The following is a 144,179-nucleotide window of genomic DNA, read 5'->3' on the forward strand; positions in this document are numbered from 1 at the left end:
TAATGGGATACAAAGAGGTGTCGCAGGGGGAAGATCTTTGCAGTCCGGGGGGGGGGGGGGTTTCTTTACACCAGAACCCCTGCCTTAACATACTCTCTAATATCTCTGCTCGGGGCAATTGATTTGGCTAGGCTCAAGGGGTATTGCTTAAAACAATTCAATCATGACAGGGGGAATGGGCAACCGACCCACATCATTTTTCCCCTTGCCCAAACAGTGTCTGGCACCTGTCCCATTTCCTCATCCTCAGGCATTTTGGTGTAAGGTGTTAGTTTCACCGCTTTTGTCATATACACCATTGCCGCAATCTTACACAAATGTTTATCTGAGAGGGGACTTGTGACTGTAATACCCTCAGGAGAGTACTGTATGATGGCCGGGATCGCACTCAGCACATCTGCTCCCAGTAAATTCATAGGGGTATTGTCACTAACAATAAGTTTTGTAAGTACCACAATTCCAGCACCTCACTGTTTCTAGGTCCTTTGGTCCCCTATTACGTCTCCACTTTTTTCCTTGTGCTCCAGCATACATGACAGGTTGTCTTATTGTCCTTGTTTATTCAATTTCTTTAGCTACCTTAAGGAGGTCTTTCGGATCTACATGTCTCCATTCAGGTCTGGCTGTCTGTACTGCGTCTCTTAAGTCTTTGTTCATACCGTCAATGAATGCATTCACCAGTATTCTAACATCAAGTGGGTTTATGCAAATGTACCCCATGTCTGCCGATTTCAGCTGTAACCATCCAAAGTATATCTCTACCCTCTCTCCTTTTTGCTGTGTCACATTAGTCAGGAGTACAGACTGCTCTGATTGTTCCACTGTAGCCCATTGTCTTAGTGACTCACAGTATGTCTCCCCAGATCGTGCAGATTTATCATCCATGCCCCAGGCCTGATTCTTTGTCACATCTGTATGTGTCTTAATTATATGATCTAGTGCGTCACCTGCCTTTAAACTCACCAACCTCTCTAGGTCTGCCCAGGTACACTTATATGTCTGCTGTACTTCCTTTATGTGTCTGTAAAACGGGAATGGTTGGTCTTCAGGGTCAGGCAGCTGCTTCAGCAAAGCTAGCTGGTCAGAGGGGCTCCAGGGATATTACACCTGCATCTTTCTTATTCTAGTCACACTTCTAGGTCCTGATGGGGTTGGTCGTCTGATGTCTACTGTCAGCTTACTCCTCAAGGGCCAATGTCCCCACTACCCACTATCCACACTATTATGTCAGCTTCTTATGATCTTGTCTGGATAGGATTAGGATCAGTAGCACAGGTCACACAAGTAGCTATTCAGTCTGGGTTTGTCTGAGTCTGACCACAGTGTTTACAAGTCCATCTGTTTTGTCTGGGTCTGTGGTTACACTTTGTCAATCAAACATTCATAATACACCTTCCATACTGCTGCACATTCTCAAGCATCATTTATTCACTTGCTATTTTCTTCCCTTGTCTGTGCCTTTTTGTACATCCAAACATTCACACTCTGGTATTTTTGCCTTTTTCAATATTTGTCCCACTTGTTTTACTGCTTCCTTCCTTCTCTGTCTTTTATAATTTGCCTAGCTGTCTTGGATCCCATTGGGGGCACCGACTATACACAGAAAAAGTTGCCATGGCTTCAACCTTTTTCTGCCGACAGCTCACCTTTCTTCTGAAATGCCCTCCCAGTGTGCCTGGACCTCTGTCTTACAGGCCACACTTAGCAAGTCAGAGAGAGCCTGCCAAGGTGTAGCGGGAAGGCTCCTTGCCTCTCACCCGGTAGACCTACAGGATGTAACGGGAAGGCTCTCTGCCTCTCACCCGTTAGATCAGCTGGCTAGAATAGGATCAGGCCTGCATCCTTCCAGCCCAGCTCCATGGATTGTTGTGGGAAGGCTATTTCAACCTTAGACAGCTCACCTTTCTTCTGAAATGCCCTTCTGTGTGTCTGGACCTCTGTCTTACAGCCCACACTTAGCAAGTCAGAGTGAGCCTGCCAAGGTATATCCAGAGGGCTCCTCGCCCTCGCCTCTCACCCACAACAAAAAAACCCGCTGACTAAAGTAAGAAGGCCCAGGTGTGATAGGCCTCTGACCTACTTTATCAGCTGTACAGTCGGCTACCTCCTCTGTTGATACACAATTTGCTATACAAATCAATCACACAACTAGAAGCAGGTTCAAACACATTAATGACCAAGCAATCACTTACAATTTCCTTCTAAATTAGGCACCATATTTTACTTTTAACTTCCAACTTCAATTAAGTACTGTTGCTTTAAAATGCACAAATCTTTCAGCGCGTACCTTACTGATAGAATTACAGAGAATTTTGAGCACAGCTCACACTCAGCAGAGATAAGAGCGAAGGGAGAAGAAAAACTGCGCAGCGCCATCCTTCCCCCCTCCCGTCAGAATGCAGCGTCGTCCTGCACAGAATTCTGTAGTTCTTTAGACTTATCAAAATCAATTTCTACAAAGAAACTCAAAATCACGGGATTTCACTGTAAGGGCAGATAACTGTATAATGAGATTAACCATGCCTTGCCCTTTTTCTGGCCAAATGCATTCAGGAAACTTTACAATGTAATGCCACATATAACACGAACTATATCATTACTCAATTCATTCAGTCTCAGATGTAGATTTGAAATATCTATAACGCATCTGTCCGGGATTCCACCACAACTAGAAAGGTCACAAATCTCTTGACACAAAAATGATGTGTGATGGTTCATTCATATGTGCTCATTCACTGATTTTTTTTTTTTTTTTATACTCAATTACTCATCTCTCATCTTATTCAGAGGTTCTCATAGACATATATACAAGGATTCACACAGCCTGACTATCTTGCACTTTGGATTTGATTGACACTTTAACCTACAGCAGTGTCCACTGACACTCCGAGAACACCAAAGCCAACTTCTTAAACAACAAGAAACATTGAAAACCAGAGCAACCAAAAACCACAGCCTTATACAAAACTGCAGAGTCTATCCCAGACTTTGTGCTACACAGTACACCAGTACACAACCAGTTAGTATATTAGTATATTGCCAGAACAGTTTAACAGATAATACAGATGACAATTATTATCTTATTACTCTATTATTCAACTCTCATACAGACATACTCACCACTCACTGATGATGTGGGTTCTTTTTGAACCGTGTTTGTACAGTCTTACCCAGAGATATGTAGACATCCTTAGAAAGGTTGCAGATGCAGAATCAATGTAAGAATAAATGTTCTCACCTGCTGCAGCCTGGATTCTGCATTTTCAACCTCCCAGGAAGCTCCCACATACGGATTCCGAATAGACTGGTTTCCACGGCCCCACGTTGGGCGCCAAAACTGTCGTAGCTGCTTTTGTTCTGACCAAGCATCAGCTGTCCAGATCACCAGTGAGTCCGAATCGTGAGGTTTTTCGCCCTTTCTGTTCACAAGCGCTTGGAGATAAAGTGACACACACACTGGTCGTGGCTAAATCACTTTATCTGACGTAATGAAATATAAGACATGTTTTTATACCATTTACAACAATATGTGACTCTGGAGCTCATTTGGCCCCCACCATCACCTCAGGGTCGTACGTACCTTGTTTACAATATACCCAGAACACGTTGTTGAGAACAAATATGATAACAAGTATAGTTTCCTTGAAGACAGAGACTACTAGTCTACATAAGAATAATTCTAGCAATAATAAGGCAAAAGGCAATTGAAGTCTTAAAGGCATTTAAAGGGATATAAAAGCAAACCATTAACTCTTCTATATCAGTTCAATCGTCAATTAAAGGAGTTGTCTGGGATTTTACATTTGATGAACATCTATAGGAGACCGGTGAGCGCACTACAACTGGCACCCCCACCGTTCACATGAAACCTGTCCCAGCATTTTCTGGATACAAGCAATGTATAAGGTGGAGCACAGCAGCGCCATGCGTTACTTAGTATCCGCTACTGAGTACTGCACTTTACATCCTATTCAAATGAATTTCAGCTATTTATTGAGGGTATAGCAGTGTTTTGTGTCTATCTATTGATGTAAAAGAGTTGTATTTGTGTGTGTGATATGTGTTGATGTAGCAGAGTTGTGTGTGTTAATGTAGCTGAGTTGTGTGATGTAGCAGAGCTGTGTATACTCTATTTGGGTACCATGAAATGGGTACCATGCTGTGTGGGAATACTAATGACGTTCACTAGAAGCAATATTTATATGCGGGCACAAATAAAGAGCTGGACCTGGTTAGGGTTCTGACTTAGCGTAAGATAAAAATTGCCACGCTATGTGCGTGTGTGTCTCTCTTTTCTATCCTTCAAAGCTAGGGAGTATTCTGATATTGTTGATGACCTGTCCTACCAATAGATAATCAATATCAGTCTCAGGCAACCTCTAAAGCCCTGCTAATGCAAATGTGAACAAAGACTTACAGTGTTAATAACTGAATATATTAGACTCGAGTGTTGATGAGAACGATTGAAGGCCAGGAGGTAAACCCAAATTGTTACTTTGCTTGTACTCTTCAATTTTGTTTACGCCCCTGAGCAGAAGTTCCTGATTGAGCTCTATAAATCTGTAACTAGGATGTAGAATGAATTCTACCAATAGATACCCTGTGGTCACTGTTCTTTTTGTCACCGACATCTACATACACTTCTTTTCAAATAGGATCCGTTATCTATTGCCTCAAAGATTTTATATCTTGTCACACTAAACATATGTAATTTTTTTTCCCTGTAAATTCTTTTATATAGGGAAAACAATTTGACCCTTTATTTGTCTGGTTCAGGGTACTGTAATGTTCCATAAGTATAGAAGAGCCCCTAGATTGATAAACCATATGAAAGAATGTCATAATGCCGACCCGAATCTCCTTCGTTTTGCGGGAATAGAAAGAGTGGTTGTAACCACAATTTATTATTATTGAGAAAAGAAGCTAGGTGGATCATAAATATTAATTATTATAATTATTATTTATTTATATAGCACCATTAATTCCATGGTGCTGTACATGAGATGGGGGGTTACATACAAAGTTATAGATATCGTTAACAGTAAACAAATTTACAATGACAGACTGGTGCAGAGGGGAGAGAACCTGTCCTTGCGGACTTACATTCTACGGGATAGTGGGGGAAGAGAAAAGGTCGGGGTGCAGCAGCTCTGGTGGTGATGAGGCGGCGGATCGGGCAGTGGTGAGGCGGCAGAATGGTTATTGCAGGCTGCAAGCTTTCCTGAAAAGATGGGTTTTCAGGTTCCGTTTGAAGGATCCGAGGGTGGTGGATAATTGGATGTGTTGAGGCATGGGATTCCAGAGGATAGGGGATATTCGGGAGAAATTTTGGAGGCGGTTGTGTGAGGAACGAATAAGTGTGGAGGAGAGTAGGCGATCTTGGGAGGATCGAAGATTACGTGAGGGAAGATGTTGGGAGATTAGTTCAGAGATATAGGGAGGGGACAGGTTGTGGATGGCTTTGTAGGTCAGTGTTAGTAGTTTGAACTGGATTCGTTTGGGAATTGGGAGCCAGTGGAGAGATTTGCAGAGGGGAGAGACAGGGGAGTAGCGAGGAGAGAAGTGGATTAGTCGGGCAGCAGAGTTGAGGACAGACTGGAGTGGTGCAAGAAAGTTAGCAGGGAGGCAACAGAGGAGAGTGTTGCAGTAGTCAAGGCGGGAGATAATGAGGGCATGTACAAGAGTTTTAGTAGATTGAGAGCTGAGGAAGGGACGGATTCTAGAAATATTTTTTACCCAAGGTCCAGTAGGACAGAAAGTTAAATTAGATATGTCCGGTTACTTACCTTGTAAAAGGATGTAGTATTACGCCACTGCACTATTGGATCTGTAGAAGCGCAAAGTGCAGCCCGAAACGGCCGTCGTCCAGCTCTCTTCACCCCGCCAATCGCTTATCTGAGCACAAATGCTGGAATAGAGGATTGTTTTACCCCAGCTTGTGGTGAGTGCTATTTTCCATTGTCTCTCTTACACACTACTATACATTTTATAGACACTATTGTGGTCTTACACTACAGAAGGAAGCTCATACCAGATGTTAGAATAGAATTTTATTTGGAATTACAGATAGTAAAATGACGAGATAAGGGACACCCACGTTTTTACAGATGACGGATAAGTGCTTGAGTTCACATAACTTTACAGATCTGAGTTATAGCGATACATTTACAGTATTCCATAAATACACCGAAGGAGTACAATACATTTTATACATTAATGTTTTTGTACATTTTTATATCATCCTCACATACATGTATACCACCTCTCTAACACCTACAGATAACTATTCCATGAAGGATCATTATCATGAGCTTAGTGCCAGTCCGCATCTTTAAAACTGTCAATGAAAGGGGAAAAAAGTCTAAAGAAAAAGAGAACAAAAGTTACTTTTAGAGGTTTTCAGAATTTGGAAAAAAACCTATTCCCAGGAAGATTTCGTTTTTTTAAAAAAAAAATCATACTATGCTTTACTCATCCTTTCCAGGTCCCCCGCTAAGTCTATCGCACCACTCCCAGTTTTGTTATTGTCTACAGGGCTGCCCTCACGTCAACAATGCTGCAGACAATTAGTGAGGTCGGGGGCTCTGAACAGCTCCTGCTGCCAAGTTGGGCAGAGCCGCTGAGATCAGTTATTGACTGATGTGCTATCGACGTGATTCAAGTGCTGAATAAAATAACTAACTCCGGGAGCAGCAGCGGAGACTCAGTGCTGGACCTGGGTAGATGAATATGGGAAAGTGTTTTTTTTTTTTAAAAAAAGCAGGGTGGAGAGGGTTTTTTCTAAAACCAGAAGATCCTTTTTTGTCTTCTGTTCACATAGGTGAAGATTAAAGTGGATCAATTTATCCATCTATCCATCTGATATCTGAGATCAGCATAGTTAAAGAGGGGAAGCCAGTTTGTTCTGGGATATTTTATTATAAGTGAATTCTGTTTTTCTATGTAAGAAGCTGTTTTAATGGTGCCATTAGTCATCATGAAGAAAGCCAGTGAGTCATGCTTCCCCACCAACACACAGTGATTGACAGCTTTTTCTGCATAGGGTTGTATATCGAATGAACTCTCAAACACTGTGTATGGGAAAGGACAGCAGGACTCACAGACTTTCCCTAGGAGTAGGGAAGCAGGACTCAGAGGCTTTATCTATGAGTAGGGGAGCAGGACTCACAGGCTTTCTCTATGAGAAGGGAAGCAGGACTCACAGGCTTTCCCTACAAGTAGGGAAGCAGGACTCAAAGGCTTTCTCCATGAGTAAAGAGAAAAGGATTCACAGGTTTTGTATATGCGTAGGGGGCAGAACTTGCAGTCCTTTTCTATTAGTAGGGGGAGCAGAACTCACAGACAATATCTATAAGTAGGGGGGAATTCACAGGCTTTTTCTATAAGTATGGAGCAGGACTCAGGCTGTTTTTGAGTATGGGGACAGGACACACAGGGCTTTATCTATGAGTAAGGAGTTAGGCTACTTTCACACATCAGTTTTTTGCCGTCAGGCAGGATCCGGCTATTTTTAGAAAAAACGGATCCGACATAAATTTTGGAGAACTGTAGAAACGGATCCGTTTTTTTGCTGGATCCGTCTAGCAGGTTATATCTGTTCCTGTGGGCTGGCCAATTGGATCTGAGCATGCACAGACTTAAAAAAAACGGATCCGGTGGCTGGATCCGTCTTTTTCTGGATCCGGCGCATTCCGGCGCCCATAGACTTTCATTGTAGCAAAAAGCTGGAAGCGCCGGATCAGGCGCTTCCGGCTTTTTCGCCGGAGACAAAAAACGTTACAGTAGCCGTTTTTTCCATACGCCGGAATGAGACAAGTTGCCGGATCCGGCAAAAAACGGATGAAACGCAATGCCATCCGGCACGATCCGGCGCTAATGCAAGTCAATGGGGAAAAACTGGATCCGGCATTGCATTTTGCCGGATCCGGTTTTACAAAAAAAAGCCGGATCGCGCCTGAAGGCAAAAAACTGATGTGTGAAAGAGGCCTAAACGACTCCCAGGTTTTCTCTTTGAGATGTGGGGGCAGTATTCTCAGGATTTTTCTATGAGTAGGGGACAGGACTCACAGGCTTTCTATATGAATATGGCAGGAAGGACTCAAAGGCTTTTTTTTTAAATAACATATAAAGAAGTATTTACATGACAAAAAATACTGAATCAGATGCTAGAAAAATATAACTGAATTCAACTTTTTCCACTCTATACTGTGCTGTCCTGAGACAAGAGATCAGACAGATCTGATTCTCAGATTCTCAAATCTCACTCAACAGTAATAGAATTAATAAGAGATTGTGAAATTTTAAGTATATAGAAAAAAAAGTTAAAAATAAAATGAATATTTCGACATCATATTTAACAGTCTCCAACATACGCCTGGTGGTTTTCTTCTAATACTGAACTTACATAAACTGTCCAATCCAGGTTAAATGGGTTGCACAATATTATACCATTTCCATTCTTTAAAAAACAGCGTCACACCTGTCCAGGGGTCTTTTGGATATTTTTTTCACTGCACCCCAACTCCATTAAAGTAAATATGACTAATTTGCAATATCATACAACCGGTTATGATGCAATTTTTGGAACTTCTGAACAATCCCTTTAAGCTTTACCATAACATACAAATCCACTATGGAAATCATACTTCCATGGAAACATTCTTAAAAAGCGTGTTTTTTCATATGGGGAAAATCAGACACATAATCATGTATCCAAGCTGAATTTTTTTTTATCAGTAGTTATCCCCGGGAATTTGTATTAAACCTAATACATTTCGTTAGCAGGCAAAAGACACTTCCAGTTCTGATGCACTAATTAATAAGCATACAATTCAGCATATTATCTACACAGCATTCACACCAAACAAGGGGTCTAAGTAACCCTAAGCTATAAGGAAACTAAACAGTACATATAAAAAAATACAGCTTGATTAAAATAATAAGAAAATATAAATTAGGAAATTGGAGCTCAGCATGTGAAACTAAATAAGACAGAAATATTAATGTAAAATCAGATACACGATGGGCCTCACACGAGGAACGAAAGAATGCAGTTGCTGTAATTGCTTCCAGACACCTTTTAAAGCGTTCCTCAAGTGACGACCGGGACATTGTCTCCCATCATTGGCCCTGTTCTTTAGACAGCTCTACGATGCCCAAAGCCTTTGTCAGGGGAACTGGATTGTCCAGTCTTCTAGTGGCATTTTTGCCATCAGTAGACTTGGCCTTGATCGTCACTTGGGGAACTAGGGAATATCGATCCAAAATGTAAATATGCGCATATATCTCTTACTCTTAAGTTAGGGCTATGGCCAGTCTGGTAAGTATGCTTCATTTACTTTCAGAGATACAGACATCTTCCTGTTTGGTTGTGGTGGCCATTTTAGCAGAAATAATAACAGGAAGTGCAGCCATATTGGTTTTAGTCTTTGAATTGTCTTCTAAGAAACTGACACTTTATCATAGATTACACCTGATAACAGAATGGTAATTTAATATCTGTTTCTAAGAGGTCAATTTATGGCTAGGGCTACACGGTAACATCTGCCAGGCGACGCATTGCGATATCGGAGGTAATGATTTCCTATGGCATCTCTCTTTGACCTGCGACATCCTGTGACAGCGGCCCAGAGTTGCATAGGTTTCCCTCATGTTGTTGGATTTTCTGTCACTGGCCACATGTCGCGTGCGACTCGCTTGCCATAGACTTCAGTGCAAGCCACACACTCCTGTCAGAAGCACTGCTGACGCACAATACATGACGCCATGTAGGCCTGGCCTAGAGGTGACAACCTAACTGGCTGGATATCCTGTTTTCACAGTTACAGAAATGGTGGAAGGAAATCTAGGAGTAATAAGTGCAACAATTGGCATTTGATTGGTTCCAATTGGTTTTTAATTGCTTCATCTCTGTTGGATTTGGAGGCCCATGGTGTATTTTCACATATCAAACATTTAACAAATACTAAAATTATGATTAAAATAAAATTTCATAAATTCTATAAATGTATTTCTTTAACAAATATTCTATGTACTTAAATAGCGTGAGAACACGTTTTGGGAACTTTTGTTCTATTTTACATTAGGAATTGCTAATCCATGACTACTCTATTTACAACCCCTGGCAAAATTATGGAATCACCAGCCTTGGAGGATGTTTATTCAGTTGCTTAATTTTGTAGAAAAAAGCAGATCACAGACATGGCACAAAACTAAAGTCAATTCAAATGGCAACTTTCTGGCTTTAAGAAACACTAAAAGAAATCAAGAACAAAAAATGTGGTAGTCAGTAATGGTTATTTTTTTAAATCAAGCATAGGGAAAAAATTATGGAATCACTCAATTCTGAGGAAAAAATTATGATTATGGAATCACCTTGTAAGTTTTCATTCCCAAAACTATCACCTGCATCAAATTAGATCTGCTCATTAGTCTGCATCTAAAAAGGAGTGATCAAACCTTGGAGAGCTGTTGCACCAAGTGGAATGACAAGAATCATGGCTCCAACACGAGAGATGTCAATTGAAACAAAGGAGAGGATTATCAAACTCTTAAAAGAGGGTAAATCATCACGCAATGTTGCAAAAAATGTTGGTTGTTCACAGTCAGCTGTGTCTAAAATCTAGACCAAATACAAACAACATGGGAAGGTTGTTAAAGGCAAACATACTGGTAGACCAAAGGAGACATCAAAGCATCAAGTACGGAAACTTAAAGCAATATGTCTCCAAAACAGGAAATGCACAACAAAGCAAATGAGGAATGAATGGGAGGAAACTGGAGTCAATGTCTGTGACTGAACTGTAAGAAGCTGCCTAAAGGAAATGGGATTTACATACAGAAATGCTAAACAAAAGCCATCATTAAAACCTAAACAGAAAAAAGCAAGGTTATAATGGGCTAAGGAAAAGCAATCTTGGACTGTGAATGACTGGATGAAAGTCATATTCAGTGATGAATCGCGAATCTGCATTGGACAAGGTGATGATGCTGGAACTTTTATTTGGTGCCGTTCCAATGAGATTTATAAAGATGACTGCCTGAAGAGAACATGCAAATCTCCACAGTCATTGATGATATGGGGCTGCATGTCAGGTAAAGGCACTGGGGAGATGGCTGTCATTACATCTTCAATAAATGCACAAGTTTATGTTGATATTTTGGACACTTTTCTTATCCCATCAATTGAAAGGATGTTTGGGGATGATGAAATCATTTTGCAAGATGATAATGCATCCTGCCATAGAGCAAAAACTGTGCAAACATTCCTTGAAAAAAAACACATAAGGTCAATGTCATGGCCTGCAAATAGTCCGGATCTCAATCCAATTGAAAATCTTTGGTGGAAGTTGAAGAAAATGGTCCATGACAAGGCTCCAACCTGCAAAGCTGATCTGGCAACAGCAATCACAGAAAGTTGGAGCCAGATTGATGAAGAGTACTGTTTGTCACTCATTAAGTCCATGCCTCAGAGACTGCAAGCTGTTATAAAAGCCAGAGGTGGTGCAACAAAATACTAGTGATGTGTCGGAGTGTTTTTTGTTGGTTTGTTTTTCATGATTACATAATTTTTTCCTCAGAATTGAGTGACTCCATCATTTTTCCCCTCTGCTTGGTTTAAAAAAGTAACCATTACTGACTACCACATTTTTTCTTCTTGATTTCTTTTAGTGTTTCTTAAAGTCAGAAAGTTGCCATTTGAATTGACTTTAGTTTTGTGCCATGTCTGTGATCTGCTTTTTTTGTGCAAAATAAAACAACTGAATGAACATCCTCCAAGGCCGGTGATTCCATAATTTTTGCCAGAGGTTGTAATGCCGACATATAGTGGCCAAACAATACATAGGATCCAATAGTTTTCTGTTTTGGAGGGCTCAGTCATAGATTTCAACATACAAAATAGAACAAATTGTGCTGTTTGCAGCACTGTTTTCTCTGCGAATCCCACGGACACTTTTTCCGTACCCAATTTGCCTCTGTATCAGTCTAAGGTGGTCTCTCGGGCCCCATTAGTATCCATCATATGTTGGATCAAGAAGTTTGCAGCTTTTGTATTTAACATTGCCTGGAAAATATATATTTTTTTTATAATCATCCTATAATCTGTTGAGGAAACTGGAAACAAATGTTCAATTCCCCTGCAGCTCCCCCACAGGAGATATTAAACATTACACACTGCCTATTGATATCAATAGTCTATCTGTCTAATGGAGGTATGTGCTGGGTCCTTGAGAGATTAGACACTCTTTGGTGTCACTTTTTGGTCAATAGATGGGGCTCTCAAATTGAGCTCCGTCTCTGTTAACACCCTTATAATATACATGAAAATGAGATGATCAAAATTAGTCACCTCCTTTTAAAAAGAAATTGTACTTTGTCACCATTACCACCTATTATTTTTGAGGGTTTTTACAACATGTATGAAAAAACAGCTTAAGATATTTAAAAAAAAAAAATCACATTTTCGGGAACATACTCCTATATGAAACCCTTAGAAAAAGACCCAGCATATAATGGAAAATATTGTAATCTAGATGATATTACTTTAATAATAGAAATAGAACTGGCATGTATCTTTTTTTTTTAGGAGACCACCCCTGTACTGTCCATTGTTCCCCTGTGTTCTCATTAATAAATATCGTTCTGCACAGGTATATATTAGAGTAGTCCTACTGTACATTAATGATAAATATTGGCACGTGTAAACAGGGTAGCTGTCGCCCAATGTAAATCGCGGGGCATTCCAGGATAGGATTTTTCATGGCTATCACAGTTTCTGTGGGATCTCAGAAATTCGGGAGTTCACTACTCTTCCATTAACCATGTCTTGAACGATGGTCTTGACTTTTCGGTTTGTATCTAAAGAGATAGAAATATTAGGTTATTTTGGTAATCAGAAAAAAATAATATACCTGTAGTTGTAGAAGCATTGAGAAGCAATTCTAGAAAGGCTTTCTTATGAATTAAGGTCTTTTTTCCCTTACTACTGATGATTAATTTGTATAGAGAAGAAAAGGTAATTCCTGCCATGCCAGGATCATTATACTGCAGAAATGGCAGGGTCCAGTAGGGGATGCCCCTTTTTATGGTGTCCAAATGCATGAATAGGGCTATATACATTGCTAGACTCAATGTACAGATGTAGGAAAGGTTATTATGACTCATGATCTTGATAACCATCTGTGAGAAGCTATCTCATGTGATAGCATTAACGTAACAATGCACAAACTGTTGACCAATGTCAAAGGGGTTTTGTCATGCGTATTCTTTAGGAGCACAACGCTTGCTGGGTGTTGTTGGAAGTTCCTACCAGCCAAAAGGTTGCAGGGCTGGCCAGTACTGTGCACGCTCCAATGCTGTACGTAGAAGCAGACCGGATTGTGTGCTCCAGTGATCCAGCAAGCTTTAGATTGGTGCTTACAAGCATAAGCTTGTAAGCACTGCTCATACTTGGCCACCACTGGTAGGCGGGAACAATGTCCTATAGCCTAAACAACAAGTATTAAATAATAAAATATAAAATCATTCTGCTTTAAGAACTTTTCGCAAGCAATTTGTATGGCAAACATGATAAATGACTGACCACATGGATTTGCAATACTGCCTATAGCGTTCTGTTGTGTCTGTCAATTTGATGGGGAAAAATGTTTCTGCGTGTTTGGCAACTTTTCCTGCCAAATCTCGTAGGACTGTTTATGAAGGTCCCAATGGTGGTGTAAATATATAGAGTTTAAATGATGGAAGAAGCAACATCAGCGAAACGCGCATTGGGGTTCCTCTCTCCTTGCCACTATCACCAGGTGTACACTTTTCCCTATTGCTGGCAGCCTCCTGGTTAACCTATTAATATTGGCCCTTGTTTGCACTTTACAGCACTTTGGCATTTTGGCATTCCACAGTGGCATACTCCCTGGGCTTATAGGTTTACTACATTATGACATCTTACACTCCAGCACAGCGCACTTTATATGGCATTATGAATCATGGCATTTAATGTTTCAGCACAGTGCACATTATATGGCATTTTATGAATTCTTTATTGTCATCTGTCATATATACCAGTCTCAGCCCACTGTTTTATACCCACATGGGTTTATTGTTTAATAGTTAGTGGTTATTTGTTTCTGGTTTTCATCATTTTTTTTGCTGTCCTATCTACCTGGCTCACTTGATCTAACTTGATAGTCGATTGGAGTACACTCTGCCATGTTCAGTACATATATGTGTATTTGACATATTTTAATTGTGATTAATACATTTCTAGTTTTTTATTCTTGTCTGGCACTTCCCTTTTCTTTGGGTATATCATCTATATATATATAGTATAGAAAACGTAACCAATTTTCTATGTACATTTATTTCTAAAGTTACTACTGGCATGAGATTCTCACCAGATGTCTGTAACAACACATCCAATCCACACAGGCAAAGAAATCAAACCATAGATGTCTATAAATTATGTGTAATAATGAAAAATGACACAGGGAAAAAGTATTGAACACATGACAAAAGAGAGGTGCAAAAAGCCGTGGAAAGTCATGACTCCATCTGAAATCTATCAGTAATTAGAAAGCAATCCTGCCACTTTGTGAAAAATATTAGCTGATTAATCTATAAAAAGGTGTCGTATTATCAAGGTGCCACACAAGAAACATCTCATGATGTGTAAAACCATTGATCTGTCTCAAAACCTTTGTAACCTTATGGTTGCAAAACATACTGATGGCATTGGTTACAGAAGAATTTGCAAACTACTGAAGGCTCCAGTGAGCATTGTTAGGGCCATAATCCGGAAGTGAAAAAACATTATTTCACCATAAACCTTATTTGCTTCAAAAGCTGGTAACTGTTGTGAGTTCATTTTCCCCTTCGTCACTGGGGTCTGGTGAACTCACTATTCTGGTAAAGGAAGGTAATGAGCCTGATTATCAGGCACCTGAGTCTAATGAGGATGACTGGCTGAGTGGAGTCACGGACTGGATATAAGGCTGCCGACGCCCTTCTGCCCTGCGGGTGATTTCTCTGTGGACTTCTAGGACACCAGTCTGATTCCTGCTCCTCTTAAGCTAAGTTTTCTGTTTTGCCTGTTAGCTTTTTTGTTTTGTTTTTTGTTTTCCTTGCTTTTCAGTATTCTGCCATTCCCTGCTGGGGTGAGCTGAATCTCCTTTTGCCTGTAGCTCTGTCTTCAGTATATTCCTGAGTACTGACATAGCTTTTTTGAAGCCTAGCGTCTTCAGGGCCTTTTTCACTGTCAGTCTGTTGGCTCTTATTTTCATAGGGTTTTTCACGGATTGCAGACAGCAGCCTTCCTGTCCTTTTCTATCTAGTTAGCTTGGGCCCCTCTTTGCTCAGTCTATCTTTCTGTCTGTGTTAGTATTTTCATCTTGCTTCACCGTCATTATATGTTGGGGGCTGCCTATTGCTTTGGGGTCTACTCTGGGGCAGTTTAGATTTCCCCTTTCTTTCTTTAGGCCTATTTATTTCTCCAGCTGTGATCGAGGGGTCTAGGGCATCGTAGGAACCCCCCACGGCTACTGCTAGTTGTGTTGATAGGTTCAGGGGTCTGCGATCCGATAGCTGCCAACTTCTCTGGTTTTCTGGACTTAGCTAGCATTTCTGTTTTTGCCTCCTACGGTGACTCAATCATAACAGAATCACCCGCCATACCGCAGATCCTAGGGTACTCAATAGCAGGAAAGAATTGTGTTTAAAAAAAAAAAAAAGTGTGTGTATATTCTTTCCTCTATATCTCTGAGGCCGTAGGGGGAATTTTTTTCTCTCTCAATGGAGATAAAGCAATTGTCTGATCGTGTGGAGCAGCTCGCTGCGGAAGTGTGGGGAATTTCCGCCTACCTTGCTCGTTCGCATGCTGTTGAACCAAAGATCCCTACACCTGATGTATTTTTTGGGGATCGATCTAAATTTTTGAGTTTCAAAAATAATTGTAAATTATTTTTTGCCTTGAAGCCTAACTCGTCAGGGAGCTCCGCGCAGTAGGTTAAAATTGTCATCTCTTTGCTGCGTGGCGATCCCCAGGATTGGGCGTTTTCTTTGAAACCAGATGATCCTATTCTGACTAATGTGAATGCATTCTTTCAAGCTTTGGGGTTGTTGTATAACGAACCTAATGCTATTGATCAGGCTGAAAAGACCCTGTTGGCATTGAACCAGGGTCGAGATTCTGCAGAGTTGTACTGTCAAAAGTTCCGAAAGTGGGCGGTCCTTACTACCTGGAATGATAATGCCTTGGCTGCTCTCTTTTGGAAGGGTTTGTCAGAAGCCGTAAAAGATACTATGGTGGGATTTCCTGTTCCCTCTGGTCTGGACGATTCTATGTCATTAGCCATTCAGGTTGATAGGCGTTTACGTTAACGCAGGATTGCACGAGAGGTGTTGCCACCGGTTGAACAGACGTTTGAACCTATGCAATGTGATAGAGTTTTGGCGCAACGTCAGGAGTTCAGAAGGCGTAATAAGCTGTATTTTTTCTGTGGAGATGCCTCGCATATTATTTCTGTTTGTCCTAAACGAGAGAAATGCTTTGCACACACGTTTTCTGTTGGTGGTGTTCAACCTAAGTTTCTTCTGGCAATTACTCTGATCTGCTCCCTGTCCACATTTTCCGCCAAGGCTTTTGTGGATTCGGGAGCAGCGCTAAACCTAATGGACTTGGATTTTGCTAAACGTTGTGGATTTCCGATGACACCTCTGCAGACGCCTATCCCTTTGAGGGGGATTGATGCTACTCCTTTGGCTAAAAATAAACCTCAGTTTTGGACCCAGGTGGTCATGCGGGTCGCCCCAGACCATCAAGAAAATTGCAGATTTTTGGTATTGCATGGTCTGCATGATGCCGTTGTTCTGGGGTTTCCCTGGTTGCAAATTCATAATCCAGTTTTGGATTGGAAATCTGTGTCTGTGGTAAGTTGGGGTTGTCGGTGTGCCTTTAGTGAGGCTCCGGTTTTTTCCACCTCTCCTCAGTCGCATGATGTTCCTGACTATTTGGCGGACTTTTATGATGTATTTAGTGAGAATGAGTCTGCGTCCTTGCCTCCTCATAGGAGTTATGACTGTGCAATTGAACTAAGTCCGGGGTGTAAATTTCCCAAGGGTCGGCTCTTCAATTTATCTGTACCCGAGCACGAGGCTATGCGGTCCTATATTAAGGAGGCGTTGGAGAAGGGTCATATTAGACCATCCTCTTCACCCTTAGGTGCCGGGTTTTTTTTTGTGGCCAAAAAGGATGGTTCTTTAAGGCCTTGTATTGATTATCGTGCCCTCAATAAAATTACTATTAAATATCAGTATCCGTTACCCCTGATTTCGGATCTATTCTCTAGAGTTAGAGGTGCTTGCTGGTTTACCAAGCTTGACCTCAGGGGGGCGTATAATCTTATCCGCATTAAGCAGGGGGATGAATGGAAGATGGCGTTTAATACTCCGGAGGGACATTTTGAGTACCTGGTGATGCCTTTTGGGCTCACTAATGCCCCTTCTGTCTTCCAGTGCTTCATGAACGATATTTTCCGAGACTTTGTCGATAAATTTTTGATTATCTATCTGGATGATATTTTGATCTTCTCCAAGGATTGGGATTCTCATGTGGAACATATTCGGACTGTGTTCCGGATCTTGAGGGAGAATTCCCTGTATGTCAAAGGATCGAAATGCCTTTTTGGAGTACAGAGGATTTCATTTTTGGGATTTATTTTGTCTCCGTCAACTATTGAAATGGACCCGGGCAAGGTACAGGCCATTTATGATTGGGTTCAGCCCACTTCTTTGAAGGCCCTCCAGAAGTTTTTGGGTTTTGCTAATTTTTATCGGAAATTTATAGCAAAATTTTCTAGTATTGCCAAGCCATTGACTGATCTGACTAAGAAGGGTGCTGATGTGTTGAATTGGCCTCCGGAGGCTGTTTCTTCCTTTCAGGAGCTGAAGCGAAGATTTACCTCCGCCCCGGTTTTGCGGCAACCTGATGTCTCACTCCCGTTCCAGGTAGAGGTGGATGCTTCTGAGATTGGTGCAGGAGCTGTTTTGTCCCAAAAGGATCCTGTAACATCTAAAATGAATCCCTGTGCTTTCTTTTCCCAAAAGTTCTCTCCATCTGAACGTAACTATGATGTGGGGAATCGGGAACTGTTGGCCATGAAATGGGCATTTGAGGGGTGGAGACATTGGTTGGAGGAAGCTAAACATCAAGTTGTGGTCCTCACTGACCACAAGAATTTGATTTACCTAGAGTCGGCTAAACGCTTGAACCCTAGACAGGCTAGGTGGGCCTTGTTTTTTACACGTTTTGATTTTGTGGTCTCTTTTCTTCCTGGAACTAAGAATGTCAAGGCAGGCGCCCTCTCTAGGAGTTTCTTTGCTGATTCTCCTGTGGTGACCAAGCCTGCTACCATCTTAGGCGAAAGGGTAGTTCTTTCTGCCATCTCGCCCGATTTGAGACTTGCTCTGCCAGAGTTCCAGGAGGACAAACCTGAGCGTTGTCCCAGTGGAAAGTTGTATGTTCCTGACCAGTGGAAGAAGAGAGTGATGTCTGAAGTTCATTGCTCTGCATTGGCTGGTCATCCAGGTATTTTTGGTACTAGAGATCTGGTGAGTCGCTCTTTTTGGTGGCCCACCTTGTCTCATGATGTCAGGAATTTTGTGCAGTCTTGTGGGACTTGCTCCCGGTCTAAATCTTGTTCTCACTCTAGTGGGTTGTTGATGCCTTTGCCGGTCCCCAGGAGGCCATGGACCCATATTTCAATGGATTTCATCTCTGATATGCCGGTTATTTGTGTGATTTGTGATAGGTTCTCTAAGATGGTTCATCTTGTACCACTCCCTAAGTTGCCATCTTCCTCTGAGTTGGTGCCCCTGTTTTTGCAACAGGTGGTTCGCTTACACGGGATTTCTGAGAACATTGTATCTGACAGAGGAGTTCAGTTTGTGTCTAGATTTTGGAGGACTTTCTGTTCCAAGCTGTGAATTCAGTTGTCCTTCTCCTCTGCTTTTCACCCTCAGACCAATGGGCAGACAGAGAGAACAAACCAGACCTTGGAGTTGTATTTGAGATGTTTTATTTCCGCTGATCAGGATGATTGGGTTTCATTTTTGCCCTTGGCCAAATTTGCTTTAAATAATAGAGCTAGTTCTGCCACTTTGATGTCACCTTTTTTTTGTAACTTTGGGTTTCATCCTCGATTTTCTTCAGGGCAGGTGGAGCCTTCTGCCTGCCCAGGTGTTGACACTGTGGTGGAGAGAATGCACCAGATCTGGGACCAAGTGGTGGATAAGTTATCTCTCTCCCAGGAAAAGGCCCAGCGGTTTTCCAATTGACATAGGACCATTGGTCCCCAGTTTAAGATTGGTGATATGGTGTGGTTATCATCAAAAAATATTGCTATGAAGGTGGCTTCTCCTAAGTTTAAGCCTAGATTTATTGGACCTTACAAGATTTTTGAGATTATTAATCCGGTCTCTTTTCGTTTGGCTCTTCCTGTCACATTTAAAATCCATAATGTGTTCCATAAGTCCTTGTTGAAGAGGTTTGTTGAACCAGTAGTTCTTGTGGTGGCACCTCCAGACCCTGTATTGGTTGAAGGTAACATGGAATATGAGGTAGAGAAAATACTGGATTCCCGTCTGGCTAGACGGAGACTCCAGTATTTGGTTAAGTGGAAGGGTTATGGTCAGGAGGATAATTCCTGGGTCTCTGCCTCTGATATTCATGCCAAAAGATTGGTGCGTGCATTTCATCGGGCTCACCCTGATTGCCCTGGTGGCATGGTTGAGGGTTCGGTGACCCCTCCTCAAGGGGGAGGTACTGTTGTGAGTTCATTTTCCCCTTCGTCACTGGGGTCTGGTAAACTCCCTATTCTGGTAAAGGAAGGTAATGAGCCTGATTATCAGGCACCTGAGTCTAATGAGGATGACTGGCTGAGTGGAGTCATGGACTGGATATAAGGCTGCCGACGCCCTTCTGCCCTGCGGGTGATTTCTCTGTGGACTTCTAGGACACCAGTCTGATTCCTGCTCCTCTAAAGCTAAGTTTTCTGTTTTGCCTGTTAGCTTTTTTGTTTTGTTTTTTGTTTTCCTTGCTTTTCAGTATTCTGCCATTCCCTGCCGGGGTGAGCTGAATCTCCTTTTGCCTGTAGCTCTGTCTTCAGTATATTCCTGAGTACTGACATAGCTTTTTTGAAGCCTTGCGTCTTCAGGGCCTTTTTCACTGTCAGTCTGTTGGCTCTTATTTTCATAGGGTTTTTCACGGATTGCAGACAGCAGCCTTCCTGTCCTTTTCTATCTAGTCAGCTTGGGCCCCTCTTTGCTCAGTCTATCTTTCTGTCTGTGTTAGTATTTTCATCTTGCTTCACCGTCATTATATGTTGGGGGCTGCCTATTGCTTTGGGGTCTGCTCTGGGGCAGTTTAGATTTCCCCTTTCTTTCTTTAGGCCTATTTATTTCTCCAGCTGTGATCGAGGGGTCTAGGGCATCGTAGGAACCCCCCACGGCTACTGCTAGTTGTGTTGATAGGTTCAGGGGTCTGCAATCCGATAGCTGCCAACTTCTCTGGTTTTCTGGACTTAGCTAGCATTTCTGTTTTTTCCTCCTACGGTGACTCAATCATAACAGGTAACGTGTTCAAGTGTTCAATAGCTACTTCACTGTATAGCAAACAAAGCCATTGACCTGAGTTATGATGTATACATGTATACATATATATATATATATATATATATATATAGCTGTGGCCAAAAGTATTGACACCCCTGCAATTCTGTCAGATAATACTCAGTTTCTTCCTGAAAATGATTGCAAACACAAATTCTTTGGTATTATTATCTTCATTTAATTTGTCTTAAATGAAAAAACACAAAAGAGAATAAAGCAAAAAGCAAAACATTGATCATTTCACGCAAAACTCCAAAAATGGGCCAGACAAAAGTATTGGCACCCTCAGCCTAATACTTGGTTGCACAACCTTTAGCCAAAATAACTGCGACCAACCGCTTCCGGTAACCATCAATGAGTTTCTTACAATGCTCTGCTGGAATTTTAGACCATTTGTCTTTGGCAAACTGCTCCAGGTCCCTGATATTTGAAGGGTGCCTTCTCCAAACTGCCATTTTTAGATCTCTCCACAGGTGTTCTATGGGATTCAGGTCTGGACTCATTGCTGGCCACCTTAGAAGTCTCCAGTGCTTTCTCTCAAACCATTTTCTAGTTCTTTTTGAAGTGTGTTTTGGGTCATTGTCCTGCTGGAAGACCCATGACCTCTGAGGGAGACCCAGCTTTCTCACACTGGGCCCTACATTATGCTGCAAAATTTGTTGGTAGTCTTCAGACTTCATAATGCCATGCACACGGTCAAGCAGTCCAGTGCCAGAGGCAGCAAAGCAACCCCAAAACATCAGGGAACCTCCACCATGTTTGACTGTAGGGACAGTGTATATATATATATATATGTACTACATCATAGCTCAGGTCAATGGCTTTGTCTTGTATTGCAGCTCCTCCCAGTTCCAATCTCTGTCAAATCAGAGAAAGACACCTTTTTTTGTCCAAAGGCTATTTCTAAAAAGAAAGGACAAAAGAACCAGACCCATTTTTTAGAGTCCTATAAAGCCTAAAATGTCAGGTTTGTTAGGATGTGGTGGCTGAAAGAGGAAGTTAATGTAGAGGAAGATAGTCCATTGTTAATCTTAATGCAGTGATAGTCCTCTGCCTTTTTAACATAATTGTTTTTATGAGATCCTACAAGTGTGAGAACCACCTTATACACATACAACACATAATAGGTGATGCAAAATCACAGGGGATATCAGCCTAAATGTTTTTAAGATATATTTTTGATATATACCGTACAACTGCATTACTTTATATTCGATCATCACATATCAACTTAGATCAAATTGACTTGTGAGTGCTATGTACATTATTGAATAACCTAAATATGAATGAAAACTAAAATAAAGATAACTTAAAAATATTACCTGTAGATTGAGTATTCCCACTAAAATAAAGAAAAAAAGAGAAATATAAGTGATCAGAAAATGCAATATCAGTTGATAATAACTTTTCAAACATTATATTTTGAATATTTCACCATAATGTAAGTGACTGTGAAACAACATAAATGTAGTGGCTATGTTCTTCAAAGGAATTGTATGAGAAAAACTAAAACAGTGCCACTCTTGTCTATAGGCTGGATTTGGTATTTCAACTCAATTGCATTCAATTCAACTGAATGAGCTGCAAACCCAGAAAATGTGCATGGAAATACAGTTGGTATTTCTGGTAAAATGAAAACTCTTTTTTTTTTTGCAAATCCCACTGAATTCCTTTAATCACCATTCATTAATCAGTGTAAAGAAAATGTTTTATTCCAATTAAATACTACTGGATAGTTCATACTTAATGTAGAATGCAAATCTACCCAATAGGATTCATATAGGGTTACTAAATCACATGGTTGTGAATAGCACGCCATACTGGCTAGAAGTATATTGGTCACATCTATTATAATAGAGCTGGTAAATAATTTGGGGCATCCTTGGTGGGATAGAAAAAGTTGGCAAGAAATGAATTGAAACTTCATACTTGAGTTGGCCGACAACTGCATCTAAGTTGTAACCACCAATTTCTGATTAAAATTTTTTAGTTTTCTATTGGTCACTTGATACTTGGGAATTTTTCTTTTATTTTTTGTTTCTGTTTTTTTTTTTGGTCATTGGTGACTGATAAGTCTTCTATAGTCACTCTAAAATTAATGTTTATGATTTGTCAATGAGTGAGAAATAATGAAGACACCAGCGATGTTCCTTTTTCAAGAATCCAACCTTACCTGCTATTATTTCCATCAATGAGTCGTCGGTATGTGTTAATTTCATTCTCTAGACGACTCTTTATATCCAGAAGTATCTTATACTCATTGTTCTGTCTTTCCAGATCAAATCTGACTTTTCCCATCTCAGCCTCAAACTGACAGATTAGCATCTGGATCTTCTCAAGATGTTCTGTTGAGTGACCTTGGGTAACTTCTAACGTTTTCTCCAGTCCATGTTTCTAAAATAAAAAAAGTTCACTGTCATGAATGAAGGAGAGGTTAGAAATAGAAAAAAGCTGTTCCAAAGTAGATGGATGATGTTGCAGCTTTTTGGGAGACGTGTCTACGTAAGAGTTGGTGGTACATCTCCTTCATTTTACTTATGGTGCCCCTAACCTGATGATATACTGATCAACTGATTTATGGACCCTCCCATGGTTGGGTCCCTCTGCATCTGAATCAATATGTTAGTTAACATGATGAACTTTCTGCCATATTTGCAGCTATATTTTTTGTTTTGTCTGATCATGACCACCCTTCTTATGCAACTCTGTATTGTAGATTAACAAATCTTTAACATTTCTTTTAAACTTCAAACATGTCTAAGTTATTCTACCTTCTTCTTTTAACATGTTTTCTCATGATATTCTACGCATTTCAAATAAGAAATATTGATGTGACAAGCTAGGTCTGGCTCAAGATATCCCAGACAAACAGCTTATTTTGCTAGCGGTAGCCATAGACATTTCTTATATGATATGGTGATCATTCAGTTCAAAGGCCATCGTTTTAATCCATTAAATGCTTGATTTTACCAAAGTAGGATCCTGTCCCTCTCTATGATGTCTGAATAGCCTAAGGGCAAATGGAAAGGGGTTTTACCTATCTTATCGAATTTAGGGGTTGAGTCACCAAGCTTTTTCTGCCAGTTTCCTGGTGCAAAAGTTATAAAACACTCTACAATATGAAGCTGAACAAGAATTTTTGTCTTTCTAGTGTTTTTACACCAGTCTTACTGACTTTTTGATGTGTTCTTGGCTTAGTGGAAGGTATTTTGGCCTTGAACAGTCCGATGGACTCACATTAATTTACACCACAAAGGTGGCATCAGTTATAAAACCAATTTACTGCCAATGTTGGCACACAGCTTGTAAGTTTAATAGGATTGTTCGGTCCAAAACAACAAGTTTGCAGACTTGTCTATGAAACTGCAGACTTGTGAATCCTCACAGCGGGCAGATCTCCAATGTCAGCACTGAGAACGGTCTTCATTCTCTTGGTCACAATCCAACTAGACTGTCTCTAGTCTGGCACAATATACTTGCATTAAGCGAAGCCAAGCCCATGTAGTTGAATTGTGGTCAGGAGTATGTATATTGCATAATTGCAATCACATGGCCGCCATTCCCAGCGCTGACACTGGAAAATCCTCACTGACCTAGTGTGCATGATGTGAGGATTCACAAGTCTCCAGGCTCATAGAATGACTGACCACAGACTTGTCATTTTAGACCGGATAACCACTTTAATGAATTTGGCCAATCTTTCTCCAGCAAACTCTGGATCAAGACTGTCTTACAAAACACAAGTCTTGATGAACACAAAGAAAAAAAAAGGAAAAGATGCTTACCTTACTGATCTCTGCTTGAAGCTCAATTTCTAGATCCTGAAGAGTTCTTTTTAATTCCTTTATCTGTTTTTTGCTACTTTGTAAGGCTTCAGTGTTTGTATTCACCTCCTGTTGGACTGTTGAAGACTGGAAAAAAGAATTTATAATATTATTGAAATAATCACAAGAGCTACGTGTATTTCTGAGCATCTTCTTGTATTCTATGCAATGATGAGGTTTGGGACTATTGGAACAAGTTACTACGTTGTAGCAATTGTGACATGTAAATTAACTAGTTTGAAGCCACAGCATCTTTTTGTTGGGTGCTAGTACTACTAATACTGATAATAATCACATTAATGATGAATACTATATGGCTAGGGTCACATGAGCGTATTTTTCTCTCATCTGAGAGAATCGGGTCAATTATGCAAATCACACTGTAATTAGACTGATCAGAGTATGATCAAAGTGTGATCTGATTCTCTCAGATGAGGAGCAGATGGAGAAAAATTTCTCTATCTTCTCCATTTTTCAGTCAGTGGAAACCCGAGCACAGCCCGATAATTTCCACGGACCCATGGACTTCCATAGCTCAGTGTAATATGAATATCTGATCAAACTCTGGCATGCTGACATTTTTTTCCTCAGCTCTCTCTGAGGAAAAAATTGAACATGTGCACAGCCCCACAGACTAACTTTAGTCCGAGTGTGATCCAATGTTTTGTCCGATCGCACTCAGACCGAAAATATGGTCAAGCCATTAATTGTGGTAGTAGTAGTATTAATATAAGTAATGGTATTAGTACAGTTAGGTCCATATACAGTATATTTGGACAGATACATTTTTCTAATTTTGGTTCTAGACATTACCACAATGAATTTTAAACAAAACAATTCAGATGCAGTTGAAGTTCAGGCTTTCAGCTTTCATTTGAGTCAATTGTCCAATTACTTTTGGTCCCTTTAAAAACAGGGTGGCACATGTTAAGGAGCTGAAACTCCTAAACCCTTCATCCAATATTAATGTGGATACCCTCAAATGAAAGCTGAAAGTCTGAATTTCAACTGCATCTGAATTGTTTTGTTTAAAATTCATTGTGGTAATGTCTAGAACCAAAATTAGAAAAATGTGGTCTCTGTCCAAATATATATGGACCTAACTGTAGAAGTTGTAGTGATAGAAGTTGTGTCAACTCAACCATCTGAGGGTTAGCAAGAAGAGTGGAGAGAAGAAAGCATTCAAAAATTGATTGCAGGCTGCAAAAAGGGTTTGATTGTTGTCAAAAACCATGGACACACATAGGTGGGCATAGAAGCTGTATCTGAAAAATTATATTTAAATAAAAGGTATTTATAAAATGTATTTTTTTTAATTTTATATACACCAAAGTAATCCAAACGTTCACATTTCCTGTACAAGGACGACAAAGAATTAGACTATAGGCCCCGTCACACTAAGCGATCTCGCTAGCGAGATCACTGATTTTGTGACACATCAGTGATCTCGCCAGCGAGATCGCTGTGTGTGACGGGGATCAGCGATGGGCCCCCGATTATCGCTGATCATGCTCATCGCTGGTCTCCCGCTGCCCAGCGCGCATCGCTGCGTGTGGCAGCGAGAGACCAGCGATCAGCGACGCTGGATGCTGGTTGCTAATGTAAACATCGGGTATCCAGGAGCCGCGGCACCTGGATACCCGCTGTTTACCTTGGAAACCAGCATACACGCTGGTTTCCAAGGTAAACGTCGGGTATCCAGGAGTCGCGCGGCTCCTAGATACCTGATGTTTACCTTGGAAACCAGCATGTACGCCGGTTTCCAAGATAAACAGCGGGTATCCAGGAGTCACGCGGCTCCTGGCTACCCGACGTTTACATTAGAAACCAGCGTCCAGCGTCGCTGGTCCTGATCGCTGGGGCTGTCTATGTGACAGCTCACCAGCGATCAGCCTAACGATGTCCCAGCGATCCCATCATGTCGGATCGTTGGTGGGATCGCTGGGACATCGTTTAGTGTAACGGGGCCTTATGGGTTATTTTCCCTTGTAGTAATACTAAAATCTCTCCTCAGGGCAGGGCTGGAACTATAGCAGATGCAGCTTCTACAGAGTGATGATCATAGGGGTTCCCGGGACACTGGGCAAGCAAGAAGAAATGTGTGCACATCATCGTCAGACCCTCATGTTGTGCCGCATACTATGACACCCGCTTCCCTGATCATCACTGCCGGCCAGGCCCTCTTGTAGTGTTGCCTTCTTTGTGAATGCAGGTAATGTCATGGTGGAAGGCTGGACAGCCTGGTGATAAGAAGCAAGGAGAAGGCAGAATGGGTGGTAGCTCTACAAGTAGGACTAGCGGTGATGAGCAGTGGGCCACATCCAAAGTTTACTGTGATGCCCTGATTCTTTTAGTTAAGCCAGTCCATCAGAGACCAGTATCTGGAGTTTATCTCTGTGTTAAAGGGGTTGAAAACATGTCACAAAAAAGTGCAGATACCATTGGGGCATCTCATGCTACAACTTTGTGGCCCATTATCAGTGAGAGCCAAAGTTCCCTTTGGTATTGCGTGAGGACAACCTGTGCAGGTCTCTTGTATCTAAAGAAACTAATCCACAAGAGGGTGAAGAATTGACCCAAGAGCTATGAAAATGAGTGGAGGGGGCTCATCTTTTTATGCTAGGTAAATAAATTGATTAAAAGTCTATATTTTGTAGGACCGCTATACGTCATAGGACAACACTCTCTCTGGGTATAAACCTTTGTAGACCAACGTAGAGGAAATAAGAGCACAGTTTACTTAGCCATATAGTACAGTTTTTCCACTAACAATAGTATTATTTGTGTCTCCGCATCGCTACAGGTAAAATATAAATGAGTGAAGACGTTCCAATTTGAAGAGAAGCCAAAATAAGTATAGCCGAAATTAAATTGGATAAGCGTAAAATGTGGAACAAACAGAACATTTTTTTCCTATCAAACTAACCGAGTGGCATATGTTGGCAGTGGCACAGAACAAGTGCCAAGGTTGGGAGACTTCTATATTGGATATTTCACAGAAGCTGAGTAATGTATGCAGCGAGCAGGTAGTAGCACGCCACGAATTATGGACAAAAACATAAATACAGGACTGTCTGCACATCAGTGCCAACTGTGTTGAATGACAATCACAAGGTTGTCAACGAGAAGAGCAATAAATATACGGGAACAGCAATAAAGAAAAAACTTTCAGCCCCTCAGTCCTTATGGTTGTCTAAAACTATGAAAAAAATTGATGTGTGAGGACTCGGAGCCATTGTTGAAAAGAATTGCAATATAAATTAGGAAAGTCATAACACAGCCTAAATAACAAAACAATGAGATAAACAGTGCCTTATAGTGCACCACAAAATACTACCATATAGTAACACCAAGTTTAGAAATATATATTTGTGGTGGAGGTTGGTTGATAAAATACCCATTCAAGTTTTGCTACATTCCTTCCCTTCTGGAGTATAGCTGTGTTTTGAGGAGCAGCATTTCCTTCATCATTCTTGTAGGTGTTTTTTTTTATCACTAGAGGGTTCAGGGGAAGTTTTTGGGGGTAAGGAGTAAAATGATGTCCCATTTCTAGAATTCCCTTGAAGACATGAGACCAATTAGGCAAAAAAAGACCCTGTAGATCACTGCAACTGAGGACCACGGGTCAACAACATCTTTAGATTTGCAATATCATTTTCAGTTGACCACAATACAGAATTTCTTGGTTCCATGTGAGCAACTAACATAGAAAAATAACACAAATCGAAAAAAAATCACTTTACGGGTCATTGAAAAAAGAGTATTAAAAGGTCATTGCTTTCATAAATTTCTCGTACCTGATGCTTGTACCACTCTTCAACGCCTCGGCGATTTTGCTCAATGACTGCCTCATATTCTTTTCTCATATCTGCAATAATCTTGGATAAATCAACTCCTTTGGGGGCATCAACTTCCACATTGACTGATGAGCCTTGCTTTTGAGCTTGAGCAAGTTTCATGTCCTTGAGCATTAATAAAAAGAAAAAAAATGATTATTTCAGATCAAGTGGCCACTATGGAGCCCAACATCAAATGTTTTGACTATTGTCAGTGGTGACATCATGACAGAGATAGATTATAATCCAAACTAAGAAACTTGTATACAATGAAAACATGGAATATAGTAAAGATATGATTGTCCTGTTTATTATTCCTTGCCTTCAGTGTTGAACTCATTCATCAGAGGAGCTTCTTGTTGGCCCAGGCTGTCTCAATAATGAGTCCTAAAAGTTTTCAGCAGAAGACAACTCAATTTTGAGATGACTTCAGAGTCAATTATTTTCATCTAGGGCAGTGGTGGGGAATATTTTTTCTGCCAAGGGCCATTTGGATATTTATACCATCCTTGGGGGAGGCAGTACAAATTGTGCATTAACTCTGTCCACAAAGTACGTCATGATACTAGCACAGGTGTCAGGACGTAATCTTTCATTGTACGAGTACGAGACTCAACATTCAGTAGTGAACAGGGCGTGTGCGTCCTCACATAGCAAGAAGAAATTATTGGGTTGGTGGCAGACAAAATGCAGCTGCCTGCTCAAGCACTGCGGTCCCCAGAAATCTGCTCGGGGGCCGGATAAAAGGGTATCGAGGGCAGTGGGCCTGAGGTTCCACACCCCTGTTCAAGGGTCTATTTTTTAAAAGTGATTAAAAAATAACATTTCAGACCTTATTTATATGTGTTTGTGAAAAGATAGGAGTTAAGTGTTGACATGCTCTGTATACCTGGAAGGAAGATCCCCTTCTTCTGGTACCCAAGGATGCCCAATCCATTGCTGCTTGGCTCTTGAAAGATCTCTAAACGTTACAGCAATGGAGGAGAGAAGCAATTTCCAGCTTATGGGCCCCTCGTGAGCCACTCTGTAACAATACCTCCAACTATGATCCATTAGTTATAGGCAGTCTGTCGCTAGATTTTTTCTACCCCATTTGAGTGCAGTATGATGTAAGGATAGCGACATTGATTCCACTTCACTTATTGGGCTGCTTCCAGTAGTTTTTATAAAATCACAGTTTTTTTATCTACTGCAGATCTCTGAATGCTGAGCTCTGTATAACCCTGCCCACATCACTTTATTGACAGCTTTCTGTGTACGCTATGCATGGGCAGAAAGTTGCAAATCAGTGATGGGGTGGGGATTGCACAGAGCTCATGATTATGGAGGACTACATGGCAGCAGATTTACTAGACCTCTAGTAATAGTCTCCTAGTAATAAAACAATGATATTATTAAAACTACTGCAAGCTGAAATCATGGTCTCTGTCTCTGTATTATGATGTTCTCAGATTAGGTGACAAAAACCTGATTATAAATTCCTTTTAAAATACTTGTGTTCTTACATGGGATCTTTTATTCCCTTTCAGTCTTCAAGTCCTAGCTGCACCCGCATAGTTATGTCCCTGATGGATAGATATTCGTTTGCTACAATTCACAGTTGACAAAGCGTACACACTTCTATTGGGCGTACAATTGACCCAAAGGTCTTCAATATGCAATTGACACATTGTTGGTTTTTATCCACTACTGTGAGACTATTGGATAGAAACCAGACTCAGACACAACTGCGGTATCACAAATATGTCCTCTATTCAGCCATGTTGCCTTCTGAATTGTTCACTTTCTTTTGTCCACTTAAGTTTATATAGATCCTATTCACAGGAGCATTGCCTTATTCTTATTGTTCCTTTTATTTGAGGCCTTATACAAAATCTTTTTATTGTGTCCACACCTTGGCAATAACAACATATCTGTACAAAAAGAACAGGGACGAGAGAGAAAATACCTCCCCATGGCTTTTCCTCATGTAGATCAGCTCCTTTCTCATTCCTTCAACTTCCATCTCTAGGTCTGTTCTGACAATAGTGAGATTATCCATCACCTTGCGAAGTCCTTCCAAGTCCACCTCTAAGGCTGCACGAAATGTTTTTTCTGTATCGTACCTACAACCACAAATTGTAAAAGTATGATTAATGTAAGGTCTTAAAAACTGTAAAGAGGTTATAACAAATGATAAAAACGTTCTTCTTGTTTCCGTATTTCCATGAATAATGACAGTATTTGTCACTGGCTTTGTCTGGTATTGTAACACTGTCTCTTGAGTAGAGTTAAGCGAATTTGCTTGGGTTCTTGGTTATTCGGCAAGCTATAGCACTTACCGAATAAGCTGCAGAGGGAACCCGGATACATGGAGAGCGCTGGCTGATCAGCTGATTGGCGCTGCAGCTGCATGTGTCGCGGCTGTGTCACAGTCACAGCACATGCATGGAGAGCCCAACACACAGGCTCTCCATGCATGTGCTGTGACTGTGACACAGCCGCGACACATGTAGCTGCGGAGCCGAACAGCTGATCAGCTGGCACGCTTCATGTATTTGGGTTCCCGCTGTAGCTTATTCGGTGACAGATATAGCTTGCCAAATAAGGAGGGACCTGAGCAAATTCACTCAACTCTACTCTTGAGTGAGTCTGAGGTGCAATACCTGACCCAACCTGTATACAAAAATGGCATTACTTCTGGAACAAAACATATTTTTTACCATCCCATTAGTACCCCACAATTGCCCTTCTATCAGTACCCCACAATGCGATTGCCAGTTGTCGATGAGTATTATGGCAGACTGGGTCCTAACAAAAGACGCTAAGGCCTGCTATGTTAGTACAGGGCTTACCACGAGAGCCCTACAATCAAACAATCACATGTTCATGTTCCTTCTCTGGACTAAAAATACACGTAAAACAAAGTTAAAACTATAAAGAAATGCACAAAATGTAAACTCTCAAATCACTAAAATAATAAAATATTAACACCTTTTTTTTTAAAGCAAAAATGATAGAATCATTGCTTTTTGGTCAAAAATGGATTAAAAAGTAATCAAAAAGTTGTATATTAGCGTAAATGTTACAAAAGTAAACACACATAGTTCCTAAAGATAAATCCCTATTGAGCTTCATTGAGGGTAAAATATTAAATTAATGAGCCTCAAAATATGGTGACAACATACATTGGCATGTATTAAAGCATAAGAAATATATATATATATATATATATATATATATATATCAATCAATGTGTGTGTGTGTGTATCACCAACCAATCACAAAGCATCTTTCATTTCACCAGAGCTGTTCAAAAGAAGCTAAGCTGTGATTGGCTGCTATGACCAACAGTTTTCCTTGCAACCAATCACTAAACATCTCTCATTTCACCAGAGCTGGTTAAAAGAAGCTGAGCTGTGATTGGTTGCTATGTGCAAGTTTTCCCACTTGACAACACCTCAGCAGACACTGACATGGTGGGAGAAAACTAGCATCCCCAGGAACATAAGCTCCAGCCATCGTCTGTCCCCCAGAAAGGAGCAGTGAGTACATGACAGAAATTAATCCCCCCCTCCCGTGTGGTATCATTAAGTGACACACATGAATGTAGGAAAGTGCACATATTAAATGTCATGTGGATTTAATATTTTCTCACAGACACTTATGCATTATTGATGTGTTACTGTGCTCTGATGCTGTGAGTTTTTTTTAAAGTGCTACTTTCCCCATAATTCACCTGAATATACCCATATAACACGTAATGCTTTTCCCATAATTAAATATGATGCTATACTGCATACAGATGCTGTACATCCATGAGCAACTCAGCCGCACAAATTACAAGTTGACGGTGCATGAAAATGTGTGTGAAGGTTTCTCTACTGTGCTAATGTATAAGGTTTGTGCCTGTCCATTGGTGAAAAGCATGACTGATATTTATGGTAGTAGATAAGTGAGAATATCAGCCTGATCAGTAGAAAACCTGGGATCATAGTGAGCCATGTTTCTGTGCAATTTCACTATTCTACTTTTACTGGCTTTGATGGGATGATGTAGGATATTAGGGGTAGTAGTCCAGTAGCTCTGGCTGACGGGATGATGTGGGATATTATAGTGAATGTGGCTATGCGGAGTGGGTGGGGCTATATACTCAGCTTTATATATAGATATAATCATAATTTGTTATAACTAACCGTAGTTAGTTACTATGCCTGGGCAGCACCGGGCTCTTCAGCTAGTATATATATATATATATATATATATATATATATATATACCGTATAAACTTGTTATTGTAAGTTGTAATCATACTGATGATTTTCTATTTCACTCCACAAAGAATGTTTTTTACATCCTTTAGTACATTAGTGAGGGAATGGAATAATCAATTCACTGAATTCTGGTCCACTGGCCAAGTCAGTAATCTGTGATCAGTGACCATTAGTCAGGAGACCTCTTCTGATTAGCAATGTTGCACCAGGCCAGCTAATCAGAAAAAGAGACCTCCCGAACGGCGGTCACAGATCACTTACCTGGCTGATTGTCCAAAGTCCTACGGATCGATTCTCCCTTCTCTATTAATATGGTAAATTACATGGTGCCTTCAGAGTTACAAATTGTGCCACAAAAATCAAATCTTCATTAAACTATGTTGATAAAAAAGTTAGCAATCTTGGAATGTCTGGATGAAAAATGAAAGTTAAAAAAATGGATGTGTCCAGAATGAGTTAATGAAAGATATTCACTTCTTGTTATTCGACTTAATCATAACAATAAACCCAATTAGTATATTTCTTAGGAAACATATTTTAGACGTTACTGTACACCCTGGGTGAGATCATTTATTAGTGTGATGCCACATTCGAAACCTTGGTGTAACATTTCACATGTAGGAATTTGGCAGAATTACAAGGTGTTCTCCAAAGTAAAAGTTTGTTATTTTATCAGGAATAATTATCTACAGACCATTCCATCTAATACATATGTAGTTTGAAAAAAATAGGTAGCGGCCATTTAAGAAATGGATTGATAAGCAATGAATCTGTTTGTTTTCCTGTAGATCAATATATGAGCAAGATTACTCTAGGTGTCAATGAGAAGTAATTATAATTTATCATATGTATGTAATTAATTACCAAAGCAAAATACTGAAGCTCTTTCTACAGTTATTGTTAAAGAGCCCCATACTCCTTAAACTTTATGAGAATATTTGACTACCTATGTCCACATATACATTATTACTGGAAAACCAATTGGATTAATGTACAATGGCATGGAAATAATAAGACTGTAAGATGAAGTTTCACCCACAGGCCTAAGGGAGTTTAGTTTGGTTTCCAATCAAGTGATGTTAATGTGTTTTCAAAAACTTAACTAGGATGGAACATTTATTATCTACATCTGCAAACCAATATTTTTATAGTGGCTAACATTACAATGGAGATGTCATTAAATAACAGTAAAAGAAAAATGAAATTGGCTATACATTTTCTACACTGCATTATCAGTGATTGGTTCAAAAGAAAACTAACTGTGTAAACTTGATTTAAGTCAGACATCCTGTCATAAGGCTTTTAGCACATTGTTGCCGACATGAACATGACAGTAAAATATTTATGTAATATATTGCAGTCTATGCAGTACATTTACAGTACCTGTTTAAAAGTACTGTGACCAGATAGCACTTTGGTAGTTACTGTGTTTACTAGAAAATGGCTTTAAAGATGGGTGTTATTACAACATGTGGATTATTACCACTAATTAAGACTTGAAGTGGATTGGATATTATAAGGGTGTAACCTTGTTCTACGGGTTGTCTTGGGTTTGCTCATCCTTATCAAACTTTGCATTATAAGAGTATTTCTATCTGTTTTTATATGTAACAAGATTATGTACAGCATATACAATGGGTACGGAAAGTATTCAGACTCCTTTAAATTTTTCACTCTTTGTTTCATTGCAACCATTTGGTAAATTCAAAAAAAGTTCATTTTTTTCTCATTGATGTACACTCTGCACCCCATCTTGACTGAAAAAACAGAAATGTAGACATTTTTGCAAATTTATTAAAAAAGAAAAACTGAAATATCACATGGTCATAAATATTCAGACCCTTTGCTCAGACAATCATATATAAGTCACATGCTGTCAATTTCCTTGCGATCCTCCTTGAGATGGTTCTACTCCTTCACTGGAGTCCAGCTGTGTTTAATTAAACTGATAGGACTTGATTTGTAGAGGCACTCACCTGTCTATATGAGCCCTCACAGCTCACAGTGCATGTCAGATCAAATGAGAATCCTGAGCTCAAATGAACTGGCCAAGGAGCTCAGAGACAGAATTGTGGCAAGGCACGCATCTGGCCAAGGTTACAAAAGAATTTCTGCAGTACTCAAGGTTCCTAAGAGCACAGTGGCCTCCATAATCCTTAAACGGAAGAAGATTGGGACCACCAGAAGTCTTCCTAGACCTGACCGTCCAGCCAAACTGAGCAATCGTGGGACAAGAGCCTTGGTTGCAGATGAAGAAGAACCCCAAGATCACTGTGGCTGAGCTCCACAGATGCAGTAGGGAGATGGGAGAAAGTTCCACAAAGTCAACTATCACTGCAGCACTCCACCAGTCTGGCTTTTAAGGCAGAGTGGCCCGACGGAGCCTCTCCTCAGTGCCAAACATATGAAAACTCGCATAGAATTTTCTAAAAAACACATGAAGGACTCCCAGACTATGAGAAATAAGATTCTCTGGTCTGATGAAATGAAGATAGAACTTTCTGGTAATACGTCGAAGTGGTATGTGTAGAGAAAACCAGGCACTGCTCATCACCTGCCCAATACAATCCCAACAGTGAAACATGGTGGTGGCAGCATCATGCTATGGGGTGCTTTTAAGCTGCAGGAACAGGACGACTGGTTGCAATTGAAGGAAACATGAATGCGGCCAAGTACAGAGATATCCTGGATGAAAACCTCTTGCATAGTGCTCTGGACCTCAGACTTGGCTGAAGGTTCACTTTCCAACAAGATAATGACCCTAAGCGCACAGCTAAAATAACAGGAGTGGCTTCAGAACAACTCTGTGACCATTCTTGACTGGCCAAGCCAGAGCCCTGATCTAAAACCAATTGATCATCTCTGGAGAGACCTAAAAATGACTGTCCACGAATGTTCACCATCCAACCTGACGGAACTGGAGAGGATCTGTATGGAAGAACGGCAAAGGATCCCCAAATCCAGGTGTGCTGCATCATTCCCAAGAAGACTCATGACTGTATTAGCGCAAAAGAGTGCTTCTACTCAATATTGAGCAAAGGGTCTGAATACTTATGACCATGTGATATTTCAGTTTTTCTTTTTAAATAAATTTGCAAAAATTTCAACATTTCTGTTCTCAGTCAAGATGAGGTGCACAGTGTACATTAATGAGAAAAAAATGAACTTTTTTGAATTTACCAAATGGCTGCAATGAAACAAAAGTGAAAAATTTAAAGGGGTCTGAATACATCCTGCACCCACTGTAGTCGTTTAAATGACATTTTTAGATCTAAAAATCTTAAATCTGAGGTGTGAGATTATAGATTTTACATATTCAGCATTAGATAGTAGGCCAGGGTTGCTAAGACCCATAAAAGTGGCAGAGGATCCTTCAGTCAGCCCAATCTCTGACTATGCGCGCTCCAAAGGTCCAGTAGAAGACCATTTTGAGCTGACTTTGAAGCCAATCCTTTGCTTTTAGTTTCTGATTTTTATATATTAAATCACAAATAACCCTTCCATTTGCAAGACGTTGCAAGAGGGTCCACACTGTGTACTGGTAGGATAAAGTATAGGACTGATATAATATTCACGAAATCTAAATGATGGCCCAATAACCACATAATGAACCTATATACTCACTTCCGTTTGAAGTCATCAGAGGCGAGTTTTGCATTTTCCATCTGTAGTGTTAATTTGGCGCCATTTAAATGTCCATTGATAAGCTGTGAATAAATTGAAAAACAAGACCTATTACATTTCCTTGAAGTTTAATTTGTAATTACCTTGCCATACACATTCTATTAAACCAAACGTAAATCTCTATAGGGTTCTATGGTGGTGTATGTTCAATCCTGTGAAACTTCATGCGGTTGAGGTTTTACTGAAATCGCGTAAAATCTATACTGTGGAGGTATTATGGCCATGCAAAAGTGGTCTTAATGTTTTATACATAATTAAATAGACATCACTTTCTAATAGTCAACTTAAGCAAACACTTAAAGGGATCTTGTCAGGTCCTCCAAGTCCTCCAACCCAGCAGCATTCACCTATGTATGATTAAACTCCCTCCCTAACAAGCACTGTATAACATAATTCAGCTAAATAAATGCTTTAAAAAAGTATTTATAACCTGAGCTTTTCCTATGCTAGTGAGGGCTTTGACTAGTCAATGAGTGTTAGTTTCTCAGACTAGTCATCCTGCTTTCCATGATAACATAATTTTCACAAGCCGACCTCATCACCAGCTCATGCAAATCTGCGCATGCGCGCTGCTCATTTTGACAGCGTCTCTGCACCTCTGAAGCCAAGGTGAGATGATATCTTGACTTGCTTAAAAAAAACAACATCATGAAACAATCACTGACCTCAGGGAGACCGGTCAAAGAAAACACTGCGGCAGCCGGCAAAGGCGCTCAATCAGTGAAATCATAGGTGTAATGCTCCCTGGGAAATACGAATTTGCAACTAAAGTCTGTGGAGCCTCATTTAAGAGTCACAAACACGGGACTAGCCAGATCTTCCTCCAGGGAAGGACCCAGCCAAGGGGTGTCTCCTTTCGGAAACCACCATTACCACCATATTAAGTGGACCTTTAAGCTCTTTATGAGTTTACAGATATGACAAGGGAAATACCAAGGCCAGGTATCCATCCACAGACAGCTGTTTCTCCCTGAGGTCAGTGATTGTTTTGTGATGTTGGTCTACTAGGCATTGCTCCCACCTAGCCAGAATCCTACTCCACACTGATGAGGGGCAACACCCCGAAACAGCTGTCTGTGTATGGATACCTGGCCTTGGTATTTCCCTTGTCATATCTGTAAACTCATAAAGAGCTGGATATTGACTTAAAGGGCCACTTAATATGGTGGTAATGGTGGTTTCCGAAAGGAGCCACCCCTTGGCTGGGTCCTTCCCTGGAGGAAGATCTGGCTAGTCCCATGTTTGAGACTCTTAAATGAGGCTCTACAGACTTTAGTTGCATATTCGTATTTCCCAGGGAGCATTGCACCTAGGATTTCACTGACTGAGCGCCTTTGCCGGCTGCCGCAGTGATTTCTTTGACTGGTCTCCCTGAGGTCAGTGATTGTTTCGTGATGTTGGTCTACTAGGCATTGCTCCCACCTAGCCAGAATCCTACTCCACACTGATGAGGGGCAACACCCCGAAACAGCTGTCTGTGGATGGATACCTGGCCTTGGTATTTCCCTTGTCATATCTGTAAACTCGTAAAGAGCTGGATATTGTCTTAAAGGGCCACTTAATATGGTGGTAATGGTGGTTTCTGAAAGGAGCCACCCCTTGGCTGGGTCCTTCCCTGGAGGAAGATCTGGCTAGTCCCGTGTTTGAGACTCTTAAATGAGGCTCCACGGACTTTAGTTGCATAAAAAAAAGCAAAGCATTCTTGTGTGCGCATGGTAAGCGGAGTTAACCTCTTTAAAAGGGCTATTAAATGACTGCAAATAAGCAAACATATAGTCATTCAGTGGTCATTTAATATCATGGATCGGCTGGTGTAAACCCAGCCTAAAGGCCCCTGTACATTTAGCGATGCACCAGGGATCCGACCAGCAATCCGACCCGGTCAGGATCGCTGGTGCATCGCTAAATGATCGCTAGTGAGCTGTCACACAGGCAGACCTCACAGTGATGCAGCAGCGACGCAGCGTACGATGCTTACCTTTCCGACACAGCGATCCTGACGTTCTCCCGCCCGCCTCCACGCGTCGCTCGTCGGCACCAGCAGGAAGCCCAGCAGGAAGCGCCCGACGAGAAATGGAGCCGGACATTCTCGCGCGATCAGCGATGGACAGCGGGGGAGCCGGTCGGAGGTAAGTATCACACATAGCGATATCGCTATAACGTCACAAAATCGGTGACGTTATAGCGATATCGCTAGCGATATCGCTATGTGTAAAACCCCCTTAAGAGCGGGTTACTAAACCTTATCTGTGTTTACTGTACAGGCACATGCTATCTTTTGTTGCTTGGTAGAAGCCATTTTTGTCTGAAAAGTTGAGTAGCGTTGTTTTATGACATCACTGACAGGAAATCTGTAGAGGTCTGCCACCATAATCACTACTATATCACATATACCTCCAGGTCTGAGAACTCCAGAATCGTCATGTAAGTATGAGCAATATATCAGCAGCTCCCTCTAAGAACTGGACTTTTATTAGTTGATGAACAGCTGTTGACAACTATTTCTCCCAACTCCACCAAACTGTATACTGGAAATCCGAGTATTCATGTTTTCTCTATGTGAGATCTGTCGCCAGACTCTTCTGGCACTGGCTTATTTCACAAAATAAAACAAAACAAAAGGACCGGCTGTCGAAATCATCATTTGAGGTGGAAATGTGAAGGTCCCCATACACAATAGATGGTTAGCCTATCATGCAAATATCAGTGGGTTCAAACAACTTAGTCTCAATTATCTAATGCCTTTAGTCTTTCTAAGCACCTTTTTCTCCATCTTTAGGGTGCTGCAAAGGGAAATATCACACATGATCAGTGCCTGTCCACATCATACCCTACCAGGTGTTCAATGAGAAAAAAGTACTGCTCAATCTGATAATTGAATGATTCCTTCTACATGGCTTATTAGATAAGATGCTTAGATTGACAGCTGATGATATCAACCAGTAATGGTTTAACCATGTAGAAGTGGGTAGCTACAGTGTATAGGATTTTAGGATTTCCACACTTATACTACTATTTACATGAGGACATGAGACAAGTTTCTACTTCCTAACATGAAGGATATAGATGAAAGTTTGTGGGTTTTTTGGAAAGGCACATTAAAATGGTTACAAGTCAACAACACGTTTTTCTTAGTTAAACATTAGTCTACACTGTGTCTATAAAGGGTTTAATAATCTCTTTTCCTAATTAGAGGAGCTCCATCCTTGTCCTCTAGAGCAAAGTGGCCACTCCACACCTTAGGAGTGTGTTAAAGTTTCATCTTCTGAGTTGGAGATCTAGCATTTTCTAAATCTATTATCAGGATCTCCCATTCGCTGTGATGAGATAGTATAAAACATAATCAGACAAAATTAGGGGGCAGCCACACATTAGAATTAAATGTAGGACATCTATGTGCTCCAGATTCACACTGCAAAACCACCATCAAAAATTATGTCCATAGGTTGTCCTGTTGGGGAAACACCTTGTTGATGATTGTTTTGTTTGACTGAAGGGAGTCCTATCCAACACAGAGATCAGGGAGCCCTACCAGAATTCATTTACAAAAGTATCCAATAACACAATAATGCCAGTTATTACCTAAATTAGAAAGTCTGTAAGAGTATTGAGAAGGATACACAAGTGACCTCTAATATTTCCTTCCCCTACATATATCACCTGTGCATGAGATTTTTCTGAGATTAGTAGAGATGTGTTTTTTTTGCTTGTAACAGCATTTTATTCTTTGTCTCTTTAAAATCCCAACCAAGAAACATAATTACATAACCCCTATGACTCTAAGGTGTCAGCAGCATTTACTAGAAGAGTAACTTGGTGTTTTGCTAGTTTGTGTCACTGACAAGGCGTGGGCTCCATGTTTGAAGTTCCAGCAATAACTTGCTAATGTAAATGTGTTAATCCATCCGTGTGTAATATTAGCAGAGAGATCAAGGGTGGGACCCATTCAGAGCTGCCATGCGAACAGCATTCACACAAAACATCTATTCAAATAACTAGTAATTGTATATGAAGCCTGACCTCTAAAACTGCCCTGCACTGCCCAGCCAATACCAAGATGCCCGCTTGTGCTCTTACAACACAAATAATGGCCCATGGGTACAATGCCCTTTCGCTCTTGGATGTAGGATTAGGGATTTAATGCTATAATGCATAGTTTGGGTGAGTCCTTTAGTACCTTATATAAGCAAATGTAATCATTTATACTAATGGGCTTATTGTGTTGATCGTTCAGCGTGCCTAATAAATGAGAATGGATTGGCATTCATCTTGCTGGTAATGCCTAAAGGATATTGACTATTCACAAAACCCAGGCAGGGATCCTAATTATGCACAGGGTCATTTTAGGTATGTGTTGTCATGCTATGCTATGTGTCTATGGGTCTATACTTTTCCTCTATATATCTATGATTTAATGCAGAAGTTTATAGGCATTGTTCCACTATCTCACCTGTTCATTTGATAAGTGATAAATTACTGGTTGCTGGGCCCCCAACCAATCAAGAAAACGAGGGTGCTGAATTCCTCTTTTCAAGGAGTGGTGGCCACCAATGTCTACTTTATCTGTATTCAATTATATGTTATTGATGGAGTTATCTATAAGAGTTTCCTAAACTTTGAATGGAGCTTTAGGTGAAACAGATTCCTTTTTTCATGATCAATGAGGTTAGTAGCTCATTTTCCCCATCTTATGGATAGGTGATATGCCGCATTTGTGGAAAAATAACTTTAGGGCATTTTTCTCATGAATTGCTCATGAATGCCCTGGTAGCCTGCATGTCATTTACGGGTCTTAAATACAGATATTAGTTAGTTTTATCCTTAACACAGTCCATCCTTAATGCAGCAACCAGGGTCGTCCATCTGGCTAATCGGTACTTGGATGCGTTCGCTCTTCGACAGTCACTATACTGGTTGCCCATTCATTATAGGATCCAATTCAAAGTACTTGTTCTCACAAAGCTGTCCACATCTCCTCCCTCATTTCTGTCTATCGGCCTAGCCGATCGCTGCGCTCTGCAAACGACTTTCGACTAACCTCTGCACTAATCTGTATCTTCCACTCCCGACTCCAATACTTCTCCCGTTCTGCGCCAATCCTGTGGAATGCTCTACCCCAAGAAATTAGGACTAGCCACAACTTGCACAGTTCTAGGCGCTCCCTCAAAACACATTTGTTCAGAGCGGCCTATCACGTTCACTAATCAAAATCATTCTATGTGTAAGTGTGCATGTGTGGCCCATTCACTATCTCCATCTATCCCCCACTCCCTCAAGATGGCTGGACCATCATTGTAAATACATTATTGTAAATACACACCTGTACTTTGTATCTCCCCCACCTCATTGTAAGCTCTCAGGGTCGTTTTATTTTGCTTTAATTACTGTATTATTGTTAACGTTGTTACTTACGACTGTTGTGTTTGGAACTGTTAAACTGTTATTTATACCTTGCTATTTTACTTACAGTTACGTACAGTTTTATTTAATTGGCTAACTGCTTTAATGCAGATCTCTGGAAGTCACAGCAGACGAGTTTTGTGAGATCCACATATTTTTGGTGAATCCTTCTAATAAAAATTAATTATAAAAAGTGGACAATCCCTTTAATTCAGATTACATCAATACTGAAAAAACCTGTCTGAAAAAGCTGAAGTAAAAACGAATGTGTCTAACCTGTCTCCAAACAAATCTAAATAATCCATACTGAACTTTATTGGGTCTATACATCCATCACTTCTTCCGTGCTTATGAGACTTCGATTTCTGGCTTCGATTTCTCATCAAGCAACCGGGAGACTCCCTCCAACAATAGTAATCCCATATTAATTTAAATATAAAGTTATGAATACAGAGTATAATTTGCTGCCCATACCCAATCTATAAATGCAACACAGGTTGTGATATCTGGATGATGAAGGTGCAAATCTACATAGGCAACATATACTGTACATTAAAGGGGCTGACCATTAAAGAGAAGCCCACAGGACGGGTAGTAACTTATAAACTGATGGGGCCCCTACCGATTGACATATTTATCCCCCTTAGAATAAAGTGGATGTACACATGCCACATGCTTACTACGCTTCCATCCATTCACTATGGGGTCGGTGGTTAAAGCAGACCCCATGAAACTGCCACCAATTTGTGGAAAAGTGATAACTTCATTTTATTGGACAACCCATTTAATACTTAGAATTGTCCTATTAGCGCAACCTAACAAATTGCTGGGCTCAATAGATAACAGAAATCTGAGAAATCAGAATTAGAAGCTAATTGCTATGAGCAGTTGCTCCATTTTCCTTCGCACTACTGTTGTGTATGAGTTGTGCCTATAGGCAATGATATATGCCCTGGATATTGTCACTGACCATCAGAACTTTTTCTTCTTGGAGGCCAGTCCAACATGGGTCCTGCCAAATAAAAAAAGTAATTTCTACTACACGTGTAAGCCTGACAAGTCAATGACTTACACTGCGATTGTGTCCATTCATCTGATTGTTTACATACCTACTGTCATTCATCAAGAGATGCACCCAGAAAGCTGTCTCTTTCATCTCGTCATTTCAACGACTCCACAGGCGTCAGAAGTCAACTGAAAAATTCTCTTACTAAGAAACGTAAGTTTGGCACAGTTTCCCCAGACTACACATTGTTTGAGGGAAATAATAAAATAATACTTAACTCAGAATCAACGTTGTCATGCCATTGAAATGATTATAATTGCCCAAATAATAAGCTCCAGACATGTAATGACAGAAGGAATAGGCAGTATGTCTCAACCAGCCGACAGTATGAGGTCAATTACCTGCACAGTTAGCAATGCCTGAAAGCTAAACTATCATTTGTGTCTTTAACTCCTGGCAACCAAGGTCAAAATTTTGAAGTAAAACAGGTTGATTATGGTGGATCTGACTATATTCCCACAGTTTTGTGTATCAGGGTTTAGTTTACTTTTGCCATATAGAGATCACATTTTGGATTTGCTTCCCACTCCAGTCATTAAATGTGTCCAGTTTATAAAAAAAAATTTTAAATACCGGATTTAGAAATTGGAGTGGATCATCTGCTCAGGATCATCATCCCTAGACCAGAGTGAAGAGCAGCTCCAAAGAGTCTCTCACTCTGGATGATTTGTCCTAGTCCACATTACATTTGCATGGAAACTGTGTAACGGTTATTTCTTCCCTTGTACTGCCGCATTATTTGTCTACTGTGGTGCCTCTGGATCCATTGTCTATGGAGCTGCTGGTGGATGTCTAGTTCTGTGATCAGCTTTCTCTGGCAGTCCAACATACAGTGAACTTAGATCCAGCATGTTAAATGTTACTTCATTCAAGATGTGGCTGCAGAGCCCAATTCTCAGGGTCACTGGAGTCAGGCCCCAAGTGATTAGCAAGGTTTTCCCTGTGCTATGTATAGAGGATAACTTGGTATTTTGCTAATATTTCTTTAATGCTATGTTATTCTACAAACTACAGCTAGAGGTTCCTGCAGAGGAACTCTTTGTGATCAAAATATCGTTATGGGATCATTCTATCAAGTAGGGAGTCAAATTTTATAATGGTTAACTTGTATCTCTATCAGCCATATCATCCTTATTCTCCTCTCGCTTCCTCAAGCTCAATGTGGACAAATCTGAACTCATCATCTTTCCTCCATCTCACAGATCTTCCTTACCCAACCTATCTATCACAATTTATGACATCACGCTTTCCGCAGTACCGGAAGTCCGCTGCCTCGGAGTAACCCTTGACTCTGCCCTGTCCTTCAAACCACACATCCAAGCACTTTCTACCTCCTGTCGCCTCCAGCTCAAAAATATTTCCAGAATCCGTCCTTTCCTCAACCCTCAATCTACTAAAATGCTTGTGCATGCCCTCATCATCTCCCGCCTCGACTATTGCAACATCCTTTTCTGTGGTCTCCCTGCTAACACCCTCGCACCTCTCCAGTCCATCCTTAACTCTGCTGCCCGACTAATTCATCTCTCTCCTTGCTACTCCTCTGCTTCTCCCCTCTGCAAATCTCTTCACTGGCTTCCATTCCCTCAGCGTATCCAGTTCAAATTACTAATACTGACCTACAAGGCCATCTATAACCTGTCTCCTCCATATGTCTCTGAACTAATCTCCTGCAGCACCACTGGTTTCAACCCTTCGGCTCTTCATGTGGGTGAGCTAATTATTGTTTTTTTATTTGATATCATGGTGCAGATTCATAAATGTAGTAAGTCTATTGGAAATGTATCACCTAAGTGTTGTATGTTCATGTTTTTTGTCTCAGTTTCTTAAAGGGAACCTGTTACCGGATTCATGCTACTCAAATCGTGGGCAGCATGAATCAGAGCCTGGCTGTACAATTGCAGCCAGGTCAATTTCTCTTTGAAACACTACGGCTGCATGAATCAGGTGAGAGGTTCCCTTTACTTGGGTGATATTGAAAAGCACTTGTCCCCAAATATCCACTCTGTTGTCAAAAACAGGAAATTTTAATTTTCTTTTTTTTACTGATCGTTGCCTAGATCTACTAAACAAGGAGCACAGCAATTATAAGCCTTTTACCATAGAGCTTGTAAGCGCTGCTCGGAAGCTGGCCGGACTGCTGGATCCAGCTCCAGTAACACTGCACTACTCCCATGATGCAGAATTGGAAAGTGCACAGTAAGGACTAGTGATGGGGAGTGGGGCACTCCTGTTCACCAACATGAGACAACCCCTGTAATCTTATGTATTATACTTAATATAGTGTTAAATGTTGCTTTTTGTTGCAACAAATGACAATGTGTTAGTAGAAATCCCAATGAGAGCTGAGATTTTGCTGCACTCTGTACTTTAGCTAAAGCGTAATCCATTACAGACTGTGATCTACAAAACCACATAAGTCATAATAGAGTAATTATGACTAATCTTCTTTTTGGCCTTTTAGAAGTCTATACAGGTAGGGTAATTACGAGGCACAGTCAACCTATATATTGTATGTGGTAACACCAGGGAATTCTGAGTGTTCATCTGCATTCCAAGATGGGCTAGATCATACCTTACTGTACATCTCCCACGTCTAGAGCTCCATAGAATGATTCACAATTTTTTTTTTATTATCTAATTAGGCAAGGCTATGTGTTATTTTGACAAAAATGAGCTAATCTACACAAATGTATCTCTAAATATAGTCTACATAAAGAACTAGGCGTAGAATAGGCATTTTTTAAAAATCCAATTGATTTTATTAAGCCCATGTACAACAAATTATGAAACATATATTAAAAAGCCCTCTGAAGAAGCCAGACGCGAAACACGTTTTAAGTGCGTGCTTCCATGATATGACTTGTCACTCTGGGTTTGTTATGCCACTTTTGGTTCCCATAGGGCTTTTCTGTGTGTGAAATGTATGACTATACAGTGTTCATACAAATAATGATGCTTGGCTAATTTATTGCATGTCCTATACCATTCATAGATTGCGTGACAACTTATATGTGCAATAGATCACAAGTACATTGGCTCGCTCTTCCTTTTTTTCATTCTTTCGATTTTAGGATTTAATCCACTTTTGATTATTTCCATTATACTGCAATGGCTACATATATTGAGTTTTGTATTTAATTAGACATACTTTATTGTTCAACAGTGCTTAACCTGCACTATATAGATTGCTGTTTTTCAGTTGTCATCAGCAATCATCAAGTTCTCTGTGTAGTCCATGAAGGAGTGGTCACTAGCCATACATTCCCATTATATCTGAGACATATGTGATTATTCATGTATATTATAATGAATATGTCTCTTGAATAACAATACCCTCAGTGAGGTCTACTTTCTGTTTTAGCCTCTCCTTATTAATATGTTTGTCATAATTTGTTGTACATGTGCTTAATAAAATTAATCGGCTTTTATATATGACTATTCTACCCCTAGTAGACTTTAACATTGATGGCCTATCCTTAGGGTAGGTCATCAATGTTTGATTGGTGGGGATGTGACACTCGACAGCCCCAACAATCAGCTGTTCCAGGTGGCGGCAGGAACTGCATAGTTGCGGTGTTGCACAGCTACGTCGACTGTATTGTGGCCACAGGCTGGGTACTGCACATCTGCCACCTATTCAAATCAGTAGAGGGTGGATGTGCAGTACCCTGCTGCATCCACTATTCCCTCATTAGATAGGCCATCACTGTTAAAGTCTCGGAAAACGCCTTTAAGGACTCAAAGATTTTCTTGAACGTCTCAGACCCAAAAATTTAGGAGTTTGTGTTTCCAAATCTGAGAAACACAAACAAGTAAATCTTGTTTGACTGAGAGCCATCTCTGCCACCTCCTCCATATGCAATGTTTCCTCTATGAAAGAGCCACTGCCAGACACCACACTGGACGCGAAACACTCGTCGGGGTTTACCCTCTGCTTTGGCGTCCATGCACATCCCCATTGGTAGGCCTCCTGTTATTCTCTTAGGACTGTTTGCCCACTTGGGTTTATTTTTGAGGAGGTAACCATGGTCTGTATGACAGTAGTCTCTATACAGCCAGTCACACTATTATAAATATAATATTAGGCACGGCTTCTTCTCTATTTCCCCATTCTTGTGTCTATTCTGTTATTTGCTATCATGCTATTTTATTATGTCTATATGATATTGTGATTAAATAAAATTGTTATATATTTTTACTACATTGGATCCGTTACTCTGTTTTGTTCTCCTATGGTTCAGTATGTATATGGAGTGGAATTTGTACTAATATGGTGGGTTACTCTAATATATTTCCGCCAACTTTGTTTACTAAGTTTTTGGGCATTTGTTTTGTTCTGATTAGTCTAATGTATATAGAAGTATTAATCTAATCTAAGACAACAGTAGAAATCAGCAATTTTGAAGTAGATGTCATATCTAATGATTGGTGCCCTAGGGGGACTTCCTCCAACAAAGAAAGACCCAATAATATCATATACCACATAAAGTAGGTGGTGGCACAATTACAGATTTTGCACTAGGGCCCACAGGCTTCAACTTACACAACTTTTTCAAATAGATTTGTAATCAGTATATCCACCTCCATGGTCCATCTTCAACTTAGATTGGGTTCTATTCAGATGTTCGACCGCCATGCTTTTTATCATCTTTTTACTAGAATCTAAAATGATCAAGAAATCTTTTTTTTGGTAGCAAGCCTTTAGGATAATCAACTTTTCAAGTTCCATGTAGTCCTATCTAAAATCCTCAAACAATTCAACTATTTTAATTTTTCTTAGAAAATTCTGCTATTAAAAGTCTCTCTAGTGTATGCCCGGGTTGACCGCCATTGGCTGATCGCATGTAGTTTGAGATAAAAATGCAAATGAGAAGAACCATGACACTAAAGGTGCATTTGCACTATAACATTATCGTGAACTTGCGTTCCTAGTTTCACGATAATCTTGCTGTGTAGCTAGGCTAATGATCACCTGATTAATGGGTAAAACACTTTTTGGCAGGTGAAATAATTTTTTTTTAACCAGGCCTGAAAATCATCATTCTCGGCCGTGCACCGACATGTAAACAGGTCTTATGTTGCCGAAAACAATGGCAGCTTATGTGCACTGAACGATCTGTTACAGATCATTTAGTGTGCAAGTGAAATGCAATCCACCTGTGTAAACAGCCTATTAAAGGACCACCAACCAGCAAACAAGTTGCTGATTGGATATTTTTAACCCCTTCTTGACATGCGTCGTTCCAGTACGGCACATGCCGTGTCCCTCCCTTTGATGTGGGATCTGGCACTGAGCAAACATCTTTCCCCGCACATGTTAGCTAACAGCCATGGGTGGAATCGCGATCCACCTGCAGCTGTTAACCCTTTAAATGCCGCTTTCAATCACTGACAGCGGCATTTAATGTTATCGCGCCGGAAAAGCGTCACTAATCCCGCCTGTCAGTGACCCTGTCACATGATCGCGGGTCATCGATGGGTCAGCATGACAACCAGAGTTTCCCAACAGACCTCTGTGGTTGTCAGTGCCGGATTGCTATTAGTGCCACACGGTAGTCGGCACTCATAGCAAGTATACATTTCTCCTACACACAGGCCATCTAATCATCGCCTGTGTGTAGCAGAGGCGATCAGACAACTGCAGCTTCTAGTCTCACATGGAGACTATTGAAGCATGCAAAGAGTTTAAAAAAAGTTTTAAAAAATCTTTAAAAAATAAAATAATATATATATATATATATATATATATATATATAGGTTCAATTCACCCCCCCATTCAAAATAATACAATTGAAAAAATATACAGTATATGTACACATATTTGGTATTACAAGCCTATTAAGAGAGCATGGCACTCAGGAATAGTTTGGTTGTCGGTGCTCAAGTCGGGTATCCAACCCATCAATCAAAAATAACAAAAATCTTGGCACTCAATATGTGAAATATTCAGACACTTTTATTTTGTGCATCCAGACAGAAAGGTTTAAACGTTTTCGGTCCAGCATAGGACCTTCATCAGAAAAATCTCGTTTACTGAAATATACATATTTTTGTATGTATATTTCAGTAAACGAGATTTTTCTGATGAAGGTCCTATGCTGGACCGAAAACATTTAAACCTTTCTGTCTGGATGCACAAAATAAAATTGTCTGAATATTTCACATATTGAGTGCCAAGATTTTTGTCATTTCACATATTTGGTATTGTCACGTTCAGAATCGCCCAATCTATCAAGCTATAAAAAGAATTAATCTGATTGGTAAACGGCGTAGTGAAAATAAAAGTCAAAACACCAGAATTAGGGTTTTCGGTTGATGTAACATTGCATTAAAATGCAATAACGGGCGATCAAAAGAACATAGCTGCACCAAGATGGTGTCATTAAAAATGTCAGATCGGCACTCAAAAAATAATGCCTGACCTAACCCGAGATCACGAAAAACAGAGACGCTACGGGTATTGGAATATAACGCAATTTTTTTAAACAATCTTTGAATTTTTTTTCACCATTTAAATAAAAAATAGCCTAGACATGTATGGCATCTACAAACTCGTAATGACCTGGAGAATCATAGTGGCAGATCAGTTTTAGCATTTGGTGAACATGGTAAACAAAAATCTAGTTGTGGAATTGCACTTTTTTTTGCAATTTCACAACACTTTATTTTTCCCGTTTTCGAGTACACGGTATGGTAAAACCAATGGTGTTGTTCAAAAGTACAACTTGCCCCACAAAAAACAAGCTTTCACATGGCCATATTGGCAGAAAAATAAAAAGGTTATGGCTTTGGGAAGAAGGGGAGCAAAAAACAGAAAAGCAAAAACGAAAAAGGGCTGAAGGGGTTAAAGCAGCACCTTGGTGTCTTTTTTAAATTTTACCACTGGAGTGGTGCCTCTAATGTAAGTTTCCTGCCCCTAGTAATATACAGCTGCCGTCTTCATCTGTTATCGTCACTGCTCCCGCTGTCTTCTGCAGTTTGTGACATGCAGGATTGCTCTAGTATTTCCTGGGAGAGCCAGAAGTCACTACTAAGTCTCAGAGACCCAGAGCAAGGCCAGAACGAGGTGCTCATAGACTTACACTGAGAACTTGTGACCATTACCTCTGACTTTCGGCCAGTCAGAAGTTAAGTATAAGGCTGGGGGCAGGAACCTTATATTACTAGCACCGCTCAAGCGCTGAAATATAAAAACAACGCTGGAGTGGTGCTTTAAGGAGTAACCGTCATTTTAATTTTTAATTCATAAATCATGAAAAACACATGAGAGTAAGAAACTTTGCAACACATCTTATCTGAGATATCTGCTTGCTCTCTGCTAGGACTGATAATTCATTTTTAAAATTCTCATCCATATTCAGTGAAGGCAAGTAATTACATGACCGCATATGGCGACTTCAGTTTTACCTTCTCCTCGATACCTCACCGCCTCCTATCATCCCCCTCTTTACCTTCTCCTGAGAATAAGACACGGTACAATTTAAATTCTTTGGATAATTTTGGCCACAGCGGCCAATTTTATTAACAAACATTAACAATAAACATTAAATAATTCAAAATTATGAGGGGAGGGTTCTTGGAGCTAGAAAGATCTGGCTATAAACTTATTTCCACCATGTTACCCCCAGCCGTCCAGCCCAGCTCGAGGGCACCGTAACTCCCCTTCTGGGAGACCAACCACCATAGCTCCCGAGGTAAAACCCCGTCCAGAGCCCATACCCAAAAGCCAGATCCCCCATACCATTTTAAACTGTCGGGAATGTTACTTTCGAATCCTTCCCCGACCAATCACCGTCAACTCCAAGAACCCCAACCCCCGCCAACCACGAACAGCCCTGACCACCTCAGGCTCGTGAGTGCCCCAAAACCACCAAGGCCCTCTCGATCCCCTCCTGTATTGACAGTGCCCATAAATCAATACCAATAGAATTTAAATGAACCCCATCGGCCAACCAAAAATTACCGGCACCCGTCTCCAATTCAAAGTGACAAACACTAATGCCCCCATTCCTGGACACAAACACCGACACCGCGCGATTCAATTTCACCCTTGCCCTGTTAATCCCTTTCAACGATCTCGCTTGCCTCCACCTCTGTCTGGGTACCACATCTGACCATACCGTCACCACGTTCGGGAACGATGTCCACAACCTCAAAAAATCGGAACGTATGTCCCTAATTAGTTCTCTCACCGGCCTGACCCCTAAATCATTGCCCCCCACATGGAAAACAATAATGTCGGGGGTTCTATCCAAGCGAGCGGACTTGGTTAACTCCAGGAGCACCCTGCTCCATACCATTCCTCGGAAACCCAACCAACGGACCAGCACCTGCTCCCTCCCAAAGCCCAATTGCCTACCATCTGGCCTCGCGTCGGCTCGTAGCGCACCCCAATAAACGTAAGAGTGTCCGAATATCCAGGTAAGAAAGGGGGCGCCACCTGAAAAAACAACAGAATATAGAAAAAACACATCCAGGACATGCAAACCACACAGCTAACGCCGAACATACAGTAAATACCGATCCGACTGCCACCTGCCAATTCTCCTAATCGCATCAGCCCCCAACCCAAGGCTGTCCGCTTCGGTAGCAGCACCAATTCTAAATGAATGAGACCCATACATGTCCTGGGGAAGGCCCAACTCTACCAATCCCTTCTTCAAAACCGCAATGAACTGGAACCGAGACAAATAGGTGCCGTCCGCATGGCACAAGAGAGGACCCGTCCTACCCGCCCATACGCCCCAATACGCTTCCAAACAGCCACGAGGGCACATTAATGCCCCATCAACTCGCCCCAAAACTACCCGTCTGCCCCTACCCTGTTGATCAGTTTTTGAACGCCGAATCCAAAAAACAATGCCCCCCGCCCAAAATTCCACATCTTCTGCCAACACCCCTCCCGCCGAAACCCTGCTGCCTGACACCACCTCGCCAATGCGCATTGCCCCAAAAAAGGCCAAAGAAAAAGCCATCCGAAACAGGGCCAACTCAAAAACTGACGTGCAAATACCCCCAAGGACTCTGCCTAAGCCTTCCAACGTACTAAACGAAATAGGCCTTCGTTTGTCGCCGGCTTTGTTACCCCTACGAAACCCTTTTAACGCCTGACTCACTAAGAAGCTCTTCGTAACGTCCCCCACCCCTTGCAACTTGAAACCGAAAGCTAAACCAGCTACAAACTTGTTTACCTTAGCAGCAGACCAACCGCAGTCAGCTGCCTTCCCAATTAAAAACAATACCGCCAACATCCTATCCTCATCACTTTCGACCCCACCCCACTCTGCCAACCAACTCTGCCATACTCGCCACGAAGAATCGTAGGCCGACCATGTCTGCTGCGATAAGGATTCCCGAATCAGTCTTCCTGCTCTTCCGTAATCACCTTCCACAGAAAGGAAGGGCATTCCACGCCCGTGGCATCCGCTCCTGGCGCCAATTCTCGAAAACGGCCCCACTGAAAACGAGACAAAGAGTCTGCTATTGAATTCGTAACCCCGGGCACATGCACTGCAGAAATCCCTGCTTTCAAATCCAGACAGCGAAGAACCAAAACCCTAACCAATCTAACTACGGGGGGAGAGGAGGCCGACAAACTGTTAATGACCGCTACAACACTCGCGTTGTCGCAATGAAAGCGCACTCTCCTATTTTCGAACATGGGACCCCACACCAAAACAGCTACCACGATAGGAAACAGCTCCAATAGTGCCAAGTTTTTGGTAAGGCCCAACAACTTCCACGCCTGAGGCCACCGCCCCACACTCCACCTTCCCTTACAGTAGGCGCCGTAACCAGAGCCGCCTGCTGCATCCGTAAATATTTCAAAATCAAAATTGCTCAATGTCTCCTCTTGCATCAGCGACCGCCCATTGTAATTCCGCAAAAACTGCTGCCACACCATCAAATCGTCCCTATGCTCCTTCGTCAAGCGAACGTAATGGTGCGGAGCCTTCACTCCCGCCGTCGCGCTAGCCAAACGACGAGAAAAAATTCGACCCATAGGCATGATCCTGCAGGCAAAGTTCAATCTCCCCAATAGGGATTGTAATTCCTTGAGGGTCACTTTGCGCAACTTCGAAATCCTGTCCACCTCCTGTTTCAACAATGCCAACTTGTCCTCTGGTAACCGACACTCCATCCTCTCCGAATCGACAACTATGCCCAAAAAACTTATAACGGCCTTAGGGCCTTCCGTCTTCTCAGATGCCAGCGGCACCCCAAAATGCTCCGCCACCCAAACCATGCCTGCCAACGCGTTCCTACACAACGGCGAATCCGGGGGGCCAATAAAAAGAAAATCATCCAGATAATGAATGATCGACTGCATTCCCGTAACATCCCTTACCACCCACTCCAGGAAAGCACTAAACGTCTCAAACAAGGCACAAGAAATTGCGCAACCCATCGGCAAACACCTATCGAGGTAGAAATTCCCCCTCCAAAAACATCCCAGCAGCGGGATACTATCTGCATGAACCGGTAGCAACCGAAAAGCGGACTCAATGTCTGTCTTTGCCAACAAAGCCCCTGACCCATAACGTCGCACCCACTTAACCGCCGTATCAAAAGAGGTATACTCCACAGAACACAACTCCCTATCGATACCATCATTAACTGACAAGCCTTTTGGATAAGACAAATGCTGAATCAAACGAAACTTATTCGGCTCCCTCTTAGGCACAACCCCCAACGGGGAAACAATCACGCCCGCAACAGGAGCCGTGGGGAACGGACCGGCCATCCTGCCCAAATCCACTTCCTTTTTCAACTTCTCATCTACTACCTCCGCATGCAGTATTGCCGACCGCAAATTTTTAACAGAAAAAGGAACCACATGGCCAGGAGGCGGAATCCTGAAACCGTCAACAAAACCATTCAAAAGCACGCTGGCCTCTGCCCGAGCCGGGTACCTACTTAGAAAGGGGGCCATCTCTTGAACCCTCACCGGGCTCTCCCCCTTGACCGGCACCCACATTTGGCTTTCCTTTCCCTTTCTTAAAACATTTGGAAGCGCCGTGTGAGCTACCGTTGCAGTGGGAGCACACGTGCTTGAACTTGCAGCCCGCCCCGTACTTGCACTGCCCGTCATTAAATTGCCAACACGCTCCCGACTTCTCTCTTCCTCCCTGGGTTGCCTGAGCACTGCTCCCCTGACCTGCTTGCTGACTGCTGCTGCCCCTGCTAACGTGAAAGGACTGCCCATACCTCACTGGGGCCATCACCTTCAGCCACAGCCCGATATCTTTTTGATCCCACTTTATCTCTGGCCGTACCGCCTTCCTCTGCCTAAACTGCTCGTCGTATCGCAGCCACGCCTGGCCCCCATAAATACGATGCGCCTCCCCGATAGCATCTAAATAACAAAAAAGGCCAGAACAATTATCCGGAGACTTCTCCCCTATGACACTAGCCAAAATAGCGAATGCCTGCATCCAATTCACAAAAGTCTGCGGGATCAGACGCCACCTCCTCTTTTCTTCCTCCTCCTTTTTACTATCGTCCTTCTTCCCCTTATCCAGGTTAAACTTTTCCAACGGCAGCAATGAAAATATCTCCACATACTCGTCCTGCCAAATCTTCTCCTTCACTTCTTTCTTTAAATGGGCCCCCAGCGGCCCCTCAAAGCACACATAAACCTCTCCCTTAGCCCTATCATCCAGTTTTATCCTATCCCCCTTATCCGTTTCCGTCTGCACTGAAACAGATACTCCTGCCGCAGCTCCTTCATCGCATACTACCGCGCGTAACACGTCACCACCCGACTCTGTGCCCGAACCGCGACCCACTAACCATGCCCCCGCTGGGGACGGAGCTGCCTCCCCAATTACCCCCCCTCCAGTCTCCTCAATATTTGCGACATGTTCGCCAAAATGTCCCTTAGCCCCGGCACCTCAGCCCCGCTGGGCCCACTACTCCCCATCTGCTCCCTACCATCTCCCTGCCTGCCCCCATCATCCTGCAATACAGCCCCTGCGGGCGACAAACACGACATGGAGCCATACTCACATAGCTGCGCGGGTGCTGTGTCCCCGCCAGCTGGAAATCCGGAATCCTGACGTCCTCGATGATCCTGATGCAGGCACCGCTGCTCCAGGCCCGCGCCCCTGGCCTCCTCGTCACCAGGGGGGACCCGAGCATGCGATACCCGCCGCTCCCGAGAACTCCCCCTTAAACGGGACCCGTGACAGTCCATGGACCCGTGCCCGACTGGCCGGTCCGTAGCACCCTCCGAGCGACTCCCGGATAAATGCCCCCAGGTGCCTGGTGCCCCGTCTGCTGGATAGGGGCCAGGCAGGGCGACCACGCTAAGTCGCCTCCCGCCCGTCGATCGGCCGGGGCTCCACGTGCTGCTGGGACCAGGCAGGGCGTCCTCGTGCTGCCCCCTCCAAACCGCCGCCCTCACGCTATGGGCTGCAATGGGGGAAGGCAGGGCGGCAGCCTCCGGCACCCTCCCGCCCGCCTCACCTCCGGTCCTTCTGCTGCCTGTGGGGCCAGGCAGGGCGCTGCCGCAACGCCCCCTCCTGCCCGCCGCACCACGTCTGGCGCCCTGGCTGGCAGACGCCCCCGAGCGGTCCTCATCCCCGGGGGCGCCCTCGATCCTGCCTCCGGCCGCTGTGTTGCCCGGCGCCGGCCGCCGCCGGCCTCGCCGCTCTGAGGGCCTGCCGCGGCCTTCACACTCCCCTCTGCTGCTGCGCGACTCTTCGGCTCCTGCCCGCGACGTCACTTCCGGTCCGGCCTGCTGTTCCTGTCCTGCTCCTCCACGCTTGCCGCCCGTGCTGACCGGCCGGCTGGGCGGATTCCTGCCGGGACGGGCGCGGGGAGGGGATGCAGCCCCATCAGTCGCGCCGCCCGCAGGGTCCCTAGAGGGGCTCCGCAGCCGCCGCCTGCTGCGGGCTGACACCTCCGGTGACAGCCTTTCGGGGGGACGGGTCCTCCTTCCACGCCGGCTGGTTCCTTGCTCCGCAGCGCTGAGGAGAGAGGAAAGCTGGGACTGAAGCCATCCTCCCCTCCTGGACCTGGCCACATCCTGCAGCCTGGCGAAAAGTTGCTGCTCGTCGTCCATCGATTCAGGTACTTCTCTCCTCTGCTCCTGGCTGGTGAGTGCGGTTTTTCCCGCACTTTTTCCCTAATACAGGCTGTCCCCACCTTAAACCCCTCCCCCGGCCCCGTCCCGGCCAACCATTTCAAACTGGCACAACACCAGTTCAAAACTTCCCGCCCATAGCAGTCATGGGGGGCTTCCCCTAGGCTGTGCCCTTCCCCAGCCCCCTTCTTTACTGAGATAGGATATCATAGTTGCTGCTTATAAGTTTCTATGTAGATGGGAGGGAGGAGGAGGGAGGAGCTTTGTCTATAGCTCCTCCCTGCCATCTACATAGAAACTTATAAGCAGCAACTATGATATCCTATCTCAGTAAAGTAATAAACATGTCTTCACTGAATACAGATTTTACATACACTATTTTCACATGTTCTAATGATTTATTAAATATAAATTAAAACAGCGGTTACTCTTTAAGTGACACATTTTGACAAATGTGAACTGACCCTTACCCTGTACTGACGATTCCTTTATTACATTAGCAGAGGATGTGGCTTACTCCATGTCAGTACATGTCAGTACTGTTGATACAGTCAGTATATCAGGGCACAAAAGCAGATGGCTGATTTGTGATATTTTTTAATTTTGCAAAAATTGTTATCTATAGTATTGCTGTATGACATTAATAAAATGACGTAACTACAATATAGGTTAGATTGCTTGTGAAATATTGACGGAATCAATAGTTGCAAATGATTTTGCTTTCATTCCAGAGAGACATGTTCAATTAAAAGTGATAATAGAACATTTATTGGTTATGTTAAAAACCACAGGCTGCTAATAGAGCACAGGACTGAACCAGGTGATCTCGTTCCTACATTAGATGATTCACATTCAGATCTTATGTACTTAAGCAAACTAGTATTGCCATTTACATGATGATGCTATGCAGTCACTCAGATTATGGAACAGATAATCCAGTAAAAACAAGCTTTTGGGGCTGTGGGAGGAAACTAGAAAATCAAATTAATTAAGCATAAAACCACAAAGTCTTTAAAATTTCATACCCATGATGCCAATTAAATCCAGACCAAGCACCAGTAACCATTTTATAGGCTGGCAACTTTACAGCTTTGTTATCTCTATAAAATTGTTGTATCCTACGTGTCCCTGCCAGTCATTTAATTTTACTTTCCAAAAATTTACACTGGGAACTTATAGGCAACCAACCACCAAAAATCACTTTTCCTCATCCAACAAACTGTTTACACTCTACAAGAGACTGAGAGACAGGACCCTGCTGACCATAAGAGCTTATACTCTACAGGAGAGAGAGGACCCCGCTGACCATAAGAGCTTAAACTCTACAAGAGACTGAGAGACAAGACCCCGCTGACCAAAAGAGCTTATACTCTACAGGAGAGAGAGGACCCCACTGACCATAAGAGCTTATACTCTACAGGAGAGAGAGGACCCTGCTGACCATAAGAGCTTAAACTCTACAAGAGACTGAGAGACAAGACCCCGCTGACCATAAGAGTTTACACTTAAGGTACTGTCACACTTAGTGATGTACCAGCAATCCCGACCAGCGATATGACGCAGTCAGGATCGCTGGTACATCGCTAAGTGGTCGCTAGTGAGCTGCCACACAGGCAGATCTCACCAGCGACATCGCTGGGGACGGGGGTCGCTACTTACCTGTCACACCAGGCGATCCTGCGTCCTCCCGCCCGCGTCCACGCTCGTCGCTCGTCTCTCCACAGGAAGCGCCGCAGGAAGCTGACGACGAGAAACAGTCCAGCCTGTTCTCGCGCGATCAGCGATAACCAGCGGTGGAGCGGGTCGTAGGTAAGTATCAGACATAGCAATATCGCTAGCAATATCGCTATAACGTCACAAGTTATAGCGATATTGCTAGCGATATTGCTTAGTGTGACAGGCCCTTTACACTCTATATAAGTGTGAAAAAGACAGAGAGGCCCCCGCTGATCAATAGGGCTTACACTCTACAGGAAAGACAGAGTTAATGTGTCACCTGAAATATTGCTGCTAATCTGCAGATATGTGGTTAATCTGCAGGTTAGCAGCATTATGATACTGTCCGGCATCTACACACAACGATATGCAGTAGGGTGAAAATTACCTTTTTTTCTCCCTGACAGCATTCAATATTCAGTCATAGGGGCGGGGGAGGTGGCAGCTCAGTCACTGCTCTGAATATACAGAGTGGCAGCTGTAACCGTGCCCCCAACCCTGAATGAAACTGGTTTTACATTGCTGTCAGTCAGGGCCGGTGGCACAGTTACAGCGGCCACTCTGAATACTCAGAGCGGTGACTGATTCGGCACCGACTTGTCCCTATCTCTGAATAACGAATGCTGGCGGGGAGAATAAAGATAATTTTCTCAACGCTGTTTTCGGCTGCGTGCAGGCGCTGAACAGCATCATAACGCTGTTAACCTGGAGATTGACCTCATATCTGCAGATTAACAGCGTCATTTCTGGTGACAGGTTCCCTTTAACCAGTGACTCTAGAGATGGAAAATTATTCTGCCATAAAAATTGTGCTACACTGCAAACCGCTGATTTGTGACAACCACAGTACTGACCACCACTGTAAAAGCTATGGTAATTTACTAGATATCCAAGCTGCTAGGCATTGTAAGAAGGACAATTGAGACAAAAAGATATTATTTGTTGCTTCAGCAGTGTGGCAAGTTTTTTTCTTCTGCACGCAGCAAATCAAATCTCCAAATGTTTGAATTCGTTGAACCTCAAATTTCTAGAAATTTGACTTGAATTTGATCCTCCTAGGATCGATCTGCTCACCTCTAATCAGTACCATATTGATTCAAAGTATGGCAATGGGGATAAGATCTTAGTATGCGGGGGTATTGCTTTCTTCATTAATTTTTGCACTATAAGCACAGTTTTCTGGCTTTCTGCCTGGAGCAGAAGTTATTGTCCATGTATGAAAATCAAGAAGTTATGTCAATACGATACCATGGCACAAGATTATTGTTGGATGAATTTCTTCTGTCTACATATCTGAAATTACATCCCCATTGACAGAACTTTCACACACATAGAACTATAGACATTTGTGAACGGCTACATTTCAGCCCTGTTTTTGGAAACGACTGATTGACCAAATTCCGATAAACTTGAGAAAATTTCAGTCGTTAAACATTAACTTGATAGCTCCAGAATTTAGTTATTCTTCAAGATTCTCAAGTATATCATCTACACAGATTTGTCTTTATTACTACCGTGATTATCATGACTGAATGATTGTTTAACGTGATGATGGTTTTACATAAAAATAGAAATACTTGGAAACATCTATGAATGTTTAAATCTGAATTTATAAAAAAAAAAACAAGTTGTTACATTATGGCCTACATTTTCATACTACAGAACATGTGACATATACAACGTGAACTAATTCCTAGGGTATCAAAACTCTACTGATTGTTTCAAGAAATTTACATCATTAGGAGCTAATATTATGAAGAAAAGATGACCCTATTTCATGGGAGGTCACAAAAAAGAAAATGAGTCTTTAAACTTGCAATGGACATTTTAATAAGACTAGGGAGCCTTATTTTTGATTCTCAAATCTTAGAACAAGAATCTGGTTCTGTAAACTTCTATCTAAAGCCCCCGTCACACTAAGCAAGATCGCTAGTGAGATCGTTGCTGAGTCACAAGTTTTGTGACGCAACAGCGACCTCAGCAGCGATCACGCTGTGTGTGACACCTATCAGCGACTTTTTGATTGTTGGTCTCCCACTGGCCAGCACGCATCACTGAGTGTGGCAGCAGGAGACCATCGATCAACGAGCTCCCAGCGCTGTAAGCTTGTATCCAGAGTACACAGCGGGTAACTAAGCGACGCGCGCGCTTAGTTACCCGCGTCCTCGCTGGTCCTGATCTCTGGTGAGTCTGCCTGTTTGACAACTCACCAGCGATCATGTAGCGACACACCAGTGATCCTGATCAGGTCATATCGTTATTGGGATCGCTGGGGTCATGTCGGGATCGCTGGTGCGTCGCTATGTGTAACGGGACCCTAAGTTACCCGCGTCCTCGCTGGTCCTGATCTCTGGTGAGTCTGCTTGTTTGGCAGCTCACCAGCGATCATGTAGCGACATACCAGCGATCCTGATCAGGTCATATCGTTATTGGGATCGCTGGTGCGTCGCTATGTGTAACGGGACCCTAAGACTTTTATCTGCCCTTTTAGGAATGTGGTAAGTTTGGAAGTGAGCTTATATAGATTAAGGGTACCGTTACACCTAGCGACTCACCAGCGATCCCGACCAGCGATATGACGAGGTCAGGATCGCTGGTGAATCGCTAGGTGGTCGCTAGTGAGGTGCCACTCAGGCAGATCTCACCAGCGACATCGCAGGGGACGGGGATCGCTACTTACCTGTCACACTAGGCGATCCTGCGTCCTCCCGCCCGGCTCCACGCGTCGCTTGTCGTCACAGCAGGAAGCGCCGCAGGAAGTGACCGACGAGAAATGGTCCAGCACCTTCTCGCGCGATCAGCGATAACCAGCGGTGGAGCCGGTCCGAGGTAAGTATCACATGCAGCGATATGGCTAGCAATATCGCTGTAACGTCACAGAATCGGTGACTTTACAGCGATATTGCTAGCGATATCGCAGTGTGTAACGGGGGCTTAAGAAAAGGGATTCTGACTTCAAGATAGACTGATGTTTTGAGTTCCAAGGAAGTCTTTAAAGAAAAGTTTTATTGTTCTCAAAAGTAACAAAAAAATAAGTCTTTAGTTTTTTGAAAGCAATAAGATTTACAATTTTCAATTGACTAAAAGGGTACCATACTTTTTTCTGAAGGAAGTCTTTGAAGTACTCTTTGGCTACATTAGACTCTCCATGACAGAGAAATATGTGAGGGCTTTAGACATTTTGATGTAATATAATGGAAAGACCCAAAACATAGACCAAATAAATAATATGCATCCATGTCTATACCTATGTGTAATTGTCAAGTGAATAGTCTTCTTCATAATTAGCAAAGTCCATTTACTCATATGAGGAATATTGGTACATAGAAAGGGTCACCATCTACTAAATTAACCTTCCATTGTGCTGTCAAAAATGTTTCCCAATCAATGAAAATCAAAAATTCAATTATACAAACAGATAAATTATTTATTTCATAATCTATTATCCATTAAAATATGTGAAGAATTGGTCACATTGTTTGTTACTCTGGAATTAAATGATCAGGTGAAATCAAGGTGTTGCCATTGAGCCATAAAGGTTCTATGTGGTACTGTGGTTGGAATGAAAGTTGTGCAGCTTAGTGTCTCATTTAGAAGACATTCCTTATGAGCTCCACATTCAAGAGAATTACTAATGCATGGAGGTTTCTGGATGCACAGTATGTTTGTTTTCATACATGGGTCTTACTGAAGCTCAGGGTTTTAATGATCAACCCTGTAAATCAGTCCTTCATTAAACATTCTAGCTCAGATGACCCTAAAGGTTCCACCATGTCTATTTTGACCTACAATTATAAAAAAAATATGGATAATGCCAGAATAAAGAGCTGATTAACATATCTAATCTGAATGTTATGTTTAGGTTATATAATATATCTGTTATGTTTACTATGTTTTTCTAGTGTATTTTATGTTGTCATTTTATGGAACTTGCAAAATGTTCCTTGAAGTGGGTAGTGACTAATTCATTTACCACATAAGACTACAAAGGAACCTTGATGATGTTTATTAGCACAATAATGCTGGGTGTCATTTTATTAATCATTACATTAAAAAAATAAATGCTTTATTCATCATGGGTATTATATAACACGTCTATATTAATGAACATGTCACCATTGTAAAGCTTGGGAGCTAAAGAAGATACTAATCATGTGTGGTTATGTTGGCCATAGACAGATTGCGTTCTATTATATGATAGCATACTGTAGCTTTAGTTCTCATGAAATGTTCTCGTGATGATGCTTGTAACCATTTATAACCAATAAGACAGTGATTCATCAGTTGGAATGAAGCCTATTACTCAGTGGCACACGTTAGAAATTTACCTCCTGTTAATTAAATATGTGACACTTAGGAGATCCCACAGAAGACATTTTAGAGGTGATCATACACATTAATGTAAAGTTGATCAAAATAATCATTCCCTGGATGATGGATCATTTTAGTCCACCACCTTGGTTTAGTAAGAAGCTGTCCATGTTTAAAAATTCTATCTGATAATCTGTAGTTCACAAATGATCTTTCTGTGACATGTTTCTAGACTTTTCCCAGACAGATGTCATAAACAGGTATGGTCAAAATGAATGACTCTATTGCTAAAATGGACCAAAATGTATAAGACTGTTTCTGCATAATGATCATTCATTCAATGAATGTTCAACCATCAACCCACTTCTATCCAAGGGTGAGTCAGCTAACTAACCTGCATATTCACTACCAATACTCTAAGAGGCCTTGCACAGACCAGGTCAGAGCAACTCCAATAGCATTGTGATACCAGTGCAAGCTGCTTATGGACCTTCCCTTCAAATTCTTTGTAAGGCCCAGGTAGGGCATTCTTATATATTTGGTGCATATCTTTTTTATACTTTTGCCAAAACTGTGATTGGACACAACACAGCTCTTAGACTGTGTCATGAGCCAGGATGGGCTTTGTCTTTGGCCCGTCCTGGTCAGACAGGGGTTAATTGTTTCTGCCTCTCTCTGGAAGAGGGCAGCTACTTAATGCTCACTTGACCTAGGTCCGGTGTCAGTTATACTCCTGCCCTCGGCTGAGTTAGTTGACCTCGTGCATATGTGTGCCTTGTGCCTGATATCTTGCTTGCTTGTTTGGTTTTGACCCGGTTCTGTCCTTGTTATGAGTTCTGCCTGTCCCTCTTGTACTGCACTACCTCTCTGTGTATGACCCTCTGCCTGTGACTTGACTATTCTTTGCTCGTCTCTCTGGTACCGCACAGCCCTCTCCATGTACAAACTTTCGCTTTTCTGACCTGCGTTTTCCTCTCCTCTTCTACAGCTTCCCTGCAGTAGGTACATTATATCATCTGCAGCAATAGGATGCTGAGCCCCGCCCCCTGCAGTAACATGATCTAGATCCTGGGACTCCTTACTATTTTCAGTGCCGCAGGTCCTGTCTGCTTGAACCGTCACTACTTTATTGGACCCCGCGCTCTCCCATAGTGTGGGTAAGTCACCCTGCTCGGCGTGGCAGTTTGCCGACGCCGACAGGGTCCTGACATTAGAGTTCTGACAGACTGGTTGTAGCTAAAAAGAAAAGTTTGACTGCAATTAAGTTACCTCATGACCTGAATGTGTGACCTGGGCCTAAAACTTACCATATGCATTACATTAAGGGGGTGTCCCAAACTTAGCAATTTATGGCCTATCTTTAGGATAGGTCATCAATATTTGATCGGTGGTGGTCTAACACTTGGCACCTTTCACCAATCAGTTGAAATTTACGCTAGTAATGGCATGGATATAAGTGATCTACAGGGCAGAACACAGCAGCTCTGTATACTCTTTACTGGCAGCTGCCGATTACTGCTATTTATCCTCGATTCGAGTGAATGCGGGATAAAGAACAGTACTCTGCAGAATCCAGTAAGTGTTCTTTCCCATAGATTGGTCATGTCTGGTCAATGCTAAAGCAGATTTCAACTGATCGTTGGGGTGCTGTGTGCCACCCTGCCACCAAACTCATATTGATGACATTTACCATGTATAGGTCATCAATTGTCAAAAACTGGACAAACCCTTTAGTGTTGAACATAATGATTATGGCGGGATTGGTTGACCTTCTAATGTGTATAGGAGTGGCCTAAGTGTTCTTTTATACACCTGCCATTATAGAAGGCAGGCACACTCAGGGAACCAAAGCATTTGCAGTTCATGTTTTGGTAAGCTAAGGAGAAAAAATTATCTACCAAATATATGAAGGCTATGGCCAGTTTAAGAGTATTCGCTACAAAAACGAGAAGTCATGACATGCTGAATCAACATAAAAAGGAGAGAGATCCTATAATGTACTCATTAACATATATAAAGACTTATGTTGTAGTGCTACTTGGTGGCACATCGTGTGTTTTAGTGGCACAGTTAGGATCCACCAGATTTGTTCTTATAACTGACTGAACAGGCATTTGACAAATGAGCAAAAATCCTGATCACATCTTTCATGTGGCCTAAAGGCTCATAGTTGTTGGCAGCGCATCTTTCTGTGTACATGAGGGATGTGCTGACGATCATATTCAAACTGTATAAAGACCAAATGATTGTATTAAAGTTAATTTCTCTATATTACATTCACATTGGCCAGTGTAAAAGAAACATTAAAAATGAGCTCCAATTGACTTGTTTTATCGGCAGTCATTATGGGCAGATATCTGCCTTTGTAAATGTTCCTTTAGCCTCTAGTCACAAATTGAGTGAAAACCATGGTAGAGACTCTAAAGGCGGCCATGTTAATTGTCATGCAACTTTTTGGAAAGACCCTTACCTAAGAATAGATTTTTTGACAACTTGACCTCAAATATTTAATAACCATCATTACATCTTCAAACCCCATTGTCCCTAAAGGAAATCTATACTTAAGAATACGTAATATATAATAAGATTGCTGGAACCTGTGGATTAAAGAAGAGGTTTGCTTAGGAAAGATAAAAGCCTGTAATAGAAGCTTTCACATCTTAAAGGATTAACCACTGTGAAAGAGTAAAGAATACGTCATCCTGAGCATACTTTGGAGGAAAGACAGAAAGCATGACAGTGGGAGATGTTGAGAAGGCATCATACAAAACGTAAGGTATATAAAGCTATTGAATTGCAAGGAAAAATAAATTTGTCATCTCTTCACTGTTTGGCTGTAAGTAAGATACCTGTTTCTTGGAACAGTAGGTGACAAGTGACTTGACCACCATTACCACTTCCTAGTTACACAGTGAGTGACACATACAACACCATTTCCCTACACCACAAATCAGACTTTTCTTTTGTATCATGCATGTACTTAGTGTGTCATGTCAAGGAGGCACATCGATGCTGTCAGGCACCAACAACATATTTTACAACACAACACATACCTGAGACTGAAGTTCTGCAATAGTTTTCTCGTAGGCACTATAGTCTCTTTTTTTGGTTTGTGTTCTATTTTTATGCCATTCTTGAATTTTATTCTCCAAATCTGCATTGGCCTCCTCCAAAGATCGAACCTTCTCCAAATAAGAAGCGAGACGGTCATTCAAATTCTTCATGGTCTCCTTGCCATTGTTGGACAGGAGACCTTCACCATAATCCTTGGAGTAATTATAGCTTCCCACTCCAGAAGAAACGGAGCTGCATTTAGATACTGAGACCTGACTTCCACTACCAATACTGTATGTTGAAGAGCTGTAGGACTCCCCCAGGCCTCCGTTAACTGAGGGGGATGATGGTAGGAATCTGCTAGTGTAGTGGCTCATGTTTACATCAGCTGAGGACCTTCACCAAACATCAACTCTCATCTGCCCGGCTGCTCTGTAGCAGAAGCGAGTCTTTGCTAGTGTACTTTATGTCTTTCAGAGTGGGAGTTACCTAGTGAGGCAAATAGGGTTGTGTCATCTTATTAACTACGTTTCCCATTGCTCAATCCTTGGTGTTATTATTTTGAATAACAACTCGCTCCTGCTTTTAACCCTCATTCATATTATACCAACAAGGTGTGTCAGAGGTGGAGGCTGATCTGCCAAGTCAAGTACAGTATCCTCGCAGCAAGGTACTCTGAGAAGCCTACCACAAATAACTCAGCTGCAGCTTTCCAGACTCTAGAGTATAATTACACTGTCTAAAGGTGTTAACTCCTTCTCTACTAGAACTAACATTCGAGACGGTTATCTTTGGAAATCCTTGGAAACAATTAGGTTAAGTAGTGGTAACCCTAATAATCTTCTTGTCTACTCACATGTGTGCATAAGATTTTAAATTTAAAAGTATTTAACACTCGGGTTATAGAGATTTGTCATTCCTTGTACTTTTGGAAAAAATCTTACCACTCATGATGACATAAAAGACTTATAGGGAATCTGTCAGAGTGATTTTACGTTATAATAATCTTGTAGTAATTAATTAATACATTAAAATGATTTTGTAGTAATTAGATGTGTCAGAACTGAGAAATGAAGGTTTGATGGCACATGTAAATGACCCTGTAAGTGCACTGGAGGCATGTTGATGTATACATTGAAGGAAAAACACCGTATGCACAACTTCAGAAGGTGCTCAAGTAGGGCCCCACACCATACATGAATAATAAAGAAAACTTGGCACTCAACTTCTAGAATATTTTTTGTATTTTTTAATGCAGCCAGAAAATAATAGACATTTCGGCCTCACTGGCCTTCATCAGCAACACTTTAAATGTGCCTGGTCATGCACTAGGCGCTGGGCATGGAGCATGAATCAAATAGTACCTGGGTGGGTGGGGGTGCCGTGCAGACATCAGCGACCCAGAATCCACTGTTGCTCAGCTGACCAACAGTGGATTCTGGGTTGCTGATGTCTGCACGACATCACCACCCACCCAGGTACAATGTATACACTGAGACACCCCCAATGGAATTTTAGGCTAATTTACATGTGGGTTCAAAGCTTGATTACGCAAAGCTGAGACATCTTATAACTACTAAACATTATCATTTTTATGATTGTGTTTGGACCCATACAGCCTTGCCATTAATTTCACTAGTAACATTACCTGGACAGAATTGCTTTAAATCAGCAGTCCACAGCCTTTTTTTCCTGCCCCTAGTCTTAAACTGACCAGCTGCCGTCTTTATCCTATATGAGTGCCGCTCCGGTCGGTCACCAGCAGTGTGTTACCTGCCGGATCACTCCAGTGATTTCTTGGCAAACCAGAGGTTACGAAGTCTATGAGAGCAAGAATGAGGCTCTCATAGACTTGCATTGAGAGCTTGTGACCTACCTCTGACTTCTGGTCAGCAACAAGTTGCGAACATAAAATGACTGCTCGGGACCAGATCGGCGTCTTGAACAACTAAAAAGAGCACTGGCAAGTATAAGATTAGGAGCAGGGATCTTAGATTAGTAGCACCGCTCTAGAAATAAACTAAAAAAAACTATGGCGTGGTGCTTTAAAGGAGTTGTCTGGTCTAAAATGAAATGTTTGCAATCACTGTGTGACTGCAGTCTTTGGAATGCTCCAGCACATACACTGTGCGCTGCGAGAATTTGACGGTTTCTCAGCCAGGATCGGTGGTGATGTATATGATATGCATACTCCAGGGCAGAAGCCATCAAATGGCACAGACTTGCACCATACATGTTTATGGAGCAAGTGCCCGACCGTCCAGTAGGAATGGCCGGCTAATGGGCACGGCCTTGCTCAATATACTTGTATGCATATCTCATACATCACAACCGTTCTCGGCTCAGAAACCAGCGAATCCTTGTAGCGCGCAGAGTGACTGCAGACTTTTCATTTTTCATGAACTTAGGCTCATCGAGTGACCAGTGTTGGAATTAACAAAATTATGAAGTACCCTACTTTATTTATCCAAAATGGCATTTCCAACCCAAAGAATCATTCAAAAGTGGTGGCCACCAAGGGTCATCTTTCTGTCTTAGTCCTCAAACAACAATTTTTCAATATATTAAAAACTGATCGTGTTTCATCAGCGTTTTCATCAGAATCAGTCTGATTATCATCAGTTATTCTGATATGTGAAAGTACAAAAATTTCTCCACCTTCTGCTGTCTGATTTATTTCAAGGGCCTATAGACTTGCATTGTCAATTTTTATTCCGACACTCAGATCAATATCAGATATCTCTTTGTGATTTTTTTGTAAACTACTCAGTCCGTGAAACATCATAGACATGTGAACAGCTCATTCACTAGTATAGCTATGAGTGCTATGCATGAAAAATGTGAATAACACTCTTACGCAAAAAATAATAATGATAATAATAAATAATAATAATCTTTATTTGTGTAGCACTAACATATTCCGCAGTGCTTTAAAATTCAACAGTTCATATACAAGTCATAAGTAACAACATTCAAAGTAATACAATAATTTAAAGCAAAATAATGACGACCCTGCCCATAAGAGCTTACAATCTACAATGAGGTGGGGGTGACACAAAATACAGGGGCTTATTTACAATGATGGTCCAGCTATCTTGAGGGAATAGGGATCTATAAAGGCTGTGTGACGTAGTTACCAGTCAGGTTTTGTGGTGCTGTTGGGTTGGGTGGAATTTGATGGAGGGTTATTCTCAGATAGATAGTGAATGGGCTACACACGCAAACATAAAAGCACTTTGATTAGGGAACATGATAGGCCTCTCTGAACAGATGTGTTTTGAGGGACCACCTAAAGCTGTGTTAGTATCGGATAGCTCTAATTTCTTGGGGTAGATCATTCCAGAGGATTGGCGCAATGCTGGAGTGGGAGGTACGGATTAATGCAGAGGTTAGTCGAAAGTCGATTGCAGAGCGTAATGAGTGGGTAGGCAGATAAACAGAAATAAGGGAAGAGAGGTAGGGGGGTGCCGCATTATGGAGAGCTTTGTGGGTGAGGACAAGAGAGAGGGAGATGTCAGATTTAGGGAGGATAGTAGACGGCGGGAGCAGAAGAAGTTCAGTTTTGGACAGGTTGAGTTTCAGACAGAGTGAAAAATATTCAGAATTGAGAATCCTCAGTGGTTGATACCTTTTAATGGCTAGCTGAAAAGATGGTAACACATTGCAAACTTTCGAGACTACTCAGGTCTCCCCATCAGGCTAGACCAACACAACAGATCTTCAGATGTTGGATTAGTCTAGCCTGATGAAGAGACCGGAGCAGTCTCGAAAGCCCGGAACCTACCACCATCCCCCCAGCCAACCATTAAAAGGTATCAACCACTGAGGACTCCCAACTCTAAACATTCTCCCAATTGGTCTAGAAAAATATTTAGAATACAGAGTCCTCAGTGGCTGACACCTCCCAATGGCCAACTGAAAAGATGGCAACACATTGCAAGCTTTCATGACCACTCGGGTCTCCCCACCAGGCATTGACTAATACAAAATCTGAAGAGTCACATATTTATGCACAACACAGCACAGAAAAAATGCAGAGAGTGTACATGATGTTAGAGACTGCGGACAGACAGTCACTGGCATCAAAATATTTAATGAACATACAGTATTAGACTGGTATGTGCTACGCTACTGTAACTATAGCGGTGTGTGCAAGCGCGCCCACACACTTACACTCTGTTACAGAACAGGGAAACTTGATCACCGTGCACTACCACCCAGCCACTATGGGACCCTTTAGCATGGGGGGGCCAGGGGCCAGATTCGGGTCCTCACCTGTTATCTCAAGTTCAACTGTATCGGCTGGATGCTCCCATCATTCCTGCTCTGCGTCTGATGTCAAAGACGCAGACAATGACAGCTGGCGCGATGACATTAGTACATGGCACCCTCTGTGCTCGGAGCAGGGGGGAACAAGGAGAGGTGACTGGTGAGTATTGTATTTTTTATGTGGAGTGCATTATACTGTATGGATACCTATGGGGAGTGCAATATACTACATAAAGGCCTTTTGGCCCTGTATTATACCATATAGAGGCCTATGGGGAGTGCATTATACTATATAGAGGCCTATGGGGAGTGTATTATATTATATAGAGCCTCCAGGTTGGGGATAGATTGGGACGGTGCTGGAAAGGTGAGCAGTCAAATGTGTCTGTGCTGTAGTCTCTGCCGCCGAGTCGTGGCTGGAGAAGTTGTCATGTTGGTCTGGGCCAGATGGAAGAAACGGGGAAAGTGAATGACTCCATCAGAGACAACGTCATCTGTAAATTACTATTTATAATAGCACTGTAATCTCCTATTTGTTCTGTAGGACTGGTACCTACCACTATGTGGTCATTACATGGCAGCAATATCAGTGTTGGCCTTTGTATATAGATTTTTATTAGTAAAAGCACAGCCTTCTGCTGAGGTTCTCCTGCATCCACTATTAGGGTTCGCCACAATAGTTGCAATCATGGTTACCTGGATGCAGGTCTACTCAGAAGTTTCTTCCACTCCGAACCAAAACCCTAGCTGCACCTCTGCTCTGCACCAAAAGCAGCTTCAACTTGTGGAAGATGATGGCAGCAAGGCCATGGTTTTGCTCTGCTTTTAGTTGAAATGACTAGTATACTTTAAGGAAATATTTAGGATTTTTATATTATGACCTCACATATATCTATGCTTGGACGACAGTACACAAGTAGTGAGGAAGCACAGATGCATGTTCTCTATGGATTTGTCTACGTAGGACATACCCTTGGGAGACTTCATAGTCTACTGTGCAATTAGCTTTACTGACAAATCTCTTACATGGAGATCTGTGCAGTAATGACCTCATGGTTACACCTGTGAGTAACATCTAACTGCAATGTAGCTATGATTAGGATTGTGCCTTCTCTTTTATATGATGGAAGGTAATCATACAGAGTTAAAAGATCTTGGGTAGTGTATAAGTATGAGCTGATGGGTTTTCAGTTTTGGTCTGAGGGTTACAAGCACGGTATGTACTACCACACCTGCTCACTGATAGGAATAATTCACTGAAAAGTGAACACAAATGTCCTAAGGTTTATATTTCTTTATTACGATATAAAGTCATAATTTAAAAGCATATATATAACAGGTGACTCTCAAAAGACACATGTATGGTGGTCAGTAGTAGTATATATGAATTCTTTACAATTAGTAGGGATTATTTGGGGTAGTCTAAATGGTGACAGAGTAACAGTTTACAGATTGTCATCCATAATGGAATATATGACCATCCAAGGTAAAGACTAACATACATTAGTATGGCTCAACAAGTAAAATAAATAATTAGTATTACCTATTACAGTGGATTTAATTGCAGCCAACACTAAAGATCATCCTCATGTATCGCCACTGCCACTACTTGGACAACCCCTTTTCAAATGAAGTATTCCCCTAATATAAAAACAATACATACTCACTTGGCCATTCTAGTAGTGTCAGCTCCAGGTCTACCATGGCTCATGTGGTGTTGCTATACCATGTGAGCCTTGTAGCCAATTTTTGTTCCCTATTGGGCAACATCACACTCATTATATCCACTGGTCCAAGGGTTGTGCAAATGAAGTGAGAGCACAGGAGCCCAATAACAGCAACTGATTAGCGGGACTACTTCATTTAAAACATTGTTGGAATATGTTTAGTGCAACAACTCCATTCAAGTCTATAAGTATTTAGTTGCTAGATTTATATGCTGTTTGTAAAGTTAAAAAAACTCCCAGAGGCTCAAACACGGAGCGCATGTGACTGTATTTCCTGTTTTTCCTGTGTCTGTGTATGAGAGAAGCAGCCTGTTGTAGATGCTGCACAGATAGAGACCCACAAATGATTTATTCCTGATCTACTAAACTTATCATATATTGTTAATGTTTGTTCCTGAATAAAGAAGCTCTGTTGTCAAATGCTTGGAGAGTATCCTGAATAATCCGATGCCAACAGGATATGGGCCCAGTCCCATAGGGACACAGAACCCCAGAGTAACACAGCAACAGAAGCCTAAAGCAAAAGCAGAACAGAGCAACAGGGAAAATGTCCACTAGCAGCAATCCTGTCAAGTTCTCAGTGCCAAGCCTCACTAACCAGAATTACCAGTCCTGGATATTCAAGGTGAAGATGCTGCTCATAAGAGAAGGTACGTGGAAATATACTCAGGATCAAGTGCCTCATCCATTAGCAGATGATTAGCTAGAGAAGGATCAGAAAGCACAAAGCACGATCTCCCTCAGTGTAGATGATCATTAGTTTGTGCATATATGCAAGTGTGCAACTGCAAAGGAGATGTGGGATGAGTTACAGAAAGTGCATGAAAGATCAAATCTCAGCTATAAGCTTTATTATCTCATGAGCAAACTGTCTCAGTCTAAGCTATGTGATGTAGTGATACAGACAAGGCGTGCACTCTGTGGATATGAGGTAGGTGCAAGCTGAACCTGGAACTTAGTCCAGACAGTCATCCAGTGAAGAGAAAACAGCTGCACTCTGGGAAATTTTGATTTCCAGCTCATCTTAGGACCTCTGCCTGGTCCCTGCCAGACTGGATCTCTTTTCAGCCCCTCCTGCACATTCATACTGCCGTGATTGCTTCTTTTTCTCTTGTGCTTTAAGTGAGGTTTGAAAAGGACCCGACATAGGGTCGAAATGTTACCTCAACGCACTATTCCCCTGTGGTGTCTTCAATAAAAAAAATTTTTTGCATTGAAAATCAAAATTTCCCAGAGTGCAGCTGTTTTCTCTTCACTAAGCTATGTGATGGACAGAATATGCAGAACTATATAAGAAACACCCTAGAGATTGTGGATCGTCTCGGGAATTGGAGAAGAACATAAAGATTTTCATGTTTCTGCACTTCTATTAAGAAGTTTTCCAGAAAATTATGACACACTTGTGACTGTACTAGATGCACGGCCAGATGATGAGCTGACACAAGAGTATGTTAAAGGTAAATTTGTAGTTGAATGCAAGAAAAAAACACAGCATGTAAGCAGCAATAATGAATCCAGACCAGAAACAGCATTAAAGACACAGGATTTCCCTAAATATAAGAGCAATCTAAGAGAAACTTGTGAATGTTTTGTCTGTAAAAAGCCTGGCCACCTTAAAGCAGACTGCAGAATTAGGAAAGCAAAAATGAGCCAGCTTGAAAAGCAGAACAGTCATCAAGTGTTAAAACTAGGGATGAGCGAGTAGTGAAGTATTCAGACTCGCTGTACTCATTACGAGTACCTCCTAATACTCGGGTACTCGTAACGAGTCAAATGTAAGTTTATGGGAAATGTGAGTAATGGGCTGTGTGTGTGTGCTGGGCTGGGCGGGGACTGTGCAAAGACTGTGCCGGGCTGTGCGGGACTGTGCTGGCCTGTGTGAAGACTATGCCGGGCTGTGTGGGACTGTGCTGGGCTGTGCGGGGACTGTGCGGGGACTATGCCGGGCTGTGTGGGACTGTGCTGGGCTGTGCGGGGACTTACGGGGACTGTGCTGGGCTGTGCGGGGACTGTGCGGACTGTGCCGAATATTGCAAGGCGAGTAGTGAAATACTCGCTAGGATTCGAGTACCGCAAGTACCGCATTACTCGCATTACAGAATCCTAATGAGTATATTCGCTCATCCCTAGTTAAAACAGCTGTAAAGTAAGATTCTGCATGTGCTGAAGCTGCATTTAATGCCAGTACAGGCCCATCTGCAAAGCATATATGGTGTATAGATTCTGGTGCATACAGCCATATGACAATTAACAAGGATTTCTTCACTGACCTTAAAGAAATCAAGACAGAAAAGGTCATCTTAGCTAATGCTCACTATATTACTTCAGAAGGAGTAGGAGCCTGCTACCTCCACTGTCCAGTTTCCTCAGCATAAAGCAGAAAGATCCCAATAAAGGATGTTCTCTATGTTCCCAGCGTTGAAAGCAATCTTCTGTCAGTAAAGAAGCTCACGCAAAAGGGGAATGTAGTTACTTTTAGAGATAACAGCTACATCATCTCAAAGAAGGGTCACACTCTTGCAGAAGGAAAAATCTAAGATGAACTTTATCAGCTAAAATGAAAAGAAAGAGTGTACAGCGCTAGACAAGATCTGCATAAAAACTATATCCATGTATGGCACTGACGTCTTGGGCACAAAGACCCAGAAACAGTAAGGAAGCTAGCTCAACTTGCAAGTTGTATTGAAATCAACCAGTGTAGTCAGATGATGAAGAGCACTAACTGTCTTAAAGAGAAAATGTCCAGAAAATCCTTTCCTAAAATAACCACCACTAGAACTGCACAGCCTCTAGATCGGATATATACTGTACAGATGTATGTGGCCCAATGAGTGTTCAAACTCCCAGCAAGAAGAGATATTTTCTCACATTTATTGCTGACTACTCCAGATATACAGTCATCTACCTGTTTCACAGTAAGGATGAATTTCCACAGAAACTTGAAGAATATCTTGCCGTAGTGTTTAACAAATTTGGAAGAATGCCAAAAACCCTGCGTGCAGATAATGGAAACGAATATACAAGTGGTAAGGTGCAAGCCATTTTGAAAAAGGATGGAATCATGTTCCAGACTACCATTCCATACAACCCAAAACAAAATGGCATTGCAGAGAGTAAGAACCGTACTCTCTGTGAAAGTGGAAGAAGTATGGTGTAGGATCTTTCCACAGATGTTCAATGGGATTTAGATCCTAACTCATTGTGGGCCACTTCAGAACTCTCCAGCAGTTTGTTTCCATCCATTTTTGGATGCTTCTTGAAGAATGTTGGGGTCATTGTTCTGCTGGAAGACCCATGACATGGGAGAAAACTCAGCTTTCTGACACTGGGCACTACATTGCGACCTAAAATCCATTGGTAATCTTCATATTTTATGATTCCTTAAACACAGTCAAGGCATCTTGTGCCAGAGGCAGAAAAATAACTCCAAAACATCCACCATATTTGAATATAAGTACTGTGTTCTTTTCTTCGAAGTCTTCATTCCATTTTTGGTAAACAGTAGAATGATGCGCTTCACCAAAAAGCTCTATCTTGGTCCCATCAGTCCACAAGATGCTTTTCCAGAAGGAGTTTGGCTTACTCACATACATTTTGGAATACTACAGTCTAGCTTTTTAACGTCTCTGTGACAGAAGTGGGGTTCTCCTTGGTCTTCTGCCACAGCATTTTATTTTATACAAATGTCAATGCATAGTTCGCGCTGAAATCAATGAACCCTAAGCCTGCAGGACAGCTTGAATTTCTTTGGAATTTGGGGCTGCTTATACACCATATGTACCGTACTATCTTGCGTTGCAACCTTTCAACAATTTTTCTCTGCTGTCCAAGGAGATTACCTACAGTACCATGAGTTGTAAATTTCTTTATTATGTAGCACACTGTGAAGATCTATGGAAAAGGACTTGCAGCCTTCAAATTGTTGATATTTTTCAACAATTTTGGCTCTCAAGTCCTCAGACAATTCTCTTCTGCTCTTTCCATTCTCTATTCTTAGTGTCGCACACACAAGCACACAATGCAAAGATTGAGTCAATTTCTCCCCCTGGTTTCAGATGTGATTTCATCTTGCCCACACGTGTAAATTGCCACACGTCAGTTTGAATGAGTATCACATAAGTGAAACAAAGTTGTTACCTGCAATTTTGGAAAAGTGCCAACAATTTTGTTCAGACCCTATTTGGGGTTTTGAGTGAAATTATGACCATGTCACATTTTTTTCCTGTGTTTTTTTGTGTTTTTCCAATACACACTAAGGAAATAAGCATAAAGCGATAACAAAACATGTAACTGCAATAATTTTTGGGGAGAAATACTTACGGTAATTTTCTGGAATATTTTCAAGGGTGGCAACATTCTCGTCCATGACTTTACAATGTTCTGCTGCTCTTTGTCTGGCTGGTGTACATCACTATACTGCATAAAAAAATGTATTCAAACATTGAACGGGCGGCACGGTGGCTCAGTGGTTAGCGCTGGGGTCCTGGGTTCAAATCCCACCAAGGACAACATCTTCAAGGAGATTGTATGTTCTCCCCGTGTATGCGTGGGTTTCCTCTAGGTACTCTGGTTTCCTCCCACATTCCAAAGACATACTGATAGGGAATTTAGATTGTGAGCCCCATTGGGGACAGTGATGATAATGTGTAAAAACTGTAAAGCGCTATGGAATTTGTTAGCGCTATGTAAAAATAAAGATTATTATTGAATATATGAAATTTTAACTGCATTACTGATATATGGAATATACTTAGTAGACTGACTAGTTCATGTGTGCCCACCAGCTAGACAAGGCAAAGCTTTTGGAACTGTAACTATTTCTAGTTTAGTGTGTATGTCAAAAGCTTTCCTGCTCCACACACTAAGCAAAGAAAAAAATATGTTGTGAACTTGTCCTTATACATTCAAAAACACAGATTTTTTTGTACGTTGTTTACATGAAGATGGTTTGTTATCCATGGGAGCTATGGGTTAATTACTGTGTATAACAGGTAATTAACCAGTGACATTTTTATGATTTCCTTACATTCAGTGTGTAACAATTTTTAAATAAAACTTAAGCTTGTTTGGACAGATATCTAGAACACGTGTGAAGTGTAAAATTTGTCATGTGACAATTACATTTTATTGCAATCCTTTTTAATCTCATCAGATATTTTATTGTAGAATGCATGTGCACTTCTTAGTGATCCCTTTACCATTATAATAAACAGAAGATTCTGATCTTTTCTCAATGTAATAAACTGAGAATTGTTAACATGAAAGGTAATAGGTATTAGTGTTCCCCCAAAGCACCAATACAATGAAGATAACACAAAAAAAAAATTGGTGCCAGGATGAATTTAAATTGCTGTGAATGTGCCCGCTGCTAAAGAGAAATTAATATTCACTGCACTGGCATAACTCATAGCGCACACAGTTACAGCGGCTTCCAGCAGCTGTAAAAAAAACACCTCCTACTTACCTTCCCTGCGTGCCCTCGCAGCAACTTGTTCGGCTTCCAGCAGCTCCAGCAACTGAAGGATCACGTGTGAGGGATATTTTACTCAATAAACAAATGTGTGTATATATGTTAATAGATATATATATATATATACAGTATACATATATATATATACAGTTGTGGCCAAAAGTATTGACACCCCTTCAATTTTGTCAGATAATACTCAGTTTCTTCCTGAAAATGATTGCAAACACAAATTCTTTGGTATTATTATCTTCATTTAATTTGTCTTAAATGAAAAAACACAAAAAGAATTGTCCTAAAGCCAAATTGGATATAATTCCACACCAAACATAAAAAAGAGGGTGGACAAAAGTATTGGCACTGTTCGAAAAATCATGTGATGCTTCTCTAATTTGTGTAATTAACAGCACCTGTAACTTACCTGTGGCACCTAACAGGTGTTGGCAATATCTAAATCACACTTGCAGCCAGTTGACATGGATTAAAGTTGACTCAACCTCTGTCCTGTGTCCTTGTGTGTACCACATTGAGCATGGAGAAAAGAAAGAAGACCAAAGAACTGTCTGAGGACTTGAGAAACCAAATTGTGAGGAAGCATGAGCAATCTCAAGGCTACAAGTCCATCTCCAAAGACCTGAATGTTCCTGTGTCTACCGTGCGCAGTGTCATCAAGAAGTTTAAAGCCCATGGCACTGTGGCTAACCTCCCTAGATGTGGACGGAAAAGAAAAATTGACAAGAGATTTCAATGCAAGATTGTGCGGATGTTGGATAAAGAACCTCGACTAACATCCAAGCAAGTTCAAGCTGCCCTGCAGTCCGAAGGTACAACAGTGTCAACCCGTACTATCCGTCGGCGTCTGAATGAAAAGGGACTGTATGGTAGGAGACCCAGGAAGACCCCACTTCTTACCCCGAGACATAAAAAAGCCAGCCTGGAGTTTGCCAAAACTTACCTGAAAAAGCCTGAAACATTTTGGAAGAATGTTCTCTGGTCAGATGAGACAAAAGTAGAGCTTTTTGGGCAAAGGCATCAACATAGAGTTTACAGGAGAAAAAAAGAGGCATTCAAAGAAAAGAACACGGTCCCTACAGTCAAACATGGCGGAGGTTCCCTCATGTTTTGGGGTTGCTTTGCTGCCTCTGGCACTGGACTGCTTGACCGTGTGCATGGCATTATGAAGTCTGAAGACTACCAACAAATTTTGCAGCATAATGTAGGGCCCAGTGTGAGAAAGCTGGGTCTCCCTCAGAGGTCATGAGTCTTCCAGCAGGACAATGACCCAAAACACACTTCAAAAAGCACTAGAAAATGGTTTGAGAGAAAGCACTGGAGACTTCTAAGGTGGCCAGCAATGAGTCCAGACCTGAATCCCATAGAACACCTGTGGATAGATCTAATGATGGCAGTTTGGAGAAGGCATCCTTCTAATATCAGGGACCGGGGGCAGTTTGCCAAAGAAGAATGGTCTAAAATTCCAGCAGAGCATTGTAAGAAACTCATTGATGGTTACCGGAAGCGGTTGGTCGCAGTTATTTTGGCTAAAGGTTGTGCAACCAAGTATTAGGCTGAGGGTGCCAATACTTTTGTCTGGCCCATTTTTGGAGTTTTGTGTAAAATGATCAATGTTTTGCTTTTTGCTTAATTCTCTTTTGTGTTTTTCATTTAAGACAAATTAAATGAAGATAATAATACCAAAGAATTTGTGTTTGCAATCATTTTCAGGAAGAAACTGAGTATTATCTGACAAAATTGCAGGGGTTTTTATTTTCAGAGGCACCAGGATCGGTGTGGCAAACTCTGTTGTGAGTCATAGTGTTAGGACATCAACATCATGGTTTGACGAGATGGAGAAGAGACAAAGAATATGGCTATAATCAGAGGAGATGTCAGTGGTAGTTTACTGTATGTAAATATTTATTTTGTATCTACACTGTATAAGGGTACATTTACATGGTCAGACTGGCAGGGATAAACGACTACTGATCGGTAAACCTTTAGCAATTGTTAGCCGTTTCCTAGTCTGTTTACATAGACAGACTGTAGTAAATGGTGTGCACTGAACAAGCTATATTAGATCCCTCAGTGAGCATGGGATGCCATGGTTCTCAGCAATGTGAGTTCTGTTTACACAGGACGATGCACTGATGAGAACAATGATCTTTTGAATTGGGCAAAAGATTATTTCACCCGATGAACGAGCCTATTGCTTATTTATTGTGTGATCAATACCCTGTTTACATTGAAAGATATATCTTCGACCGCTTACAATCTGGCTTCCGGTCACACCACTCCACTGAAACAGCCCTTACTAAGGTCACCAATGACCTCTTAACTGCCAAGAGCAAGCGACACTACTCTGTCCTCCTCCTCCTGGACCTGTCGGCTGCCTTTGACACAGTGGACCATTCCCTATTATTACAGACCCTCTCATCCCTCGGCATCACAGACTTGGCCCTCTCCTGGATCTCATCATACCTAACAGACCGGACATTCAGCGTCTCCCACTCACACACCACCTCCTCACCTCGCCCCCTATCTGTCGGAGTCCCACAAGGTTCAGTCCTTGGGCCCCTGCTGTTCTCTATTTACACCTTTGGCCTGGGACAGCTCATAGAATCTCATGGCTTTCAGTATCATCTTTATGCTGATGACACACAGATCTACATCTCTGGACCAGATATCACCTCCCTACTAACCAGAATCCCTCAATGTCTGTCCACTATTTCATCCTTCTTCTCCACTAGATATCTGAAACTCAACATGGACAAAACAGAATTCATCATCTTTCCCCCATCTCACGCGACCCCCCCTACGAACCTATCAATTACAGTAAATGACTGCCCACTCTCCCCAGTCCCACAAGCTCGCTGCCTCGGAGTAATCCTTGACGCTGATCTCTCCTTCAAACCACATATCCAAACCCTTTCCACTTCATGCCGACTTCAACTCAAAAATATTTCACGCATCCGTTCATTCCTCACCCAAGAATCTGCAAAAACCCTAGTCCATGCCCTCATCATCTCTCGCCTTGACTACTGCAACCTCATGCTCTGTGGCCTCCCCTCAAACACTCTCGCACCCCTCCAATCTATTCTAAACTCTGCTGCCCGACTAATCCACCTGTCCCCCCGCTATTCCCCAGCTTCTCCCCTCTGTCAATCCCTTCACTGGCTCCCAATTGCCCAGAGACTCCATTACAAAACCCTAACCATGACATACAAAGCCATCCACAACTTGTCTCCTCCATACATCTGTGACCTCGTCTCCCGGTACTTTCCTGCACGCAACCTCCGATCCTCACAAGATCTCCTTCTCTACTCCCCTCTTATCTCCTCTTCCCACAATCGCATACAAGATTTCTCTCGCGCATCACCCCTACTCTGGAACTCTCTACCACATCATATCAGACTCTCACCTACCATCGAAACCTTCAAAAAGAGCCTGAAGACCCACCTCTTCCGACAAGCCTATAACCTGCAGTAACCACCGATCGACCAAACCGCTGCACGACCAGCTCTACCCTCGCCTACTGTATTACCACCCATCCCTTGAAGATTGTGAGCCCTCGCGGGCAGGGTCCTCTCTCCTCCTGTACCAGTTATGACTTGTATTGTTTAAGATTATTGTACTTGTTTTTATGTATACCCCTCCTCACATGTAAAGCGCCATGGAATAAATGGCGCTATAACAATAAATAATAATAATAATAATAATAATATATTAAGAATGATCGAAGCTTTACCTGCAGAGAGATGATGGCAGTAACACTCTTGTTTGTAAAAGAAACTCCCTAATTATGTATAGCATCATCCCTTAGTATATAGATTCTTCTCTTGTTATATATGGCACCGTCTCTTATTATATGTGATCTTCTCTTGTTACATATTGTGCTATCCCTTATTGCATAGCATCCTCTATTGTTATATATAGCGCTGTCCCATATTAAATATCATATTTTCTTGTTATGTTTATTGATGTCCCTCATTACACAGCATCGTCTATTGTTATGTACAGCACCATCTCTTTATTAATATCAACCTCTCTTGTTACGTATACTGCTGTCCCTCATTACTTAGCATCCTCTATTGTTACCGTATATATAGCGCTGTCCCTTATTATGTAGTGTCTTCTATTGTTATGTAGAGTGCCATCTCTTTTTATACAGTATATCATCCTCTATTATTCTGTTTAGCGCTGCACACATGCTGCTCTCTATTCCTAAGTTTGCAGTTATGCACCAACACTCCTGTGTGATTATCACATGACCTCCCCAAAACATCATGTGACATGTCACTTTATACAATGGGTGCTGGGGTCCACTTGCACCTTAAACTGCTCGGTGACCTAGTTACCCTTAGTCCGCCCCTTCACTCAAGCTTCAGTTTCCAGATTACTGGTGTTGCCACATTTTGCTCCTCACACATCGTCATCTTCTCATCACCTACAGTGTGCATCTGCACACTTTACATTTTGTCATAAGCCTCTGTGCTCCCTTCTGTTGCGGAAACCTTGCTGTTTGCTAATGTTGGCTATCTCTAGAGCAGATGGACTTGCCTCATCTACAATAGCTGGGAAAGACCTCACATGCAAAAGCTTATGTCAAAGGTTTTCTTGCCCATTTGTGCTAGCTACTGTACCAAATGGCTCTTGCGCTCTTCTGGCAGAATTTTGTATTGTACCTGTCTTTGCTGAAGACAGGAAAGTGCCTTCTTATATACTTTTTGCAGATGCTACAGGGGGCATGAGAATACAAATAACACAAATTTTGCTGACCACATGGTGACCCATGATCAAGCCCTTTCATTTGCAACAAGTGCAAGTGAACTTTAAAGACATTAAAAAAACTTTCTCGATATTGGTGATCCTTCAGAACCCTCTGCCTAAAATTGTTACCCCGCAACATCGTGTGTGGGACATTTCTTTACAGCAGAAGCATACACTCACTGGCCACTTTATTAGGTACACCATGCTAGTAACGGGTTGGACCCCCTTTTGCCTTCAGAACTGCCTCAATTCTTCGTGGCAGAGATTCAACAAGGTGCTGGAAGCATTCCTCAGAGATTTTGGACCATATTGACATGATGGCATCACACAGTTGGCGCAGATTTGTCGGCTGCACATCCCTGATGCGAATCTCCCGTTCCACCACATCCCAAAGATGCTCTATTGGATTGAGATCTGGTGACTGAGGAGGCCATTTGAGTACAGTGAACTCATTGTCATGTTCAAGAAACCAATCTGAGATGATTCGAGCTTTATGACATGGCGCATTATCCTGCTGAAAGTAGCCATCAGATGTTGGGTACATAGTGGTCATAAAGGCATGGACATGGTCAGCAACAATACTCAGGTAGGCTGTGGCGTTGCAACGATGCTCAATTGGTACCAAGGGGCCCAAAGAGTGCCAAGAAAAAATTCCCCACACCATGACACCACCACCACCAGCCTGAACCGTTGATACAAGGCAGGATGGATCCATGCTTTCATGTTGTTTACGCCAAATTCTGACCCTACCATCCGAATGTCGCAGCAGAAATCGAGACTCATCAGACCAGGCAACGTTTTTCCAATCTTCTACTGTCCAATTTCGATGAGCTTGTGCAAATTGTAGCCTCAGTTTCCTGTTCTTAGCTGAGAGGAGTGGTACCCGGTGTGGTCTTCTGCTGCTGTAGCCCATCTGCCTCAAAGTTCGACGCACTGTGCGTTCAGAGATGCTCTTCTGCCTACCTTGGTTGTAACGGGTGGCAATTTGAGTCACTGTTGCCTTTCTATCAGCTCGAACCAGTCTGCCCATTCTCCTCTGACCTCTGGCATCAACAAGGCATTTCCGGCCACAGAACTGCCGCTCACTGGATTTTTTTTCTTTTTCGGACCATTCTCTGTAAACCCTAGAGATGGTTGTGCGTGAAAATCCCAGTAGATCAGCAGTTTCTGAAATACTCAGACCAGCCCTTCTGGCACCAACAATCATGCCACGTTCAAAGGCACTCAAATCACCTTTCTTCCCCATACTGATGCTCGGTTTGAACTGCAGGAGATTGTCTTGACCATGTCTACATGCCTAAATGCACTGAGTTGCCGCCATGTGATTGGCAGATTAGAAATTAAGTCTTAACACACAGTTGGACAGGTGTACCTAATAAAGTGGCCAGTGAGTGTATATTCCCTTCATAATGTCATCACTCACTTGCATCTCTAAGGCGGCCTAACATCCAGCAGTCGTAAATCTGTCCCATTATAAGGGACAATAAAATTGCATTCATAACACATCAGCATGGCATTGCTGGATAATAAAGTGACATTAGTCAGACATAATTTTACTGTGAAATTCCTAACTCTATGTAAAATCTTACCTAACAGACTTTTGCTGGCAACACACAACACTTCAGCATGGCAAAATATTACATGACCCAGCATTATTATAGTAATAGTGTAAAGTAGGTAACCAGGTGGTATTTCCACTGGAGAAAACGATCAATAGCAACCCTCAGAAAATAATAAAGGATAGCAGTCATGAACATAGTGAGGTTACAGTAATGTGTGAAGATTTTTTTTTTTTATTTGGCAAAGGGTTGTAGACTCTTTTTAAACCTTTTTGAAATTTGAAATCCTACTTCTATCATTTAGCACTGAAACTAGATTACAATATGGATGAATCTGTTATGTGGTCACTGTATGTTGATATTATTTCAGTACTATACAGTGGGTATGGAAAGTTTTCAGACCCCTTTAAACTTTTCACTCTTTGCTTCATTGCAGCCATTTGGTAAATTCAAAAAAGTTCATTTTTTTCTTAATGTACACTCTGCACCCCATCTTGACTGAAAAAAACAGAAATGTAGAAATTTTTGCAAATGTATTAAAAAAGAAAAAATGAAATATCAAATGGTCATAAGTAGAGTTGAGCGAAACAGGTCGGTCAGATTCAAAAGTCGCCGACTTTCGCCAAAGTCAGGTTTCACTGAGCGAAACCTGACCATAGCGTGTGGTCAGCCATGCGGTCGGCAACCCGAGCGCCAAAGTCGGATTTCACAGAATGCTTGCACGTGACATTTTTTTCAGCCAATGAGCAAGGACATACACTGTGGGCAACAAAATGACATGTGCAGCGTCCGGAGAGAGAGAGATTTTGCGCACTTTAAAAAAGCATGTAGGTTTGTTTACTGTTCTCCAGTCCCTGCCGACTTTGCTTCCCCATTGACTTGCATTGGGTTTCGTGTTTCAGTCGGACCTTCGACTTTTCACGATAGTTGGCCGATTTCATTCGACTTGACCCTAAAAAAGGCGAAGTCGCTTATCTCTAGTCATAAGTATTCAGACCCTTTACTCAGTATTGAGTAGAAGCACCATTTTGAGCTAGTACAGCCATGAATCTTCTTGGGAATGATGCAACAAGTTTTTCACACCTGGATTTGGGGATCCTCTGCCATTCTTCCTTGCAGATCTTCTCTAGTTTCGTCATGTTGAATGGTGAACGTTGGTGGACATCCATTTTCAGGTCTCTCCAGAGATGTTCTGAAGCCACTCCTTTGTTATTTTAGCTGTGTGCCAAGTCTGATGTTCAGAGCACTCTGGAAGAGGTTTTCATCCATGATATTTCTGTACTTGGTCGCATGTTTCCTTCAATTGCAACCAGTTGTCCTGTCCCCGCAGCTGAAAACACCCCCATAGCATGATGCTGCCACCATCATGTTTCACTGTTGGGATTGTATTGGGCAGGTGATGAGCAGTGCCTGGTTTTCTCCACACATACCGCTTATAATTATCACCAAAAAGTTCTATCTTCGTCTCATCAGTCCAGAGAATCATATTTCTCATAGTCTGGGAGTCCAACATGTGTTTTTTTTAGCAAATTCTATGCGGGCTTTCATATGTCTTGCACTTGTAAGGAGGTGGCAGAGATCCTCCTCTGTCCCCCCTCCCTTGTTTCAAGTGGTGCTATTATTGTATTGCTGTGTTATCAATGTTATCTGTAATGTTCCTTTACTTCTATATAGTTTAAACTGTGTGTTAGAGCCAGGGACAGCAGGGGTTAATCTGGTGGGTTGGGTTAGCAGCTCACACAGGAGCAGGAAGTTCCTGCTTCTGGAGCAGTGTCCGGGCAGGCTTGCCTGCGGCAGGATGTGCTCCCCTGCTGGGAGCATGCTATGCCCTCTGGAGGGGAACAGAGCTGCCAATGGACTGCCGGGCAGCAGTGACGGGCATAAGGACTTCACAGGTGCCCACCTATGGACTTTGGCTCCGGAGAGCCGAATGGGAGCTGCTGCCTCTGCTGCTGCATCTGTTGTCCAAGGGGCAGCATCTGTGAATATGGACAGCTCAGAAATTGTTATCTTTTCCTCTACTAGTTCTTTATTAAGGATTATGGAGGCCACTGTGCTCTTAGGAACCTTGAGTACTGCAAAAGTTCTTTTGTAACCTTGACCAGATCTGTGCCTTGGCACAATCCTGTCTCTGAGCTCCTTAGCCAGTTCTTTAACCTCATGATTCTCATTTGGTCTGACATGCACTGTGAGCTGTGAGGTCTTATATAGACAGGTATGTGCCTTTACAAATCAAGTCCTATCAGTTTGATTAAACACAGCTGGACTCCAATGAAGGAGTAGAACCATCTCAAGGAGGATGAAAAGGAAATGGACAGCATGTGACTTAAATATGAGTGTCTGAACAAATTGTCTGAATACTTATGACCATGTGATGTTTCAGTTTTTCTTTTTTAATAAATTTGCAAAAATTTCTACATTTCTGGCTTTTCAGTCAAGATGGGGTGCAGAGTGTGCATTAATGAGAAAAAAAAGAACTTTTTTTGAATTTACCAAATGGCTGCAATGAAGCAAAAAGTGAAAAATTTAAAGGGGTCTGAATAATTTCCGTACCCACTGTATGTACGGTATTGCGTTGCACTGCTACTGGTCACTCTATGTTGATACTATTTAAGCCCTGTATGCAGGGCATTGTGTGGCTCTAATATATTTGCCATATATGGTGATGATAGCATTATATAATATTGATACATAGAAGTCAACCTAGGATAGGCCTTTACAGGGTAATTTTTAAGCAGTGAGTTATGACAAAAATGGGAGTGTCCTTTTGAGAACATGCGCCATATAGTAGTGTATTAGTGTCCACTTTCTGTCTCCATATGGTAATAATGCTCCCTATAAGCAATAAGCTGACCTCATCCTGTTTCTATGATTTGCAAAGGTAGCCTCTTCCTTCACTTCTCTCACTTCTGCATTTGGCAGATGTTCCCTCTGTGACTTTGATGTCTGGCAGGGCCCTAAATGTGAAGTAGCCTACAGTCTGCCAGAGTGTGTGGCAGAGCAGGAAGCAGATGTCTCTCTCCTCTGATGCAGTTTTTTTACATCCTGAGGGCAGAGATACCGCTATATTTAAGGCACTGGCAGACACAGGCAGAAGAGGGTCCCTGGGCAAGAAAAATATATGGGCGCTTTGTAGTCCAACAGCATATTATACTGCACAATTTCAATTTATTTGTAGATTGACGTTATCCCCATAAAAAATCATTGGCCCATGACCGGTTGCATCAACGGTTTGTCCTTCCCTGATATTAAGCTGTTCCCCATTCGGGTGCCGCAGTCACAGACCTGGTGAACAGCGGTGGTGACCTGGTGCCCAAGTGAGGGAATATGAAAACTCAGATACTTAGATATATGTAGTAGTAATAGTGGCATCAGTACTGTTCGAATAGATTTAGGGTAAAAATCAGAGGCCTGTAAGGGCATGTAATCAATGCTATGTACAAGATGTTTGTGTATTAATACAGAAAAAATGGCAGTAGTATTTACCTCCCCAGGTGTGAGAACTAATGCACTAAAACAAAAGCAAAGGCACAATAAGAGGAATTAAAAATTTATCTTATTGTGGCTTTGCTTTTATTTTAGTGTAGGTACTTGCAAAATATCTACCAATGCCTCATATATATGGGTTTTTTTCATATTATGTATATTCAGGGTGCAGCCAGGATCATTAACACGGGCCTTGCAAACTGGGGAGTCTGTCCTCAGGGTGTGCACATATACTGTATAGTGCTGGGCAACCCGCCTAATCTAATAGCATGGGCGTCACAAATAGGCCGTAAGCCAGACACAGTGCACAACCTGCGTGTGACCAGCGCCTTATACAAGCCTTTTTTCTGTTCAATTTTAATACTAAACAATAGCCCCATCTATGAATTAGTAGGTTGAGGTCAATATAGAATCACTGCACACGTAAATTATGCTTTAGTGAGCTCTTTTATTTAATTAATGGTGATGAAGCGACAGCTGACATTTCGGCCTAACAACGGCCTTTATCATATAGTCGCCCTTTTGAAGTAGAGTTTTGGTAGTCACCGGTTAATAGTATATCACTGCTAGGCAGTATTTCAGAAAAATGCGGATTGTCCAGTGTAGCCAATAGTCCAGGTGCCAGAGGAGCAGAAATCCTGTTGGTATGGCAAAAAAACATTGGTGGCGCAGTGGGGGATGCAGGCACCGCCGTGCCTCAGCAGTGAGTGGGCAGTAGTAGGTTGAGAGCGGCTGTCTCAGTATTTTTTACCTGTGTTGCCATCATCTTTATTACATGGGTTTGCTGCATTAGTTCTGAGACTTGGCACAAGCTCTAACAGTGAGCCACAGGCAGCTTCAGGTATATTATGCTGGTATATCCAGATACATGTATATACTGTATACTAGTACATTATATGTGAAGGAAACAAAGCTGACATTTGTTTCCATAAAGTTAATAAAAGATAATGGTGCAAAAATAATTACATCAATTGCATTTTTTAATACACTTTAAATAAGTGTCACAAGACAGTAAACACCCTAGACCTATCTGATATCCATGTAATTGTAACAACTTGTACAATAGAGTGAACATTTAAATTATGTTTGCAGGAAATAAAGGATATAGCATTTGTTTTTTTCTGCATTAAGCCCGTAATGAAACTTAATAAAAAAAACATAACCACATATACTGATATTCACTTAAAATTAAAAAAATTATGGCTATAAATTTGTGAAAGTGAAAAAAAAAAATCTTCTGGTCATCTGAACCACAACCTCCATCAGTAAAATTATAAAGTTACAATCTCTGCAGCATAAACTTGCTTCTCTTTTTTGCCTTATTTTAATGTGTACATAGATGTAATGTGTACTTTAATTACAGACAAATTGCCCAAAAATGTGTGTAATGTATGCTTGGCGGGCCATCTTGGCATTTCCGGTGGCACGTAACAAGACCACATTCTCATGGGGTAGGACCTGCATCTATTTTACATTTATGACATATCTTGTGAATAATCACTAGAACTGCAAAGAGTAGGCTTTGCCATCCTGTGAATATGTCATAAATGTCTGAGTTGGGAATACCCTTTTCAGACGTGAAATTATATACCGTAACTGGGCAAGCGTTTGTACACAGTGTAATAATTCAAGAGTGTTCCTTTAATTCCTCTTTATTTAATAGATTGTCTTCTTATCTTCCATAGAAAATAATTGACTATCTGCCTTTAGGCAATACCAGTTAGCATAATGGATCTGTGCTACTCGAAATGGACTCCCTTTTTACCTCTCATAGAGTCTACCTTTATGTTGTATTGATAATGTGTGCAAACAACCCATAATGGCTTGTCTGTGATCATAAATGCCAGGTTATAAATAAGAGATGAGAGACCTGTTTTGGAGAATTAAAGCTGTAGGGCAAACATGACCTGTGTATAACTTTTCATATTAATTTATTTGATTTTCATATGATTTCAAGTCTTGATATTAAAAATGTTGTCCAGGTAACTAATATGCTGATAGAGATGTTCAAATCTTTTGAAATTTGAATTCTCCGGCTTTGGCTAATTTGTTCTCAAAATTTGATTTGCAGCAAATTGATTTGTTTGGAATCGTTATACTGCAAAGTCTACAATTATCCTGAAAAGATGTATGTAGCATTCTGAGGTCTCAAAGAACTGCATGAAACCCCTTAGATTTTTAAGACAAACCCAGCCTTAGAAATGTCAAAGTGACTTCACCCTAGACACAGATTTTAACCCAGCAGTAACTAACAACCTATTCAATAACAGCACACTGACCGACTTTTCATAATTTTTTAAATTATAAAACGGTCTAAAAATTATTCCTTTTAGTCATTTGTGATCAGGCAAATCTTTTCGTGCAGATCACTGATTAAAACTGAGGGTTTCGCTGTCAGAGGTAACATCATCCTGCTTTGACTGAAGCAAGTGATGTACCATTTATTCCTTAATGCCTACCTCTTACTCTTCACAATTACACTTAGGGGAGGTAATGGAGGCCAATTGTAGCCTGAGTTATTAGAGCTACTGCCCAGACAGCTGGTGTCAGTGATGGTGGTCATTTTTCTGCTGCTAGCATCTCCTTCATTTTTACCCGTGGTATGTTTTTTTTTATTTTGCTATATATACAGTATATTGAAAATTTGGCAAATGAAAAAGTGTCAATGACATCTCAAAATGCTGATCTATCGGCAGGACAGGTGAGGGTTGGGTAGAGGTGAATATTATACTTAATTATTTTTTATACATTATCAGTTCCAAAACAAATCCAACAAAATGGTAGGCCACCATTTTGCTGTAGTGAAACAAATCACAGGGCAAAAATTTGGATTCTGGTAAATCAAATTTTTTTTGTGAAATTCAAAGCTAATTTGTTTCAGTTTGAATCTGTTAGCTCATCTGTATTGATGACCTATCATAAACCTGACAACCTAACCTGTGCACTGTTTTGCAGTCTGGACCTCTTTTTTGCCTCTTTACTTTAAACAAGTCACACCTTAAATAAGTAAAGGAAAAACTAGAATATACAGTACTGTGCAAAACACAGTTTTTGAAGGAATTTGACAGGGAAATTCTTTCAACCATCTTGGAGAGCCAACTACCATTGATTTGATTATGATTTTTATTTTGTTCTCTCACTTTTATTTTTAAAAGCATTCTTACTGTGCAGCATTTTTCCACACCTGCTTAAACATTTATACAATACAGAACATTGTCAGCCAAAAAAGCAAGTGTGCTTTTACAATCCTGACTTTGTTCAGCTAGTTTCATATGTCTATTAAGCAGTTAGCATGGTTCGAAAATCCCAGCAGTTGGGCCAAGTCTTCTGATGCTAGAATGGCCTGTATTTCACAGATCTGTGAAACTAGGCCTACTCTTCAAAAATGGACATCTCTATTACAACTACTTTAATTTTATCTGCTTTGCTAAACACCTCTACACTCCATGAATGGTGAGGTTCTGTACAGGTAATTCTTGCACTTGACATCATCCTGCACATTATCTGTAATTATGGGATGACTGAGTCACTCTCTCATTGCTCATGGTTGGCCCAGAGGAGCTGGTAGTATTTTACAGATTTTTGCATTGGTTCACCACCTAGTAAAACAGGATTGTCCTATTATGAGTAATGCACTATTTTGCACTATGTAATATAATGACCTGTTATGTTTTTTAAAAAATATCTATTAAGACATTCAAGAAGTATTATTCTGTCCCTAAAATACGAACATCCCAATAACGTAATGCTGATGATAGGTTCATCTTTTACAAGAACAAGTGATAGTGTTACAATTCTGCATCAGATATTATAGCACTTCATAACTGCAGGTGGAAAAAACAACAGGGGTCCCATTATAATAACAATATATAGGCGCCCTAATTTCCAACTAATAATGTTATGGTTAATTGTATGATTTGCATTGTACGTCTAGTTCTCCTGATTTGACTGAAACAATGCTTTATTAGTGGTGCTTTAAATTTTGTACTGCAATTATACTTGGCTTACACCCTGGGCTCTGATGCTTTTCTTATTTTACTTACCCTGTTCTGTTTTTGACCCAGTTTGTACCCTGACTTCATCAGTAATTGTTATTCCCCATGTTTCTGACCTTAGCCTGACTACTCTTTCACTGGTCTCCTAATATCTGACCCTAGCTATTCCCTTCTGATTCTGTCCCTCCAATTACTGACGCTGCTATTATGACAATACCTGCCTCGTACTCACTTCTCCTACCTGAAACTACTAGGTGGACGCAACCCAGTGGTCCCATTTCTAAGTAAAAACCTCTGTATAAATGTTAAAGGGTGAAATCCAGAGTTCTTCTGTGACCTACTAGATAGAGTAGCTAGCACCCAGTCTGTCTGAGGTAGACATTTTGAGCTGAAGGCCTCTGACAGACTTAACAGGCCATGTATAGGGTAGATCTGACAACACTAGAGCATCTTGTTGATGTTCTGTTAATTTATGATGTCTCTCTCGATGGAATTCATATAGTGTAGAAGGCCTCCATGTCAATCATGCTTCTACTACCCCAGAACATTTCCAGCAGCAGATGCATATAGGATACCTGTCAATTTTACACTGACATGCAGCTTGATTGCTGGTATAATATACTAGCTATTGAACCCGTTCTATGCCCGGGTGGCGAGCATTTTTATTGGTATATGGTCTCCCATCCTGGTATGTGCTGCCCCCCTCCCATCCTGGTATGCATGGCACCCCTCATCCCTAACCTGGTATGCAAGGTACCCCTCATCGCTATCCTGGTAAGTATGGTACCCCTCATCCCTATCCTGCTATGCATGGCCCCTTCATCCCTATAATGGTATGCATGGCCCCCTCACCCCCCCAATCCTGATATGCATGGCACCCCATTCCTCATACTGGTATGCATGGTTCCCTCACCCCCCAATCCTGGTATGCATGCTACCCCCTCATCCCTATCCTGGTATGCATGGTCCCCTCACCCCCCAATCCTAGTATGCATGGTACCCTCTCACTCCTATCCTGGTATGCATGGTACCCCCTCATCCCTATCCTGGTATGTATGCTCCCTCCCCCCCAATCGTGGTATGTATGGTCTCTTCACCCCCAATCCTAGTATGCATGGTCCCCTCACCCCCAAATCCTGGTATGCATGGTCCCCTCATCCCCAAATCCTGGAATGCATGGTCCCCACACCCCCAATCCTGGTACGCATAGTCCCCTCACCCCCACAATCCTGGTATGCATGGTCCCCCCTCATCCCTATCGTAGGATGTATGGTACCCCCACATCCCCCACTCCTGGTATGCATGGTCCCCTCACCCCCCAATCCTAGTATGCATGGTACCCTCTCCTATCCTGGTATGCATGGTACCCCCTCATCCCTATCCTGGTATGTATGGTCCCTCCCCCCCATCGTGGTATGCATGGTCCCCTCACCCCAATCCTAGTATGCACGGTCCCCTCACCCCCAAATCCTGGTATGCATGGTCCCCTCACCCCCAAATCCTGGAATGCATGGTCCCCACACCCCTAATTCTGGTATGCATAGTCCCCTCACCCCCACAATCCTGGTATGCATGGTCCCCCTCATCCCTATCGTAGGATGTATGGTACCCCCTCATCCCCCACTCCTGATATGCATGGTCCCCTCACCCCCCAATCCTGGTATGCATGGTACCCTCTCATCCCTATCCTGGTATGTATGGTACCCCCTCATCCCTATCCTGGCATGTATGGTCCCTTCCCCCCAATCCTGGTATGCATAGTCCCCTCAACCCCCAATCCTAGTATGCATGGTCCCCTCACCCTCAATCCTGGTATGCATGGTCCCCTCACCCCCAAATCCTGGAATGCTTGGTCCTCTCACCTCACAATCCTGGTATGCATAGTCCCCTCACCCCCGCAATCCCGGTATGCATGGTCCCCTGTCATCCCTATCGTAGGATGTATGGTGCCCCCTCATCCCCCACTCCTGGTATGTATGGTCCCCTCATCCCCAATCCTGTTATACATGGCACCCCTTACCTCTCAATTCTGGTATGTATGGTCCCCTCATCCTCAATCCTGATATGTATGGTTCCCCACACACCCCTATCCTTGTATGCATGGTACCCCTCATCCCCCAATCCTGGTATGCATGGCCCCCTCACCCCCCAATCCTGGTATGCATAGTTCCCTCACCCCCTAATCCTGGTATGCATAGTCCCCCCTCATCCCTATCATAGGATGTATGGTACCCCTTACCACCCAATCCTGGTATGCATGGTCCCCTCATCCCCAATCCTGGCATACATGGCACCCCTTACCTCCCAATTCTGGAATGCATGGTACCCCTCACCCCACTATCCTGGTATGCATGGTACCCCTCATCCCCCAATGCTGGTATGCATGGTCCCCTCACCCCCTATCCTGGTATGCATGGTCCTCTCACCTCCTATCCTGATATGCATGGTCCCCTCACCCCCAATCCTGATATGAATGGTCCCCTCACCCCCAATCCTGATATGCATGATCCCCTCACCCCCCAATCCTGATATGCATGATCCCCTCACCCCCTACCTGGTAGGCATGCTACCTCTCACCCCTCTATCCTGATATGTATGGTCCCTCCCCCCCAATCGTGGTATGCATGGTCCCCTCACCCCCAATCCTAGTATGCATGGTCCCCTCACCCCCATATCCTGGTATGCATAGTCCCCCCTCATCCCTATCATAGGATGTATGGTACCCCTTACCACCCAATCCTGGTATGCATAGTCCCCTCAACCCCCAATTTTAGTATGCATGGTCCCCTCACCCTCAATCCTGGTATGCATGGTCCCCTCACCCCCAAATCCTGGAATGCTTGGTCCTCTCACCTCACAATCCTGGTATGCATAGTCCCCTCACCCCCGCAATCCCGGTATGCATGGTCCCCTGTCATCCCTATCGTAGGATGTATGGTACCCCCTCATCCCCCACTCCTGGTATGTATGGTCCCCTCATCCCCAATCTTGTTATACATGGCACCCCTTACCTCTCATTTCTGGTATGCATGGTCCCCTCATCCTCAATCCTGATATGTATGGTTCCCCACACACCCCTATCCTTGTATGCATGGTACCCCTCATCCCCCAATCCTGGTATGCATGGCCCCCTCACCCCCCAATCCTGGTATGCATAGTTCCCTCACCCCCTAATCCTGGTATGCATAGTCCCCCCTCATCCCTATCATAGGATGTATGGTACCCCTTACCACCCAATCCTGTATGCATGGTCCCCTCATCCCCAATCCTGGCATACATGGCACCCCTTACCTCCCAATTCTGGTATGCATGGTCCCCTCATCCCCAATCCTGGTATGCATGGTACCCCTCACCTCACTATCCTGGTATGCATGGTACCCCTCATCCCCCAATGCTGGTATGCATGGTCCCCTCACCCCCTATCCTGGTATGCATGGTCCTCTCACCCCCTATCCTGATATGCATGGTCCCCTCACCCCCAATCCTGATATGCATGATCCCCTCACCCCCCAATCCTGATATGCATGATCCCCTCACCCCCTACCTGGTAGGCATGCTACCTCTCACCCCTCTATCCTGATATGTATGGTCCCTCCCCCCAATCGTGGTATGCATGGTCCCCTCACCCCCATATCCTGGTATGCATGGTCCCCTCACCCCCAAATCCTGGAATGCATGGTCCCCACATCCCCAATCCTGGTATGCATAGTCCCCTCACCCCCACAATCCTGGTATGCATGGTCCCCCCTCATCCCTATCATAGGATGTATGGTACCCCTTCATCCCCCACTCCTGATATGCATGGTCCCCTCACCCCCCAATCCTGGTATGCATGGTACCCTCTCATCCCTATCCTGGTATGTATGGTACCCCCTCATACCTCTCCTGGTATGTATGGTCCCTCCCCCCCAATCCTGGTATGCATAGTCCCCTCACCCCCCAATCCTAGTATGCATGGTCCCCTCACCCTCAATCCTGGTATGCATGGTCCCCTCACCCCCAAATCCTGGAATGCGTGGTCCCCTCACCTCACAATCCTGGTATGCATAGTCCCCTCACCCCCGCAATCCTGGTATGCATGGTCCCCTGTCATCCCTATCGTAGGATGTATGGTACCCCCTCATCCCCCACTCCTGGTATGTATGGTCCCCTCATCCCCAATCCTGTTATACACGGCACCCCTTACCTCTCAATTCTGGTATGTATGGTCCCCTCATCCTCAATCCTGATATGTAAGGTTCCCCACACACCCCTATCCTTGTATGCATGGTACCCCTCATCCCCCAATCCTGGTATGCATGGCCCCCTCACCCCCCAATCCTGGTATACATAGTTCCCTCACCCCCTAATCCTGGTATGCATAGTCCCCCCTCATCCCTATCATAGGATGTATGGTACCCCTTACCACCCAATCCTGGTATGCATGGTCCCCTCATCCCCAATCCTGGTATGCATGGTACCCCTCACCCCACTATCCTGGTATGCATGGTACCCCTCATCCCCCAATGCTGGTATGCATGGTCCCCTCACCCCATATCCTGGTATGCATGGTCCTCTCACCCCCTATCCTGGAATGCATGGTCCCCTCACCCCCTATCCTGATATGCATGGTCCCCTCACCCCCAATCCTGATATGAATGATCCCCTCACCCCCAATCCTGATATGCATGATCCCCTCACCCCCCAATCCTGATATGCATGATCCCCTCACCCCCTACCTGGTAGGCATGCTACCTCTCACCCCTCTATCCTGATATGTATGGTCCCCTTCACCACTATTAAACTGCACACATACAAAAAAAAACATTTATACTCACTGGAGGAGTGTGTGGGAGGAGTGTGGCGCCGAAGTACGTGCATCCCCATACCGCGCTGTCCGGCACCATATTGCTGAAGATACACTGCAAATGTGTTTTCAGTAAAAGGCGCCGGATAGCGCTATGTGCATGCGCGATTCTGACGCGCACTCCTGCCCCATTCTCCGGCGAGAAGAGAAGCACCACGGCAATGCTCCTCCTGGTCAGGTAAGTATGTAAGTATGGCGACGGAGATCGTGGTATGCATTCAGTGTCTACCCGTACCGCGATCTCTGGTGCCATACAAACTCCCTGTACCGCTGTATGCCTTCTTCTTTCTGGAGTCAGACTGCGCAGGCGAGTTGCGCTTTCGCAGTCTATAAAGGCTTTGGACAGAGTGACGCTTACAGCGTTATATTATAGATTGTATTTTGTATACTACACATAAAACATTGTATTATATAAGCAATCAAGCAATTATATGGTCATTGGTCAATAAAGCCTACATAAAAAATGAAAAGTAATTGTGAAACAAATATTGAAGATTAATAAAAAAGATGCTAAAAAAAAATCTCTGAATTAACAGCTCTGTCTTGAAATGTAAAATTAAAGCCCCACTTCAGAGTTTTTTTAATTATCATTTCAACCCCAATGTGTTATCACTAATGTCTGTTCCCTGCATGTAGTAAAATACTTACCAGCTACCAACTATGCAAGCTTATATCTGGTAACCAGCTCTTTCAATTTCTGCTCTGAATCAATCTCTGCTCTGCTCTGAATCAACTCCTGTTTCTCCACTCCATTCAATGTCAGCAAGCAGTTAATCCTGAATGCTATATATGTGTTTTCAACTATGCAAGCTTATATCTGGTAACCAGCTCTTTCAATCTCTGCTCTGAATCAACTCCTGTTTCTCCATTCCATTCAATGTCAGCAAGCAGTTAATCCTGAATGCTATATATGTGTTTTCAACTATGCAAGCTTATATCTGGTATATAGTTATTTCAACTTACTCTGCTTGTCCCCTTATGTTGTGAGGTCAAGAAACTTTTCAAAGTGCTTTATGATCCATGTAGTGCTGGACATCTGTTTATCTGACCACAACATTTTAGTGGGTCCTGCTGTCTCAATTTAGTTTGATTGATTAACGAGAAGACAGAGAGAGCACAAAAAAAAACAATCCTTAGCCTCCTATATATACAGACATAGCTTGGGGGAGCATTTATGCAGGGGGCATTTATGCACATGTAATCGAAGTACATATATCAAAGTACTGGCAGTTATAACATGGCAGTTAGACAGGGCAGGAGACAGGTAAGACATTTATATACATCTACTCCCAGTACATTTGGAAGACAACAAATATATACCATATGCATTTGTGTAATTTATATCCTGGCCGCTGCATTCACACACATCTACCGCCCTGGCATTAACTCTCTACACTCCATCCATATCGGCCCCTCGCTTCTTTCCTCTCTTATGTATAGCACTCACCCTCTTTTCACATTGTTAAATTGCACAGATCCAGTCAGTCCCACCATTCAACATAAGAGACGCTCTCACAAATCACTAAACCATCTGCTCACTCTTTCGATCCTCCTTCTCCTAGTCGCAGGAGACATTGCTCCCAACCCTGGTCCCCCATGTTATAGAAAGTCAAAACCCCCAACTGCTACACTCAGAAACCCCTCTAATCTTATTAATATTCCCTGCATGCCATCTGTCTCTCTTAATTGTGCACTTTGGAATTCTCGCTCAGTGTGTAACAAACTCTCCTTCATTCATGACTTTTTCCTTTCTAATTCTCTTAACCTCCTGGCTCTTACTGAAACCTGGATCCAGCAGTCAGACACTACCGCTGCTGCTGCTCTTTCATATGGCGGACTACACTTCTCTCATACCCCAAGATTAGACAATAGAGCAGGTGGAGGCGTTGGTCTGCTCCTATCACCAAAATGTACCTTTCAGGTTATCCCTAAAGTACCCTCACTTGTCTTCCCTTTTGAGGATCATGCCGTCAGACTCTACACCCCCTTCTCCATGCAAGTGGCGGTGGTATATCGTCCTCCCGGCCCCTCCCATCAGTTCCTGGATCATTTTGCCACTTGGCTTCCACATGTTCTCTCCTGTGACATCCCTACCCTCATCATGGGCGATTTCAACATCCCCATTGCTCTTCCCCTCTCCCCATCTGCTACTCACCTTTTATCTCTAACCTCCTCGTTTTGCCTTTTGCAGCTTACTAATTCTCCAAAGCATGAAGACGGAAACTCCCTCGACTTGGTCTTCTCTTGGCTTTGTGCAGTGGATGATTTTGCAAACTCCCCTCTCCCGCTCTCTGACCACAATCTTCTTTCATTCTCTATCAAGAACTGCCAGGCTGCTCATGTCACCCCCACTGTCCATACTTATAGAAACATACAGGCCATTAACACCCAGAAACTTCTGGAGAACTTGCAGTCTTCATTGGCCCCTATCTCCTCCCTCTCATGTCCTGATTCTGCACTGAAGCATTACAATGAAACACTTCAAACTGCCCTGGATGAATTTGCACCCGCTATAAATAGAACACCACAACACAGATGGCGACAACCCTGGCACACCCTGCAAACACGTTTCCTGCAGCGGTGCTCCAGGTGCTCCAGGTGCGCCGAACGTCTGTGGAGAAAATCCAATCTACACGAAGATTTCATCCATTATAAGTTTATGCTTAGAACATACAACACTGCCCTTCACCTCTCCAAACAAACCTATTTCAACACCCTCATCACCTCACTGTCCAATAACCCGAAACATCTCTTTGACACTTTTCATTCTCTACTCAACCCAAGAGTACAGGCCCCAACCACGGAGCTCCGAGCTGACGATCTGGCCAATTACTTCAAAGAAAAAATTGACTAGATCCGACAGGAAATTGTCTCCCATTCACCTCATACCATGCACTGTCCTCCCTCCCCCACTGCATCTAGCTCACTCTCTGATTTTGAACCAGTCACAGAAGAAGAAGTAAGCAGGCTTCTTGCATCTTCTCGCCCAACCACTTGCATCAGTGACCCATTTCCGTCACATCTCCTCCAGTCCCTTTCCCCTGCTGTCACCCCTCACCTAACTAAAATATTTAACCTCTCTCTCTCTTCTGGTATCGTTCCCTCCTCATTTAAGCATGCCGTCATACATCCACTACTTAAAAAACCATCCCTCGACCAAAACTGTGCCGCTAACTATAGACCTGTCTCTAAACTTCCCTTCATCTCTAAACTCCTGGAACGCCTGGTTCACTCCCGTCTTATCCGCTATCTCTCTGATAACTCTCTTCTCGACCCTCTCCAATCCGATTTCCGCTCCTTACGCTCTACTGAAACTGCCCTCACTAAAGTCTCTAATGATCTACTAACAGCTAAATCAAATGGTCTTTACTCCATGCTAATTCTCTTGGATCTCTCTGCAGCATTCGACACTGTGGATCATCAGCTCCTCCTCACTATGCTCCGTTCCATTGGCCTCAAGGACACCGTTCTCTCCTGGTTCTCCTCCTTTCTCTCTGACCGCTCCTTTACTGTATCTTTTGCCGGTTCCTCCTCCTCTCACCTTCCCCTTACTGTTGGGGCTCCTCAAGGATCGGTTCTAGGCCCCTCCTCTTCTCTTTGTACACTGCCCCTATTGGTCAAACAATCAGTAGATTTGGCTTCCAGTACCATCTCTATGCTGATGACACCCAATTATACGCTTCTTCTTCTGACATCACGCCAGCCTTTCTATAAAACACCGGCGATTGCCTAAAAGCTGTGTCTAACATCATGTCCTCACTATATCTGAAACTGAACCTGTCAAAGACTGAACTCCTTGTGTTTCCTCCCTCTACTAATGTACCTATACCCGACATTGCCATTTCTGTGTGTGGCTCCACTATTACTCCCCAGCAACATGCCTGCTGTCTTGGGGTCATACTTGATTCTGAGCTTTCCTTTGCCCCCCACATTCGATCACTGGCTCGCTCTTGTCATCTGCACCTCAAAAACATTTCTAGAATTCGACCTTTTCTTACTTTTGACTCTGCAAAAACTCTTACTGTTTCTCTTATTCATTCTTGTCTCGACTATTGTAACTCTCTTCTAATCGGTCTCCCTCTTACCAAACTCTCCCCTCTCCAATCTGTCTTGAATGCTGCAGCCAGGATCATATTCCTCACCAATCGTTACACCGATGCCTCTACCTTGTGCCAGTCATTACACTAGCTACCCATCCACTCCAGAATTCAGTATAAACTTATTACCCTCACCCACAAAGCCCTCCATGGCTCAGCACCACCCTACATCTCCTCCCTTGTTTCAGTATACCATCCTACCCGCGCCCTCCGTTCTGCTGATGACCTGAGGTTAGCATCCTCAATAATCAGAACCTCCCACTCCCGTCTCCAAGACTTTACACGTGCTGTGCCAATTCTTTGGAATGCACTTCCCAGATCAATACGATTAGTCCCCCATCCCCACAATTTTAAGCGTTAAAAAATCTTAAATTTGGGGGGACGCATTCTTTGCAGGACAAAGTGACATTTTTAGTGATACCATTTTTTTCTACTCACCTTTTGATCATTTTTTTAACATTTTTGTCATGTTTATTTTATTTTTTTAAATGTAATCCGTCATATGGGTTATTGTACAATTTTATACTGTAGCTTGCGTCGCTATGGATGTGATGATAACAAACGTGCACTTTTTTGGCTTAATTTAGTTTATATATAAAGCAGCACTTTTAGGAGCAAAATATTTTCTCATGCCTTATTAAGGATTTTTTTCACTTCAATTTTGTTTCCCCCAATTGGACACATACAGTAATATTGTCTTACAATTAGCATCATATAGTAATTCTGGCAAACATCCTGGTACCCTTCTTGTAGTAATGTCCCCTATCCACATCCCCACATTGTAGTAATGCCTCATCCTGGTCCCCTTCTTGTAGTAATCTCTCTAATCAGGTCCTCATATTGTAGTAATGTCCCCATCTTTGTTCCCATCTTGTAGTAATGCCCCATCCTTGTCCTCATTTTGGTGTAATGTCCCCATTTTTGTCCTCATCTTGTAGTAATGTCCCCATCCTGGTCCTCATCTTGTAGTAATGCCCCATCCTGGCCCCTATCTTGTAGCAATGTTGTCATCTTGTAGTAATGTGCCCATGCTAGCCCTCAACTTATGCTAATACCTATCCTTTTTTCTTTCTTTGGCGTAATGTCCCCATCTGGGTCCTCATCTTGTAGTCATATCCCTATCCTGGTTCTAATCTTATAATAATTTCCCCCATCCTGGTCCTCATCTTGTAGTAATTCCCCATCCTGGTCCCAATCTTGTAGCAATGTACCCACCCTAGTCCTCATCTTATATGAACAGCCCATCCTTGTCCCCATCTTGTAGCAATGTCGCCATCTTGTAGTAATGTGCCCATCCTAGTCTTCAACTTCATCTTGTAATAATGCCCCATTCTGGTCTCCATATTGTAGTAATGTCCCCATCCAGGTCCCCATATTGTTATAATGTCCACTATTGTGCCGTTCTTTAAATACACATTAAAGAAAAAATATATATTTTACTCCCCTGTCCTTCGTTCCCTCGGTGTCCTCTTTTCTGTATAAGTGGCCCGCAGGCACCGTAGACCCCTTGATGATCATGGCCCACTTTACTGGCTGCAGATGGTAGTGCATTATATCAGTTGAGTGCATGCCCATGGAGACACATTCAGTTGAAATGTATTCCTGTGCAGAGACAAGCTCTTTGCACATCAGTAGCAATGCCAGCCATGGGCCAATCAGAGGCTAGCAGCTGATATCACATATAAGACATTCCACAATGTTCTACTGAATTTAGCACGTGACAGATAACAACAGCTTCCAACAGACCCTTTCTAAGAGTTGATCTTTCAATAATCAATAGACTAATTCTAAAACTATACCAAGCATGATCTCATAAAAAGCACTTTTCATTAAATGTAATAAATAAAAATATACACATGAATAGTAGATTAAATGATTTTACCTCACTTGGACAAAAGGGGGACTGCAATAGGGGTACAATAAGTGCCTAATTATCACGCTGCGACTGTATGTAAATAGGGAAAGGGGCCTTTCACTGTCCCTAGAGTTGGGACCCTAAATATCCCTGCTCCCAAAAGTACATCTAAAGGTGAGGAGGTTTGGGCTACCAGCCTTACTGTTCTCATATTATACCCTAAGCTATCCCCTACCCCTCCACAGGAGGCCTGGGACAGAAATGCTAGTGTATAAACACGTAAAACAAGCAGGGATAACAAAAAGCAACTATCATACAAAACACTCACCAAAGGTAAAGAAGTATGTAGGGATGGGTAGGAGTGTACAAACCAAATGGGAACAGGACAATCAGGAAAGCATAAACCCCAAAACAGAATGCAACAATCTCCAGCCGCAACAATTTCCAATTCAATACAGCGACTCCAAGGAGCTAGGAAGTAAAACTTTCACTGGCGAGTAAAAGAATGTCTGGCCAGATTTTATAGGGAGAGGAGATGACCAGGTTAGGAACAGCTGCAAACCAGCACAGAAAGGGTCGTTAACCTCTTCAGTACCAAAGGATACAAAATCCATTTAATATGAAGCACAAACACCCAGTCTAAATGGAAGATCTGCGATTCACTTTACGTAGTGATTTTCTAACCCCAGACCTCCCAGGACATGACCTGTGACATTATTTTAAGAATAAATATAAAACACATATTTATAAACAGTATATACAAATGTTTAGGAGACTGCAAAGAAGGCATGTTGTGCATATAAAAACATCACACTACAAAGGAATTTTTTTTTGAATTAAGACCTGGTTGTGATTCACTGCTATGTTACAGTACTTACTCATTACCATACTAACATAGGATTTCAATGCACCAAGATGTGTACCCTAATTCCTATTAATACCTAACCCTTAGTAAAGCTGAGTCAGTTAATAGGCAGAACTCATTTATCCAGGGTAATTTTAAAGTTATCTTGCTGCAATGGTTAGTGTACATGACTATCTTTGTATCTTATAAGATGGATATGTAACAAAACTGGATAAAAATAAATGACAAGTAAAAAAGAAATCAATAAATGAAATGTGCATTAAAAGCTAGTAGCGTTATATTGCAAAATTGAACTGCATTCAGTACAACACATGTTTTAGAAACACCCTTTCTATTACGGTAATTAGAAACCCTCACACACATTATAGTTTTTTTCCATTTTTTTTAATGTTGAAGGTAGACATAAGTGTATCGAGTTCAGTCTATAACCTAACATGTTTAGTAGTGTTGAGTGATACCTTCCGATATCGGGAAATATCGGATCGGATTGGATCGGGCCTATACACCAAAAATATCGGATATCGTCGATTCCGATACCGGAAACCAATGCATGTCAATGGGACACAAATATCGGAATGAAAATAAACCCTTACTTTCCTTGTTGGTTAATTCTACATGAAGGAAAACAACTAAGAATAATGTAGAATGTATTGGGGGAGGTGGAGGAGACATTAAAGGCATAGAGGTTTAGCCCAATCAAATGGAATAGCAGGAATTATTTTTTTTTAAGACGTTCGGAGTTACAAAGATATTGACTATGTTAAGCTTTTTTATATTTTGTCAGATATTTATGTTTCACTACTTCCATGCTCTTCACCTTCTTTTTTACTTCTCCCACACTTTCTCCTTCATCATCCTCAGCAGCAGCATCTTTTTCATCAACTTCCTCTTCACCTTATTCATCTTCTTCTTCACCTTCTTCCTATTATTCTTTTTTTTACATTCTTCATATTCTTCTTATTCAACTATTATTCTTCTTCATATTCTACTTCTTCATCCTCTTCATATTCTTCTTCTTCATCATATTCTTATTTGTGACAGGCATTCCTGTAGTTGCTATCTATAAAAGTTTGAAGATTACACCTTCCGTTCTGCCTGTCACAAAAGATTTACAACAGGATTTGTCCGCGTTCAGTTTTGCCTGAAGCAGCAGGTATTTCCCAGGGGCACCGCGAGGAGGAATGGACTCACCCCCATACACTGCTTAGTCTTCTTCTGCTTATAATTTAGATAATATCTTTTGCTCTGATTTTTAGTCTTATGCTTAATATTTCTTCTGCTTTTTGTTCTGCAGCTTCTTGTTCTTCTGCTTCTTGGTCTTCTGTCTCTCGTTCTTCTGTATCTTGGTGGTTGTCTTCTTGTTCTTTGTCCTCTTTGTCATCTTCTTCAGGATCATCTTCTTGGTCTTTTTCGGGGTGGTCTTCAGGGTCGTCGTCTTCTTCGGGGTGGTCTTCAGGGTCGTCGTCTTTAGGGTCGTCGTCAGGGAGATCCAGAGTGATTACCAAAAACCATTTAAAAAAGGTTGAACTTGGAAATGTAGCAGAAGGTACAAGAAGGCTGAGGAACTGCTGAGAGCCAGCTGACGGTACTGGAACCTGGATGGGTAGCCGAAGGTACAAGAGCCAATGGAACTACCGAGGACCAGCTGATGGTACTGGAACCCGGTTACTAAGCCGGAGGTACCTGTGCCAGAAAGCACTATCAAGGACCAGCAGACGTTGGTGGAACTCGGATACCGAGAAGGAGGCACCTAAGCCAAAGGCTCTGCCTGGAACCATCTGACGTTACTGGAACCCAGGGGGACATATTCAAGATTGACTTCCAAAGAACCAGCTAATGGTATTGGAACTCAGATAGGCAGCAGAAGGTACACATGAAAAAAAAAGTTGCAAGGCCGCGAGCTGGCCAGAGTTACCGAAACCCACAGTCCTACAGGGGGAGCTTGTCCTATTGGCACTACGGAACCAGCCTTCATTGCCAGATCCCACAGCCCACATAGGAAGCACCTAAACTGCAGGCACCATAGAGTCGGCTAACCCGAACGCAACACGACCGGACAACGTATTGGAGGCAAAGTGATGTTGACACTACCCGGAAACAGCTGGCATGCTGGAATCAGGCTGGGCAGGAGGGAGTAACCGTGCCAAAGACACTTCTGAGCAGCAACTTGCGGTGTTGGAGCCCAGGGTAAATACTAGAAACAGAGTGGAGGCAGAGGCGTAATTGGAGCAAGTTTAATATCTGTAGTAGTGTGAGTGTGGTCGGAGCAGGAGAAATTGCCGGACACACAGCAGGGGATCAGCTGACGTTACTGAACCCCAATAATACTGGAGCATGTGTTGACTGTGCAGACGGCACTTCTGAGCAGCAACTGGCGGTGTTAGAGCCTAGGGATTACAGGAGAAACAGAGTGTAGCCAGAGGCCTAATTGGAGCAAGTTTAATATCTGTAGTAGTGTGAATGTGGACAGAGTAGGTGAAATTGCTGGACACACAGCAGGGGATCAGCTGACGTTACTGAACCCCAATAACACTGGAGCATGTGTTGACTGTGCAGACGGCACTTCTGAGCAGCAACTGGCGGTGTTGGAGCCCAGGGATTACAGGAGAAACAGAGTGTAGCCAGAGGACTAATTGGAGCAAGTTTAATATCTGTAGTAGTGTGAATGTGGACAGAGCAGGCGAAATTGCTGGACACACAGCAGGGGATCAGCTGACGTTACAAAACCCTAATAACACAGGAGCAAGTGTTGACTGTGCAGACGGCACTTCTGAGCAGCAACTGGCGGTGTTGGAGCCCAGGGATTAGAGGAGAAACAGGTGGTAGAAACATGAACACAACAGGAGACCTGGATACTGTTGCCAACCAATTATATAATCTGGAAGAGAACTGACAAATTCCTGCAAGATACAGGCCTTGTTCATTTTCAGAAAAGTAAGCCGGTCAACATTATCAGAGGATAGTCGCATGCGACGGTCTGTTAGTACACCACCTGCGGCACTAAAGACGCGTTCCGATAATACACTAGCATCAGGGCAAGCCAGCACCTCCAATGCATACTGGCTAAGCTCTGGCCATGTATCCAGCTTAGAGACCCAAAACTTGAAGGGGGAAGAGCCGTGTGGGAGAACACTGAGATGGCAAGACATGTAGTCTGTCACCATCGGATGGAAACGTTGCCTCCTGCTGACTGGAGCCGTCTGTAATGTTGTAGACATTTGTGGCGGGGACACAAAACTTTGCCACATTTGGGCCATACTGGTCTTGCCTTGTGCTGAGGCGCTGCTTCTGCTCCCTCTTTGTGCAGGGCTTCCTCCACTGCCTCAACGCACTGAGTTGCTTTGTGAAGCAATAGCAGGACTGTTCTCGGGTGGAATGGAGAACATGATGGAATGCACCAGTGTGTCTTCGTACTTCCGCATTTTACGCTCCTGGTTCAACGGTGTTATGAGGCTTTGTAAGTTGTCCAAGTAGCGAGGATCTAGGAGGATGTACACCCAATAATCAGCCGTGTTGAGAAGGTGGGCGATGCGGCGGTCGTTTCTCAGGCACTGCAGCATGAAATCAACCATGTGCTGCAGACTGCCAACTGGCCAAGAAACACTGTCCCCTGCTTGAGGCGTCATCTATGCCTGCTCTGCATCACCCCACCCTCGCTCTACATACTGACTACTAGAGCATTGTGTACCTCCCTCCTCTGGACAGATGTCTTCCTCCTCCATTGACTCCTCCTCATCCACCTCACAAAGTGTCCCCTGCCCAGGCCTTTGTGAGGAACCATCTTGCGCAGACTGTCCAGAAGCAGACTCCTCATCCTCCACCTCTTCCACAACCTCCTCCCTTAGTGCTTGCAGTGTTTTTTCAAGCAGGCAGATAAGGGGGACAGTCATGCTGACTAGTGCATCATCTGCACTCGCCATCCGCGTGGAATTGTCGAAGGCACGCAAAACGTGGCAGATGTCCTTCATAGAGCCCCACTCAGTGGTGGTGAAGTGTGAACGGCGCGCAGTGCGACTTGTTTGCGCCTGATGCAGCTGGTACTCCATTACTGCTGCCTGCTGCTCACACAACCTCTCCAACATATGTAACGTTGAATTCCACCTGGTGGGTAGGTCACATATGATGCGATGTTCCGGAAGGCGGAATCGGCGCTGCAGAGCTGCAATGCGCGATCTTGCCATGCTGGAACGCCGCAAGTGAGTGCACTCTATGCGGACCTTGTGCAGCAGTGCATCAAGATCCGGATAGTCCCTTAAAAAACTCTGCACGACCAAGTTGAGCACATGTGCCAGACATGGGATGTGAGTGAGGTTGCCTAGGCCCAGAGCTGCCACCAGATTTCGGCCATTGTCACACACTACCATGCCTGGCTGGAGATTCGCTGGCACAAACCACACGTCGCTCTCCTGCTTGATGGAATTCCAGAGCTCCTGCGCTGTGTGGCTTTGATTCCCGAAAGAAATTAATTTCAATACTGCCTGTTGACGTTTGGCCATGGCTGTGCTCATATCGGTTGTAACAGGTAAGCGTTCATGGGTCCAAGTGGAGGTAGACTGTGACGGCTCCTGCAGAACAACATGGGAAGGGAAGCAAAAGACCAGAAAAAGCCATACACCTGACAAATGCTATTGAGAACTCTGCTATTAGAAGTGGAAAGGAAGAACAAAGTCAAAAGTATCTAATTAAGGCTACTTTCACACATCCGGTGTGGGGTCCGGCGGCGTGCGGCGAAAAGCCGGGCCGCCGGATCCGGCCTGCAGCCGTGACACCGGATGTTTGTGCGGCGTCTGATACGGCTCGGACGTGATTTAAAGGAGCCGCAGCAGGAGGTGGACAGAGACAGCCGCTGAGAGAGACAGCTGCTGAAAGGGAGGTGAGGGGAGGGTAGGAGAGGAGAGGGGAGGGGAGAGGAGAGGGGAGGGGAGAGGAGAGGGGGTTGGAGAGAGAGAGAGAGACATGTGGGGTTAACACTCAGTGTCCGGGCAAGAGAATCTCTCTCTCTTGCCGGGCACTTGTGGGGTTAACCCCACAGAGAGATCTCTCTCTCTCACCCAGACACTGTGAGTGTTAACCCCACAAGTGCCCGGCAAGAGAGATCTCTCGCAAGTGTCTGGGTGACAGAGAGAGATCTCTCTCTCTCTCACCGGGCACTTGTGGGGTTAACATTCACAGAGTCCGGGCATGCGCTGTGGAAAAAGCCGGTCCGGCGCTGAGAAAAAACGTTGCAGAGAACGTTTTTTCCAGACGCCGGACCGGCTGTTTTTGCCGGATCTGGCAAAAACCGGATACGCCGCATAGGCATCAGGCGCGATGCGGCGATAATGAAACTCTATGGGGAAAAAACCGGATCCGGTGGCAACAGGCGCCGGATCCGGTTTTTACACTTTTCGCCGCATCGCGCCTGATGCACAAAAACTGATGTGTGAAAGTAGCCTAATAAAAATATTGGAGAAAGAGAAACCAATCACAAACTAAAATGTTTCTATACTAATGCACAAAGCATGGGCAACAAACAAGGAGAATTGGAACTACTAACACAGGAAAAGAAATATGATGTCATTGGAATCACTGAAACTTGGTGGGACAATACACATGATTGGAATACAAGACTAGAAGGATACAACTTATTTGCAAGAAACAGACTTGATAAACGAGGAGGGGGTGTCGCATTGTATGTTAGAAACGCGTATATCTGCACAGAGATTGAAGCTTCAGAGACTGGAAGTTCTGTGGAAACTGTTTGGGTAAGAATACAAGGACAGAACAATGGAAAGGACACCATTGTAGGCATTTACTACAGGCCGCCTGTGCAAGCTGAAGATATGGATGAACTCTTTATGCATCAAATGGCCAAGTTCTCCAAAAAATATGACATAGTCGTCATGGGAGATTTCAACTATCCAGACATTTGTAGGGAATCTCTCTCAGGCAAAACTAACAGGTCAAGGAAATTCTTATCCTCTCTTGCTGACAACTTTATCTTCCAAAAGGTAGGGGAGAAAACAAGGGGAACTGCTACCTTGGATCTAATCCTTATAAACAGGGAGGAAATGGTTGAAGAGGTAAAAGTGGCTGGGACCCTAGGAGCTAGCGACCATGCTATTTTAGAATTTTGGATAACTAGAGGCGGAAGACCTGTGAAGACTCAGACGTCAAGGTTAGATTTCAGAAAGGCAGATTTTAATGGTTTCAGAAAGAGAATTGGAGGGATTCAATGGCTGGATATCCTTAAAGACAAAAATGTCCAGGAAGGATGGGAAATCTTGAAAAATGAAATTCTCAAAGCACAGTTGTTAACAATTCTGAAAAGAGGGAAGAATAGGAAGCATTTAAGGAAACCAGGATGGATGAACACAGAACTTAAGCACATGCTAAAAAGGAAGAAAAAAATGTTTATAAAATGGAAAGAGGGAGGCATATCTAAAGAAGAATATAATGCTGTCTGCAGAACCTGCAGGGCACAAATTAGATTACTAAAGATGAAAATGAATTGAGGCTTGCAAGAGATGTCAAAAGCAATAATAAAGGATTTTGGGGATATGTCAAAAGTAAAAGAAAAGTCAAAGATGCTATAGGATTTTTACAGGATGAAAATGATGAAATAGTAAGACAGGATGTTGAGAAGGCTGAACTTTTAAATTCCTATTTTGCATCTGTTTTCTCTCAGAAAGGAAATGTAACACCAACTGTTCTTCACTGTCCTATTAAGGGAATAGAAGAATCCAGGATATCTATAAACAGAAAGATAGTGAGGAAACACTTAGCTAACCTAAATGAATTCAAGTCTCCAGGTCCAGATGAATTACACCCCAGAGTACTGAAGGAGATAGCAGAAGAAATTTTTGAACCCCTCTCCATAATCTTTGAAAATTCTTGGAGAACAGGAGAAGTCCCAGAAGACTGGAGAAGAGCAAATGTTGTTCCTATCTTCAAAAAGGGGAAGAAGGTGGACCCAGGCAACTATAGGCCGGTGAGTCTGACTTCTATACCAGGAAAGATCTTTGAACAAATTATTAAACAACATGTATGTCAATACATGGATAAGAATGAAGTGATTAAACAGAGTCAGCATGGGTTTGTAACTAATAAGTCATGTCAGACTAACTTAATTTCCTTCTATGACGGTATCACTGATTGGGTGGATCAAGGAAATGCTGTAGATATAGTATATCTTGACTTCAGCAAAGCATTTGACAAAGTCTCTCATACAATCCTTATTGAAAAAATGACTAAGTATGGAATGGACAAGGTAACTGTTAGGTGGATTCATAACTGGCTTAGTGATCGGACCCAAAGAGTGGTCGTAAATGGCTGCACATCCAGTTGGAAGAATGTCTCAAGTGGGGTACCACAGGGCTCTGTCCTGGGCCCTGTATTGTTCAACATCTTTATCAACGATTTAGATGAAGGAATTGAGGGTAAACTGATTAAATTTGCTGATGACACAAAGCTAGGAGGGATAGCTAATACTAGAGATGAGAGAGAGAGGATTCAAAAAGATTTAAATAAACTGGAGAAGTGGGCAGCAACTAACAGAATGGTTTTTAACAGGGAGAAATGCAAAGTACTACATCTGGGCAATAAAAATGAAAAAAGCATATACAGAATGGGAGGAATAGGGCTAAGCAACAGCACATGTGAAAAAGACTTGGGTATACTAATAGATCACAGACTGAATATGAGTCAACAATGTGATGCAGCAGCAAAAAAGGCAAATGCAATTCTAGGATGTATTAACAGAAGCATACAGTCTAGATCACGTGAAGTCATTATTTCCCTCTACTCCTCTTTGGTCAGACCTCATCTGGAATATTGTGTCCAGTTTTGGGCACCACATTTTAAAAAAGACATCAACAAACTGGGGCAAGTTCAGAAAAGAGCGACCAGAATGGTGACCGGTCTGCAAACCCTGTCTTATGAGGAAAGGTTGCAGGATTTGGGATTGTTTAGTTTGCAAAAGAGAAGACTGAGAGGAGACTTAATAGCTGTCTACAAATATCTAAAGGGCTGTCACATTGTAGAAGGATCAACTTTATTCTCATTTGCACAAGGAAATACTAGAAGCAATGGGATGAAACTGAATGGGAGGAGACACAGATTAGATATTAGAAAAAACTTTTTGACAGTTAGAGTGATCAATGAGTGGAACAGACTGCCACGAGAAGTGGTGAGTTCTCCTTCAATGGAAGTCTTCAAACAGAGGCTGGACAGGCATCTGACTGGGATGATTTAGCGAATCCTGCTTTGAGCAGGGGGTTGGACCAGATGGCCCAGGAGGTCCCTTCCAACTCTACGATTCTATGATTCTATGATTCTATGATTCAGAGGAACTGGAGCATGAGGATGGGTCAATGTGTACAGACTGGATTCCTGCAATCCTTGGAGTTGGCAGAACACGTACAGCGGCACTCTCAAGATCTGTACCCGGCTCCACAACAATTACCCAATGGGCAGTGAGGGAAAGATATCGTCCCAGTCCATGGTTACTGGTCCACTCATCGGTGGTCAGGTGGACCTTGCTACTGATGGCGTTTAGTAGCGCATGTTTAATTTTTCCCTCCACATGCTTTTGCAGGGCAGGGACGGCTTGCCTGCTGAAATAAAAGCGGCTGGGCACGTTGTATTCTGGGACTGCCAATGACAATGCCATGAAGTTACGGAAGGTGTCAGTCTCCACCAGCCTGAATGAGAGCATTTCAAGGGACAGTAGTTTTGCAATGCCAGCGTTCAGAGCCTGTGCTCGGGGGTGGTTTGCCAAGTTCTCCCATGCCTGTGCTACCGATGGCTGTAGACTGGCTTGGTAGTGTGAGGATGACCGGGAACGTGGTGCTGTGGGTGGAATGACACTGTGTCTCTGTACAACAGAGCCAGAGGTTCTTCCATGGCGGTCCTGTGAGGAAGCCGAACCAGCTGTGTGTGAGCTGGAGGAAAAGGCTACAACATGAGCTGAAGAGGTGGTAGGTGGCGCTGTAGGTTGGCCTAGGTCTTCAGTGAGTCTTTGTAACTCCACCACGTGCTTGGTCCGCACATGTTTCCACATATTTGTGGTATTGAGGTTGCTGACACTTTTCCCTCTTTTCACTTTCTGATTACACAGCTTGCATTTGACAAAGCAAATGTCATCTGCAACTGTGTCAAAAAAGGACCAGGCACTGCTAGTCTTTGGAGCGCCCGTTTTGGGTTTTGGAAGAGGCATGCTCCTAATGGGTGCCGAAGTGGAGGCTACAGGCAACCGTCTCCCTCCTTTTTTGGCCGTTCGGGAAATGTCTTCCTCAGAGCCGCTCCCACCACCTTCCTGTGCCTCATGCCATGATGGGTCAAGGACCTCATCATCTACACTACCCTCTTCAAATGACTGCTTCTCCTGTGTAGTCTCGACAGCACAGTATGCACCAGAAAGTGGCACCTGAGTCTCATCATCAGATGCGTACTGAGGTGTGCTGACCAAAGGCACTGGCCCACCTGCCTCTTCAGATTCAGAGAGACAAAGCTGTTGCACATCACTGCAATCTACCTCTTCTTCAAATTCTCGAATGCTGCTTGGCTGGCCCCCTCTTTCTAAGCCAACAGATTCAGAGAACAGAAGTAGAGATGGCTCCTGTCCAGGGCTCTCTGACTGCCTGGGCAATTTGGAAGGTGGTGAAGAGACAGATGGGTGCTCTACAGTGCTCTGGACCTGAGAGGATCTGGAACTAATTGAAGTCAATGCGTTAGCTGCCATCCATCCGACAACGGCTTCAATTTGTTCATCCCACAGCAGTGGGGTACGGCAAGCTCCTACAAAGCTGCGCACAAAGGACTGTTCCCTGGTAAATCTGGGGGATGCTGAGTCACTGGTGCCCGCAGCAGGCACAAAATCCCCATGTCCTCTCCCTGCAGAAACTCCACGCCCACGACCACGTCCCTTACTCCCTGCCTTCTTCATCTTGGTAGACTGATAAAGATAGGCAGGAAAGTACTAAGGGCTTAGTGTGCTTATTCCTGAACAGCTGCTAACAGGTATAAGAAACACTAATTTTATAAAGTGTGGACTAGACTTTAATATGAGCTAATGTGGCCTACACAACTGTAAAGTGGAGTGTTTGGTGAACTTTATTAACTTTTTTTTTTCACAAAAAGACACTGGATGTGCCCAAAGATGTAAAAGCAATAGTATCACAAACTTTTTGTAGCTATTACATTGCAGGAAGGTAGCCTACAATGCAATAGATGAGGCTCCAAAAAATAGGCTAATACTTTTCTGGCTGGGGCTGCAGGGCACAAGCCAGCAGAAAGGCTCTTCTATCTACTCCTATATAGTGTTTGCAAATATTCTAGCTGGATACGGATGGAACCACACTAATAGGAGAAATCTGGAAAAATGAGCAGCACTAATGCAAAAAAGAACAATGTATGAGGCAGTGACGCACGCTGAGCAGACTACAACCGGAGGTGTCTGCAGAACACACTACAGCGTGAGCTGCACTCACACACAGAGAACTCGCAGACAGCCGTGAACAGCGCTGCAAGGCTACAGAAAAGCCCCTCTATCTACTCCTATATAGTGTTTTCAAGCAATCTAGCTGGATACGGATGGAACCACACTAATAGGAGAAATCAGGATAATTGAGCTGCACTAATGCAAAAAAGGACAATGTATGAGGCAGTGACGCACGCTGAGTGGACTACAACCGGAGGTGGCTGCAGAACACACTACAGCGTGAGCTGCACTCACACACAGAGACCTCGCAGACAGCCGTGAACAGCGCTGCAAGGGAAAAGAAAGCTTCTCACACAGCGGTTGCTAAAGTAGCCTGGGTAAAGTACAATAAAGAAAATCGCTAGCTCAAACTGTCCCTCAGAGTCAGAACAGCAGCGTCCTGTCCCTAAGTAAATTCACAGCAGAGTGAACCTAAAATGGCGGCGGCTTTTATAGTGCATCATGACATTATTTCAGCAGCCAATCACAGCCATGCCATTAGTTAACATGCCTAACATGCATAATAGGATGTGCCCACACTTCTTAGGATTCCTCAGTGGCTGAATAAAGTCAAACTGGCTCTTTGCATTATGGGAACTTCCGATTCCGGTATTCGATATTCTAAAAGTGTCGGAACTCAGTATCGGAAATCCGATACCGCGAAAATCGGTCGATACCCGATATTGCAGTATCGGAATGCTCAACACTAATGTTTACCTATTGTAATGTAAAAAGTCTATGAGGTAGATACTAATTGCCCCATACGATGGGAAAAATTATTTCTCGACTCTACATACAGCAATCAGACTAGATTCCTGGACCAACGTTCCATCACAGAATTTAAAACCCATAACCTGTACTATTATATTTTTCAAGAAAGACATCCAGGCCTTCCTTGAACTTTTGCAGTGAATCAACCATTACAACATCATGTGGCAGAGAGCTCTGTAGTCTCACTGTTCTTAAGGCCCCGTCACACATAAAGATGCACTAGCGATCTCGACAACGATACGACCTTGTCAGGATTGCTGGTGCATCGCTACATGATCACTGGTGAGCTGTCAAACAGGCAGCTTCACCAGCGATCAGCACATCAACACCAGCGAGGATCATGGTCTCTAAGGTAAATATCGGGTTACTAAGCAGCGCGCGTCACTTAGTTACCCGATGTGTACCTTAGAAACCTGCATGCTCGCTCCGGGAGTTGTCAGCATGCAGGTTTCGAAGGTACACATTGGGTAACTAAGTGATGCGCGCTGCTTAGTAACCCGATATTTACCTTAGAGACCAGCTCCCAGTGCCTGCTTAGAGAGCTGGGACCCTCGCTGATCGTTGGCTCCCGCTGTCACATGCAGTGATGCGCACTGGCCAGTGGAGAGCAACGATGAAAAAATGGCCCAGGACGATGCTGCGTGATCAGCGATACCCGGCGGGGGGCCGGTCGCTGATCCCCGTCACACACAGCCATCTCGCTGGCGAGATCGCTGTGGTGTCACAAAATCAGCGATCTCGTTAGCGAGATCACTGTGTGTGACGGGGCCTTTACACTAAAGATTCTGCATGTGTGTTGATGAATAAACCTTCTTTCCTCTAGATGTAGAGGATACCCTCTTGTCACCTTTGCAGGCCTAAGTGTAAAAAGATTAGTAGAAACTTCTCTGTACTGTCACTTCATATAGTTGTACATCATAATAAGATCGTCAAGGCTCATAACCTATTTTGGTACTGCAGTTCACCCATTCCCTTAATAACCTTTGTTGCTCTGCACCCGCTCTAGGTCAACTATGTTCTTCTTATAAAAAGGAGCCCAAAATTGTATATAGTATTCTAAGTGTGGCTGCACTAGTGACTTGTCATGAGCTTCTATGCCTTTTTTAATGCATCCCATTATTTTACAGTGCGGTAAAAAAGTATTTAGTCAGCCACCAAATTTGGAAGTTCTCCCAATTAAAAAAGATGAGCGAGGCCTGTAATTGACATCATAGGTAGACCACAACTATGAGAGTCAAAATGAGAAAACAAATCCAGAAAATCACCTTGTCTGATTTGGCAAGATTTATTTTGCAAATTATGGTGGAAAATAAGTATTTGGTCACCTAAAAACATGCAAGATTTCTGGCTCTCACAGACCTGTAACTTCTTCTTTAAGAGGCTTCTCTGTCCTCCATTCATTACTTGTAGTAAAAGACACCTCTCAACAACCTCAAACGGTCACACTCCAAATTCCACTATGGTGAAGACCAAAGAGCTGTTGAAGGACACCAGAAACAAAATTGTTGCAAAGCACAAGGCTGGTAAGACTGAATCTGCAATGGGCAAGCAGATTGGTGTGATGTAATCAACTGTGGGAGCAATAACAAGAAAATGGAAGACAGACCACTGATAATTTCCCTCGATCTGGGGCTCCATGCAATATCTCACCCCGTGGGGTCAAAATGATCACAAGAACGTTGAGCAAAAATTCCAGAAACACACGTTGGGACCTAGTGAATGAACTGCACAGAGTTGGGACCACCATAGCAAAGGTTGCCATCAGTAACACACTACACCGCCAGGGACTCCGATCCTGCAGTGCCAGATGTGTCCCCCTGCTTAAGCCAGTATATGTCTGGGCCCGTCTGAAGTTTGCTAGAGAGCATTTGGATTATCCAGAAGAGTATTGGGAGAATGTCATATGGTCTGATGAAACCAAAGTAGAACTGTTTGGTAGAAACAAAACTCCTCAAGTTTGGAGGAGACAGAATGCTGAGTTGCATCCAAACAACACCATACCTACTGTGAAGCATGGGGGTGGCAACATCATGCTTTGGGGCTGTTTCTCTGTAAAGAGACAAGGACGACTGATTCATGTACATGAAAGAATGAATGGGGCCATGTATTGTGAGATTTTGAGTGCAAACCTCCTTCCATCAGCAAGGGCATTGAAGATGAAACGTGGATGGGTCTTTCAGCATGATAATGATCCCAAGCACACCGCCAGGGCAACGAAGGAGTGGCTTTGTAAGAAGCATATGAAGGTCCTGGAGTGGCCTAGCCAGTCTTCAGATCTCAACCTCATAGAAAACCTTTGGAGGGATTTGAAAGTCTGTGTTGCCCAGCAACAGGCCCAAAGCATCACTGCTCTAGAGGAGATCTGCATGGAGGAATGGGCCAACATACCACCAACAGTGTGTGCCAACCTTCTGAAGACTTACAGAAAAAGTTTGACCTCTGTTATTGCCAACAAACGATATGTAACAAAATATGAACTTTTGTAAATGACCAAAAACTTATTTTCCACCATAATTTGCAAAATAAATCTTGCAAATTCAGACAAGGTGATTTTCTGGATTTGTTTTCTCATTTTGACTCTCATAGTTCTGGTCTACCTATGATGTCAATTCCAGGCCTCTCTCATCTTTTTAAGAGGGAGAACTTGTACAATTGGTGGCTGACTATATCCTGTTTTTCCCCACTGTATTTACCCTGACAGCGGCTGCCTGACACTGACCACTTAAGTTTGCCATTAGCGATGAGAGAGCATGCTCAGATAAGGTGTTTTTCAAGCACACTTGCATCCTAATCTAGTATTTTTGGTGTGCTTGAGCCGCCGCAGCTGCATGTCTCACAGCTGTTTGACAACCGCAACACATGCAGGTATTGCCTAACAAACATGCAATTCCTGCATGTGTTCCAGCTATTGAACAGCTGTGAGACATGTGGATGCAGCGACTCGAGCAGTTTTTTCAAGCACGCCGAAAATACTTGATTAGGACACATCGCCTATCACGCTCGCTTATCACTATTTGCCATCCATTCATACATCAAAATCTTTTTCAGTGAGTTTTACCTACTATTTTACCATTAGTACATAATTATACAGTTCATTTCCTCTGCCCAGGTGCATGACCTTACATTTATCTATATTAAACTTTAATTGCCATTGCCCAAGCCTCCAGCTTTCATAAATATCTCTGTAATACTAAATTATCCTCCTCTGTGTTGATTACCTTGCAGAGTTTAGTATCATCTGAAAATATTGAAATTCTACTCTGTATGCGCTCGTCAAGATCATTAATAAATATTTTGTAAAGAAGAAGGCCCAAAACGGACCCCTATTGTACTCCACTTTTAACTGTGACCCAATCTGAGTGTGGTATATTAATAATTACCACCCTTTGAGACAGTCAGTGAGCCAGTTGTTAAAATATTTTCCTCTTTCTCATTATTCTCAGTTTTGTACCAACCTTTTGTGTACATTGTGTCAAACGCCTTTGAAAAATCCAGACAACATTCACGGCATTACCTTGGTCCAGTCTGGACCTAGAAGCTAATCAAATCAGTTTGATAAGACTGATTTCTCATAAACCCATGTTGATATTGGGTCATGAGGTTATTCTTATTGGGAAAGTCCAGGATAGATATCTCAGAAAACCCTCACGGATTTTACCCAACGAAGAGATTAAATTTACCGGTTTATAATTTCCAGGCTCTGATTTTGTCCCCTTCTTGACTTTCGTTACCACATTTGCTACAGTTGTGGCCAAAAGTATTGACACCCCTGCAATTCTGTCAGATAATACTCAATTTCTTCCTGAAAATGATTGCAAACACAAATTCTTTGGTTTTATCTTTATTTAATTTGTCTTAAATGAAAAAACACACAAAGAATTGTCCTAAAGCCAAATTGGATATAATTCCACACCAAACATAAAAAAGAGGGTGGACAAAAGTATTGGCACTGTTCGAAAAATCATGTGATGCTTCTCTAATTTGTGTAATTAACAGCACCTATAACTTACCTGTGGCACCTAACAGGTGTTGGCAATAACTAAATCACACTTGCAGCCAGTTGACATGGATTAAAGTTGACTCAACCTTTGTCCTGTGTCCTTGTGTATAAAACATTGAGCATGGAGAAAAGAAAGAAGACCAAAGAACTGTCTGAGGACTTGGGAAACCACATTGTGAGGAAGCATGAGCAATCTCAAGGCTACAAGTCCATCTCCAAAGACCAGAATGTTCCTGTGTCTACCGTGCGCAGTGTCATCAAGAAGTGTAAAGCCCATGGCACTGTGGCTAGCCTCCCTAGATGTGGATGGAAAAGAAAAATTGACAAGAGATTTCAACGCAAGATTGTGCGGATATTGGATAAAGAACCTCAACTAACATCCAAACAAGTTTAAGCTGCCCTGCAGTCCGAGGGTATAACAGTGTCAACCCGTACTATCCGTCGGCGTCTGAATGAAAAGGGACTGTATGGTAGGAGACCCAGGAAGACCCCACTTCTTAACCTGAGACATAAAAAAGCAAGGCTGGAGTTTGCCAAAACTTACCTGAAAAAGCCTAAAACATTTTGGAAGAATGTTCACTGGTCAGATGAGACAAAAGTAGAGCGTTTTGGGCAAAGGCATCAACATAGAGTTTACAGGAGAAAAAAGAGGCATTCAAAGAAAAGAACACGGTCCCTACAGTCAAACATGGCGGAGGTTCCCTCATGTTTTGGGGTTGCTTTGCTGCCTCTGGCACTGGACTGCTTGACCGTGTGCATGGCATATGAAGTCTGAAGACTACCAACAAATTTTGCAGCATAATATAGGGCCCAGTGTGAGAAAGCTGGGTCTCCCTCAGAGGTCATTGGTCTTCCAGCAGGACAATGACCCAAAACACACTTCAAAAAGCACTAGAAAATGGTTTGAGAGAAAGCACTGGAGACTTCTAAGGTGGCCAGCAATGAGTCCAGACCTGAATCCCATAGAACACCTGTGGAGAGATCTAAAAATGGCAGTTTGGAGAAGGCACCCTTCAAATATCAGGGACCTGGAGCAGTTTGCCAAAGATGAATGGTCTAAAATTCCAGCAGAGCATTGTAAGAAACTCATTGATGGTTACCAGAAGCGGTTGGTCGCAGTTATTTTGGCTAAAGGTTGTGCAACCAAGTATAAGGCTGAGGGTGCCAATACTTTTGTCTGACCCATTTTTGGAGTTTTGTGTGAAATGATCAATGTTTTGCTTTTTGCTTTATTCTCTTTTGTGTTTTTTCATTTAAGACAAATTAAATGAAGATAATAATACCAAAGAATTTGTGTTTGCAATCATTTTCAGGAAGAAACTGAGTATTATCTGACAGAATTTCAGGGGTGTAATAATAATAATAATAATAATCTTTATTTTTATATAGCGCTAACATATTCCGCAGCGCTTTACAGTTTGCACACATTTTCATCACTGTCCCTGATGGGGCTCACAATCTAAATTCCCTATCAGTATGTCTTTGGAGTGTGGGAGGAAACCGGAGTGCCCGGAGGAAACCCACGCAAACACGGGGAGAACATACAAACTCCTTGCAGATGTTGTCCTTGGTGGGAATCGAACCCAGGACTCCAGAGCTGCAAGCCATTGTGTCAATACTTTTGTCCACAACTATATATATATATATATACACGTATACATCATAACTCAGGTCAATGGCTTTGTTTGCTATACAGTGAAATAGGTATTGAACACGTTACCAGCTTTCAAAGCAAATAAGGTTTATGGTGAAATAATGTTTTTTCACTTCCGGATTATGGCTCTAGCAATGCTCACTGGAGCCTTCAGTAGTTTGCAAATTCTTCTGTAACCAATGCCATCAGTATGTTTTGCAGCCATAAGGTTACAAAGGTTTTGAGACAGATCAATGGTTTTACACATCATGAGATGTTTCTTGTGTGGCACCTTGATAATATGACACCTTTTTATAGATTAATTAGCTAATATTTTTCACAAAGTGGCAGGATTGCTTTCTAATTACTGATAGATTTCAGATGGAGTCATGACTTTCCATGGCTTTTTGCACCTCTCTTTCGTCATGTGTTCAATACTTTTTCCCTGTGTCATTTTTCATTATTTTATCATAATTTATAGACATCTATGGTTTGATTTCTTTGCCTGTGTGGATTGGATGTTTTGTTACAGACATCTGGTGAGAATCTCATGCCAGTAGTAACTTTAGAAATAAATGTACATAGAAAATTGTGTTTTTTCATTTAAGACAAATTAAATGAAGATAATAATACCAAAGAATTTGTGTTTGCAATCATTGTCAGGAAGAAACTGAGTATTATCTGACAGAATTGCAGGGGTGTCAATACTTTTGGCTACAACTGTAATAAAAGTAATAATCTTTATTTATATAGCGCCAACATATTCCGCAGCGCTTTACAGTTTAACAGTTTCAAAACACAAGTCATAAGTAACAACATTAACAATACAATAATTAAAGCAAAATAAGACGACCCTGTTCGTGAGAGCTTACAATCTACAATGAGGTGGGGGAGATACAAAGTACAGGTGTGTATTTACAATGGTGTATTTACAATGAAGGTCCAGCCATCTTGAAGGAGTGAGGGATGGATGGAGATAGTGGATGGGCTACACACAAACACTTACACATAGAATGACTTTGATTAGTGAATGTGATAGGCCGCCCTGAACAAATGTGTTTTGAGGGAGCGCCTGAAACTATGCAAATTGTGGATAGTCCTGATGTCTTGGGGTAGAGCATTCCAGAGGATAGGAGCAGCACGGGAGAAGTCTTGAAGTCAGGAGTGGGAGGTACGGATTAGTGCAGAGGTTAGTTGAAAGTCGTTTGCAGAGCGCAGCGGTCGATTAGGCCGATAGACAGAAATGAGGGAGGAGATGTAGGGGGGTGCTGCTCTGTGGAGAGCTTTGTGGGTGAGAACAAGTACTTTGAATTGGATCCTATAATGAATGGGCAGCCAATGTAAGGACTGGCGAAGAGCGGACACGTCCGAGTACCGATTAATCAGATAGATGACCCTGGCTGCTGCATTAAGTATGGACTGGAGAGGGGATAGTCGAGTAACGGGGAGGCCTATTAATAGAGCATTGCAGTAATCCAGGCGGGAGTGGATCAATGCTACAGTGAGGGTTTTTGTTGTTTCCGTGGTGAGAAAAGGGCGGATTCTAGAGATGTTCTTTAGGTGTAAGCGTCAAGAACGGGCAAGAGATTGTATATGGGATGTGAAGGAGAGATTGGTGTCAAACATAACACCCAGACAGCGCGCCTGCTGCCGGGGTGTTATTGTGGTACCACCCACGAAGAGGGAAATGTCAGATTTAGGGAGGTTAGTAGATGGCGGGAGCAGAAGAAGTTCAGTTTTGGAGAGGTTGAGTTTCAGATAGAGAGCAGACATGATGATGGAGACTGCGGACAGACAGTCGCTGGCGTTCTGTAGTACAGCGGGGGTAAGGTCGGGGGAAGACGTATATATAGCAGCCAACAGCACACGAATTGAATGGGATGCACGTTCCAAAGATCCCAGGACCCAAAGGGACAAACATATAGCCAAAAGATGAAAGGGGAACAGCATCCACTCCAGGTGAAGAGGTAAATCTCTTTTATTCTGCCAAAAATAGATACAACATTTCGACCATAAGGTCTTTATCAAGTACAACAAATGGCAACATGAGCGGCCATATATGGTGTGGACGAGCCAATCACCATATTGGAAACGCCGCTATATCAAAATACATACACAACATTTCAAACAAAACATCAAGTATATAAAATAGGTAATGAAATATAAAAAACACAGTATGCAGTTGTATGGATCCAAATAATCCCATAAATAGAGGAAAGAAGGGAAGGTAAACACAGAGACCAAAGCGATCACCCAATCGAGTGATTGATGGGGTTCCATTGTTGAGATGTGGTGGTGAAAGGGTTAAACTTTTGAAGAAAAAAGAATTAAGATGGATATCCACTTTAGACACTCTACAACCAAGGGGTCTGAATGTGGATTACAATTTACATATATGTACCTGATGATATTCACCTACTTTCTTATAGTGTTGACATCTTCTTCTCTTTATCAAGTTTTTCTATGAAGGAATTTTTTAATTTCTTTCTTGTTTTTAATTTGTATTTTTTGTACTTTTTTGTATTGCAGTGAGCGTTTGGGGAGCGATTGGAGGACATAGGGACTGAACAGTCCTGAAGGCACTGAAGTGGGTTCATGAGGGCCTGATGTCCGGTCCCTGTGCCCTCTATTCCCTTAGGCGCCGCTGCTGAATTCTCTTATGTGACTATGTTGTATCTTGTATGAGTAAATAAAGTTTGTTATATTTTATATGTGATTGGCTCTCCTAGATACCTTAGGCAATTTGGTGCTTTTTGCAACTTTTTAAATTCTATAAATTATTTTTGGTAATTGTGTTTTGGTTTTTGTATGCTCCGGTGGCGGTGGATTATTTACATGATGGTCCATGTGACCACACACGTGACCGGTCATGTGACGCCTCTGCCTCTGGGTGGCATCCTTAACTGAATCGATATATTAGTGCTATGGATATGGCACTTTGATATGGGAGTCGCTTGTGCGCATGCGCGGCTGCGGGTTGGCCTGGTGGGGCAGGCTCTCGGTGATGACGTCTCGTCTGTGAGATCGCGTTTTCGCGATACTCCTGACGTTGACTTCTCGCGAGACTTCTCCGTGTCTGGGCTTCTCCTGCGGTGACGCGGCGCCACCGCCAGCTATTAGCTATGTCATGCACAGGTATCTATGACAGTGTCTCTGTTATGTATCCTATAATGATTGTAAGGATTGGTCACAATTTTGGGGCTAATGGTCTAGAGCGCCTTTTTTGGTTGGCGCAGGTGGGCCATTTTAGGACCATAGCGATTGGATCATTGTGGTCATAGCAACAATGATGCTGGGAGTTGATTGGGTGATCGCTTTGGTCTCTGTGTTTACCTTCGCCTTCTTTCCTCTATTTATGGGATTATTTGGATCCATACAACTGCATACTGTGCTTTTTATATTTCATTACCTATTTTATATACTTGATGCTTTGTTTGAAATGTTGTGTATGTATTTTGATATAGGGGCATTTCCAATATGGTGATTGGTTCGTCCACACCATATATGGCCGCTCATGTTGCCAATTGTACTTAATAAAGACCTTATGGTCGAAATGTTGTATCTATTTTTGGCGGAATAAAAGAGATTTACCTCTTCACCTGGAGTGGATGCTGTTCCCCTTTCATCTTTTGGGTATATAGTTGTGTGTCATCAGCATAAAGATGGTACTGAAAGCCAAATCTGCTGATGGTCTGTCCAATTGGGGTGGTGTAGAGAGAGAAAAGAAGGGGGCCAAGGACTGAGCACTAAGGTACCAACACTGCAAGAGGAAGAGGAGAATTACAATTCTTCAAATAAATCATTGTAGCATTATATTAGTCAAAAACAAGGTTACTTGACTCATTAAAGGACATATTTCTGAATGCCACACATAGAATACTGTATATACAAATAGAGTTGTCTTCGGCTGGACCTTTGTCCCCATTACTAGCTTTGACCTATCCTTTGCTATTTTGGTGGACCAGTTCAGCTACGATTTGAGGTTTCAAACAAAGTACAAAATAGGAGTTTTTGAGGGTCTTTTACATTCTGGCCTAATTATTAAAAGACTGTCTAGTGGGCTAGTCTGACCATAGTCTACAATCTAATTGAATTCCATTATATACGGTACTTTGTGAGCAAAATAAGAAATCCCATTCTGTCCTATATCATTGATAGCCCTTTAATTTCTATACGAAAATACTCCTAGGATGTAACCTTTGGTGTGGTCTATAAACATAACCTTAAACATTTCCGGTGTCGTCCTTTGACTTTCCTCGATTTCCCACAATTAATTTCATGTTCATGATATTTTTGAAATATTTAATTGCTTAATGATAAATCTGTAATTAACATTTTTTTCTAGCATTAATTGTGTTATTATTTTTTACTCAGTTATTAACATAGATACACATAGTAATCAGAATAATGAACACACACCCGTCTTCACTCATCACTTGCTTTATGAAGCTCTCACAGCTTACCATGAAACTGTCCTTTACCAAGGACTAAGAAGATTAGAAATAGGACAATTTGTAATCACCTTGGCTTGTGGGAAAATTCACAGATTAGATCACACCCCTTTATAATTCGCCCTTTGATAACAATTAATGTTTAGTTCTGTCCTAATTTAGTAAACTAATCTCTATCATGATTTTTAATTTCCTCTTCTATGATATACATGCTGTGAATTCCTGAATAAATTGTTTAGTAATACATATTATATATAAAATAAACTGAATTGTTTATTTTATTATTGCAAAAAAGAGGAAGTAGAAAAGGAGCGTCACTCACCACTGGTACTTGAAAAAGCAGCACTTTATTTGGTCTTTACAAGAGGGGTAGAAAGTGATAAAAGTAAGAAATGACAGCTATTTCACATAACCCACACTTCTTCCGGAAGAGAGACCCAGATGAAGCGTAGGTTACACAAAATAGCTGTTGTTTATTTATTCCATATACTCTGCTGCCCGACTAATCCACCTGTCTCCCCGCTATTCCCCAGTCTCCCCCCTATGCCAGGCCCTTCACTGGCTTCCTATTGCCCAGAGGCTCCAATTCAAAACCCTAACCATGACATACAAAGCCATCCACAACCTGTCTCCTCCATACATCTGTGACATGGTCTCTAGGTACCTACCCACACGCAACCTTCGATCATCTCAAGATCTCCTTCTCTACTCCCCCCTTATCTCTTCTTCCCACAACCGCATACAAGACTTCTCCCGTGCTTCCCCCATACTCTGGAACTCTCTGCCGCAACACATCAGACTCTCACCATCAATGGAAACCTTCAAGAAGAACCTGAAGACCCACCTGTTCCGTCAAGCCTACAGCCTGCAATGATCCTCAGTCTACTGAACCACCGCACAACCTGCTTTACCCTCTCCTACTGTATCCTCACCCATCCCTGTAGACTGTGAGCCCTCGCGGGCAGGGTCCCCTCTCCTTATGTACCTGTGTGTCCCTTGTCTTACACATGTTTTTTGTACCTGTCTATATTTCCCCTTTTCACATGTAAAGCGCCATGGAATAAATGGCGCTATATAAATGCATAATAATAATAATATACACTGCTCACAAAAATAAAGGGAACACTTAAATAACAGAATATAACTCCAAGTAAATCAAACTTCTGTGAAATCAAACTGTCCACTTAGGAAGCAACACTGATTGACAATCAATTTCACATGCTGTTGTGCAAATGGAATAGACAACAGATGGAAATTTTTAGCAATTATCAAGACACACTCAATAAAGGAGTGGTTCTGCAGGTGGGGACCACAGACCACATCTCAGTACCGATGCTTTCTGTCTGATGTTTTGGACAATTTTGAATGCTGGTTATGCTTTCACACTCGTGGTAGCATGAGACGGACTCTACAACCCACACAAGTGGCTCAGGTAGTGCAGCTCCTCCAGGATGGCACTTCAGTCCGAGCGGTGGCGAGAAGGTTTGCTGTGTCTGTCAGCATAGTGTCCAAAGGCTGGAGGCACTACCAGGAGACAGGCCAGTACTCCAGGAGATGCGGAGGGAACCGTAGGAGGGCAAAAACCCAGCAGCAAGACCGCTACCTCAGCCTTTGTGCAAGTAGGAACAGGAGGAGCACTGCCAGAGCCCTGCAAAATGACCTCCAGCAGGCCACAAATGTGCATGTGTCTGTACAAATGGTTAGAAAACGACTCCATGAGGATGGTTTGAGTGCCCGACGTTCACAGATGGGGGTTGTGCTCACAGCCCAACACCGTGCAGGATGCTTGGTATTTGCCACAGAACACCAGGATTGGCAAATTCGCCACTGGCGCCCTGTGCTCTTCACAGATGAAAGCAGGTTCACACTGAGCACATGTGACAGACGTGACAGAGTCTGGAGATGCTGTGGAGAGGGATCTGCTGCCTGCAACATCCTTCAGCATGACTGGTTTGGCAGTGGGTTAGTAATGGTGTGGGGTGGCATTTCTTTGGAGGGCCGCACAGCCCTCCATGTGCTCACCAGAGGTAGCCTGACCGCCATTAGGTACCGAGATGAGATCCTCAGACCCCTTCTGAGACCATATGCTGGTGTGGTTGGCCCTGGGTTCCTCCTAATGCAGGACAGTACCAGACCTCATGTGGCTGGAATTTGTTAGCAGTTCCTGCAAGATGAAGGCATTGAAGCTATGGACTGGCCCGCCCGTTCACCAGACCTGAATCCGATTGAGCACATCTGGGACATCATGTCTCGCTCAATCCGCCAACGTCACGTTGCACCACAGACTGTCCAGGAGTTGGCGGATGCTTTAGTCCAGGTGTGGGAGGAGATCCCTCAGGAGACCATCTGCAACTTCATCAGGAGCATGCCCAGGCATTGTAGGGAGGTCATGCAGGCATGTGGAGGCCACACAATACTGAAAGGCACATGGAGGCCACACACAATACTGAGCATCATTTTGACTTGTTTTAAGGACATTGCATTCCACTTTAATTTTTTGGGTGACTCCAAATCCAGGCCTCCATTGGTTAATAAATTTGATTTCCATTGATGATTTTTGTGAAATTTTGTTGTCAGCACATTCAACTTTGTACAGAACAAAGTATTCAATGAGAATATTTCAGTCATTCAGATCTAGGATGTGTTATTTGAGTGCTCCCTTTATTTTTTGAGCAGCATATATGTATATATACAGTTGTGGCCAAAAGTATTGACACCCCTGCAATTCTGTCAGATAATACTCAGTTTCTTCCTGAAAATGATTGCAAACACAAATTCTTTGGTATTATCTTTATTTAATTTGTCTTAAATGAAAAAACACAAAAGAGAATGAAGCAAAAAGCAAAACATTGATCATTTCACACAAAACTCCAAAAATGGGCCAGACAAAAGTATTGGCACCCTCAGCCTAATACTTGGTTGCACAACCTTTAGCCAAAATAACTGCGACCAGCCGCTTCCGGTAACCATCAATGAGTTTCCTACAATGCTCTGCTGGAATTTTAGACCATTCTTCTTTGGCAAACTGCTCCAGGTCCCTGATATTTGAAGGATGCCTTCTCCAAACTGCCATTTTTAGATCTCTCCACAGGTGTTCTATGGGATTCAGGTCCGGACTCATTGCTAGCCACCTTAGAAGTCTACAGTGCTTTCTCTCAAACCATTTTCTAGTGCTTTTTGAAGTGTATTTGGGTCATTGTCCTGCTGGAAGACCCATGACCTCTGAGGGAGACCCATCTTTCTCACTCTGGGCCCTACATTATGCTGCAAAATTTGTTGGTAGTCTTTAGACTTCATAATGCCATGCACACGGTAAAGCAGTCCAGTGCCAGAGGCAGCAAAGCAACCCCAAAACATCAGGGAACCTCCGCCATGTTTGACTGTAGGGACCGTGTTCTTTTCTTTGAATGCCTCTTTTTTTTCTCCTGTAAACTCTGTGTTGATGCCTTTGCCCAAAAAGCTCTACTTTTGTCTCATCTGACCAGAGAACATTCTTCCAAAACGTTTTAGGCTTTTTCAGGTAAGTTTTGGCAAACTTCAGCCTGGCTTTTTATGTCTCGGGGTAAGAAGTGGGGTCTTCCTGGGTCTCCTACCATACAGTCCCTTTTCATTCCGATGCCGACAGATAGTACGGGATGACACTGTTGTACCCTCGGACTGCAGGGCAGCTTGAACTTGTTTGGATGTTAGTCGAGGTTCTTTATCCAACATCCGCACAATCTTGCGTTGAAATCTCTTGTCAATTTTTCTTTTTCGTCCACATCTAGGGAGGTTAGCCACAGTGCCATGGGCTTTAAACTTCTTGATGACACTGCGCACGGTAGACACAGGAACATTCAGGTCTTTGGAGATGGACTTGTAGCCTTGAGATTGCTCATGCTTCCTCACAATTTGGTTTCTCAAGTCCTCAGACAGTTCTTTAGTCTTCTTTCTTTTCTCCATGCTCAATGTGGTACACACAAGGACACAGGACAGAGGTTGAGTCAACTTTAATCCATGTCAACTGGCTGCAAGTGTGATTTAGTTATTGCCAACACCTGTTAGGTGCCACAGGTAAGTTACAGGTGCTGTTAATTACACAAATTAGAGAAGCATCACATGATTTTTCAAACAGTGCCAATACTTTTGTCCACCCTCTTTTTTATGTTTGGTGTGGAATTATATCCAATTTGGCTTTAGGACAATTCTTTTTGTGTTTTTTCATTTAAGACAAATTAAATGAAGATAATAATACCAAAGAATTTGTGTTTGCAATTATTTTCAGGAAGAAACTGAGTATTATCTGACAGAATTGCAGGGGTGTCAATACTTTTGGCCACAACTATATATATATATATATATATATATATATCAGTATATATATATATACACTGCTCAAAAAAAATAAAGGGAACACTTGAACAACAGAATATAACTCCAAGTAAATCAAGCGTCTGTGAAATCAATCTGTCCACTTAGGAAGCAACACTGAATGACAATCAATTTCACATGCTGTTGTGCAAATGGAATAGACAACAGATGGAAGTTATTGGCAATTATCAGGACACCCTCAATAAAAGAGTGGTTCTGCAGGTGGGGACCACAGACCACATCTCAGTACCAATGCTTTCTGGCTGATGATTTGGTCACTTTTGAATGTTGGTAGCGCTTTCACACTTGTGGCAGCAGGAGACGGACTCTACAACAAACACAAGTGGCTCAGGTAGTGCAGCTCATCCAAGATGGCACATCAATGTGAGCTCTGGCAAGAAGGTTTGCTGTGTCTGTCAGCGTAGTGTCAAGAGGCTGGAGGTGCTACCAGGAGACAGGCCAGTATACCAGGAGATGTGGAGGGGGCTGTAGGAGGGCAACAACCCAGCAGCAGGACCGCTACCTCCGCCTTTGTGCAAGGAGGAACAGGAGGAGCACTGCCAGAGCCCTGCAAAATGACCTCTAGCCAGCCACAAATGTACATGTGTCTGCACAAACGGTTAGAAGATGACTCCATGAGGATGGTCAGAGGGCCCGACGTCCACAGATGGGGGTTGTGCTCACAGCCCAACAACGTGCAGGACGCTTGGTATTTGACACAGAACACCAGGATTGGCAAATTTGCCACTGGCGCCCTATGCTCTTCACAGATGAAAGCAGGTTCACACTGAGCACATGTGACAGACATGACAGAGTCTGGAGTCACCATGGAGACCGAACTGCTGCCTGCACCATCCTTCAGCATGACCTGTATGGCAGTGGGTCAGTAATAGTGTGGGGTGGCATTTGTTTGGAGGGCCACACAGCCCTCCATGTGCTCGCAAAAGGTAGCCTGGCTGCCATTAGGTACCGAGATGAGATCCTCAGACCCCTTCTGAGACCATATGCTAGTGCAGTTGTCCCTTGGTTCCTCCAAATGCAGGACAGTACCAGACCTCATGTGGCTGGAGTGTTTCAGCAATTCCTGCAAGACGAAGGCATTCAAGCTATGGACTGGCCCGCCCGTACCCCAGACCGGAATCCGATTGAGCACATCTGGGACATCATGTCTCGCTCCATCCACCAACGTCACATTGCATCACAGACTGTCAAGGAGTTTGCGCATGCTTTAGACCAGGTCTGGGAGGAGATCCCTCAGGAGAACATCCACCACCTCATCAGTACCATGCCCAGGTGTTGTAGGGAGGTTATACAGGCACATGGAGGCCACACAGGCTTCTGAGCATCATTTCCTTGTCTTGAGGCATTTCCACTGGTTGGGTCAGTCTGTAATTTGATTTTCCACTTTGATTTTGAGTATCATTTCAAAGTGATATCGCCATGGGATATTAAGTTTGATTTACGTTGATCATTTTTATGTTTTATTGTTCGCAATACATCCCATTATGTAATGAATAAAGATTTGCAACTGGAATATTTCATTTAGTAATATCTAAGATGCAGTATTTTAGTGCTCCCTTTATTTTTGTGAGCAGTGTATATATATATATATACACACCTCATGTAGCGACCGAATAAACGGCTGCTATTTCACATACCAGTGGTGAGTGCTGTTCTTTTTCTACTCCTTCTTTTTTGCAATTTTCCTCATTGCCTTTGAGGGCTAAGCATGAATCACAAGTACTTTAATTGCCCTGAAAAGATGTGGATAATTCACTGAGGCCTTCTATGGCTATGGTTAAATCGATGCTGTTTTTCATTGCTATGATGTTACACATTATCTATATTGTTTATTGAGTGTTTTATGGATTCTTCTATATCTAAGTTGTGAGCTGTGATAATCTCTCACTATCTATATTCACTACAAAACTGCTGCTGCATTTCCTGCTTCTGCTTTTATAAGATTTCCCCTCCTGATTGGATTTGCTATAAGATGTAATGTAATGTCTGCAAAAAAGAATGGAAGTCATGCCATAACATCAGGCTGATGAATCTACTGAAATGTGTGAAAAGGTTGGTTAGTGAGACTCAAATCACAAATAGTTCAAATTGTCCGGGTTCATCAAATTCCTAGAAATTTGACACAAATATCATTCACATGAAATTGCTCAGCTCTACAAGTTATGTCACTTATTAGCTATTCCTGAAAAGAGGACACAGTCATTTTTCTCCATTTTCAAAGATTGAAAAAGAAAGATACTTTTGGAGGTGGCTTAGCTCGTGGCATGTATTTTGGTATTCGGCTGTGACTTTCTGTGCCCTCTATAGCAATCTATGCAGTCAGTCTCTACTTCACAGCCACATCGTATTTCTAAGGTCAGCAGGGGACTCTCCACTTACTACACATACATAATTCCCAGCACATGGCCCCAAAACGTTCCCCAGACCTGTGTAAAGGACCAATCTGACATTCTCCCAGAGAGAATGAGAAAGGATTGACTAGTCAATATAACCAACACATAACACATAGCACTTCATCATAGGTGAAACACATAATAAAATATCTTACCCCCATTTTTTTGATACTGTAAGGTGAAATGTACAAGTACAAACAACCCTAAGATAGTCCTTAAATGTGCAGCAAATCCTGTAAAAGGACAAACTAACATAACAAGTCAAGGACATATGTCCCCAAATCACAGTTCCACATCATACACAAACTGCCTCAAAATAACAATGGGTAGAATTTTTGGGGGATTAATGGCATGAAATTAAAGATATGTTACAGGAACGAACAGAGGGTGTGAAGGCTTACATTTTTTATATAGTATTTGGTGTAAGGGTGATAAAGTGATGTTACATCAGGATACGTACATCACACAATGACACGTACAAAGGGTGTTCCTGGTGTCCTCAGGCTGGTACTGTTCTTGGATAAATGCACTACTAAATTTTACTAGTAGACAATAAGCCTCTTGGGGAAAATGCCCCGTCTTTCATCCTCCCAGCTACACCCGTGTGTCTAGCCTCCATTCCCAACTATCCCATGCAATCTTGCCTTCTGTTCAGGTCACTGCCTCTCTCAAGTTCACAACTCTTATCTCTCATTGTCGTCCTTGACAAAATTGTAACTTCATTCTTCTAATTTGCTTCTAGTTGTTCTATCCCCATCATCCACAAAGCTGACACTTCCTGGATAAGTGATAGAATACAACACTAAGAACACAAATGTATCATAAATGCCATAATAATATTAACCTGGATTAGTAAATAATATGGCACTTTTAGTAAATTAACCCTTGCGTATTGATACTGCTACATGTTATTTAGTGTGTCTTCTTAGAGCACAGCGTCTTAGTACAGAAATAAAACTGTCTCTGTCTCAATCTATGGTAAGTCTTTAATTATGGTAAGTCATATTATCCCATACTAGGGTTTAGTAAACAGGTGAGTCTTAAATCAGAGATGGGCGTGGGTTGCCTTTGTGATCAACACAAACGTTTCTGGCGTGCCTCACACCGGTGTCAGTCTGTCAGGCTGTCTCTGTGGGTTTAGTGGCTACGTTATTAATGAGTAGTGAATGTGTAGGCTTTACACTTCTGCTTTGCACACCTAGACTTTTATAGATGTAATTACATTGCAATGCATGTTTATTGGTAAGGCAGGAAGGAACATATGAAAGAAATGGCTCCATCAGCTTTGTTATAGCCTTTATGATAAGTAAGACCTACATTGTTGTCAGTTTCCTTCCTTGATCATAGTTGGTTACTTTAGAGAACTCTATTGTTACTATATTTTTAGTTTTTAATTTGCAATTATTTTTTTTTACACAAGCATGATCACAAGCATTATACATTAGACAACTAATTACCCACACATACGTCAGAAGCACACAAAGAGACCGGACTGGCAAGTTGTGAGCAAATTTATTGAAGTGAAATTGAATTCTCAAATTTTGCAGAAAAAAAAATATCCAGAATACAGTTTTTTTCAATTTGCCATTTTGGTAAAGTATGGAGAACCAGAAAAAATTAATTATAAGAATACTCACCTGCCTCACTGCCCCGCAGACTGCCATCCAGTCACCTGGGTATTTTTTATCCTATCCCCATTGTGTGTATTCTGTTTGTTCTCTACAGTTTATGTCCTGACTTCCAGCTCAACTTGGCCGTGAACGTAACCACTCACTGCTTTGGGACATCACGGCGTTACAATGTGTCATCATGCATTGGCTAGCAGAGATGAGAGGATCTTTTAAACAGTGTGTCCGTAAAGTCATGGAGCACTTTAGACCAGTCACTGGAAAGCAACAAAAAAGATAGAAATGCGAAATCTGCTCCAAATAAAAGAAAAACTCTCCCAGTTTCATACCTATTTAGTGCAGTTCGATGTGGGCTCCAATTGTTGCACTACACACATCCAAACGATAGTGAAGTTCTTGTCACATACGGGTAAGGACGTCTGGTGTAACAGAGTGAATAACGTCTGTGATTTTCTGTTTTAAGTGACTAATGTTGTTGATACGTTCAATGTATTATTATTATTATTTATTTATTTATAAAGCGCCATTGGTTCCATTGTGCTGTACATAAGAAGGGGTTACATATAAAATACAGATATCATTTACAGTAATCAAGCTAACAATCACAGACTGATATAGAGGGGAGAGAGGACCCTGCCCTTTCGGGCTTACATTCTACAGGATGGTGGGGAAGGTGACAGTAGGTTGGGGGACTGCAGCAGCTCCAGTGATGGTGCAGCGGTAGCTCCAGTAGTGGTGAGGAGTCAGCGGGGATCATTGCAGGCTGTAAGCTTTCTTGAAGAGATGGGTTTTCAAATTCCGTCTGAAGGATCCCACCTCTTCCCTCCCTAATCCTCCCGTCTTTTAAAGTCCACTCTGTCCGCATCTACTCTCCCTCCAACCTACAAATGGCCATCATATACCGACCTCCAGGCCCGACCACTGCCTTCATTGACCAATTCTCTACCAGGCTTCTTCACTTTCTTTCAACTGACATCCCCACTATCATCATGGGTGACTTCAACATCCCCACTGATACCCTTCAGTCAGCAGCCTCCAAACTCCTGTCCCTTACTTCATCCTTTGGACTTACTCAGTGGTCCTCCTCAGCCACCCACACAGATGAACAAACATCAGACCTGCACCCATGTCCAGCAACATGCGCACCCCCGCAGAAACCTTGCACACCTAGACACCCATGTGCTCTCTGACTCTATTCTACCACTGGCATTCATATACTCACTCCAAGACACAGACAGTGCCACTGCTTTTTACAATGCTACTCTCGCATCAGCTATTGACACGGTCGCCCCTCTCGTTCATGGCAGAATGCGACATACCAACAGACAACACTGGCACAATAACACCACTAAAAAGCTCCGGCAAGTGTCCAGGGCTGCAGAGTGGCGTTGGAAGAAAACAAATTCACAAGACGACTTCACTGCATTCAAACAGGCAACACTCACTTTCAAATCTCATATATTCCCTATCCTACAATCCCAAACAGTTATTCAAAACCTTCAACTCCCTCCTCCGCCCACCACTGCCCCTTCAACCTTCCTCATCTCTGCTGAGGACTTTGCCACACACTTCAAAAATAAGATCGACCAAACAAGGCAAGTTTTCATTGTTCAACCACCACAACCCCTTTGTTTACCTGACCATTGCCCAAACCCCATAACCTCCCTCTCCAACATCATTGAAGGGGAGCTTAGGGCCCCGTCACACACAGCGATCTCGCCAGCGAGATCACTGATTTTGTGATTCCACAGCGATCTAGCCAGCGAGATCGCTGTGTGTGACATGGATCAGCGACTGGCACCCCTGCCGGGTATCGCTGATCATGCTCCATTGTCCTGGGCCGTTTTTTGATCGTTGGTCTCCCGCTGGGCAGCGAGCAGTGGTGCGTGTGGCAGCGAGAGACCAGAGATCAGCGACCATGATTTCCAATGTAAACAGCGGGTATCCAAGAGTCGCGCGGCTCTTGGATACCCGCTATTTACATTGGAAACCAGATTGCTCGCTGGTCCTGATCGCTGGAGAGGCTGTCTATGTGACAGCTCACCAGCGATCAGCCTAATGATGTCCCAGCGATCCCATCCATGTCAGATCGTTGGCAGGATCGCTGGGACATCGTTATGTGTAATGGGGCCTTTAATCACCTCTTCTCCAAATCGCATCTTACAACCTGTGCACTTGACCCCATCCAATCCCACCTCCTCCCCAACCTCACCACCACACTTATCCCATCCCTAACCCACCTCTTCAACCTATCGCTAATGTCCGGTACCTTTCCTTCTGTTTTTAAACATGTCACAATCACACCTATCCTCAAAAAGCCAACCCTCGACCCAACTGCTATGTCCAGCTATCGCCCAATATCACTGCTCCCATTCGCTTCCAAACTCCTGGAGCTGCACATCCACGCTGAACTTTCCTCCCACCTCTCATCTAACTTGCTCTTTGACAATCCACAATCTGGTTTCCGCCAACATCACTCCACTGAGACAGCCCTGACCAAAATTACTAATGACCTACTTACAGCCAAAGCAAATGGACAATACTCTATACTCCTGCTTTTAGACCTGTCCTCTGCATTCAACACAGTTGACCACTGCCTCCTACTACAGATCCTCTCCTCCTTTGGCATCAAAGACCTCGCCCTATCCTAGATCTCCTCATACCTCTCAAACCGCACATTCAACGTCTCCCACTCCCACACTACCTACTCATCCCACCCTCTCTCTGTTGGAGTCCCCCAAGGCTCTGTTCTAGGACCCCTACTCTTCTCAATTTATACCCTTGGCCTGGGTCAACTCATAAAGTCCCATGGATTCCAGTACCACCTCTTCAAGAAAGCCTACAGCCTGCAATGACCCAACTACCTCCTCACCACTACTGGAGATATCACCTCAACCAACACCGGAACTAATGCAACCCCCCAACTTACTGTCTCCTTCCCCACCATCCTGTAGCATTTAAGGCCAAAAGGGCAGGGTCCTCTCCCCTCTGTATCAGTGTGTCATTGTAAGTTTGTTTACTGTAAGTGATATCTGTAATTTGTATGTAACCCCTTCTTATGTACAGCACCATGGAATCAATGGTGCTATATAAATAAATAATAATAATGAGGAGGTAGTGTGGGAGTGGAAGATGCTGAATGTGCGGTTGGAAAGGTATGAGGAGACCCAGGATAGGTGAGGTCTTTGATGCCAACGGAGGAGAGGATCTGCAGTGGTCAACTGTGTCGAAAGCAGAGGACAGGTCTAGAAGAAGGAGTATAGAGTATTGTCCTTTAGCTTTGGCTGTAAGTAGGTCATTAGTAATTTTGGTCAGGGCTGTCTCAGTGGAATGATGGGGACGGAAACCAGATTGTAGATTGTCAAAGAGCAATTTAGATGAGAGGTGGGAGGAAAGTTCAGTGTGGACGTACTGTTCCACGAGTTTGGAAGCGAATGGGAGCAGCGATATTGGACGATAGCTGGACATAGCTGTTGGGTCGAGGGTTGGCTTTTTAAGGATAGGCATGATTGTAGCATGTTTGAAAATGTACACATGTTGCTTCACATAACCCCAAAAGTAAAAGTCTAAGGACATCAGATCCGGGGATCGTGGTATACTTGTATACTTTCCTTTGACTGGTCAAAAGTGCACCATGACTTTACGGACACACTGTATTTATTGCAGTAGAAATTAGTGGATCTTTTGAAATTCAAATTCACCAATTTCAACAAATTTTCTCAATATATTTGATTTGCAGCAAATAAATTTTTTGTGAATCTCAATACTGGAACACTTGTAATTGCTCAGAAAATACATATGGAGGAGAGGAGAGAGAGAAACTAACTGACCATAAGAGCTCAGACAAGAGCATAATAGGTTACACTCCACAGGAGAGAGAGGAACCCGCTGGCAATGAGAGCTTACACTCTACAGAAGAGAGAGACTTACACAGTGACTCTGGAAATGGAAAACAATTCTGGCATAAAACCGTGCTCTATTGGGAACTGCTGATCTGTGATAACCCAATTACTATATATATATATATATATATATATATATATATATATAAAGTGCTCTCAGTGAGAGAAACAAAACAGGAATCTTTATCCACAAGATTCCTATTTTGTTTCTCTCACTGAGAGCACTTTTTATATATATTTTTTCTACTGGCTAACACGGTACCAAACTACTTTTTTTCATTTAACCCAGTTACTGACCCCCCTACACAAGAAATGATAATCCGTAAAATTTTGCAGCAATGCAAAATTATGCTTGCCTGCAAAGTTTCTTTTTTGCGAGCCTCAAAGTGAATCTCAAAATGTTTGAATACGCGTTAACTTGTGAAATTCGCCTCAAACTCGATCTTTCATGGATCGATCCACTCATTTCTGCTGACTAGGCTTTGGACACCACTGCATGTCCTGAGTGAAGAGGCTGAAGAGAGAACATGTAATGGGGGGAAAGGTACAAAGAGGAAAAAGGTAAAAAAAATAGGCATAGCGGACTGGATGTCAGGCTGAGGAGGCAGTTGGACAGGTGAGCTGTCAGGAAAGATTTTTTTTTTTCTTTTTTTACATCCTACATTTATTGTAATAAGGGACATTCAATCAGCAGAGAATATCTTTACTGTAAATCAAATTTCTCTGTAAAATTTGCATGATCTGATGAATCAGAATCTTGGCAGTTTTGATTATCTCTAGTACTTCCCCATAGATTTCTAGTTGAGCCATATTTTGGATCTATACAATATTTGTGCTACAAATATACTTTAGTCAAAACTCAACTTAATTTTAGCATACTGTATTTCTTGTGCAAAAAATTTAAAATACTATCAGGATGTTGTTGACATTCTTTGAGTCATGCAACACCCCTTCCAGCCCTGCACAAGCCATAATATAGTTTCTTCGCTTTGGAGAATACCTTTCTCAGAACACCCTTCTATAAAGCTAACCATATACATGAGCTTTTGAAATTCTAATGGTCAGATCTTTCTCTCACTCGACATGATCTTTCGATGAAAAGATTGGCAGCTTCCATACACATCAATTGGTCATCTGGTTCTGCAGAATTTGGAGGGTTGGTCCAAGATTCATGTAACGTTTATGGGAGCCTTTAGGGACAAAGAACTTCTAGAAGAGTAACTTTTGATCTCAGTGACTCAGATATAGTCACCGATTGGCTCGAGACAACTTCATCCATGAACAACAGCTTAACTCCAAGAGTTTGAGAAAATTATTTAGTTCTGAGAGGTTGTCCCCTATATATCATATTGGACTATCATCTCACATCTTTGAAGTCTACTGAGGCTTAGAAAAGTAATAGGCAAACATTACGTCATCTCCAATACACATACATACTGTGAACCAAAAATTGTGGAAACAGACAAGGTTTGGGATCTAACCCATGCAGAAGGAGGAACCTGAGACCGAACACAAATGACCTTAAAGAAAGATAAATAAAAATATGCTTAAAATAAGTATTGTGTATTTTAAAAAATGTTTAATAGGTTAGAGTACAGTAGGTCCCTGCCAAAAGAGTCTACCTTGTCGTGGTGACGGCTTAAAAAATCTTTTGGCCAAAGCAAAAGCTGATGGCTATGTATGTGATGTGGTGTTCCATGGGAACTGTTAATGTGTGGTTGGTGAGGACGTAGTGCATCTCCGCAAGATAAATAGACATGCTGCGGTCAGGAAAGACGTGTCGCATGTGCATCCCCGTAGGGAAGCACATCCAATATGCTGTAACATCTGGACGCTGGGGGTTGGACGCTGTGGATGTACGCAGCATTGAACTCTCAGTGTTTACTGATCGTGGGAATATACCCTAAGAGAACAAATATTTGCTACAAATATAGTCTCACTATAGTGAGTCTAAAAGTCTGAAAGGGCAGCTGTAATCTGGTGCTTTAGTGAGCTGGCAGTCCATTTTGTAATGAGAAAGTGGGATTTTAACTGCATTTCTGAGTGAATGATCCTTTCACTCAGGAGAAAACATGGCTAAGGGTACATTCACACACAAAGTAAATGATTGCATAAAGGAACAGTTAAAAGATCACAGCGACTCGGAGCTACTGCAAATTTGTGGCCATGTGAATGCAACCTAGAAGTATAGTTTTCTGACACTATACAGTATATATTGCAATGTTTTATACTTTAATATACTTAATATATGCAAAGTTTGTTAAAATTATACTGATCAATAAAGAAGGTGCAGGGGCCCCCATTCTGCTTTTCATGACTGTCTGCCAGCTTTGCTCAGTGATATGAAAGTGATAACTTACCCAATAGATTTTCCAAAGTGCGCAAGGTGACCCAATGTGCAGCTCCTTTACAGGCCCACCATCACACTCTCTAAGCTTCAGCTCACTGCCTCTACTGCCATTAAAGGAAGTCTGTCAACCCATTTTAGCCCTATCAGCTGCTGGCACCGCATTCTGTAATGATGTAGATAAGCCCCCGATGAAACTTGAAAGATAAGAAAAACATGTTAGATTATACTCACCAGGTGGCGCGGGCGCGTGTGGTGGGTGTCGCGGTCTGGTCCGGCGCCTCCAATCTTCATACGATGATGTCCTCCTCCTTGCTTCTCCCTTGGCTCCTGTGCAGGCGTACTATTTTTGCCCTGTTGAGGGCAGAGTAAAGTACTGCAGTGCGCAGGCGCCGGGAAAGGTCAGATAGGTCTGGCGCCTGCTCACTGCAGTACTCTGCTCTACCCTCAACAGGGCAGATAAAGTATGCCTGCGCAGGAGGCGAGGGAGAAGCAAGGAGGAGGACATCATCGTATGAAGATGGGAGGCGCCGGATGGGAGGGCGACACCCATCGGACCGGACCGAACGCTGAGGTGAGTATAATCTAACTCTTTTTTCTTATCTTTCAGGTTACATCGGGGGCTTATCTACAGCATTACAGAATGCTGTAAATAAGCCCCAGACGGCAGTGGCGCCCCTGATGGTGGTGGCCGCAGCATATAGGCCGAAAATGGGGTGACAGATTCCCTTTAACAAGCAACTCCAGGCACCAGCTCACATCACACAATATCACGTTTGCATGGCATACCATGTACGTATCTTTGCATTGCATATAAAGTTCATGGGCCCCGTACAACGGCAATGAAATTTGCCTTTATTTACTAAATTGTCTTTTATTGATTCTCTGTTATCAGTTCTGTCCTGCAGAGATGTTTCCCATGAGTCACTTCTGAAGCTGAACATAATGTACCCACACATAATGTAAAGATCTTGGCAGAGGATCTGTGTGTGAACTTGCTGCCTATACCGGCTCAGCTGGCATTGAGATCTTTGCATTGCAAACTTTATGTTTGCTTTATTTTTAATTTAATTGACAAATGAGATCACTACTACGCTTCTGTGCCAGACATAAAGAAATCTTATGCTTGTTGCTAAGATTCTGGATTAGATTAGGGCGGAAATTGGTTGTGATTTATAATAGGCATACATGAAAAAAAGAAACTTGGGTGTTGGTGGTGCCCATACTATACCCTGCAAACAAAAAATGACTCACAGTATGTATTAAAAACTATAACAGCAACGGTACAGAGCCGCATCCTAAATATATTTTATATCACTCCTTATAGGTGTCGCTCTGTTTGGACAAACTAGAATCAATCGCTAATATATAAACCAAAAATTGTGGAAACCACAGTAGAAAATTGCGACCATAGATCCATATTGATAAAATTGCTTCTCTTTATTAAATTATGAACAAGACAAGACAAAATGGGGAACATGTGCAAAGGACAATCAAAAAGTGCAATAGTATAAATGCTAATACAAGCAGGACCTGCCCCAGTCCACCTAAACTATCATATGCCGAGATTAATGTATACATTTTCTGTATTTATACTCTATATAATGAGCATTATATATCTTACATAGAAAGGGGAACAATGCCCATCATCTATCATACAAAATAAATCTCTACATTATCCCAAAGGAGGTAACTTGAGGGGTTAACAACAAGTTAACACTAGTACCCTCGAGCCATGTGGAACACATCTTACATGTATAGAAAGACGGAAATTGGTGCAGCAAACAGTGCCAGGGCTGCACCAGCGGGCAAATAACCCGCCCTAAATGGATTAAGACCCAAAACCGTTACCTTGATGAGGCTACAGGATGACCGGGCGGAACGCTCGTTTCCCCGACGTGCGTTTCGGAGCAATGAGCTCCTTCCTCAGGGGGCATAAGTATCAACCACAAATGCATCTTATTTAAATGCGCCTGCCGGAAATGCCGCAGCACGCGCCGTCCATCCCTCCCACTGCGGACACACCCCCTACCGGTGACGCGGCCGGAAACACGTGGGCCCACGTGATCCGGCACCCGACGTCGGCAGGGTACGTCACACAGGGGGAGGAGAGGGCGCGCATGCGCAGCATAATTGAGGCTCCGGCGGCCATATTGCAAGAGGGCCGATAGATAGATTCTAACCACAACAATACATAAATGCAAAAACATACAAACAAAGCAAAAAAATCAACATAACATTATAAAATTATTGTATATAAGGTCGTACACCATACTGGAATCCAATCCTCGGTTATTTTGGGCAACCTTAATGAGAAACCATAAACATTAGAGAAAGGGGGGGGCATGAGAAAGTATACAAAACTATACAAAATTGTTATACCTGTCTAAATACTCATTGTTATTCAATGCATTGGTGCATCTAAAACAGGATTATCTATATTGTATAGTATATCCCATACAACCCCACAAATACTTAAGAATCACAGTATTAAAGCCAAATAACCTCATATATATAACAATCATATTTACAAATTCAAGGCACAGACAAAAAGGCCCAGCAATATCCCCCAATTGACACAAAATGTCCCATATAGGTGTATTACACTGCAAGGTATCAAAATATAATATCTGCCATACATATATGGGTAAAGGGGAACAGCGATAAGGGCCATATGAATAGTCCATTTTATTGGTTCCCGTTTGAATGTCTCAATAGATGTGCCAAAATTCACATCACTTCCGCCATGAATAAAGCTGTATACCACGATATCCAAGGTAAAAAAATCTGGATCTTCTCCATGTCGTTCCATAAGAGTTGCCAGGTAGCCAAAATTCTGTTCTTCTTCACCGAGAAAAATACTTATAGGTATCCCCAAACCAACACCTTTAAACCGACCCTAATGATGAATAAAAACTTATGTTAAAAACAAAAATAAAACCAACAACTACTGCACCATTGTATGACCCCACACAGTCCCAAACCGAGGAACTGTCATCACAAGAAAGGGGCATAGGATAAACTTTCATTTAATCCCTTAGGATGCACCGTATTAAGCGTCCAGATCCAACACGATTCCTTTTGAGCTAGTCGTTGGGAAATATTCCCCCCTCGAATACCCATATCCACTATATCTATACCCTTAAATTTGAGGCCACTACTATCACAGTTATGATACAATTTAAAATGTTTTGGTAACGTTTTTAGTAGTTGCACCTCTTCCTCATTAGCCACGGCCTGTATGCCCAGCACATGCTCCCTGACCCTAACTTTCAGCTGCCTAGTGGTAAGCCCTATATAGATCAGGGAGCATGGGCATGTGGCATAATAAACAACATTCCGGGACAAACAATTGATTTTTTTCTTAATTTTAAATTGTTTCTGTCCTGAGGAATCCGTAAATGTATCATCTGTAGTCATGTTGACACATGCCACACAGTGTCCACATGCCGCACTACCACCTTTCTTATCACGGGTAAAATTGTCCAGAAAGGTTCTAGGAGGGTCTCCAACATAGTGGCTACGTACAAGGTGATCACGTAGGTTCCTTGCTCTCCTGAAAGTGATATGTGGTTTCTCCGGAATAATCTTACCCAAAATAGGATCAGTTTGCAGGATATTCCAAAATTTGTTCAAAATACCCCGCACCTGACCAGACCGGGCATTAAAATTCGTGATAAACCTAACTATATCAGGTTTCATAGACTCATCCTTCTTTTTGTACAGAAGGACATCCCTATTGTTATGTTTTGCTCGTAAATAGGCCCTTTTTATTGACCGGTTGCTATATCCCCTATCTGCAAAACGGCCCCTCAAGTCCTTAGCCTGAATTTCAAATTCCTCCTCTGTAGAGCATAAACGTCTAAGACGTAAGAATTGACCTATCGGTACCGCACGTACCATGTGTCTCGGATGTGAGGAGGATGCGTGTAGGAGCATATTTGTGGCCGTCGGTTTCCTAAAGATCGTGGTCTGTATATTTCCTTCCTGACCCTTACTAATTTGAACATCCAAAAATTCAATCCTTTCCCTGTCATAATTGGCAGTAAGATGGATATTCAAACAATTGTCATTTAGTTCCAAAATGAATCCATCCAATAGACTCATATCCCCCTGCCAGAACAATAAAATGTCGTCTATGTAGCGCGTCCAAAAGGGGACGCGCTCCATAGACGACAGTTGATCTGACATCAGGAGGTCTCTCTCCCACAGCCCCAGGAACAGGTTGGCGTAGGAGGGCGCAAACGCTGCCCCCATCGCTGTCCCCTGGAGCTGTAGGAAGAAAGACCCCCTGAACGTGAAAAAAATTATGCGTGAGGGCAAATTCTAAAACTTCCAAGACCAAGGCCCTCAAACTCGGGGAAAGACTGGATGTCGATAGAAAGAACTTAACCGCTCGTAATCCATCATCGTGCCGAATATTCGTATATAACGATTCGACATCCATAGTGACGAGGATAGTGTCAGCATCTAACGTCAAACCATCCATTTTACACAGCAATTGATTGGTATCCCTAAGATAAGATGGTAGATCCTCCACCAGTGGCTGAAGGAGAGAATCCAGCCACCTATTGACACGCTCCAAATAGCCACCACTCCCCGAGACTATAGGCCTACCCGGAGGGCATTGAATATTCTTATGAGTCTTGGGGAGGAGATAAAACGTTGGCACCATAGGTTCAACTACTATTAACGCCGTGAATAATTCTCCAGAGATAATATCAGCGTCCCTAGCTTTTATAAGAATCTTTTTCAACTGTGTACAAAAGGCGGACAAGGGGTTGAAAGTCAGTCTCTTATAACACGTTGTATTCAAGAGCTGACGCATGGCTTCCTTTTCATACATGTGTTTAGGCCATAAAACAACATTCCCCCCCTTGTCCGCCGGCTTAATCACAATATCAGGGAGGCTTTTCAGGTGTCCCAAACGTTTCCTCTCCTCCCCTGTCAAATTGTCCCCTTGTATATGTTGTGGTATCTTAGCAAACTCATTGCCAACAACTTTCACAAAGAGATCAATGGCACTACAGTTCGAGAAAGGGGGGAACTTCCTGGAGCGTACCCTCAAGGCCGGAGGAATCTTACCTCCCTCGGTGGCTGAATGCTCCTCCGCCAATTCCTCAAGGATCATCAAGGCTGATTGTTCTTCCTCTGTAGGAAACAATATGCTCTTATTATCATCATAAAAGAAACATTTAAATAATAGTGACCTCGCAAAGATATGTAGGTCTTTAATGGCCGTGAATCTGTCAAAGCCCGCCATTGGTGAGAATGACAGGCCTTTATACAGTAAATCACAGTCAGCTCTAGTGAGCAAGTGATCGCTGAGGTTAATTACCTTATTCTCCCTGCTTTGATTTTCCGGTGATCGATTTTTCCTCCTCTTATGTGTATGGAAGTTGGAATTTCTCATACGTCCATAATTAACTCGAGAACGAGTAATCATGGAAGCGGTAGAGGTCTCAGACGAGGCACTAAGTGATGATATAGAAGTGTTGGAAACACTACGATGTCCCACTGATAGTTTATCAGTATGTTTTTTCCATTGATAGACCGTTTTATCTTGATAGTCCTTACTGTCCCTATTAAATTTTGAGACCTGCGTCTCATTGATTTTTTTCACCACGGTATCTACCGTTCTTTCCAAATTATCCTCATATACTTTCAATTGTTCCACCGAACAACCAGCCTGAAGAACTAATAAAGTCTGATCAATCTCTTTGTCCAAAACATTGAGGGATTTTGTATTATAGTCAATCAATAGCTTCATTAATGCCGCTGAACATGCCCCACACGCATCCTCCCAGCTAGATATAAATTCAGCATTCTCCATGGGGAAATTCGGTAGGACCCGGACCCGTAGGCCTCTCGGTATCATATTCTTGACAATGTATTTTTCCAGAAATATCCTACTCCACCAAATTTTTGTACGTTTAATAAGCAATTTTTTAAAGGACTCAAACAGCCCATCATTCCTGTGACCAACAGACCGCGTTCCACCTGTCCCATCCCGTCCAAAAACTTTGTCAGCTTGTCCCAGCCAGGATTTTTCCTTGGCCTTATAGTCCATTATACCAGTGCAAAAACCTGTGCAAAACACAGAAATTGGTAGACAAATTATAACAGCAACGGTACAGAGCCGCATCCTAAATATATTTTATATCACTCCTTATAGGTGTCGCTCTGTTTGGACAAACTAGAATCAATCGCTAATATATAAACCAAAAATTATGGAAACCACAGTAGAAAATTGCGACCATAGATCCATATTGATAAAATTGCTTCTCTTTATTAAATTATGAACAAGACAAGACAAAATGGGGAACATGTGCAAAGGACAATCAAAAAGTGCAATAGTATAAATGCTAATACAAGCAGGACCTGCCCCAGTCCACCTAAACT

The 144,179-nt window shown here is 42.6% G+C and overlaps 1 protein-coding gene across 1 annotated transcript; it reads right to left on the reverse strand.

Moving 5' to 3' along the window:
- Positions 1-12,445: 12,445 nt before the first annotated feature.
- Positions 12,446-65,349, reverse strand: LOC141086535 (keratin, type I cytoskeletal 19-like). Its single transcript, XM_073572674.1, has 8 exons — positions 64,889-65,349; positions 36,196-36,278; positions 30,267-30,423; positions 28,280-28,444; positions 24,444-24,569; positions 22,832-23,052; positions 21,981-22,000; positions 12,446-12,858 (listed from the first exon to the last, which is right to left on the reverse strand). Exons 1-8 carry the CDS (start codon positions 65,264-65,266, stop codon positions 12,767-12,769), a joined length of 1,242 nt encoding a protein of 413 aa, XP_073428775.1. The 5' UTR covers positions 65,267-65,349; the 3' UTR covers positions 12,446-12,766.
- Between the last annotated feature and the right edge of the window lie 78,830 nt (positions 65,350-144,179).

Source organism: Dendrobates tinctorius, unplaced genomic scaffold (genome assembly GCF_039654945.1).
Source record: "Dendrobates tinctorius isolate UK_male_01 unplaced genomic scaffold, ASM3965494v1 ptg000032l, whole genome shotgun sequence".
In the NCBI taxonomy this organism is placed as follows: Eukaryota; Metazoa; Chordata; class Amphibia; order Anura; family Dendrobatidae; genus Dendrobates; species Dendrobates tinctorius.

Excerpts from the sequence above, each read along its gene's own strand:
- LOC141086535 (XM_073572674.1), bottom strand. The coding sequence starts at position 65,266 with ATGAGCCACTACACTAGCAGATTCCTACCATCATCCCCCTCAGTTAAC. Across the intron at positions 30,424-36,195 it reads TCTGATGACTTCAAACGGAA|GTACGATACAGAAAAAACAT; the intron begins GTGAGTATATAG and ends TTGTGGTTGTAG. Across the intron at positions 28,445-30,266 it reads TGAGGAAAAGCCATGGGGAG|GACATGAAACTTGCTCAAGC; the intron begins GTATTTTCTCTC and ends TTAATGCTCAAG.